The following is a 144,179-nucleotide window of genomic DNA, read 5'->3' as shown; positions in this document are numbered from 1 at the left end:
CTTTCATTATGGTTTCCTTTATGAAGCCTTGAGTCATTACTGACTGGTACTCTAATCATATATTTTTTTCAGTCATACGATAGGCAAGGATGATTCTAAGGGTATTCTGAGGACAAACATATCTTCAACATTCCTCTGAACACCTAAAGGAGATTATGAATGGAAAATTCTTTCTACTTCTTCCATCCTTCTCCAAGAAACACAATTCTGTACCTCATGAACACACTATGTCCTTCATTTAGGTCCTTTGCCATCCAACAATAGCTATTCTGAAATATGTTCCATTATGTGATTTACTCAAAGAGAAGCAAATCTGATGCACCAGAAGTTTTAAGATTATTCAATGGAAAATTATTTTTACTTCAACTGCTGATATTTAAAATCATAAAAGTAGATATATCTCTGTGGTAGAGCATTTGTCGAGCACGCGAGAGGTCCTCAATTTAATTCTAGGTGTCACACGCACACACATACACACACTCAAAGAATTAATAAAAGCATAAGAGATGTTTTTCAAGTATATTCTCTCTAGAAAGGACTGAGAAGAGGAACAATTTAGAACTATTTAACACAGAAGAGCATTTTACCCATAATATAAATGGAAAGTGTTGCTTATTTAGAGAAAGTTAAAAATATCCTCATTCTACCCTTTCCTCTTTCCATCAATCTAGAATGCCTTTGACCAACTGCCTGGACAACTTCTCATAGATTCCTCATTAAAATCCTCAAAAAAGCCTGTGCTTACTAAGAGGATTCTTCTACCCGTCTCACATTTGCCATTCGCTTCTCCTCTTGATCCTAACTGCAAACTGATTTTCTCTAAGAACCTAGTTTCTTTTATGAATCTTTCCCCAATGGCTCATTCTTTCATATCCCCTTTCCTACTTGCATCTTGGGGGCAAGGAAATCAGACTCTCCTGAGTCCCCACCACTTCCTGTACTCTCATTCCTTGAATTCCAAATTCTTTGGTCACATTATTCTCCACTTTGTCTTATTTCTGTCATCCTGTGTTCACATCCCTCCATCCCAAATGCCTCAGACTCCATCCCTGCCCCAAACTGAGTTCACCCTCTTTCTCTTCAGCCCCCCCCCCCATGTCTCTGTCTCCATGTATGGCATCAACATCCACTTAATGACTTCACCCAAAGACTTCTTTAAACTCCTCTTTCATGTAACCCTTGCGTGCAGTTCATCACCATGTTCTCTCAATCCCGTCTTCTTTAGTCTTCTAGAATTGGTTATCTTCTCTCCAGGCCCACTGTCACGAATTATTACACAGTTGATTAAGGAACCTAGCTTTTCTTCTGGTCTTGGTCTGTCCCAGCCCATTCTCTGCCCTGTTGCAAGACTGTCCAAAATTCAAACCAGTCATGCAACTCTCACATCCTAGTCTCACTTCCCCACCCATTCCAACCCCCACAACTTGTTGCTCCATTTTGTGTGTCCACTTAACAGATTGGACCGATTGGGACAGGGTGGGGTCTTTGGGTGACTCTTCTTGGAAACGTTTCCTGATGGTTTCCAGGTAGAATACAGGACCTTTCCTCTATTGTATTTCCTCCCACACATACCTCTACCACAACACTAATACAATTTATTCATCTACTTGCCTCTGCCTACTACAAGAAAAAGTGTTGAAAGCAAGGATTATGTAGCAAGCAGTGTCAATGCCTATGCTATGCGCCTTTTCATGAGTTTCCCTGCTACTTTGAATGGTGTTTGTGGTACACGTTGACACCCACCTACCTCAGGAACCTGCTCTGTATGGCTTCTGGGGAGCTCAGAAATGCCAGGGATAGATGGCTTCCAAGGTAAACCTCAACCTGTGAGAGATAGAAAGAAGCTTGAGCGTAAAATCCTAGCTTCTTGCCCCTTTCTAAGAGAATTCTGAGGCAAGGTTTCTCAGAGGACCCCCAGAGGTATTGAGCCATGACAGTGGCCCACACATCCATGCAATCTTTGTTTGTTTTATTCCATTCCCTTCACCCTTTCCTATTTGTCCTTTTGACTTCCTAGGATCACCTGCCAAATTAACTGCACCCTAGCTCTGGTCTCAATGTCTTTATTAGGGAAGTTTCCAAAGACTGACAACTTCTTATTTATATTTTTGGCATCTGTTAAGTGTTCAATAATGGTTAATGTATGAAAAAGGAATAAGTGAATGAGGGGCATAATGAAGCAAGTAGGAAGTTGTCTCAGGGAGCTGGGAGGGGTCAGCAGGGAGGGAACAGTGCTGTCCAAAATGGAACCCGTAGTCAGAAAGTGGGTGGAGTCAGAAAATGTGTTGAAATTGGGCCAAAAAAATCTGAAAAACAAACCAGTAGACAAATCAGTTGGATAGTGCAGGATTAGCATGGACCACAGGGATTTATTTAGTTCTGGGAGGTGTGGGTCAGGATCAGCAGGGACCATGGCTGGTGTAATTTCTTCTAGGAGCACGGCAGAACTTGGGCTGCTAAGGCTGCCGTGATTACACGCAGTCCTCTTCTGTCTGTAACTCATGTTTCATTCACTTCTGTTCCCATAACTTCAACCTTCATCACTTATCTTTCCAGGTGCATGTCTTATCATTTCTCCCAGAAAACCCTCTTCTGTTTCTGTATATCTGTAGTTTAACAGATGGCACCAAATATGTCCTCTCAGCTCACACTTCTATACCTTTGATTTCCTTGGCTTAGAACAGACTTCTGATTCCATCATCCTAGCTCACTTCCAACTGTCCTTCAGAGCTCAGCTCTTGTTTTATCTCTTTCAGAAAGGTTTCTCTGTTCTCCTCCCTCACTGCCCCACAAAATTAGGAGACCCTCTTCTTACACACAGCTTGGCAGAGAGGTCTTGACACAATGTATCCTAATATGCCTGCTTCACTGCCTTCTTTATCAATCTATTCTCTTTCTTAGAACCTAACACAAAATGTAGCATATTTTGAATGTGTAACATAGACAATTCTGGACAGATGGCAGCAGCAGTGGCATCACTTTTATCTTCCCAAGTCACCACATAAAAACAGAGAGAGTGATTAGCCAGCAAACATCCCAAACACACAATTGACAGTTGTTAAAAAAACCCAAAGTGACGCAATACAAAGAGGCAGAAGCAAACCACCAACAGTTACAAAGCTGGAGTCCTCTTGGCTTCTGCCAAGGAAGAAGTGAAATAGCACGCACACCAGAAACCCTCCAACAACCAGAGGGTGTTTGGTGGGAAACAGGAGTTGATGAGAAGGCAGCCAGTGACAAGAGAAAGCTTGAGGGTCCAGTCGTCTGGTAAAGCTGAAGTTCTGGGGCGTCTACCCCCCAGTAGGCTCTCCAAGGTGACCATCAGGGCTCCCTTCCAGCTCAAGGACTGATTCCAGGAGAAAGTTGTGGGAAAGAAATCAAAATAGAGATGAAGGAAGTAGAAGGACTTGATAAAAGTGGAAAGGAGGAAGAGACCCAAAATATCTCTGAGACAAACAAACCTCTGCGTATCTTTGAACACCACATAAAAACAAGAGAAGAAGGAATGTTGTGAAGTTTGAAGAACTTCTTGGGTATCTAGATCAAGCTTCCTTGTAAAAGCTCAGGGAAACAAATTTAGAGAAACAAATTCACGTAAAAATTAGTAAAACTACTGAGGTCAAATGGCACCAAGTCAGCATAAGAAAAAGAGACACCCATTTGTTTAAAAGGAGAAGTTAGCAGCTCGATGATGGATGGAGGACATCAACGTAACTGTGCCAATAGGAAATAAGGACCACCTGGACCAGCATTGTGGGGGAAGGATTTAAGAAACCGAAAATGTACAGTGTTGAATAATTACAATTCCTAGGATTTCAGAGAAGGACTCTATTTGGAAGACTAAGTGCACTGTAACTCTCCTCTCTGTGGTAGGTAATGCCATAGCAAGTATTCCAATGCAGGGAATTTTCTATGTGCTCGGCAATTTTCAGGTCCATGTAATTAATATTTTAGATGCAAATACAATAAAAATTAGCATTTATGCATATTAACCTATGTATTGATGTGATGTAAATTTTCTGTTATAAAAATAAAATTTTGAATTATTGAAAAATACATAAGCATATCAAAATATTTAATTCATTGGTTAAGTTAATTCTCACACAGCCTTAGAAAGCAGATGCTGTTATTTTTTCCACTGTACGGAGGATGAAATGGAGAACAAAAAGGTTGAGTCGTTTGCCCATGGTCGCTTGGATAACAGATCTGCCTGCCGCTCACTCCAGAGCGCAATTTCTTAATAGTTGTATGATCTTTGGTAATTGGAACTCTAAGTCTCGGTTTTTCTGTGAATTTTATAAAATGGGAATAAAAATACATAAATTTGTGGAGGGGAATAAAAAAGAAATTGCGTAAGAGTAGCGCATGCCCAGTGTCTCCTTATCAACATGCAAACGAGCTCCCTAGACCCAGGGTCCCCTTGACCTGCTACCTCCTCTGCTCTCTCTTTCTTCTGTTTTAATCCTGCCTGCTCTGACGTGGAACACTCTTGAAGCCTTCTGGACTACATGAGCAAGCAATCCCTTATGTCTCAGAAAATAAAGATCTTTGAGTTTGCATAGAATAATTTAAGCCAAGTCAACAGGTATTTCTTCACTTCAGTCCCCTTTTATCTACATAGTTCAGACGCATCAGCATCAGGGCTGCCCCAGGTGCTGAGTGTGACGCGGATGGGAAAGCCAGGTTTGGTGTGTCACCTGCGTTCGAGACACCATCCCACCACTCGCTGGCTGTGCGATTACAATCATGAACCAGGTCAGTTTCTGTTTCTTTGCATGCCACATTAGAATAACAGCCAATGCCTTGATGTGAATGAGTTTTAAAAGTGATACAGGAATGTAAAGTGGCGATAAAATGCTGATTGCTTATCAAACATCCAAAAATACCCGTCAGTCAAAAAAGTGGAGTAATCATTCTTTACTCTGTAAAAGCAGCTGGAACACTGACAAAAATGGCCAGCAACAATCTTTTTCAGAATTCTGGAAATTAGCAAGATTTGTGGCAATCTGAGGATCATTTGTTAAAAAAAAAAATTGACAAATCTTGCTCAGAACAATATGTTTTGTGGCATTTTAATTTGGACTATTCCTGTCCCTCCTCCACAGCTCTGGGGTGGCCTTGACAGCCAACAACCCACAGTGATGGTAAAAACCAGCATCCTGGCAGCCAATTTTCCAACCCTCAGTGCCAGAGCACTGTTATTATTTAATTTGCTAGGTGATTTTCTGGCTCACTTTGAGGCTCTGCACAAGCCAGAAGGGAGAACAAAGCCCGGGTTGTCCAGCACCAGGCTGTGTTCAAAGCCCACAAGCACACAGGGCTCTTGGGCACAGAACATAGACTAGTGGGCCCCAGGCATCCATGGGCCTTTCTTCCCCATTGCTAGCTGGCCACTTAGTAACTAAGCAGAGAGACTTCACTGGCCACACACATCAAATAACACAGGCTTTACAGAATTAATCCAGAGAAGTTACTAAGCAAACTGCAAATAGCAGGGAGGGGAGATTATCTATTTCTCCAGTTTCCATAATTATGATATTTAAAATGTCCAATTTTAGACAAAAAAATTGGACATGTTAAGAAACAAGAAAACATGATGTAGAAAAAGGAATGCAAGAGAGACAATAGACATTTTTCCTTAAAGATGCCCAGGCATTGGACTTATCAGTCAAAGAATTTTGCATTAGCTATTTAAAATATGTCCAGAGAATTAAAGGAGACTATGTGCAAAACCCTAAAACAGAGACGAGGGAAAAGAACAGGCTTTTCAACAGATGGTGCTGAGACTGCTGGATATCCATAGGCAAAAGAATGATGTTGGACCCCTACCTCACTCTGTATTTGAAAGGGGTGGTAGATCTAGATATTGGATTTGGGGCAATGGTTTCTTATACATGGCAGCAAAAGCACAATCAATGAAAAGAAAATGGACAAAATAAATGTTACTAAAATTAAAAGCTTGTGTGTATAAAAGGATACTATCAAGAAAGTGAAAAGACAACCCAAAGAAAAAACATAAACTTCAGATAAATGTAGGGACCTGAAATGAGGATATGGGCGGATGTTTAACAAGCAAATGTTACTTACCACAGGAAAAGTACAAAGAACAGGGGGTTGGGGTCAAAAGCCCTTTTCTTAGAATTAATTCTGAGCGACCTTAGCCCACACAGATTGAGAATTGGTGTCTTCATTTGGGATTGGAGAAGTTAGGCTAAATGACCCTTGAACATTATTTTAGCCTTTCAGTGCTAAATTTCAGGCCAGAGACTCAAGAGCCAGGCTTGGGTTCAGTTGTGGCTCTTCCACTTAGGTTTGTGACCATGAGCAAGTTACTGCACGTCTCTGTGCCTCCGTTTCCTTATCTGTAAAATGTATGGGTTAGAGTACTTGCAATTATCTTGAAGAATAAACAGATCTAGACAACTCACTTAGAACAATGCGCAGTACTTTCCCAATGGTAAACACTGTACACCTGCTTGCTATTGTTATTATTACCTTCTGCAGCCTTACAGAGTTTAGTGCATAGTCTTAGTAATTCCCTGGCCGGAATTACAATAGCACTGCGGATGATTTGCCTTTAATATGCTTCTGTCTGAAAGGCATATGGACAATAAAGACTAAGTCTTTGTTCCCAAAGTGCCATGCCAGGAGGTCCTCTAAATCTTTGCATGGGAGAAGCCTGGAATTCATTATTATTTACCTAAAGGAACATCTATTTCAAGTCTCCATCATTTTGCTAATAGTTATGTGGTGCTGTCTCATTATTTTTATGACGCCTATTACCGATAGATGCTAGACATGGTTATTGTAGGAGACATGCTAAGTGAATATGAGCTATGAAAACAGTGCCATTTAAGAAATGGAGAGTTAAACAAGAGAAGGGAGCAGTATGTAAGGAAAACAAGAGAATCATAACCAGCCTTTCTGGTAAGGAAAAAAAAGCATCTGAAATGGCCAGGCTCTTTCTTTCAAGAAGATGAGTTTTGAGATTTTCTGCTTAAATTGTAATAATTTTAAGAAAGGAACTTCTTTCTAAAATATTGCTGTTATTTGCCACTTAGAAAAATGCTCATTGTTACTCAAGTAACTTCCCAGCTTGTGCTTGAGAGTCTCTAATATCACACTTCTGAATTATCTTAAAGAAAGTAAAACACACAATTCCAGTCCTCACTTTTATTTTTTGGCTTCTTCAGTTCTTCAGACTGAGTCATTGAATAAATGAAGATGAAAGAGTTAGGACGATGAAGGGAAACATCTCAATTCTGGCTGAAAACAAAACGTACTCATTTAAAATTCCAAACCAAGAAGAGTAGGTCCATACTGAGTTAACACTTGCACATTTAAATCCTTATTTCTGACCAAGACCCATGTTCATACACCTCATGGAAAATTCATCTCCAGTCCAAGAAACTACATTTCTAAACTGTTTGCATCTCTCTTTTAATCTCCCAAATATCAGAGAGAGAGAGAGAGAGAGAGAGAGAGAGAGATCTGAATTGAGTGAAACTCATGTCAAGATCCTGAAACAGTTAGATGTATAGTACAAATAAGTAAGAAAAACTAAATGTGTAAAATGGAACCACGCTTGGACACTAAGCCAAAGCCTGTGCCCTATCCAGCCTGAGCTAAAGGAGAAGAGGGGTCGAACCTGGGACTGAAGGGCTTGCAGCAAACAGTGGGTCTCAGCACATTGTCCTAACTTGTCTCCCAGTAGGAGCTTGGCTAGCTCGTGGCTGCCATAGCAAAGCTTTCTTCTGAAATGCTTCAGGTACCAGCTCTCTTCCTACTTTCCTCAGGCTCCTGGACAGCACCAAACTATGAAATGTAAGTATTCATTTTTCCCTGATCAAGGCCTTGAAGACCTACCTAGCGAGGGCTTCTTTCCAGTAGCTTGGCAGGTGCTTTTCAGGTTAAGCCCCTGGACCTAAAGGGAAAGAGCTGCTGCCCCCTGAATAACCTTCTTCCAAGTTCTTTTGTTTCAGATGAGGCCCTCTAGAGAAACTTACAAGGAACCAGGCAAACTCAAGTTGTTCTGACTCACTTCTTTAGGTGACCTAGAATCAACTTGGCTCATTATAATACTAAATTTTCCACCCAGGAGGTGTTCCCATTTGCCAATTTTTGAACATACAATATATAAAGAAGCACAACCTCCAACTGAGCATGCTCAGGAGTGCACTCATTTCCATGTGTTTACAAGTATTTCTTATATGAATATGTGTAAAATTTCCCAGTAGAAGCCTTGTGCTTTCCTTGTTCTAGGGGAGACACTGTTTTGAGAGTTATCTCCAGTGCTCTCTTTACATGTTGCAACTGATAAACCTTCCTTCATCTTTTATTTCTTGGTTGGGCTTATTGGATTTGCATTTGCCAAGGAGAAGACTATGATGTTCTATTACTACCTCCAGTGGAAAATATGAACTAATGTAGTCCCCTTTAAGCACAACAAAGCAATTTTAAAAATCACCAGACTATGAAAATATTCTGCTAGGTTAAAAAGAATAAGAATTACTTTGTGTAACTGAAACAAATGTCTTACAAAAAAAATTGACTTCTGTCTTTTTAAAAAAGATAATTTTGGATAATTTCTAAGTCATGATTGCAAGATGACAGAGGAACAAAAGAAGGATTTATCTGAGCTCAAGGGAAAAAATGCATGGTGATGAAAACTTCAGTTAAAATCTACACTAACGACTTCTAGGCAAACATGGTGGCTTGAAGTTAGGTTGATAATTTTTCCTCCCTCAATTCCTTAGGAAATTAACTAAAAATAGAAGGAAAAGATTCTTCAACATTAATCTGTCAAGGGAAAAAGCACAACCATATGCTTTAGATTTTTTTAATGGTAAGGAAGAAAACAGGTCGAAGATTTGAGTTTGAGGTAGTCTAGCATGGCCCTAGTCCTGATGCCAGGCAAAGAGAGAGGATGAGGAAACTCAGTCCTGAGGGTTCTCAAGCCCTCCAACTTGAAAAACCAGATGGAAGCAACAAAGTTAGCGGGTTGTTCAGAAAGTGCACAAAAGTCCTAGAGGGAGATGCTCTGTTTATGTCACCATGGACCCTTAGCAAATGTGGAGGGGACTAAAGAGCCCACCACCTTCTGGGCCAGCTGCTGAGCTTAGGGGACAGGCTGGTATCCGCAGAAGGGCTGCTCACCCCTGGCCAGGGCCTGGGCCCTCATGGATGCCATGTAGTATATACAGCATATAATTTCTCATTGCTACAATCACGGATTACCACAAACTTCATGGTTTAAAGCAACACAGATTTATTATCTTACAGTTCTAGAGGTCAGAGGGCCCAAATGTGTCTTCCTAGGCAAACAGCAAAGGCCTCTGCAGAGCCGTGCTCCTTCTAGAGGCTCTCGGGACAGTCTGTCTTCCTTCCCCAGCATGCACAGGGCTTGTGGTCCCTTCTTCCATCTTCGAAGCACATCACTCCAGCATTGCCTTTGTCTTTATATTCTCTCATAAAGGCCCCACTGAATCGCCCAAATACTCTCTCCACCTCACTATCTTTCCCTTAACCACATCAGCAGAGTCCCTTTTTCACATAAAGTAGAATAGTCTCAGGCTTGGGAATCATGGTATGATGTCTTTGAGGAATCTTGTTCTGCTTACCACAACACAAATGTTATTTCCAAGGAAGGAGCTGGAACAGGCCTCCTCCAAAGGTGGCCTGGAATCGCAGCCTGGCTCTCTTTCGCCCCCACCTGGACTGTCTGGCAATAACAATTAAAATGGATTAGAAGCAACCTATTGTCCAGAAGCTGGGAAGCAGATAGAACGCACATCAGAAAAGCAAAGTTTGCAGTTCAGCCCTCGGCACTCTAACATCTTAGAGGTCAAGGACAAAGGCAAAACCATTTTCAGAAGACAATATAGCCAGATTCAGAGAAGTTGACTGCCTGCAAAGGCTTCAAGCTATCAAAGAACTTAGTAAAATTAGGACTTTAGTAAAACAAGAATTCAGAGAAGAAGTAATGTTTAAAAATAGCACTAGAGGGCCAGGGATTTAGCTCAGGGGTTTCGCTGCCTGCTGCGCAAGCACATGGACCCAAGTTCGATCCCCGGTACCAAAAATAAATAAATAAATAAATAAATAAATAAAAAAAAAAATAGCATTAGCTAAAAATGGTATTAAAGAATTAAAAAACAAGCAGAGGACAAAACAACCTCATTACAATTTTTGTAAGTAAATTAGAAACAGTAAGGATCAAGCAGGCATGAATGAAATTCTACTAATTATCCTTGGTCATAAGCATACAGTCTTAGATACTCACAGTGAGCCAAAGACAAACAGAAACAGAGAAATTGATGGTGGGGAGAGAGCCAAAAAGACAATCCCGTGTAGGATCTATCTCTACTATACACAGCCTAAGAATGAAACAGAAAATAAGTTCAGAGGCAACATTCTGAAAAGTCCCGAAAGTAAGTAGAAAGTGGAATCTTCAAACTGAAATGACAGTGTACAGTAAACATTTTTAAAGTAATGAATAAGGGGATTTCTAGCGAATGGGAGAACTTTTCAAGCAGACATGCAGAACCCTGTGTCCATGTTACCCCGAAAATAAGACCTAGTTGGAAAATAATCAGCCTTGAAAGCTAGAGATCAAAAATGCAAACTCCAATCAGCCTGTCCTGGCCTTACCTGCCTTAAAAGTAGCCACCAAGCAAGAGAACAGTGATGGCAGGTAAGGCCAGGATGGGCTGACTGGGGCTGGTGTTGGCGATCTCCAGTTTTCAAGGCTCATTATTTTCTGGCTAGGTCTTATTTTCAGGGAAAAGTGATACCTATCTATAATATACATTTATTTAATATCTATATGAAATATGTATTATATTGTTAATGGTAAAATAGCCTTATATAATTAATGTAAAATGACTATTACAATTGCCACAAGTATATATGATGGCTGTCATTGTTTTATGCAGATATTTATATAAGTAAAACATATCCGTAGATTTATATTTGAATACAGATATGTAGATATATGATTTTATAAATGTAAATATATCATTAAGCTTTAATTTTATATGTATAAATTTGTATACCTCTATATAAACATATAATGGTTACATGCATAAAGGAATGTAGTTGTATCCTGTGATACAGAATCTCAGAGAGGAGTTACCCTTTGAGGACTCTCAAAGAAGGATTTCTAAGAAGATTACATTAAATAGAGAGCTGGAAAATGGGAAGAAAACAAGATGGAGGAAAAGTGTTCTGAACCAGGGAAGAGCACATATAAAGGCCTTGGGGTAGGAAAGAGCTCCAGTCAAAAGGAGTGAGTGTAAACCTTGGGCACAGACTTCAGAGTGTATTGAACATCCATAAAAGCAATGAAAATATTTCCAGAATCGGACAATTTTTCTTTTAGTCAGAGATTCAAAAATTCTCAAAACAAGGAGCAGGAAATAAACAAAAGCAAGCTAGCTTCAAAGAAAACTGAAGTTGGGTTCAGACTTGTCCCCTACAAAGCTAAGCACGGATGGAAAGAGCAATCTGTCCATGTCTAGGGGTGGTGGTTCTGCCGAATTTCCTATCCAGCCAGAAGTTGGGTAGGAGAATTCTCCATGTGTGCGGTTTCCACACAGGACTTCCTGCTGGATGTCTCCACACTGAGTCCTTGCACAGCAAGGGGAAGAGGAGATTAATGGTGGGTGTGGGGGAAGGAGCTGGGCCCAGACTACTCAGTGTTCCTGTCAGAACTGAGCATGTGGCCTGGGTCCTTCATGATGTCATCTTTCACATGGTGAGTGGAGGAAGACTGGGCTCTCAGAGACTGAGAAAGAAGGAGTCCACCAAAGAGTTAAATTCAAAATGTCTCTGCCTGTAAGGAGCACCTGATTCCTCAATTGATTCTGAATTTGGCCTCCTAAAATCCTTGGTTTCCAGCTGGGCTGACGCTACGAAGTCCAAAATATCTCCCCAAATATCTTGAAGCTGTGGAGGCTTTCTGGGCACACATCTGAGGTACCTTAGGGCCCTATGGTTTTAGCTCACTAATTAAACCTAATTGTGAATCAAAGCTTTTATCCTTGATGATTTGAATTTTATCCTTGATGAGGGAATTTGTATGTTGGTAAATCTTTGCAGCCGTGTGGATGCTTCTTACCGGAAGGGCCAGCACAGCTTAATAAGTGCGTGGTAATGTGGTCCCTTTACAGCAGAACTTGCTGGGGACTGCTCTAGGCACAACTGCAGCCTGCCCTGACTTTAATTTAGTCTCAGCCTTGGTTTGAGGGGGCTTAAATTATGGAGAATATGTCTGATAGCCTGAGGAGAATTTCATGTCAAAATAGACAGAACTTCAAGACTGAAGTAGACACTGCTTTGAAGAACAGTTTTAATTGTTTATCAGTGAAATTGGTAGGAGTTACCTTAAACTGTAGAGTTAACTAGGTCAGTTCTGCTCAGGCTCAGAGCGCTAGTGTGTCAGTGTCGTGCCAGGCTTAGTGAGCAAGGCAGATAAGCCTCTGTGGTTGTGAGACATCACTAGGGCTGAGAAAGGTGGTAGTGGATACACTGGTTTCCCAGAATCACACCATTGTTCACCGGCATGGGTGGTCTCCACTTGGCTCTGGTTTTGTTAGTTATATCATTTCTGACTGTGGTTTGAGATCTGGTTCTGGTTGCTTCCTCAAAAATGGTGAATTATTTTGTTTATGAACAAATCAAAAGGAATAGAGTTCTTTTGAACTCTAAGAGTGAAGATATTATGGTATCCTTCTTAAGTTGAGCAGGAGAACCATCTCAACAAAATTATTACAAATCTAAAGGTTGAAAAGGAAATAATATATCTTATGCCTAAAATGCTGTCTTAAGGAATACAATTTTTTGAGGAAGAAAAGATGTTATTTAAAAGGACCAGATATGGATCCAGGCCTTGTGGAACTTGAAGGTTTACAATTTGAGTGCTTTCTTTAAGACAAAAAAATACAAATTTTTAAATACAAAATTGATGGGCCAAATTGCTTAACTTTAATGGGGTTTAATTTATCATCTTTTCCTCTATGTTATTTTATATCTTATTTAAGAATTCTTTGCCCAACTTTGAGGTCACAAAGATATTCTCTTGCACAACCTTCCTAGAGGTTTCTAACTTTGCTTTTTCTGTGAGGTTTATAATCATCTAGTGTTGCTTTTTTTACATATGGTGGAGGATTGGAGTTTGTTGTACTTAGGGTTTGCAAGGGAATATATTTAATACAGGACACATAATTTGCAGGATTATTTTATAATATTCACCCAAAAAGTGTAAGGGATCTGTCCACATGCTAGAGACCGAAAGAATCCAGCCAAGGAGTTGGATCCCATGGCAGCGTTTCCCTTGAGTCCAGCTAAAGGCCTAGAGCCCGTGGCAATGTCCTCCACAAGTGCAGCCAGAGGCCTGGAGTCCACCGCGATGTCTCATGTAAGTCCATATCAAGAATCTGCATCTGGGGGCCGGGGATTTAGCTCAGTGGTTCTGCCACCTGCCTCACAAGCACAAAGACCTGAGTTCGATCCCCGGTACCAAAAAAAATAAAATAAAATAAAGAAAGAATCTGCATTCGGAAGACCCAAAGGCCAGTGGTGGAAGCCAGAAAGCCTGTGCTGACGGAGTGAGGGGTCTGTGCTACCGGGCTGAGGGATCTACACTGGAGCCAGGAAGTGATGCTCAAGGTAAAGACCAGAGCTCCCCTGATGAGAACAGTACCCATTTCTAGTGACAGTGAGGACATGAGCTCCTCCTCTGTAGAGAACAGCCAAGTTTGCATCAGGAAAACCATCCGCAGCAAGCTTCTCCAAGAAAATCAAGAGCACATCACATGATCTTCCCCTCCATTTTGCTTTTTATGCATTGGCAGTGATCCTTAGATGGGTCTTCCATGTCCAGAACCTCACTGATTCAGTTCAGCTGGGCGTTCCAAGTTGACCATTAGTCAATCCACCATAGAGTTGAATTATTTTTCCCCATTTGGACAGTGATTGGTTCAGCCCTGTGTATTTAATGTCTGTGCCTCTCCCTCCTCCCCATGCTCCTCCATCCACCCTCACACATAGCTGCTTTGGAGTCTGTATGCATCCCAGTTGTTTTATCTGGCACAAACACCACACTAAATCCATTGCCATGGCTTTATTATGCCTTGCTATGTGGTAGAGCAAGTCCTCTTATCTTGTGCATTCTTGAGAGTATCTTTGATCTGGGTGCTTTACATTTTAGGATCAGCCTCTTAAGCCTCACAAAAATATCTACTGGCAATTTGATTGGAATTGCATTGACTACATTAATCATATGGGACCAATTTACATTATTGTCTTTCAAGCCACAAACGTAAAATATTCCATTTATATGTCTTTTTAAAAATCCTTCAGTAAAGATTTATTAATCTAACTGACATAGTCCTACAAGCTTCTTTTCAAATTATTCCTAGCTACTTGGTATCTTTAGATTATTAGGACTAATACAATGTTAAACATTTGAAATTTTCTATTTGTTGTTGATCTTTTTAAACATAAATGAAGCCAGAAGCTGGGACACTTGCCTGTCTTCCTAGCTACTTGGGAGGCTGAGGAAGGGGGATCACTTGAGCCTGGGAAACACAGTAAGACCCTGTCTCAGAAGAAGAAAAATAGATTTTTATATATTGATTTTGTATCTATCAATTTGATCGTCTAATATTTTAACCATAGGTTCCTTTAGATTTTATGTGCTCAAACATATCTGTGAAGAGTAACTTTTAATCCTCTACCTTCCTATGTTTTTCTTGGCTAGTTGCTTGATAAACCCAGGACACAAGGTAAACATCAGTAATTACAAAATCAAGGCTCTTAACAGGAAAGTTTTAACTATTTCACTATTAAGTATAGTGCCTGCTCTAGGTACTTTTTAAAAAATAAATACCCTTTGTAAGATTGAGGAATTTCCCTTTCATTACTCATTTGCTATTTTGTCTTATTATGAATGGATGTTGACATTTATTAAATACTTTCGTGCATCCATTGAAACTGTCATATGATTTTTCATCTTTAATCTGTTAATATATCTTTCATTACATTGTTTTCTAATTTTAAATTAGCCTTGCATTTCTAGAAAAGCTCAAATTGGTCACAATCCTTTGTATATTCTGCTACCTCAGGTTTGTTAACATTGTGTCCATGATCTTTGCAACTACATTTATTAATGAAGTTGACCTATAATTTTCCTCTTTTGTAATGTGGTTTTTGGTATCAATGTTATGACAAGCTCAAAAAATGACTTGGAGAGTTCCTTCTTATATATTTTCTTTTCTTTTTCTTTTTTTTGGTACTGGTGATCGAACTTGGGACCTTGTGCTTGCAAGGCAGGCGCTGGAACCACTGAGCTAAATCCCCGGCCCTTTTCTTATATATTTTCTGGAAGAGTCTCTTCCTTGAATGTTTTATGAAACTATCACAGGCCTGGAGTTTTCTATGAGATAATATTTTTTCCCCTCTGACTTCATTTCTTTATTAGTCTAGCAGCATTAGGATTTCTATTTCTTTTTGAGTCAGTTTTGGTAAGTTATATTTTTCTAGATAGTTATCCACTTTATTTCAATTTATAAATGTATTGCAATAAAGTCATTTATAATATCCTCTGCTCTTTAAAACCTGCAGCAACTGGAAGAATCTAACTTTTTAAATTCCCCAGTAACTAAGTATTAGTTACTTACATTATCTTTCTTTTTTTCTTGATAAATCTCATCAGTAATTTGTCAATTTTATTAGTCTCTTCAAAGGACCAACTTTTGCTTTTGTTGATTCATTTATTGTATGTTTATTTTCTGTTTCATTAACTTCTGATTTTATCTTTATTATTTCCTTCCTTTTACTGTATTTGGGTTGAATTTGTGGATGTTTTAAAAATTCCTTAGGAAAGACATTCTCCAGGTAGTCTGTGATTCTCTCCAACTCTTGATAACTTGACCATGTCATTGTCTCATGTGGTCTTTCTGGCAGAACTGGACTTCTTACACAGAGTCTCAGGGTTTCTAAAGATGCAAAAGCAGAGGATTCGGGTTTTGTTAATACTTGGTCCCAGCATTGGCATGCATCACTTCCATTGCATTTTATTGAATAAGCAAATCACAAAGCCAGGTAAGATATAAAAGGAAGATAATAGTTCTACCTCTCAATAAGAAGTGTGACAAATTATTTGTAACTCTATCACATTCTTGTACATGCGTTTTGGTGTATATGTGCACATTGTTTTCTTGTATAGAGCTACACACAAGGTGTTCAATGAGATAGGCTAAATGACTCTCTAAAGTGCTGTACCAATTTACACTGCCATTAATAGTGCACCAGATTTCCCATTGATGTACATTATTACCAACACTTAGTGAGTTGGTCTTTTTCTTTTTCCTTTGAGCCATTCTGTGAGTATATACTAGTTTCCAATTGTGAATTTAGTTTGCATTTCCTGATTACTGACTGAGGTTGATCTGCTTCTTAAGGGCTTATTTGCTACATGGATTTCCTTTTTTGTGAAATATCTTTTCAAGTCTTTAACTGGATTTTTCATGGGTGGTAGTCTGTCTTTTTAAATTTATTTGTGTAAGTTCTTTACATGTCTGGACAGGAGCCCTTGCCAGTTATATGTTGTAAAAATCTTCCCTCCATTTTGGGGCTTGGCAGGGAATTTTCATCATGGTGTCTCCTTATGAAACATTCTCGATGCTGATATAATCCTAATACAGTATTTGCTGTATGGTTAATGCTTTTTCCTCCCTTTTAAATAGTCTCTCCTGACCCTAATGTCATAAAAATGTGAAGATATTCTTCTATATTACCTTCTGAAAACTTTATTGATTTTTCTTTTATCTGTAATTCTGCAAACTCCTGGGGTTAATTTAGTGTTTCTAGTCACTTTGCTCATCACTTGGACAAAATACTCAATACACACAACTTAAAGAAGAGGAGGTTTATTTTGGCTCACAGTTTCAGAAGTTTCACTCCATGGTTGGCAGGGTTAAACACAGACAAGGCATGAGGGAAAGGCCTGCCATGGAGGAAAGCTGCTCACATCATGGTAACCAGGAATCAGAGAGAAGGGAGGATCCAGAAGGAACACCTTTCCGTGCCATCCCCCCACTGACATGGAATTTGTCACACTTCTTGTTGAGAGGTAGAACTGTTCTCTTCTTTTTATATCTTACCTGGCTTTGTGATTTGCTTATTCAATAAAATGTAATGGAAGTGATGCATGCCAATTGTGGGAGGAAGTGTTAACAAAACCTGGAATCCTCTGCCTTTGTATCTTTGGAAACCCTAAAACTCTGTGTAAGAAATCCAGTTCTCCTGCCAGAAAGACCACATGAGATGATGGCATGGACAAGTTATCAAGAATTCAGAGACTCACCCCCAGGACTTGCTTCCAGCCAGTTCCTACCTCCTAACAGCACATTTAGCTCTGAGCTCATCTATGGATAAATCCACTGATGAAAACAGCGCCCGTGATCCAAGCACCTCCCAAAAACCCTACCTCTGAACACGTGAGGCTTTTGGAGAATATTCTAGACCTAAACCATAACAATATGTGATGTGGAATCTCTTTTCTCCTATATGGGTGTCTGTTTGGACCCACCACCACTTATTTTTTAAAAATGTCTTTTTCCTCACTTGTCATAAACCAAATGGATAGGCTATTCTCTTTTATCGATCTATTTTTCTATCCTTGCACCAAGATCACAATGTTCTCATTACTGTAGTTGAAAATAAGTTGATAACTGGCCAGATAAGTACTTCAATAAAATTTCTTTTTAGATACAGTTTTATCTTTATTTAAATTTTTTGACAAGGTACATTTTTGTTATAGGTTAGTTATATCATTCATTTTTATTTCTTATCCATTAGTTGAGAGGTGTATTTTAAATGTTAAACTGTAAAGGATTTTTTTCTAGTCTTTTTAAATAATAATTACAAAAATCCACTATACTGTGGTAAAAAAACTGATCTCCATGATACTTCTCATTTAATTTTGTTAGAGCTTAAATATGTTCTCCTCAACTACTCTCCTTGATCAATCAATCTGAAAGATTGAGTGTCGTATGAGAATTCTGTCAAAATCTCTCATTTTGGGCTGGGGATGTAGCTCAGTGGCCCAGCATTTCCCTGGCAAGTGTGAGGCCCTGAGTCTGATTCCTAGTTATCAGAAAAGAAAAAATAAAGGAATCTTTCATTTTGATGATGGCTTTATCTGTGTCACTTTGTGATGTAGATAATTTTTATCTATATTGAGTTCACAATAGTACATATAAATTTGGAAGTGTTATTTTCCTGGTGAAATGAACTATTTGTTGGTTATGCCATTTTACTCTTCTTGCTCTAGTAATTTTCTTTTGCCTTAAGGCCCATTTTATGTGATACTAATATCAAATAAAATTCAACTTGCACTTGGTAGCTCCTTGGTCTTTTTTGAACAATTTTTAAAGAATTACTGTCTTAATACTTTTGTGAAAATTGTCAGCTATTATCTCTTCAAATTCTGCTCCTCCCAATTTCTTTTATTATCCCCCTCTGAAGTGCCAATCAAACATTTGTTGGTTCTTCTTGCTGTTTCCCTTGTATTTCATCTCCCTTATTTTCTACATTGTCCAACATTTTGATTGTCTCAACTGCATTCTGCAACTTTTCTTTGAATCTATTTTTAAATTCACTAATTTTCTCTCTTAAACTATGTCTAACCTATTATTTAATATGTCAAATGCTGAATTTTTACTTTCAATTATTGTATTTTTCTTTTCTAGAATTCTTATTTGACTCTTTGCCCAAGTCTCCTTAGTTTTGTCTCTCTCTTTCTTGTTTAGCTTCTTAAAACATGTTAAAGACATATATTATGTTCTTGTTTGGTATAACCAATATCAATTTCTGGCTTTAATTCTGCTATGATTTTTCCTCATGATAAATCATTATCTTTTGTTTTGTGATTTTAACAATGAATTCACACATGGATATTCTTTGAGCCCTAAGCTACAGTTGTGTTCCTTCAAGAATACAAGAAAGGGGGCAAGGATTTAGCTCAGTGGCGCAGTGCCTGCCTCAAAAGTGCAAGGTCCTGAGTTCAATCCCCAGTACCAGAAAAACAAAACAAAACAAAACAAAAAAGAAAACAAGAAAGGACTGAATGCTTGCATCTGCAGGTTGCTGGAGGATCACCATTCTAAGAACATGCTATATTTTTATTTCATGTAGGTATTTTATTTTTTGAAACAATCCCAAATTTACAGAAAAATTGCCACCCAGAACGTTCTTCTACCTGTACACAATACAATCAACAAGCTCAGAAGGTTAGCATTGTATATTATTACTGTCTACCCCCATACCCCACTCATATGTCACCAGCTGTCTAAGTAAAATGTTGTTTAATAAGTAAGCAGATACAGACTCCTGAGATACATCCAGTTTCATATTTCTTTGGTCTCTTTTAACTGGGAGAGTTCTTCCATCTCTTTTGCACTGTCTTGATCTTGATGCGTTTAAATATCACTGGCCAATTATTCCCTAGAATGTCCCTCAATTTGTGTTTGTCTAATGTTTCCTTGTGATATGGTTTTGAGGCAATAGAACAAATGAAGCTAAAGCTGAGGCTAAGTGGGAGAAGTCAGTGCAAGGATTCAGGGGGAAAGGCAGACACCAGTTTTAAAGGATACTTTCCAAAGGGAAAGGAAAAATTATAAGAAAAGGAAAAAATGGAAACAAAGTCTTTGTAAATAGGGAAGGGTGGAGGAGATGAAGGGAGGGCAGGGGAAGGGGAAAAAATAAGAACCAAGATCCATCATGTACAGGCACAAGTTCCCAATGAGAAATGTAAATGTGCTGTATACCTAAAATGTACCAATGAAAGAATTTAAGGAAAAAAAAAAAAGAAAGAATACTTTCTTTCAGAAACAAGAGCTATAAATGAGATCAGAGTGATGTGTGCTGAGGCCACACACCGGGAAGTTGGTAGAGTTCATGCCCCTCGGCCTCACCCTTTGCTTCTTGAAAGATGACTGCCTCCACTTCCTCCTCGCCGATCCACTTCTCCCACCACTTTAGGGAAGAAAGTCCCTTTCTAAAGGTCACTGCTGGACTCTTAGTCATCACATCCTATAGAGCTCATTCTTGGTATCCCTCCTCTTGGCCTTTCTGTAATAACTGCACGACATTTTTCCTTACATAGCTACTTGAGATAAAACTCATTCAGGTAGCATGTGCAGTTCACCGCTTTTCAGTGTATACACAGCGCCGCGCTGTGCAGTCGTAACCATCATGGAGCTCATGACACCTTCTCACCCCCTAAGCAAATCCTGCTCTCTGTACTTGTCTCCTCTCAGTTCTCCCGTTTCCCCTTCAGCCCTAGCCAACCGCTAATCTACTTTCTGTCTATGGATTCGTCTATTTTGGACCTTTATATAAATGGAATCATGTGATGTGTGGTCTGTCTTACCTAGCGTAATGCTTTCAGAGTTCATCTGCGGTTTGGTCCTGGGCCCTTGTTTATGGCTGAGCGATAATCCATTGCAAGGATATGGGAGATTTTCTTATGTCTCCATCAGTCAGTGGACTTCACAGTCACAGTATTTTCACTTTGTGCCCATCATGAATCAAGCTGCTTTCCTTGATCTTAAAGCTTTTCCTGGGGCACCCCATTCAGGACCCCTCCTGGAAATCAGGAGCTATTGTCTTTCTCTTTATTTCCAATAAAACTTTCCAAACCTCCAAAAAGTTTTCCTTCTTTTATCTTACTTTAATGATTATTTGTTACCTTGAGAAAGAGAAAGGAGAGAGCAGGCCAGCCTGACATTTAGTAATCTCCGTGATATCGATTGGCTTTTCTGTTTCTCTTATGTCCATTATACCACCCTTGAACAGGAGTCCAACCAATATCCAGTGATTTAAAGCCTCTGTCTTTTAATAGCTTTTCCCCTTCATCTATTTCTGCCAAAATACTTTTCCTATCTTTCAAGGGCCAAAAAGCTCTACCAAATCTTTAAGTCATCTGAAGTTCTGTAAATAACTTTTCCACAAGCCTGCCGTACTAAACTTCAGTAAGCTTTTATGTACATACAGCACATACTTTACATTATGACTATTTATTTATGTATCCCCTATCTTCCCTACCAAAATGGCAGTACATGAGGACACTATCTTTCCTTTGTATTTCTATAGCATCTCTTCAATTTCCTCATTTAAGATATGGGATTGATTTATTTTTGAAATTGCTAGGTGAATCATATAAACTGACTCAATATTTCAAAAGAATAGCTAGAGAACTGGGGGAAAGTTACTTGGGGATCTGAGTTACCCAGAATTTAAAACATCAGTTATCTTTAACTTAAGATGATTATTGTCTTCTGAATAATTCCTACTCTATTCCTTTTGGGGTAATGACTCATTGTTTTAAATATACCATGATGCAACACTAATTCTAAGACAATATCAATGTATGAAAAGCAAATGTTGACTTAAAAAAATAATCAATTCACTAGACTTAGGGGCATTATAGTTTCCCAAATTGCATCTTTATTAAAAACAGACAAAGCAACAACCAACTCACACAGCTATCTATAAAGGGCAGTGTAAGCTAAAGGAATTTCACACTCAACCAGATGGAACTTCCACCAGTGGTACAATATGCCAGGGTAAGTGGCAGGAAAGGATTTACAAAATGGACTTTAAAACACTTAAAAATCGCTGAAGATGTAACTCAGTGATAGAATACCTGCCTGGCATGCATAAAGCCCTAGGTCTGATCTCCTGCACCACAAAGATAAAAGAAAAGGAAGGAAAAGAAAAGAAAATCCTTTTAAAAGATATCATTATTATCTTCAAAAGATTGCAAATTTTAGCACCCCTTGTAAAGTATTCTGGCCCATGAAATTTAAACATGAATCTTATCAATCTTCTAAGGTAATCATCAGTTTTCAGAAAAGGCAGAATGTAGAGGAATAAGTTAAATAACACCACCAGTAATGAAATGAATTAAGAGTGTACAAGGAATGATCAAAATATATGAGAAATGTTTACAATTAAAAAATTTATTACAGTAGAAGACACATTGCCATTAACCTCTCAAAATACTCCTCTTCTCTTTGAACAGACTTATCCCATCACTCTTGCCACTTCCTGAAGCGGTTCTGTTTACAGGGTACGATCAGAAATCAGGTGAGTGCTGCTGGCTACTCCTGTCTAGTGGAAAGGCAGGCCAGTGAAGACTTTACACTGTGTCCTCATCCACCTTATTCACCAGATCTGGCACCATGTGGCTTCTGGCTCTTTCCCAAAGTCAAAAATGACCTTGAAAGGTAAAAATGCTATGAATTGATTGAAGATATCAAGGCAGCCACAACAGTACAACTAAAGATGCAAAAGTGGACTTTCAGAAATGCTTCATAAGGTGGTAAGAACAATGGGATCAGTGCGTTGGAAGCAAGGGGGGAGATTAATGGCAAAATGTCTTTTAATACAATAAATTTTTTAAAACATTAAGCATTCACTGTATTTTTTTGTCACACCTCATAAACTATTTCATGATACAAATAACATGTTTGGTTTTTAACAAATCAATGGCATAAAAAAACCCCAAGGGATTGGGGATTATTTTAAATCAAAGGCTTGTGAGAGATATTACAATAAATGCAGTATGTGGAACTTGTTTGGATTATTTCAACAATTTACCTATAAAAAGACACTTTCAAGGTAACCAAAAACATTTGCATATGTACTGGGTTATAGATTATGCTAAGAAATGACTCTTAATTCTATTAGCTATAACAATGTCATGGTGGTAGTATGTGTACTGAAGTATGGACATATGACATGGCCCCGTATCTTGGATATGCCTACAGGGGAAATGAAGGAGTTTAACAAATTATCAATGCATTTAAAAGTGGTAACAGGAACATTGGAGTTCATTATAAACCTCACTCTCCTTTTGAGTATGTTTGAGATGTTTTTTCACAATAAAAAAATTTATAAGAAAACAGAAGAATATTAACACAAAAGATTTAAATTTAAGCCAAATATGCCAAGTACTTACTATGGTTAAGCCCTGTCCTAGGTATAACATTTTATAAATGGTACCTTACATCATCCTCAGCGTAACCTGGGAGGAAGGTATCCGTCTTCTCATTCCCTATATGAGCAAGCAGAGGCTCAGAGAGACAGAGTTTACCTGAACTCACAGTTGGTGATAGTGGAATTAGAATGCAAATCCAAATCCCATGACCAAATCCGAAGTTCTTTCACAGCCACGTCATAGCCACTTCACGATCTTATCGACAATTGTAACGTCATTTTAGCCAGGTAAACTTCTAATTCTTGCATGCTATGATTTAAAGACAGATCAGAAGAGAAGACTAAAAGCAAGTTCAGGGTACATTTCTTTCTGCAGGCTATAAATATCTTCGAAAGGAAATAAAATTGAGGAAGTGTTAGTGTTGTTGATCAAAAGGGGTATCTGTCTAGTTAGGAAAGGGAAACATTTTAAGTTAAATAATAGGACAAGGATGTGTGAAGTCCATGAATTCTGGAGAGACACAAAGGAAATGAGACAAGATAATTTTGAAGACTGAGGATATGGGACAATACAGACTTCACTCCCTGTCACCTGGTTACACAGCACTCTTTTTACATTAATGACGTGTTCGTGACAAAAGCCACTTGCAAACAAGGTGAAGCGTTACTAGGGGCCAAGCAACTTGTGATCTGATTACCTGTACCTGGAGAGAGGGAAGCATTTCAGATTTGTTCATGGACTGAAGATGAGATTGCAAGATGTGAAGAAAACGGTACAGAAAGCTGATAACGCAGCGCAGGCAAACCCAGAACAGCTTGGGCTCTGCAGTGCTCTTAGTCCTCTGCTGTACGGTCATAGGCACCACAAACAAGCCCAGAGCCTGTGAATCTACCTTGCCTCTCGAAGGCTAAAATAGGTTTGTGGGAAGAATTCCAGTCTTGGCTTCTTTCCCCTAGTACAGGACTCTTTGAATTGATCTAGATTATCAACAACAGCTACAACCTCGTTTGTAATAACTAACGACCAAGGTTGTTCCCTGCCGTGACTACTTACCCTGCTGTTTGTTGATACCAAGGACAGCCCAGCCCTCTAAGTGGATTGGGACAGGCGGAAGATGGAACAGTAGGATGAGAAGAGCAGATGATTAGGCCCTTGCAGGAACCTGTGTCAAGATGGAACAGTAGGATGAGAAGAGCAGATGATTAGGCCCTTGCAGGAACCTGTGTCGTCCCCTCAGCCTCCTCGTGCATTCCAGTATCAAAAGCTCCTCATGGAGCAGATGCGAGCCGAGGCTTTCCTTGTCCTGCCAGCACATTCTTAGCTGCTGCTTCCGGTCCCTTTTCCTTTTCTGTTCAGGTCTTCTCACGACTGCCTTGAAAAAGCCATCTTACAGCTACTTTCAAGTTAAATGGTTAGAAGTCTTCAAAGTCAAACTACAGAAAATGTTCCGATAACCCTTGGCATTTTTTGGCAGACCCACTTGGCTCGATGTTGCTCATGGGTACAGCAGACCTGGTAGGTCAATGGCAATGATACAGGTGGCCCTGAGGGGTGGCTTGGTTCTCATGTGCCTTGGAACTCCAGCTGAAATCCAAAGAGGATTTACAGGACACCATGTTCCAGCCAAGTGTCCACACAATTCTCCTGCTGCCTGAGATGACTCCATCGTAGTTGCGGGGACAGACACAAAGCGAGTGAAGGGTCACAGCTCCCATCTACAGGACCCATCAAGATAAAGTCGTCCAAGTACTACTCGTGTATGAGCTAATTTCTACCCTCACCCGCCATGCACATGTTAAAGTCCTAACCCCCTGCCCCAGAACATAACTAACTGTATGTGGGGCTAAATCCTTTAAAAACGTGGTTAAGTTAAAATGAGGTTCTGGGGGTTAGCCCTTACACAGTCTGCCTGGCAACCTTGTAAGAAGAGGAAATTGGAGCTCACGGAGAGACATTGGTAGTGCTAGTGCAAGAGGAAAGCCCTTGTAGAAAGGCCAAAGATGATTGCCATCCTCAAGCCAAGCAAGATCTCAGGAGAATACAGCCCTGCCAACACCTTGAGTGGGATGCCCCACCTCAAGATGGTGAGAAAAATATATCTGTTCTGTTTAAGCTGCCTGGACCGTGGGATTTTGTCATGGTGTCCAAGCAGGCTAACCCCCAAGTCATCACTTATTTCTTTCTAATTACCATGATGATTAGAGAAAGAGAGGGGGAGGGATCGGGGGAGAGAGAGAGAGAGAGAGAGAGAGATTCTTTAGGTACTGAAAATCCTTAACTGTTGGTTTGAAAATTAAGCTGCTAAAGAAAAATAACCACAGCTATCTACTTATATACATATACATTTACACACAAATGTGTGGTATTACATTGCCATACTGATTCTATAATTACTTATTACTGTCTCAATTTGCTGGAACTGTGTGGTTTTAATAATGACAATAATGTATGAATAGCAGTTACTGTGTTCCAGGTAATGTTTAAGTACTTTGTCTACATGAGTTCCTTTAATTGTAAAATAATCCCACAGGATAGACACATTTAGGAGGTGAGTGAACTAAGACACAGGGAAGTTAAGTAATTGCTCAAGGTCACAGGACCAAGAGGCAGAGCAGGAACCCAAATGGCTGCCCCTGAACTTGGGTGAAGCCCAGGCCAGCCCACCAGGCCTCCTGACCCATGTACAGCGGAGGAAGGAGGTGCTGGGCAGAGGCGCATGAAGGCTCGTGAATCCTTCTGTATGCTAAAAGGCTTCGCAGCTAAGAGCTGAACATTCACCCAGACATTTGAATATGATCTGTCATTTTTGTCACTCTGAGAATAAAAACAAATTAAATTATTATAACTGTGAGGTTAACCTTCAATTACTGTGTGGTAAAGATGTGGCCTAAGTCTACCCCACTTTCTGACATAGAGGGAAAAGCATTTTGAATTTGAAAGACAAAATACTTAGCTTCAAGACTCTGTTTGATTATTAAGTATTGAATATTAAGAGTCCTCAACTGACATGACACTTCACTTGGATTCATAAAAGATTTCTTCCCCTTTCTTTTCCCCTTTCATTTCTTTTCCTTTTCCTTTCCTCCTCCTCCTCCTCCTCCTCCTCCTCCTCCTCCTCCTCCTCCTCCTCCTCCTCCTCCTCCTCCTCCTCCCCCCCCTCCCCACTGGGAATTGATCCCAGGGCCTTCACACTGAGCTACATCCCCAGCCCTTTTTATCTTTTATTTTGAGACAGGATCTCACTAAGTTGCCCAGGCTGGGCTCCAATTTGCAATCTTCCCACCTCAGCCTCCCAGAATGCTGGGATTGCAGGTGTACACCATCACATCTGACCAGGAAAGTTTTCTTAACTATAAAACGGAGACAAAAATACTACATTGTGGGCTTGATGTGGGGATTGAGTAAAATAATGAATACGAGAGATCCTGGTAGAGAAAATTTGCCTAATAAATTCTGAAAAAGTTGAAGCAAAAATGACACTAAGATGAATAAAAATGTGTCAGTGCCTGTGAGCTCTCCTTGCCAACTATCTTAGATAAATCTAGAGATGAGCTTAATTTTTGGCAAGACGGATAAAGCATAAATAAGGTGGGGAAAACTTTTCATTAATTTTATTTTTGGCCTGAATCACTTTCCAAAATATCCATTGGGCTTTTGCATTATGCCAGACATTTGGTAGCAATTAATGAGTTTTGCGGTAAATGGTGAAGGTTATTATATAATTAACACTACTTTATACAACTAAATCTTTTATAATAATAGACGAATTGTACTCCTTCGGGATTTACAGTATCTTCAGTGTCAAATGCAATACTAGTACAAATCATATTCCTGCGGGATTTTCACGGAGAAAGATGGAACATCCGGGCCTTTTTCCCAGGAAGCCGCTTTCTTCCTGCCGGCGCTGACTCAGCAGATTTGCATCCAAAAGCTGAGTGCTGAACGTGGCACTTTTCTACAATTTTTGTGTCTTTGTCTCCCTTATATGGGCATCCACTAACATTCTACAGTCTGGTTGGTTATGATTATGTTACAGAGTTATGTCACAGATGCTGATATTGCTGCATTGTAAAAAGTTCCCAACCCTACACACCAGGAGGGGCCCTACCACAGTATACATTTCATGATTAGCGTGATTATACTCATCTGTGGCAAAAAAAAAAAAGGTCAGGATTTGTCTCTCTTCTTCCCCTCAAACATGTGCTCCTATGCATCCTACAAAATGCCACGACTAAACTCAGAAGTTGATGAGTTAACATAGAAACTTTAGATAGTAGACTGTGATACCATTGAGTTTCATACTTGGAGAAAAGGAAAGGAGAAAGACACTAATTAGGAAGAGTGGCTTGTCAGCCCCTACATGTCATTAGAGTGGAATGAGCCATCATGAAAATAGGCTCTAAAAGTCCAGGATCTAGATAGACATAAGGCCCCAGAGGGAAAGGGCAGAGTGGGGAGAATAGGAGGAAATCAGCCAAAGAATTCTCTCGCCTTACTGACTCTTACCTTTTGGGCCCATAAAACTAAGAAAGTTCTAAAATAAAACTAAAATCAAGAACATTTTCCCAAAAACTCAAAAATGTGCTCCCCTCACTACCATCCCTGGTGGCGGCCTGGTTAACTGTAATTCTCTGAACTGTTTTCCCAGCCTCAAAGCCACGGTACCCCCCATCTATTTCCATATGGGCCACCAGGGCCACCTTTCCAATTTGCACTCTTCACCCCTCCCTGATGCAAATATTTTCACCGGTGCGTGCGGTGTTCTGAAGATAAAAGGTGCCACTACTTACTTGTGCATAAAAAAACATCACCCCCCAAACCTGGGGATGCCAACAACAGCCATTGCTCACTGTTGCTCCCAGTTACTGTGGGCAGACAGGGTGCTTCTGACTCAGCCTTGGCTGTGGTGGAGACCTCATCCCAGATGCAGGAATCTGAAACCCTGCAGGCGGGTAATGCACTGAGGAGACGTCTGTGGAAAACATTGTTGACCCTGTAGTTCACCAACCCTTCCCCTCCAACCTTTCCTTTCAGCATCCTTTCTTTCCACTCCTTATCACTCAGTCTACATTCCTTCCACACTGACCTTCTGCTTTTGTGGCTTTCTTTTCATTCTTTGAACATTGCCAACTTTTACATATCTCTGTTCTCTTGTATATGCAGCTCCTCATGCCTTGAATGTCTTTTCTCCTCCCTGTGAACTCCTGGTGGAAACTCCTTTAGGGTTCAAGGTCACATTCCACTGCAGGATGGCTGCAGAGCAAAGTCCCAGCCTGGAGGAGGTTGGCTGTTCTGTCTCTACCTCACACATCATCTTTGAACTTTTTCCTCACCAGACTGAGCAACTCAAAAGGAAAGACCAGTTCTAGTTCTTTATTGTAAGCATTCCTCTTAATCTCCCCAAATCCACATATTTAACATACTTTGCTTAATACAAAATCCCCACTCTTTAAATATGCACTCCCTGATGCAAGCAGGGAACAAACTTTACTACCGGAACGAAACTTTATTGAACTCTTTTTTTTTTTTTGGTACCGGGGACTTTACTCCACTCTTTAAGAAATTACAATTTTGAATGTAAGGTGACATCTTCGATTTCCTATTACCAATACTTTTCTACCTGAAATAGTTTACTCTTTGACCGCTTACATGTACACCTAAGATACAGGGAGAGTAGGGGAAGCTGGATAACATTCATGCTCGGTGATTCTAAAAAGTGTTTTCAGTGAAACAATGGATGAAGAAAACAAGGGCCCTTGTTCTGGATCCAGGGAAGAAAGGGCTGAGAGCCTGAACAAAGAGCTAAGGAGGGGCAAAGACAAAGGGAAGGCTGGGAAGGCTGGGGCAAAGCTGCTGGGCTCTCCATCTTGTCCACCGTCTGCTCCTGTCTACACTCAGCTGCCTCTGGACAAAGAAAGGACAAGAGTGTCCCATGTTCTACCTAGTCTTGCTCTTCAGAGGGAACCAGCCCAGGACTTCCTCCCTCTGTTTCCTTCCCACTGCCCATGTCCTACCCCTGGGGCCCAAGAGTTGCTGCTGTTGTGACCCCACAGGGCTGTAGGAAGTGGTGGGAAACCTCCTTCCCCACCTAGGATCCCAACTTCTGGGAGGCCTGGGTGGACTCAAGTGGGCTGTCCGTATACTGGTGGGATCACTGTGGGGTCCGCAGTCTCACTACACCTACCCGACTCTCCAGCCCTCCCTCGTGGTCCTGGCCCTCATAGACTGTGCATGCTGTTGTCTCTCAGGACCAATCTGCTAGGAACATCGAAGGCCTCTCAGTGTTTCCCCAAACCACCTGAGCATAGGCCTCTCCTGGTGGAATGACAGTTAAGCAAACAAAATTCTGGGCCCTTTCTTGGGACACTAGTTTACCAGGTCTTGGAAGAACCCAAAGATCTGTTTTATTTGAAAAATGATGAAATAAGTTCAGGAAAGCATGGGCTAGGTGACCTCTCAATCTCTTCTTGGGCTCAGTGAAATGGACTACTTTTCTCCTGCTTGGTTTCTCCAACATCATAGCTTGATCAGGTTGAGGCATTTGGGCTTCATCCTGCAGGCAGTGGGAACAGCTGAGGAGAAGAGCATGGTCATGTGAAGGATGTTGAAAGGCCTCCTTATCAGCCCTGCCATGGGAGGATTTGTGATCAAGACCAGAAGCAGGATGGACAACTTCATTCCAACAGCCTAGATATCCTCTGCTCCTGAGTGCTTCAGAACACTCCAGCTTCCCACACCCCACAGGAGCTAATCTGGTACCATTTAACCTTACCTGGAATTCATTTTATTGTTGTTTAATTTTGCAGTGCTTCATAGACTGCTCAACAGTTGGGAAGGACCAGGACCAATCAATGGCACTTGACCTGAGAGAAGGGACAGACACGGAAATGCTAGGGAGGGAAAATGCAAAACTTGGTGAAGAAAGAGTTGACACCGAGGCCCGCCCTTACCTTAGAGGGGGTTGGAGCCAGGGACCTGAGAGAGAGTGGTTGGTGGCTCTTTTCCAGTGGCACCTCCAGGTATTTCACAACCCTTCTATTTCTTCACCTTGCCTTCTCCTCCTCCTCCTAGGCACCTAGGAATTTCTCCCACACCTAAAGATCCTTTGATTCCATGCATAGACCTTTTGGATCTTTTTCTGCCTTTGCCTAGCTGTTTGCAATGTTGAAGGGCAATAACTTACACATTACACTTCTCTAGGACTCGCTACCACAAATCCATGTGATACTGCAGTGTAAAAAGGCTCCCCAGTGTGAGAGAGACAGGGAGAGCTGATTGACTTGAGCGTCCCCTCCTGCTAAACCAATTTCTGAGCTTTTCCTGTAGGCTGGCTTTATCCTAGCTTTCCTCCACAGGTATGTCACTCCATATCTGAATGTTCCCCAAACTTGCCTTGATCTTTTTCTGTCACCCACACAGTCTTGCGTGCCTCCCCTGCTCCCTGTCAATAAACCCAGCTCAAACGCGGTTCAGATCCGCATGTGGTCAGAACCACTTTCTCTTTTGGGTCCTTCTCACTCCACACACTGTAGGACCGGGAGCTGTCCCTGAGCCCCCTGCTGGCCTGGACACCGAGCTCCTAGTGAGGGGGAAATGACGCTCTGCAAGTCACAGTGAAGTAGCTTCCCACGGTGAAGGTGCTTGAGCTCAACTGTGCCTGAAGTCTTTATTCTGGTTTTGAAAAAAGCTTTGCAAAGTGGATAAAGAGTTGTTTTCTTTCGCAGTTAAAAAATGCATAAGAGGGCCAGGGATTTAGCTCAGTGTTTCTGCTGCCTGACTCAAAAGAGCAAGGTCCCAAGTTCAATCCCTGGTACAAAAAACCCCCAAAAACATAAGCTTTTAATTCAGATTTTGTCATGTTCTTACGGGGAAACATAAGCAATGACATTTTCTAATGGGACAAGTACTCATGTACTTGTGTACGTTTTCAGTGACTCAACACAGTGAGTAGGGGAAGAGTTAGATACAGGATGTGGGTCTCCTAGATCCAGTGTCCTTTTCACTATTTAAAAAGGTAAACAAAATATTATTAAGAGAGAGGAAGCTTTTACATTGTTGATACAACCTGTTAGCAATCCAGGGAAAGAATAATGTAGAGATTTAAACATCATACACCTAAATATTTTACAATTTTAAATTAAACTTCCAACTTGTTGAATATACTATTATGTGCCATTTTGGCAAATAGACCTTCAAGATGACAAGAGTTTAAATACGCAGTTATATTGTTTATTTGAATGACAGCACATATCCATATTACTAAGCTTAGCTGTAATTCTATTCTGTAGAAGTGTCAGCAATGTTTGAGCAAGAAAGATACACATGGATCACAAAGTACATACTTATTCCACAAATTGTACTTTTGCCTTTATTTCATCAAAAATTACTATGTAGTTCTAATCAAGTTTTTCACATAATTTGGTGCTAATAAGATTAATAATTTAAGATGAACTTGGTGGCATACACCTGTAATCCCAGCAATCTGGTAGGCTGAAGCAGGAGAATTGCAAATTCAAGCCCAGCCTGGACAACTTCGGATTTAGCAAGATCCTGTCCTCAATACTGCTGCTGTTGCTGCTGCTACTACTACAAAAAAAGAATTATATTTGAAGAGTACAAATTTGAACATACTTTCACCAGAAATGTGAATTAAATAAAAATAGAAACATTAAATATTTTTCAAAGATATTTTCAAATAGATATTTCAAAAAGTTATATTTTCTAAAATACTTAAATTTTTCTGTTAAAGTTAAAATAGAAGATAGAAGTTAAATGGATAAATATCAGGCCGGGTATGTAGCTCCGCAGTGCAGCATCTGCCTAGGAAAGGCTGTGAGTTTGATTCCTGGTGCCAAAAAAGGAAAGCAAAAGGCTAAATATCAAACCTTTAAATCAATTATTGAAATAAGCTATTTATTCAGATGTTTAAATTTAATGACCTCTTACAAAAGTTTTATAGGTATAAAACTACTGGCAGTTTTAGAGTTTAATGTCCATCTAGCTGCCCATTGAAAGAATCAACATCACACTTAATGCATGCTATGTGAAAGTCATACACTCTTAATATTGCAAAATATTCCTCAGCCACCAAACTGACTGTCAGGAACACTATGTTAATTGGTGATGACCTAGAAACCCACCTACTGAGCATAAAGAGAAGCAAGAAAATGGATGCGGGGCGCCCCTGGGAAAGACTCCGTCCACTTCTGAAGTATCTCCTGCATTCAAGCTGAGCGCGGGGCTGGGGTAGGTCAGCTCCTTGGCCTTTGCTCACCTGTCTGCGCGAAGCCCTGCGAGGACATTGTCTTTCCTTCCTGAGCACAGGGCGAGACTGGAAAGAGCCCTTTCTCGAGGTTGGATGGAGCGGGGGGGGGGGGGGCATACTTGGGTGGGGCTCAGGGTTACAAAGACGCTGCATCTGAAACAGCCCTACTGTCAGCCCCCTGGTCACGCAGGGGCCCGCGTGTCCCTTATGGAATCTACTTCTGGCGGGTCGATCTCTGCAGGGGTCTCCGTGCTATGAGAACCAGGCCCTGTTTACGTCCTCTCCTGGTCCCTTGAGCACACTGCTTATATTTAAAATCTAAATAATCCAGAGATCTAAAATGGATTTCTATACTATTTTCAGTCATTAAGTGGATTTTTATTTCTGTAGCTATGAAGAAATCATGTCAGTAGTACCTCTGGGTTTTTACAGAAGATATTACTGAAAATATAGAAATTTATTTTAGATCTATGAATTATTTAGACTGCATACAGGAGCATCCAGTTTCCTAAATAATGGCTAGGTGTATGTGTAAGGCTATACATTTGGAAACACCCTAAAGTATATTATAGTAAGATAAAGATTTTATTTAATTCAGGATATTTTGTCACTGAGTTTACTTTCCTAGGCATTAACTATGAGAATCTCAAGTTAGAAAAACTCAATAATTTGGAATGACAATTTGGAACAGCACATTTTTATACCAAAAAGGGTTTTTTTTGGGGGGGGGTACCGGGGATCGAACTTGGATCCTTGCGCTTGCGAGGCAGGTGGTGGAACCACTGAGCTAAATCCCCGGCCCATCATAAGGGTTTTTAGATAGATATGTTTCTTCTGCAAATCTACTTTCCATATTCCTCTGAAAATGAAGTATCTCTATACAAAAGATTGTGTTTGCCATGTTAGTCCGTGAAACTCCTCTGGGCAGAAATGTTACACGGAAAGTTCAAGCTTTTTAAATTGTATTGCACAAGATTTCCTTTCTCATAACAAAAAAGTTTGAGTTCTTGAGGTTGGCAGGTAGATGCTGCCCTAGTCCTGCTCTGTATTCATTAGCCCACAATGAATCTATTAATGGAATATGTAAGTTTGACTAATTGGATACAAGACGTTTCTTCAGATTTAAAGGGTAATAATAAAAAATTTAAACTGCAACACCAGATCAAGCATTTAAGAGCTGATAAATGTGAACTGGAAAGTGCAAAATTCCAATATAAATTAGTTAATTGCCTCTGTTAATTTAGGTGAAATACATTAGCAGAAAGGTCAATCCATTTGAAGCTTGATGTGTTTTTCAAATATTAAATTAAAAATAGCCAAGCAAGAACACTGCCAAGTGGGAAGGTACGGAATCCATGTTTCCAGTCCAGAGTTTGCAGAGCTGACTAAGGAAGGACACGGTGTCCTGCAGACTTCTCTGTGGTCTTCAAGCCAAGCTATGCTTAGAGACCCCAGGGACCTTGGTGAACAATACCAATCTGTTGGGTCCCGTCTACAGTTGGGTAGGACCAGGCATCCACGTTTTAAATCTCCCTAAGTGATTATATTTGGATCCAGGGTTGAAAACCATTGGACTAGTCCATGAATGCCTGCCCCCCTGATGAAGCAGGTAGCAACATGTCTGTAGCAGGTATGCAAGCATTAGAAACACAACATAGTGGCACATGTAATGTTCTCTTTCTGTCTTACATGTGGAGGGAAAAAAAAAAAGCTGCCTTTGACTTCTCCTGTTTTCTCCTCTCTTTTTGCCTGTACTGAAATGTCACATGCTTGAGATCACAGAATTTGGATTTAGGAAGTGGAAGGCAATATCTCAGTTTCAAGTATTTGCTTTTGGAAATCCCAATTTTACCACTAGTTGTCTTGGTAGATAACATCAGTTGACTTTACATTCAAAAATGTCAAAGGAGTTCCTTGTTGTGCCATTTTTAGAGAATGTTATCTTTATCTTTTGTGTCCCCCATAGCACCTACAAGAGTAGAAGGCGTACAACAGAGCCCTGAAGGGATTATTTCTCTTCTGACTCCCTTTCACTTTGATTCTGCACCAGATAGTCTGACTCTGTCTCTTATGGCCCTTGAATGGCTTTCTATATTCAGTTAATGTCATTCTAACCTCACTGTGAATTTGAGGGTGTACACCTGCCACACGCTTCTTCCATGTTCTTCATAAATCCTGTGTTGGTGCTTGGCATATCAATGCAGTCAGTGAATATTTGCTCAACTGTAGTTATTTGACCGTAGAGGGAGGAAATATTTTAAGCTTGGTAACAGCAAACAGGGACTCACGGATGAGCCTGGAGCAGGCATAGGCATGCCCAAAGCTAACCTCTCCTTGTCCTCTGGGGCTGACCTCCAAAGTGGATGTTTGGGTCCAGCACTGAATACCTCCCACATATGCCCTGTCTTTCACACAATGAACTATGTGGTCGAGAAGAAAGAAACTAACTTTCCTCTTCTGCTGTTGACATCTAAAGTGTTCCTCATTATTGTTTCAGTGGCCCATTCTAGCAGGTAAAAAAACGAAACAGAAACTGTCCACTTCATCTAGGTTTCCAGTGACTATCACCATGGGACCCTGTCCCAGATATTTTCCTTGAGAAATCCTTATGGCCAAATATCCCGTGAGTTGAACATTTTTCTAAAGGCAAAAGGACTTGGGAAGGAGGTGTGTGCACAGCAAAGGGAGATTGCCATGGTAGGGAATAGCAGCAAAGAGTTCTGTAGAGAAGTGAGGGATTTTCAAAGTAAAAAAGAAAAATGTGAACCAAGGAACAAATTGGCCTGATAAACACTATTGTTCTTTCCCTAAAAATTAAATATCTTTTAATGAAAATTCTTCTTCTAAATTAACTGAAGTCTAAAATTCGTCTGAGTCTATGTTTTCCTCCAAACGCGTTCAACTTTGATCTAAAGATTTCTCGCTAGTGTCAAACGAAACAGTACAGCGAGCTATCATGTTCACAAGGACAAGGTTCACTTGCACATACCCATGGTCAGCTGCAGAGGGCGCTAATGCCTTTTCCTCAGGCGCTTCGGGAAAGGCTCCAGAGCCGGAAGTCTAATTTCTCCCTATGTTGTTAAGAGTGATTATTGATAAAGTACTGAGCTCAACTCTACCCAGATGGAAGCCGCGAGAACACAGATTAAGTAGACTCTGGCTGTACAACAAAAGCAAATCCAGTTCTTTTAAAATAGTCTCCTGGGAACTCCCATGGAGGATATATTTTAAGAGGAGAGAATTATGTTGTGTATCGGAACATAAATTTCTCCAGTCATAACCAGTGAGTAACTTACTCCCTGCAACTACAAATATCCCCTCCACAGGCTGTAGTGACCAGGGCCACTTTAAGGAAGGCAGGGCTTAATATCTAGAGAATTTTTATGGTTCATAAATGCCACTACCTCAGTCTCTTTTCTTCTGGATGCTAGGAAGAGTATAATTAAGTGAACATTTAGATCTCCAATAAAAAGTTAATATTGACATTAAACAAAAAATAAGTGATTTTATTTTATAGACATTTTCATAATGGATCCAAAATACTTCATTAAGCATTGCTGGATAAAAATATGTAAAAGCTTTTTATAAGCTTTTGTTAATAAATTAAAGACCATTTCTCTATAAATATAACTTGCATTAAGCTTTCCTGTAAGAGTTTTCAAGAAACATTTCAAATAAAGTGGCCAGGCATATCCCATTTGAGATGAATGAGACCATTAGGGAACACTTGCATCTGAAATAAGCCCTGAGATCATTTCGGATACAACCTAAGGGCCCTAATTTAAAAAAAATATTTCAAACAACGTGCTTCTTCCAAATCATTAGACTCGAGATGTTTAAGGAACCGATTCTATTAACGCAGAAGGGGGAATTGCCCTAAGGTGTGATTTATTTTTGAGGATAAATTAAAAGGCAAGTGTATCTGTTAGAAAAGGTGGGCCATCATCAGGGTCAGTAAGGGAGAGAGGAGGGACACTGAGCAGGCCACCTGCAGCTGAGATGGCCCTGGACAGCCCAACTCCCATTCCAGGGATGTGCAGTTATTGTCAAAACCAACGTGTATCTTTCTTTTATTTTAATTTTAATTTTTTTTATTTTTAATTTTTTTTCTTTCTTGAGGGGATCCGTGTGCTCTGCCTGGTTCCCTGGCTGATTTCTAAAGCAGGGCTCTTGACTTGATGAATACTTTCATCCCCTAACTGTGTCAGAAAAGAAGCCTAAACTGTCATAGCTTCATCCCCTGAAGTCAAACTTTATGTACAGCTGATGCTTTAAAATTACAACCCTGCCTTCTGGTATTTAGGTCAGGAAATATGAGGCAAGAATTTATTTTTCTCCTCTGCCAACTCCAGGATATTGGCTCCACCAGGCCTAATAAATTGTTTTCACAAGGAAATAAATAGAGTAGGCTGTAGCTTAGGTTTCCTCGCACAGGTTTCAAACAAGACGTATCCTAAACAATAAATAATTACAGGTGGGGGAGGGTGAGAAGAAGAAATGTTGTAAGGGTGGGAAAAATGTTTCATGACCAAAGTGGGGAAAAGACTGAAACTCAGAAATGTTAGGGATATGAATGAAGCAGGCGTTGGCAAAGACTGGCTCCTTGAGGGTTGTGAAGTCTATGGAGGAAATGAAAAGATAATAAAATAAGACAATAAAGAAAGAGGACAGGGTGGTGGTGGGGAATAAGGATGTGAAGCCTGCCTCACGTGTATCAGGAATGTACGTCCTAAGAACAGAAATCACCCAGAGACTGAGAAAGTACTGCAGTTCTAGTTCATTGTTCTCTGCTAAATTTTGTCCCCACCTTGAATTAGAGATTAGACAAAAAGTGGCTGCAGTCCTGAGCTGAAAGAGGGTTGAAGGTTTTTTCCTCCCAGAGGATTACTGCATAAAGAAAAAAATTCTAAGGAACCTTTGAACAGAAAAGCACACAGTAAAAGATTGGGAAAAGTCAAAAAAGGCTTAAGATCAGGTTGATCAAATGTTTTTTAAATTTTTTTTTTTTTTTGATACCGAGGATTGAAGTCAGGCCCTTGCTCTTTCGAGGGAGGAGGCACCACTGAGCTAAATCCCCAGTAGCAAGTGTTCTTTAATCAGAGAGGGTAGGGAAATTACCTCCACTTACAGTGAAAGCAGTCAACAGCGTTCAACTTTTGCTCACACAACTCCACAAAAAGTCTCATTGAATCGCTCCATGTTGTTTCAGGAACTGAGACAGGCACGAGGGAAAGGGAAGACACTGTCCCCGTGCTGATGGCTCCTCCGTCTAGTCTACTCTGAAGGTGAACACAGAAGAAGCCAGGAGAGACCCATTCAAACCAGCCAGACAGCCGTCACTGGTCGCTGGACGACGTCTTTGGAGATGTTTGTGAGAAGAAACCAAGAGACAGTTAACTACCTTTCCTGCCAGAGGAGGAGAAAATCTATTTGCTTTATCTCTCTGCCTTAATAAATGCTAAGAATCTCGTCACTCTTGGGTCTTGCTCCATCCTCGGGGAGGGAGTTTCAAATCCCAGTGATGGAACTGGGGTCAGCAACCTAAAGGTGAGCGAACAAGTCTGTCTGTGCCTTGAGAAGAATGTGAATCAGTGGTTCTGAGTTTGTAACAGCCTTTCTCTGAGGCTTCTGAGGACTCCTGCAGTCAGGCCTCCATAACCTGGAGGTAACTGGTCCGCTAGGCTCACCCCTCCCTGCAAACGCCTCTGAGGTCCCCGGAGGAGTTGTCAGTCCTCTTTCCAGAGCGCCCTTCCCTCTCCTGGGAGCCTCACTCCCCGTTTCAGGCATCACTCAAAGGTCAGCTTCCCCATAGACTCAGCCTTTTCCCCTGGGAGCTGGCAGACCTCGCCTTCCTTCCACTTGCATCAGTGACTCTCCCCAGGGCACGGCAGGACCTCCCTACCTGTAAGGAAGAGCTCCAGCTCGGCCTGGCCAGGGCTCTCCGGGCCGTCTGCGCTGCAGCCCCAGGCATAGCAGCCTGCAGGGAAGGTGCCCAGGGCATCTCTGCGGAACCCTGCCACGGGGACCGCGGCTCACCCTGGCTGGGGACCTCTTTCTCACCTCAGCAAACCCGAGACCTCACATCTTCAGCCCTCACTAGTGCTTCTTGCCATGTCCGCTTTTCTTTGATAAAAATGCAGCTCATGAGCATATACCAGGATTAAGGTATCATCTTGGGGCCACAGAAATCCCCTTCGAACTGAAAACCTCAAAGGGTTTAACCGTAGGTCCGTGGATCCTCCGATTCATTCATGCTGCTTTGAGCAGATACTTTGGGTTCTGAGCGCCTGGAATTTACTTCTACAAAACCCAATGCTAAAACGGAATAATTTTTTTTTTTTACCTACTTCCATTATTGCTTAGCATCTAAGCACCAAGCGTTAGGCAGTTTCAGCTACTGAAAGCGTCGAAGGCAAATGCTTCCGAGAGGACACTGAACCCAAAAAGAAACAGGGTTCTGCGGCTCTTAAAGGCGCTTAAGAGCAAATCAAGGAGTCGCTTGGTAGGATCTCCCAGCCACGCGTCTTTTCCGTGGACACAGGGTAGAAATAGTGGTTTCCGGCAGAGTAAGGCCCTGCCACACTCACGCTGGGCACGAGGGAGGGAAGGACCTTATAGGTGCTTCCGGGGGACCTCTAACTTAGCCCAGTGATCCCCCCAAAAGTTCATCCTGAGGGGGCTCTCGTGGTCCACGATTGGCCCTCAGGAGGACGCACAGACCAGAAGGTGCTGCTTGGGGTACAGAATACTCACAGCCCAAAGGGCAGGGAGTGAGGACACCCGGGCGTGGCAGGATGACAGCTGTGCTGGGAGAGTGACCTGCTTGGTCCTGGGTGTGGGCTGGGGCGTGGAGGGGAAAGGACACGAGGGAAATAGGGAAGAGGGGAAGGGGCAGAGGTGAGGCCCAGGCCCCCGGTGGGCCCCAGCCCGCGGCCCAGAGCGGGGCCGGCAGGGGGCAGCAGTGGGCGGGAAACACCCGCGGCGAGCGGCGCTCCAGGGTCTTCGCTGTCCCTCGGGGCCCAGGGCCCCGCGCCCTCGAGGGGACGGAAGGTGGACGGCGGCTCCCCTCGCCGGGCGAGGGAGGGCAGCGGGGCTGCGGGCGGGACCTGGGCGCCGGGTGCCCGCGGGCTCGGGCCAGGTGCGGAGCGGATGGGCGGGACGGCGCAGCGCCCGCCGTCGGGGACCGGGACCGGGACCGTGGACAGGAGTATGGGCCGGGTCGGGACTTGCGAGCTTGGCCGGGCTCGTGGGCGGGTCCATGACCTAAGGCCGGGTCGGGACCGTGACCGAGGGCCGGGACCCTGGAGCGGGTCGGGATGTGCTTGTCTGGAGGCGCCCGTAGGCCGGGTCAGAACCGTGGGCCGGGTCGGGAGCGTGATCGTGGGCCGAGCGGTGTCCTTGGCACTGTGTCCGGGACCGGGACCGCACCGGGCCGGGCGGGACCCGCGGACCCGTGGAGGCCCCGCCCCCGCCCCGCCCCCGGCCCCCTCCCCGGTCCGGCCCGGCCCCTCCGCCCGCTCCCTCCAGGGGCGCGGCCGCACCTGCCTATATAGAGCGGCCGCCCGCGCCCGCCGCCGCGCCATGACCTCCAGCCACATTGCGACGCCGGGCGGGCGCGCCGCAGATCCCGCGGCGCTGGTGGCGGCGCTGCACCTCCTGCCGGCGCCCACGCCCAACCTGGAGATCAAGTACACCAAGGTAGGGTGCGGGGCCGGGTTCGAGTCCCGCCGCGTCCCCAAGAGCGGCCGTCTGGGCCCCGCGCCCCATCTCGACCCGGGCGGGGACTTCCCGGACCGCGGGAGGCAGGGGCCCGCGCCCCAGGAATGCGTCAGCGGCTGCTAAGTTCCTGGAAGACTTCAAAATCCGTGAATGCGCGCAAATGGGCATGGTCGCTTTTGCAGTGAAAAACTTTTTAATAACGAACTCTGACATCCTAAGGTTGCGAGCAGGGTTTTCTTTTTCTTTTCTTCTTGTTGCACCACATTTAAAAAGAACGCGCGGCTGCTACCTTTGTAAATTGACTTTACTTGCATCCCTTGGGACGTTAAAAAAATTATCAGTTACATACGTGGGTGGGATTGTTACAGCATTGGGGCAACAAAGGGGATTTAGAGTAACATTTTTTGGGCATTCATTTTGCAGTTCTCGTTTGATTTTCTATTCCTACCGCAAATTTCTTCCACTTAATGTAAATATATGTGCACACTATATGGCTAAAGGTGTATTCCATCATGCTTATTACAAGATAACCTAAATTTTGTAGGAAACTAAATTGGCTGTAGCTTAATGGTTGAAAGAGAAATATAAGAAAGTCAGAATCCTGGGCTTTTACTTGCCTCGAGTTTTAGGGTACAATCAGGGTGATTTCTTTTTCTGAATGTCGATTTGGGAAGGATTTAAAGTACCTCTTAGGGATTTTACATGGTGTGACGAATATTTGAAAGGGTTTTAATGAGAAGTCGTTAATGGTTATAGCCCTTTAGACATTGTTTGCATAACAATAGTGCCAGTTCGTGACACCTCTCGGGGCTGAGGAGCGGGCGGGAGAGCGTGCGGAATAAAGTTTTGTTTTACGAGGGTCTCTAACCTCTTCAATCGCCCTTTGGAGATCTTAAGAGGCAAGTTCAACCCAGCAGAAAGGACTTAGCCCCCAGGGTTTGTGTTAGTCTTACCTTTGATAGTTTTGTTTCCCTCCTGAAGCCTCCCAAGCCCCCAAAGCCGGTTTAGATACGCAGCGCGTATCTCCCCCCCCCCCCGAATTTAATTTGGAAACTCTTCCCGTTCTCTTGTTTCTCTAACTAACCCCTCTCTTTTCTCTCTTGTTCTCCCCCGGTAGGAAAGACAACTGATTTATAGCTAATTGGAGCCTTTAATGTGGAGTCCTTTAGCTCTGGGAAGACTTTTATCCAGTATCTACTTTCCCACTTATTACAAAGAAAAACAATCAGAAATGAAATAATGGATTGTAACTCGATTCTTTAATTTGTGGGGAGGAGGTTCCTTATTTTTGTCTTGACAAACAACCCTCGTAAATACTGAGTAACACTAAAGGGGAGTTCTTTCCACAAAACTTGTAAAACCAGGTATCTGTGGACATTTTCCAGCCTGGTTCCTTCTGGGCTCTTTGGTGAGACTTCTAAATTTCCTAAGACAAGTGTCAGGCACGAGCACTTGTGGTGTGTGTGTGCGTGTGTGTGTGTGTGTGTGTGTGTGTGTGTGTGTGTAACTGAAAAGCAGCGGCTGCTCTTTTGATAGCCCAAGATAATGGGTAATGATTTTTTTAAAGAGGAAAATAAGATTAATGGAGAGGTTTGAGATTTTTATTCACTTATGATCAGAAGTGAGGGAAATTATATTAGCAATTTCAAGCAGAAGAACGAATAAGGTAGGGTGGGCAGAGTTCTTTAGAACCACGTTCATTAGGAAATTTTAGAGTAATGGGTAAAAATTACTATGCTTTAGGGTTCATTGAAAAATCATATGAAACAACCTAATATTTGCATCAGATAGTGGTACTATAAGAAAAGATATCAATCACTTTTGGCTTTTTAAACAAATACATCTTTTCTGAAGGATATTTCTGTATGATTTTTCCATGTGGTTTTGGGACCAATATAAAGTCACTACTTACAAAACACTGATAGATTATGGAAATTCCAAGTAGCTTGTACTTAGAATATTTTGCACTTGAGATCATGTATCTTTTTGTATTTTTCACCACTTTTGTTCTTATTTTAAAATAATTTTACAGATTTCATAAAGGGAATGGAAGAAATGATAAGAACTGAAAATGATTGCCTTTCCTTGTCAAAGTTCCAGTAGAAATGCTACAAAATTGAAGTTTCACCCCCAAGTTTGCTGAAAGGATTTTGTGTTAACTTTTAGGCAATTACATCGTGTTTTAAAAATAAGCTTACTGCTCTGAAGTTCCAATATCTATTTTAGAAATTATCAATGGCAGTACCACTTTTAGATTCTGTCTACTGGTTTCCCTAATACAGTGAGCTAGAGCCCATGTTTTAAAAATGATTTCTTGTTAAGAAAAAAGCAGCTTTTAAAGATTGTGCTAGTGAAGTAAGAGTGGTTGTTGACACGGGAGGTACAACTAATACTCTAGTATTCAGAGAAGTCTGTAATCAGCCAGAACAGCATTCTGATGGTTTTTAGCTCTGCTTTTATGGATTAAAGTTTTACTTAGCTGCTTCTGTTTTATCAGTCTAGTTTGTAGAGTTTTGTATGGTGGACTATACGATAGGAATACACAACACTGTAAAATCAAGGCTAAGCACTTTATGGACTGCCCCTGACTTTTTAGGCATGGCTCCTGGATCCCCAGGTCTTTCGAATCTTGCAGTCTTGATCCCTCTTTGTACCTTCTCAGTTGGCTTTGTCTTCTCCTCTGGCTCTACGAGCAGCCCTCGCTCACCTCCACACAAGCATTGTACCATTTCTCTATCAACGAAAGTTTATGCCCATAACTGACAGTATCAGGTAGGGTTACCTCTTCTTCCAGGACCTGATGTATGAAGAGTTAGAACAGAGGGAGGCAGGAAATATTTATTGAACACTGACCTACTGTGCTAGAAGAGAGAGAGAAAAAAAGAGGCAATCAACTGAAAAATTAGAGCTAGTCCATTGGATGGCTAGTGGTTATTTTATTAAATACTGTTTTCTGGGGTCAATTTCAATTCAATTCAATGGGTGTTTGAGTGGCCACATTCCTATTAACAGTGCTTTTTACTGTGTGGGTTAGATTATGGAAATGTGTGCTTCTAGGAGCACAGGATTCTATTAGAAGAAAACTTGTCAAACATGGTAGTACAGTTGATAAATAATAATGAGAATAGTAATAGTTAGAATGCCACTTATATTTTTAGAAAGCCTAATGGCTTATCTAGCACCTACCACTTTTATATATTTTTTTATTCTTGGAAAACCTTTTGGGAGAAAGAGTAGAAAAAGAAATAATAAGGAAGATTGTGGCCTTCAGTTTTAGAAATGAAGACAGCTTTCTTTTCCATACACTTTGGTTTCCCTAAGTCAGTGATACATTCTTTTGAAAGAAAGTTATTTTTTGTGTTGCTTCTGTTGGAAACATGAACGGAATATGAAACTGATTTGCTCTTCTTAAGAAGGAGTAACCTTTTATAGCTTTTTATTTCTTGACTTTAAATTCCTCCTCCTCCTCCTCCTCTTCCTCCTGCTTCTCCTCCTCCTCTTCTTCCTCTTTTGAGCATGTGGAACAAGGTTCTTGTTTATCCCTGGAAATTTTTATTTTAAAAGATGTGTGTTTCATTCCAAACCTTTTTTCATGATTGTTTTGATCATAAATTCTCAATCAAGCTTCATGGTAATGGAAGACTTCATGTGTTTAAAAAATACTTGCTCATAAGAAAATACTTTCCTGATGTTTGTATCATCTTCATTTGACCTGGGGACATGAAGCCATTTCAGTCATAGAACTTGGATTAGATAGTTCCCTTAGGGTCTTGCCCTAATGCATTCTGCTACATGGAATCACCATTCCTCAAGCATTCCTGGCCCTTTATTTCTATAAAATGATGAAAATGTAAATAACATTTTATTGTGTCATCGAGGCACATCCGTTCAGTTACAGATTGTCTATGTCTGGTCTGGGACTACATGGGCAGAGTTGAGTAGTTGTAGCAGAGACCACGTGGCCTGCTACATTTTTTAGAAAAAGTTTACAATCTCCCCAAAGGCTCTTAGTTAAAATAAACCTTTGGTCAAATTCTAGTCAAAAATGTCCTTAGCTATGTGGACTCAACCTGTAATGTCAGATTCTGGAAATGCAGGGATGGAGAACTATATATGGCCTCTTATCTCAAGGAGTTTCCTCACTGAATTTCAATTTTTATGTGTGTCACAACTGAAGTAATAGTACCTGCCTTATGGACTTATTATCTGAACTCAGTGGGGAAGTATGTGAAAGAAAGTGACATTTAATGGCAGTCAACCAGTGTTAATTCCATTGCATGTTTGCAAAGTAATGATTTCATTTGGGTTATTATAATTAATTATACCTGTATGTCAAAATTCATGGAGGCCCATTTTAAGAAAGATCAGAATTCTGTGACCATAATGTTTTATAAAACAAGTCATTGTTTGCTATTTTAATTACAAGAGTTTAATATTCTGAGTAGCTATGGAATATTTATGTTTTAAAAATGCATTTTCAGTGACTGGCGCTCCCTGGATATTTGTTCACAAAGTCTTGTCTTTACTAAAAAGTCATCAAGTCCAACAGTTTTCCAGCTAGTATTTTAGATATCTGATGCTTGTTCCATCATTTAGCATTACTGTGCTTGGGTGTGTATGCAGTTGACAGAACTTGAACACCGAGTTACACTTGGTCATTTTTGGTATTTTGAGCAGTTTGGACAAACATGTTGCCTACTCATTGGTACATAGATCTGGAAGTCTGTCAGTGTTTGAGAGCATTCTGCAAAGGTAGTATCATCTGACAGTGGGTGGCATCTTAGCTTATGTAATTTAAAACTCAAGAAACTTTCACTGGTTCTGACTTTCCAAATAATGCATGGAATTTTAGGGAGAGTCGCCTTTCCAGAAGTGAAAGCACCAGGCAGTGACTATGTTGAAAGCCTTCCTACCTTGTCCTTAATGTCTTTATTTGCTGTGGCAGGTCATTTCAAAGCCATTCGTTTTCCCCAAACACCAAATCTAATGCATGTAGAATTGATCACTATAACTCCCCCCAGTTAATTTTTAATTGCCTTTTCAGACATACTTTCAAGGCCTATTCCATTGTCTTTTCAAATATATGGATTATCCAAATTAGAAATTTCCCATCTCTAACATTTTTCTACTACTTGTTTGTCTTACTTTAAGATCAAGTTATATTTCAATTGTTTCTCTTCAGCATCTTAAATCTCAGCAGCTTATTTATACAGGTCTCTGTTGTGTCACACGATTTGAAAACACTTCCAGCCTTTGAAAACTCCAGTTGGAATAATAATTGGGTGGTTTCAGCACTCCACCTTTTGCTGGGCTCTCAACACTGGGCTGGGGCTAAACGTGAGGATTAATTGGCTTCTGTACAATGTGGTTAAAAATTAGAATGTCTGGGAGTGGAAATTCTCATTTTATTCTGGAAGGAAACCTTCTATTTACTCTAGTTCAGCTCCGTTACCTCCAGAAATAGTTATCTGGTTTCTTTTCCTTATCTCTTCAATACCTGACTTTTGAAGGGCAAAGGAAGCTTGTTCTTTATCCCTAAGTCCCTGGAAAGGTAAAACCTACCATCCAGGTGAAACTGAAAACACCTGTTTTTCATGGATGAAAATTTAGGATATCATACAAAAATCCTTTTCAATCTTGATTAGAAAAGATAGCGATTTTTTCAAAATAATTGAAAAGATTATGTGTAATACATTTTTTATCATAACTTTCATTGTTGTAGTTCAAGTATACTGATTTCAAGTTTAATGATTCAAATTTTTTTGCTCTATGTCATTCTTAGGGAGTTCTTAAAGATTAAGTAGTGTCAGAAAATGGCATATGTTGTGTGTCTCTTCCTACAAGTAGAGTGGAACTACATCCAGGGAAATACATCTGGCAAAATATTATGAAATTACCAAAGCCACTAGCAGGCAGAAATAACCCATTTTCCTCTTCCCTCAACTTCACCACCAACACTAACAGCAAATCTACAGGCAGGATGTAATGACAGGCGGACTTAGGGTGACAGAGAAGAGAAGAAATAAAAAGGCTTTGCCTGGGAAGTTGAAATTATGAAGTACTTGTGTAAATTCATGGAGGACGACTTCAAGTCTTATTTTCATACATATGAAAGTGGGACTTCCTCACCAAACCCTTTTTGGGAAAGAAATCAAGAATCAATATAAAACTCACTCAAACCAGAAACCATGGAAATCTCAGGTGTGTTTCAAAGTCTGGTACCTAATATACCAATATAACTTGATTTTCATTGGGAGGGTTATATAATTGTATGATCTCAGGACCAGTTTTATTTTTCAGTTACAGAGCTACCTACTCTTGCTTACTCAAGTTTATTCATTTGTTTGTTAATTTAACATTCCTCAAGGCCTTTCTTATACAAAGCATTGGTGGACCCTGTCTAGCACAGGAAGATTTATAGATATAGTCCCAGCTTGGGAGCCTGAAGAGGTCTCACTTGAGCTTAGAGTGAGGACACAAGATCGGTAGCTGATGATCCAAGATGCTTGTGATGGGAGCAGTGAAAGCCCTGTGGGATAAAGATGATAAGGAGAGATTTCAGACTAAGAAGGAAGCAGTGCACTCTATTGTTAGTCATATTTGACAGGAAGTGAATTGTTGCAGTCATATTGAAAAGTGTAGACAGCAACACAGCAAATGTGTGAAACTATGCCTAGATTTGTTCATTCTTAGTATTTTACAATGCAAATCGGTTTACCCCATTGTAAGTTGAAGTGATTTTAAGTCAAAATTTTATTTAAAACACCTAACCTCCCCTGTCCCCAGCATGATAGCTGGCAGCATGGTATGCTGTGGAGTGTGAATTTTTCAGCCTCATCAAGTACATATTCTGTGATTTTCCCAGCATTGCCTGAAAGAATCATGTATCACTAGCATGGAAAAAGATCACTGTTTGAAGTGTAGTTTCTGCTGGATATGTACTGCTTTCCTACCATTAAGAAGTTGAAAAATCATTAGTCAAACTGGCACAATTCAAGGACTGTCTGTATTGCTTCTAAGGTTTTGAAAACATTACACTGAGACCTTCCGAATGAATGCCTCCCATTACCTCCTTTTCCTTCTTCCTCCCTTTCTTTCCTGAGAGGCATCTTTCTTATAGGCATATTCATCCATGCATGTATAAGTATCCATGAGAACATGTGCTATTGTAGTGCATGCTTATATACTTTATATAGATGGTACCATGCCAGATGTGTATGTGCACTTTGTTTGTCTTAGCATATTTTCAGAATACATGTACGTTGTTGGATATAATTGCAATTCATTTATTGTCATTGTTGCATATAATTCCATTCTTTGACTATATCCCAATTTTTAATTCACTGTACTATTGACATTTAAGATATTTTACCTGTTTTGCTATTATAGCAATGCTGCAGTGAACATTCTTGAACCTGTCTCCCTATATTCCTGGGAAGAGAGCTTCTACAACATATGCTTAGAAGTAATATTCCTGGCTCACGAAGTGTGTATATCTACAGCTTCACTGGGGATTGCTGAATTTCTGGTCAACAGGATTACAATAGCATTCAGCCCCATTTTCAGTATATCACAGCTCCCTATACGCTACATTCTCACCTATAGTTGGGGTTCTTGTACATATTTGCTAAACTTTGCAATCTGACAAGTATGAAATGGTTCCTCATTGCTGTTTTTAATTTGCATTCTCTTGATTTCTTGTGAGATTGAGCATATTTGAATGTGTTTCTTCACCATTTGGCTTTCCTCTCTTGGGAGTTGGTTATTTTTTCTGTGTATATGTGTTCATTGATTTGTAGTAATTCTTATATACTTGGAATTGTAATCTTTTGCTATATATATATATATATATATTTAAAACATTTTCTTCTGGATTAATTGTACAGTTTCAGATGTTTTTCTTTGTTTCTTGTTTAAGAAATGCATTCTAATTCCCAGCTTTCAAAGTGTTCTCTTTATAATGTTTTCAAAGTTTATGATATTTTTATTATTAAAATATTTTTGTCTTAACATGTAGAGAAGTAAAATGAAACTAATGTGTAAAGAATTTTTTAAAACTACATTCTGTGCAATCCCAGAGTAAGAACTGGAGGCCTAAAATGTGTGGTCTTCTCCAAGTCTGGTCTTCTCCATAATGGGAAATCCTAAGAAATCAGTTCTACTTTGATGAATGGTTTTAATACATATTGGCTTCCCTAAACTAAAGCACCCGTGCATTTCCTAAATGATTACCTTTAAGGGGCCATTGTACAAAATTCTGGGATAATATGTTTATTATTATTTATTCATGTTGAGATTCAGTTTCCCCGACTTTCTTACATTACTGTCAGAGTAAGTGCTGAAATGCTAGTTACTGTTGTGGGATCTGCTTGCCCCTCTGTCACACATGGATAAGTTCAACCTTTTGTGGCCTTTGTTTTAGATGTGGAAAAAATCACCTATCCCTGACATAAAAAGGAATTTGTAGTAGAAAGGACTTTAGTTTTCTTGAATAACTAAATACTGTGCTTTATCCTGTTCATGTAGAGAATTTAAATTATTGCTTAGCCTTGGCTTGGAAATAATGTAATGCTATAATACATTACATTTTGTTAACACTTTAACTTGTGTATTGAAGTCAGAGCCTTGTGCTATGCATTTACCTTTGGATTTGAATTCTGTAGGTGACTGGATTTGTGTCTGTGTGCCTCTAATTCTAAAGAAGCTATTGTAGAAGAGTGAAATTCTCCAACCTTAACACTGAATCCAGCCTTTCTCTGTGGGGTGAGGTGTGTCTAACCAAGTTACACTAAGCAACTTTTATTTTTGATAAAGAACTTGTATTATCTGAGGAACTATATTGTTTGCCCTTCTTCTAGATGGCACAGGTTTTGCCTTCTAGATAAATTTTTCTGTGTAACTCTCTTTTCCTATGCTGTACTATATTATAAACTCTTATTCATCCTGGTATTTCTAAACCATCTAGCTCAGTGTCTACAATGTAGATGTTTCAGAAATGTTGAATGAATACCTGCCATATTTTATTGTTATAAATAGCTACTAGTTAGTACAGCTTTCAGTGTATGATATTGAAAGTGCTTTTCACATATGGGTACATTGAATTGTTGTGGCAACCTTACTATGTGACTATTATTTTAGTATCTGTCTTTTACAAGTGATGGAATCAAGCATATTAAAGTTTAGTAAATTTTGCAGACCCAGTAACAAGAGTGGGTGGTAACTCTAGAACTCACTCTTCTTCATTCTCAGCTCATGACAAGACCAAGCACAAGAATCACAAGAGGTAATAAAATTGGCACTATCAGCTCCACTGAGTATTTTAATGGGATATGGCAAACCAATTTGACTACAAATCCCAAACTGACTTACTTAGTATTGTCTATAGCTACCATTAGCAACAATTTGAGCCATAAAAAAGGTGTTGGGATGGATGAGGACAATTTGACACTGTAGGTGTGAATTACCTGGGTCGGTGTGATTCTTTAGGCTTTGGTAAAGAGCTGCTGTTAATCACACACTGCTCTTCATAACACCTGTTTTCTTGTTGGTTTTTCCTTTAGAAAGTGATTTTCTTTGTTGCGGTTATTAGGATTCATTTGGGACTGAGGATGCATGAGGATGTTGAGTGCTAATGTGTATTTCATATTCTGTCTACTGCTTCCTTTCCTCCGCACGAGCTGTCACTTTGTGTAACTTGACTGCAACTTGTGTGAGAGAGACGTTTGCCAGTAAGAGTTGGTGAGCATGTTGTATTCTGCCTGTTGTGAAGAGTCACCTCTCACTAAGGCTTAGCTATCAGATCCCTTTATTACGTGTCACCTCAGCAGGGATGCAGAATAGAGAAAGTCACGCAGTAGCCAAACTTTATTTTAAATTATTTTTTATTACTATGTGTTTGCAGTACATAATGTTAACATTCCTTGTGAGAAGTTGGTCCATGTACATAACACATCTTAATTCCTTTTTCATGTCCTTTCCCTCCCCTCTATCCCTCTTCCCTCCATCTCTGGAGCCCCTTTGTATTTGAGATTCATCTCCCTATCTTCTATTTTCTAGCTTTTATTTTTCTCTTTATTTACATTTTGGGTTTCTCATGTAAAAGAAACCATGCAGTACTTCAGCTTGTTTGTCTGATTTGTTTCACTTACCATATGGTCTCGAGGTGTATCCATTTTCCTACAAATGAGCCAAACTTTTTAATGCAATCTGTGATAGAAGGAGGTTTGTAAATGACTCAAAATCTACTCGAGGAAAATGCTGACAAGTTGGTTGTCAGACTTTTTAAGTCAGATCTTGTCATCTTCAGATTTCTCTGTCTTCATTTTTAGGGAGAGCGTGCTTCTCCTGCTTTATTTCCTAGTTGCATATGCTCTTTCTCCCCCTTCCATCTCCTTTTTAAATTCTTACCCACGGTGCTTCTCTCCTGCCTTCCCAAGTGGCCCTCCCAGACCAGGCCTTTGATGACTTTCATTCCCTGCTTAGACTCACTGACCTGTTTTCATGGAATAGTTCGTTATGCCTGGGAACCTTTGAGGTCTGCTCTTCAGCTGTTGCCTAACTGGTCCTTAGGGAGCCAGAAGCAGTGAACCTGGAATAACCACATTTGACTTCTGGGAGCCCTCTTGGGGATTTAGTAATTACTTAATGGATTGAATTGGTGACATACTATTCCAGATAACAGCCTGGGTTGCATTAAATTGACCTTCCCAAATGGGTATTTATTGGTATACTCTTAAAAGACTACACGTGTTGGCTGTAATTACTCTTCCGCGCTTCCCTGTGCTGATAGGTGTTTGGACTGAGTGAAAATTTCTCAGATGAAAGAGAGCCTGGGCGGTAGCTCCAGCAGTCCAGTGATGTGGTCATTGCATCCAGCACATTGAACATAAATTCTGTCTTGTAAACAGCAGGGAGACAGATGACGTTCACCCACATTCTGGTATCATTACCAGGAATTCCAACAGAGAAAAAGAGAAGGCTTAGCCAAGAAGTGCACAGAACAGTGAATTTTGGAAGCCTTGATGTGAACAAAGGAGAGTTTACTGCTCAGCATTTAGAGTAGACCTGTGTGCACAGATATGGGCACGTAAACTACATTTAATTGCAACAAAACCAAACCAAACAAAAACCCCAGACACTGCTATTAATGAACGCTTGCAGAGTCAGTATTACAGAGAGATAATTTGGGTCTTACTTGTGTTTCTAACCCTGAGAGGTGTAATGGGGAAGACTAGAATAATCAGCTGTTAAAATGACAGCATATATATATATATATATATATATATATATATATTGCTTTCTTGGGAATCCTCATCATTTCAGCTAACTAAAATTTCGCACCAATTTTAGTCATCCCATTTTTAGTGTTTGTGGCATCATTTTTGTGGCAACATTTTATAGTGACTTTCACACACACACACACACATGCACACACACACCAAATCTCTTGTAAGAAGTCTTTCAAATGTAATATTATAGGTTTATTTTAAACATTTATTTTTATTATCTTTGTTAAGTAGTGTATTTGATAGCACCAAGGCATAAATTATGCTTAATGTTCAGACTAGTTTTCTTCTTGGACTTGAGTTTTCCTGGGAGTCAGTATTTTGTTGTTGTTGTTGTTTCACTCTTCTTTCCTACCTTCCTTCCTTCCTTCCTTCCTTCCTTCCTTCCTTCCTTCCTCCCTCCCTCTCTCTCTCTCTCTCTCTCTCTCTGTCTTTCTTTGTGGAGGGAGCCAATATTGTGGGTGTTTTGCCACATTATGCAGCTCTATCTTTATTGTGTTGAATAAATGAATATTTTAGTATATGTGCTGCCGAAGCGAGCAGGAATAAATGAATAAATAGGAAATACAATGGTCTGATTCCATAGATAAAATGGCAGGACTAGAGAGTGAATCCTAGAGTAAAGGGTTTGGAAACAACTTCCTTCCTTTTTTGCTCTTCCTGCAAAGAAAGTGCACACACAACTTTGGAAGCAAAACCCCTCTCCTGCCCTCCCACTCACTGCCTTTCCTTGGCATAGAAGCCCCTCAAGGTGCATCGTGGAGCAGGGAACAAGGCACGGAACTGGGCCTTGGAGGACAAGGGTTCTGACCCAAACTCTGCCCCTGTGTGTTTGTTTAGCAGACCCTTGTGCAGCAAGTATCTACTGAATTCATAAGTGAGTAAAATCGTTTGATTGTTTGTTGAGTAGCTCCTCTACGTTAGGCCATGGGGAAATAAAAATGTTACGGGACACTGGGAAAAGTCACCGAAACTCCCTGGACTTATGTTTTATTATGTATGAAATGAGAGGGTGAGTGAGATGCAATTTTTTTTTTTTTTTTTTTTTTTTGTAACAGGGATCAAACTCAGGTCCTTGCGCTTGCAAGGCAGGCGGCGGAACCACGGAGCTAAATCCCCGGCCCTGATGCAAGTGTTTTAACCTCCATATTTGTAAATAAAATTGGATTAGCAGAGCTATTAAGATTTCTTTACCCTACTCTTTAGAATTCTTTCCTCTCCTGGCTCAGAATCTAGGATTATGAAGAACAAAAAAGCAATACAGATCTTGGTTGCATACCTAGTGTGGTCTTCTGGGACCCCTATTTGAACTCAGAGCAATTTTCTCAAAAGTATTTTCCTAGCAGGGTTCAGTGGTGAACATCTGTAGTCCCAGCTTCTCAAGAGGCTGAGGCAGGAGAATGGCAAATCTGAGGCGAGCTTGGGTAACTTAATGAGACCTGCCTAGATACCAAATAATAAAAAGGGCCAGGGATATAGCTCAGTGCTCCTTAAGTTCAATCACCAGAACCACAAAAAAGAACCACCTCCCTCACCCTAGATGTTCTGCTAATTACCAAAGAGTGGTGCATGGAAATCTCTGTTAATGATTGCCCTTCTATAAACGAGCAATTAGCAGTGTCAGAAAGACCCACCAGAAATCATATTCAAATGTTTTATCACTTGCTAAACTTATAGTACCAGAAATCAGAGCAGTGATTCTTAAGAGAATTCCTCTTTGAAGTCTTAGGAAACCTTGTTTGAATACTTGTTAATAATGACAGGATGGAAAGGTTTGCTGTCTCTTCTCCAAGCCTCTCTGCCAAGCAAGGCTCAGGACAGCCATGGAGGGAGGGGTGGGAGACTCCGAGGCCATGGAGGGTGTCAGGAGCTTACAACTTTCTGCTCAGTCTAATAGAGACTTAGCACTTGGCAGGTCAGCCACACTGCTATTTGTCTCTGACCTAAGAGATCTGGAGTTCTTCACATCAAAACCACATCTTGCTGAGCAGAGATCAAACATAGGAAGGTAAGAATCTGCCAGTGATTTATCATGCCAGGGAGAGCAGCCAGGCCACACGGGGCCACTGCAAATGCTGTTGACACCCCGGCAGTTCTCATGGACACCGCTCATGTAGTGACGGTTAGTTTTTCTTGTAGAGGAATTCCGGGTCAAGCAGCAGCTTGCAGTGGTATTTCTTAGAGGGATTTAGCTCTAGCGTGAAGTTTATTCGAAGTCGTAGCAAGAGTTTTCCAATATTTTGTTTAAATGGCAAGTGGAGATTTCATGACCAAGTAATTATTAATTTGAACTTTTCATTTGATGTCTCCTTTCGTTTTTTTTTTCTGGGAAAGTGCCTGTTTAGAAAAAAAAAAAGAAAGAAAGAGGGAGGGAGAAAGAAAAGAAAAGAGAAAAATTAAGATGCTTTAAAAGCTACAAAAACATCCTTTGCTTTCTACATATTAGATGTGAGTTTAAGTTAACAAGATGAAGTCTTAAAATTATGCACAATTAAACTCATTAGTGTATCATCACATTTTATTAAATCAGGGGGCTTTAGGAATGAACTACTATAATAATACTGTATTTCAATTCCTAAGATAGGAGGAGGTACCACATAGACCTTTCTGCATATTTATAGAGGCCCCAAACAAAGAGAATGAATTGAATCACATACAAAATAGGTATAATTATGTTTGAAATTATTCCCTAAGCTCTGAGTGAAGGGATGAATTTTTAAATTTTTCATCAAAAATATAAGAATCTCTTCATTTAGCTATTTATATCAACAGATACATGAAAAATGAACATGCTACATAAAATTCAGCTTTGTTGTTGTTTACTGTCACAAGTGAATGTTTGACCTCCTTTAGAAAAATTGCTCATTTATTTATTGGTTTCAAAGCCTCTTCAGCCTTAAGTAGACTCTGTGGGTTTTAGTAGGTTTGCTTTGGACCATAAGTGAAGGATGATATTTACTTTTAGTAAATTTACTTCTTAGTAGTTGAAGACCTTAACTTCTGTTTCAGTGGAAGATGTCAGTTACACCTTTTGACTTTACTTTTTGTGTTGAGAAAATTTTCTGTAAATAGAATGGGCTTTACTGTCTAGAAGTAGTTCTTACTCTGCAAATTAAAATTCACTTGATTTCCAGAGGTGTCGCTTTATCTGTTCATAAATGAGGAGGTAATATTCTGACTGGTGAAGTACTTCAGCTGTGTACAGAGGAAGCTTAAATTCAAGAATCCAATGGAATGTGTCCTAGTTTTTACTTGGATGTTTAACATCCATGAAAACACGGTAGGATTTCCAGATAAAATATTAAATGTCTAGTTAAGTTTGAATTTTAGGTAAAGAAATAGGTTTTGGTGTAAGTATACCTCATAATTTCTCAGCGATTTGAAATACTTACATGGAAGTTTTTCTCATTGTTCTTTTGACATTCATATTCATCTGGTATGCTGTATTTTTATTTGCTAAGCCTGAACTGTTATACAAAGTGTTTGTCATTTTTATCAGCAAACAGACATCATTTTTACTTAAAATTATTTGGCATTAAAATGGAAAGAAGACTCAAGGAATACTTTAAAATCCTTATACTGGAACAACCCTAGCAATACTATTGAATAAATAGGGCAACTAGGCCGGTTGTAAAGACAGCTTAATCCCTTAAATGAATTGCTCCAAACTTCTAATTCAAAATCATACAAACAAAAACACTGAGATAAGCTAGGTGCTTTTTCAAATGGGGACTCCTGTGGCTTTGAAAATAAACACTTCACCCTCTTCCCACCGCAACACCCACGCCCACCAGCCTTTCTGATATCCTTTATTTGCAGAGGAACGGCTAAAACGAACAGCTATACCCAGAGAAAGACCGAAGACGAGTTAAACCTAGGGAAGACTGGCAAAGGAACATTTGTTTCCAAGCAGAAGACAAAATGAAATCATGTCACGTTCTGCTTTCTCAAGACTAGTAGGACAGAGCATCAAGCCCTACCCGGGCTCTTTCTCCCCAGAGATCCTTTCTCATACCACAGCTCAGATAGCCAGCTCACCTTGGCCAGTCTTCAGGGCAGTAGAAGAGGGGCGCTTCAGACATTTGGGGAGACCAGTTTGTGTGCTGCATGGCCTTCACCAGCTTTCCCTCATCTTCTCTTTTGCCCGGTAGGTCTGATTGTTCATCAGAGGGATTAGAATCAATTGAGAATCAATGAATCAATAAACAAACACAGAGCACAGGGTGGTTCACTTTAAAAAACACTAATAAATTGACTTGATTGATTACATTCAGATTCAGAATCAATAAAAAGTCTGCTCTGCGAGGCTTTTCAATGACTGAATGTACTATTTGATTCATCCAGCCCCTGGTCAGGTGGTCTTACTGTCCCAGTTTACAGATGAGAAAACAGAGCTACAGGAAGCTTAATCTACACCCCGAAGTCACACTGTCTGGTCATCTTTACACACGTGGGAGTTTGACCCACTGAGAACCTGTGAGAGGAACTAAGGCAGAGCTGGATCCCAGGGCCCTCCACACCCTGGGTCGTGCGTAATTACAGAAGGCCAGCAAGACCTCCACAAGCGTCAACCCAGGTGTTAACTGTCGGGAGCAATGCTACGTAATTTTAGGGAAAAATCATTTGATTAGGCCTAGTTCTCTTGCCTACAGGCCAGCTATGGCATTTCAAGACATAATTCCATTTTGGCCTCCAGTCACAACTGAGACCTTAATGATCCTGTGCTGCTGTGATGCTCCAGGGGAAGATTACACCAGCTGAAGACATCCTGGGAGGAACAAAATCTTCATCTACTCAGTTCTTCATTGTTCTTGGATTTCCGCTGTCCCTCAGTCATTTGTTACACTTTGTTTATCCCGATGTACAGAACTCTCTGTGAGTCATTTGTTAACATTTATTTCTCCCGATGTACTGAATAAAAGGTGCAGTAAGCTGGGGGCTTTCATCTTTGCCGCCCAGAGCAGCACTGATCAGACCCAAAGCTCAGCTTCTTCTCAAAGTCTCATTTTTTCTACCTTTTGTGTATAATAAGTTAATTCACCTTGTGCTGCCGTGGCTCACAGCAGACTAGGACTTGCTGCAGAGGTTCTAGTAATGTCCCCTTTCCCTGTTCCCTACTGTTAATAAGACGTGGAAGTTGAGGAGGAGAGGCTGGGTGAATTGGGTAGCTTAGATCAGCTGTAGGAACAGCTTGTCATAATCCTTGGAATTGTGAATCCAGTGGAACACTTGGCCTGCCCCTAATCTGGATTCTAGGTCCCTGGAATTCCCCAGGATCCTACTCTGAATGATCCAGGTAGCACTGGGTGTCCCAAGGAGGCTCATTCTGAGAAAGGGCCAGGTCCCCTTAGCTCCCCCACAATGAAGTTGGACCCAGCTCTGTCGCCTAAGCCGGGCCCTGCTGAGCTGTGCTCTGGAGAACAGAGTGTCTCTGCTCATCAGTGTCCCTTGTCTTCTAGGATCAGACCTTGAAGTTAGATGGAGATGTGAGAAACTGATGGATCTTTGCTGCCTAACGCTGATGTCTTGAGTTCCTCCTCTCCACAAGTGTCACATGGTGGTCATCACTGTGTGCTGGCATCATGTGCAGGACATGCAGAGCTTGCTGTCTGGCCAGCACCTTCCTCTGGCACAGTCACCGTGGATGGATATTTTAAAGATATTTTAGAATATTGCCTCAAGTTTTCATTTCTTTTTCTTTTTTAACTTTTTGATGAGTCTTTTGTGATTCTAGTCTGCAATCTTTTCTAGTAAAGACTTTGCCTTTCCACTTAGGATACAGCCTAAGTAGGGTTTAGGGCATGCAAGATTAGGTCTGTTATTTAAAATTAATTGATTAAAATTAGAATTGATAAAGTACTCCTTAGCAAAGCAAGCTTTGTAAAGCCACCTTTTTGCCGGTAAAAATTATGTCTCTTGAACACAGGCTATGTTTGTATAATATCAAAGCATTGCTTGAAAGTGAAAAATGCAGTTGATCATGGAGGAGTTTTTCCTAACCAATGCCGTTTGGGTGCTCTTTTCACTTTCTAGCCAGGTGTTATGGCATGAAACAAAGCATAGAACAGAAGTCCACAGAACCACTGTGCACCCAGTACACAGATATTGCAAGAGCCAGTTCGTTCCCCTTCCCAAAATTATACAAACACTTGTTTCATTATTTTACTCTATATAGGTAGACTCTTACCTAGAATTAAAATAAGGTGGGGATATTTTTCTCAAAGGTAAAAATACCCTTATTACCTTCAGTTATAATATTCAAAGGCCACTAGATTTACAGAGTACTATACTGAGGTGATAAAATTTTTATATAAATGATAGTGCAGTCTCTTCTTTCTTTTCATAAATCTCTTTTAATTACATTAAAAAACAATGGAGCAATCATGTAAAAGAAGATAGTTTCCACGTAACACCTCATCAAACTACTGTTTGGTATGTTTCATTAAAAATAATTGAAGTTTTTCATATAAATTGATCGGTCTGGCTATCGATTTGCTACCTGGTACTTTCCTCTGATCAACCCAAAGCAGTTTAGTAGCAGGCTGAGTAACCTTTAACTCTCCAAGGCACAATCTACAGCAGGGTTTAATATAAATCATTTGAAGCATTTACTATTTTAAAAAAAACATTTTATTACTGAAATAAAAGACGACAGCTTTATGTTAAAGATTCATTGACAGGAAGTTATTTACACCTAACTCCTATTAATGCCTGTGGCTTTGAGAATCCCTCAGGGTTTGGAAATTAGAAAATTTGTGGCAGCTTCTCAGTATATGCAGCCGTGGCCACTTCACTGTGGACTGAAAGTGTGAGCCTGACTTGTCCTGCTGCAAGAGTGACCACATGATGCCACTTGCATGGCTATACTTTATGCTCTGAGTCTTCATCCAAGTAGCTGTTTAGGTTTATAAAGCAATTTACATCAACTGTTAGGTGAATGTGGTCCCTGTTGACAGCATGTATTCCTTATCCCATCCCCTCCAGGAACATGGCTTATAATAGCTTTTGCATTTTTACTGCATCTTACTAGATATGTTAGGATGTAGGGGAAACCAAGGGAAGCCAGGAGACCTTTCTTCGGGGAACTTAGGGAAAGGAAAAACTTCTGCTTCAGCCAGCTGAGCCTTACCCACATTACGTGCTACCTCTTGAATTGTACAACACTCCTGTAGATAGGTCTTGTTTCTTCTCCTTCTCCTTCTCCTCCTCCTTCTCCTTCTCCTTCTCCTCCTTTTCCTTCTCCTTCCTCCTCTTGGATGTGGAAACAAAGCTCAGTGAGTTTAAGTGGCTCCCTTAGAATTTAACAAGTAGTAAAAGACAGACTGATAAATAAGTGGAGATTTGTCAACTGTAGTAGCTCCCTTCTAGAGGAAGGAATACATTCAAGGTCAATCACCTCAGTGGTCTGTGCATTCCTCTTTCTTGACTTTGTTTTGTATACATAAGACATAATGTTAACCTCATAATGTTAACCATCAAACTTGGATAAGTTAGGCAACTCTACCCTTGTCTTGGAGGGAACAGACTTACCTGTTACCATGTTATCCTGTTGGATAGACCAGCCCAATGACCTTGAATTGGCTTCTGAAAACATGGCTTTCTGACCTTTCCAGTGTTAACCCAGTGACACAATCCCATTCTCCATTCACACATCTGGCCACGTCCCTTGGAGACTATGATTTGGGAAGGGACACTTGTTTGGCAGAAAGCCTTTGTTGCAGTGGAACATTGCTCATGTTTTGAATTCCTAAAAGCATTTAGGAACTATAGGAAAGTGCTGCATATGGCATTTCCTGTTCAGGTGCCCAGATTCTAGGATGCTATGAAAAAGTTACAGAAGGAAATTGTACTAATGCTTACCTGGAGGATCTCTCAAACAGTTTCATTATGAATTTTTATTTTATTCCCTTAGCTGGGAGAAGAAACCGTGAGCCAAACAGCTGTGAGCGTTTTGTAAAGAGCTTGGCATTCGATGCCCCTCTCTTATTTAGCTTTGTATGCCAGATTCTGCGAAGGAATGTATGAAAAGCACTCACTTTAATGCGGTGAAATTGTAACCAGCTCCTAACTCAGTTGTGGTTGGCCAATCTGCTCCCTCTTCTAGCTCCCTCTACTCATCCCAAAGCAGGCCTCCCGGTAGAAAGTCATTTGGATAAGGCGTGGTCTTGGAGTCCCCCTTCCTCAGCCCTCAGATGTAGTCCTTTGGTTGTGAGAGCACAAAACTACTCTTTAAGAATAAAGAAAAATAATGTCCTATTTGGCTGCTGTCTGTTCTCTGGTGGAGTTCCTACTTCTGCACCCGAGACACTGCGGAGAATGTTTCAGGACCTCCTCTCCACACTGTCATGTTAGGAATGAAAATCAACACTTTTCCCAGCACATCTTGCCTTCAAGAAAGGAAACAAAAAATCTCTTCTCCTTACCTGTGTTGATTGTGCTGAAGAAAACAAAAGGGACTCAAACAAAATTCTTTGTACTGAATAATTTCTAAAAGAAAAAAAACTTGTAAAAGATGTAATGATGATTGTTCACATTTCTGGCCAGCTATAAAGCATGCTTTCCAAGTAAACAAAGCATTCAGGTAGGAATAAGGTTATGGGGACTCTAGTTCTGATTCTGGTGTTAATTGGGGAGTCATGACCATGAGCAAGTCATTGAATGTCTTTGACAAATATATGTAGAAGAGATTGTACCAAAGGCCCCCTCCAGCTCTGTGAATCTGTCTCTTCCTAACCAAAGCAGCCTTTCCTATTTAGACCAAGAACAATATACTCATTCATTAGTACATTTTAAAATAGTGCTTCAATGAGACTTGGCTGTTAGAATATGATCTTGACATGCTGAGTAGTTTCACGACAGGAAACTAAAACCAGGTGTTTTTCTTTGGGGGTGGGGTGGGGTGGGTCCAGCGGTTACACTGAAGACTTTGCATTGATTTCTAAATGTTTGGTGTAGAACTCTTCCACCTAAAGTTAGCTTTTCCAGGTGATGCCCTTCTAGTACATTTGTTGCCTGTTAAAATGCTACATACAATTAGGAGAGGAGGCGGCCATTTGGGAATGCAGAGGGTGGGCTCCGCGGTAGTCACAGAGGTCCTGTCGTTCGGATGCCTACGAAGCTGAAACACACACTTGGAGGAGGTGAGAGATAAACTGCGAGCATCCCAGAACGCCTAAACCTTCTTACTTGAGCGCCCACTGGTGGCCACATACGTGCTTTATCCAGAACCTCAGCGGTAGAGCAATAGAATAGTTAAGAATGGCTGATTTAATAATTGACATCTTCTGTTCAATTGATAGTAGATTCCTAAGGTGCCGGGTTGAGAAGTATTCGGAGGTTCAGCTAGAAAGGGCCATAAGCAGTGATCCACGTCTGTCACGGGGTAGGAAAGATTTGAAAGATTAAGAACACAAGCACTCCTCCTCTTTCACCTTGTGCTATAGAAGAAGACACACCTGAAAAGCAATAGCTCCTTATAAATAAACCCATAAGGCACGATAGCTTAAATAACAAACTGCAAAGTGGCCACATGACACAGTTAGTAATGGTCAGAGGAGGAGACTGCAGATCCAGTTTGGCCTCTGGGTCACAGATTGCTCAGGAGAGTGTGTAGCCCAGTGCCCAGGTAAAACCCCATCTTTGTCCCCAAAGGCTTTAGCAAGATACAGGTGGTACTACCTTCTTCTTAGGAAATTAACTCTGTTGCTGTAGTGGCCACAGTGTCTATCTGGAAACATGTTCTGGATGAAAACTTAACCTCAATTCAGACCAGAAAAAGATAGGAAGCATACAATACAAGTGAGACAGGGTTCACCGAACCTTAAGGCACAACTTCTCTGGGAAATTAGATGAATATGATTCTCAGATTCGAAGAACTTTGATTCCTGGAATTTAAAACACATATTTTCTTGGAAAAAGTATTTTCATCTTACGCACTACCAATGTGTAGGAGACATTTATTGAACGACTATTTCCACTGTGCCTTTTTTAGGCACTGGAACTACAAAAATAAAAATGACAAAGTGACATTAGCACTTGTTCTTAGTACTAAACAGTGCAGTGGGGGACATAGGTAAAATATCATAGGTCAGTACGATAGGGAGGTGGAGGTCAGCATCAGCAGATAGCTCTGTCAGGGACTTGGAAAGTCTTTACTAGGAGGGTGTATTTGAACTGAGTTTTGAAACCTGGCTAAATTTTTAATGGTTTTGCAGATAAAGAAGGGAGGGAAAAGCATGTCTATCTATTCTGACTCATAAAAGTTCATGTTGTATCTGAAAATTGGTCTAGTTTTAGTATAGAATTCGAGAGGGAGTTGCGAGTGCCATGGTCTAAATGCTTGTGTCTCCCCCAAGTTCGTATGTTGAAATCCTAATACCAGGTGACGATATTAGAGATGAGAACTTTGGGAAGTGCTTAGAGAGACAGAGACTTCAGAGCGGGTTTAGTGCCTTATAAAAGCTGCTTAAGGAAGCTGGTCCTCCTGCCACAAGAGGACAGAGTGAGAGGGCTCCCTCTTTGAAGCCGGAAGTGGGTGCTCACTAGACATTGAATCTGCTGATACCTTGGTTAGGACTTTCTCACCTCAACACCTGTGAGTAGTTTCTGTTGTTTATAAGCCATCTGGGATGGCAGTTTCTAAACCATAAAGGTGTTATTGTCAGAGTAGTTGAATAAGCTGAAGGAGGAACTTAAATCCACAGGCTTTAAGTTTTCCTGTGCCCATTTTCATGGTGCACTCTGTTCTCTGGTTCTCCCGACAGGGGCCTCTCCCATCTGTGCCTAGACACAGAAATGCTTAGTTCATTGGTCTCTATTTATATTGACATGAATGGTTCTGTTGACACTATTTTGACTTAGATTCTTGGTGAGGAATGTTCAGACATGAGACTGGAGAGATTGGTTGGGACCAGATTACGCAGGAAGAAACCAGTTTGTTTTGGAACAGTATAGACAGGCACTTGGAAGTTACATGGCATGAAGGAAGTTGCACCCAGGCACTACCTGTTAGAATTGCCACTGTCTAGGACTGAGGGGAAGGCGCCAGTTTGTTGCAATTTTTTAAAATTTCAGTTAATGTGTATTAGTGATACAATAGGTACATTCATGTAACATACTTTATTTCCACTCTCATCATCACTATCCCTCTTACCTAGACTTATCCTCTCCTCTTTATACCCTTACTCTTCTCTAGTAGTCTCCTTTCATATCATCTATTTAAAAATGTAACATTTTTTATTCACACGTTTGCAGTACATAATGATTACACTTATCATGGGGAGTTGGTGCATGTACAGAACACATCTTAATTCTTTTTTTTGTCCCTTACTCTTCCCATTCTTCCCTGTTCCTTCCAACTGTTGCTTGTCCTTCCTATTTGCAAAAGCTCTATTTCCGTTTCTTTCTTTAATTCATTTTTCCTGTCTCCTTTCCCTTCCCTCCTTTCCCCTACATGGTTTCTTTTATATGAGAAACCCAAAATACAGAAATAAAGAGCAACTTTTTTGATTCAACATATGAGAGAAAAATATTTGTCTTTCCAGTGTGTCTTATTTTGCTTAACATGATGATCTCCAGTTCTATTCACTTCGCTGCTAATGACATGATTTCATTTTTCTTTATGGCTGAATAGTACTTCATTGTGTATATACACCACATTTTCTTTATCCATTCTTCAGTTGACAGGGACCTAGGCTATTGCCATAGCTTTGCTATTGTGAGTTGTAACTCAGTAAACATGGGTATGTGGATATCCTTTTAGTACGCTGACTTTAATTCTTTTAGGATTATACCACACAGTGGTGTAGGTGGACCAAATGGTGGCTCAGTTTTCGGTTTTTTGAGGAATCACCACAGTGATGTTGCCAGTGGCTCTACTAATTTACATTTATACCAATAGTGTGTAAAGGATTCCCTAGCATCGTTGCCAGCATTGATTGTTTTTTTATATTCTTGATGGTAGCCATTCTCTTGAGGGTTAGATGGAATTTCAGTATAGCTTTGATTTGCATTTCTCTGATGGCTAATCATTTTTTTCGTGTACTTATTGGGTATTTGTAGTTCTTTTGAGAAGTGTCTGTTTATTTTACCATTTATCAATTTGGTTTTTGGCAGAGACTTTTTGAGTTCTTTATATATTCTGGATATTAACCCTTTGTTGGAATGGTAGCTGGCAAAGATTTTCTTCCATTCTACAGGTGGTCTCTTCACTTTATTAATTGCTTCCTTAACTGTGTGGAAACTTTTTAATTTGATGAAATTCCCTCTGTCCATCCTTTGAGGTTGTAAATCCCAGCTTCCATGCATTCCTACCTGTGGGCAAGTTCTTTAACCTCTCAGAGCCTCACTTCCCTCATCTGTACAACAGGAGGCAGGAGTGCTCCTTCTGCACATGCAGCTGAGAGGATTAAAGGAGTCAGTGTGTGAGCAGGGTGTGTTGGCACTGAGGCAGGAGGATCGCAAGCTTGGGCCAGATTGGACTACTTGGTGAGATCCTGTTGTAAACACCCCACCCCCCCACCCCCTGCAAAAGAGTCAATTTGTGTAAAGTGTCTAGAACCATGGCTGGGCATCACAAGGACTCAGATGTTAACTTTTATTATTATTCCCTTGATCAATTTGATCTTCAGTTCTGACTTTCCAGTAAATGTCCTGCTTATATTTTCCCTCCTGCTTTTGACCCAACAGAACCTGGATCTTTAAGGTTACATCATAGGAGAGAAGAGGAAGAATACCAGTAACATTGAAAGAAATAGAAAGAGCCCTATACTTAGCATTAGGAGTCCTAGGTTCATTTTTTTAACCCGTGAATTATTTGCAGTGTGAGCCTAGACTTGAAATGTAAACCTTAATTTATTCCTCTGGAAGGAAAAATGCCTACATCACCACAGACTTGTTATATAAATTAAAGGAAGTAGTGAAAATTCTCAGTACATGGTGGTGACTGAATAATGTTAACTGTATCTGTTCTGAATGTGCGGAATCCAGGTACCTATGTACTCAGTCCCTGAAGGTCCTCAGGCTGTTCCACTCTGCAGGGTCCAGCTGGACCTTTGCAAGGTGCTCTGTTGGCATTGCTCTGGAAGAAGAACGTCCTATCCACAGCTGGGGTGCAAGCGTGGTGCTGCCTTTGGGGGCACCCTCACCCTTTCTCCGCTGAAGAGAAGAATGTTCCACTGGCTTCTGTCAGGCAGGTGTGGTGGCTCGGGTTGGATTTTCTTAGGCACACACATTGCCTCTCTGGTATTATATAAAATGAGAAGGTAAAATATATTATTTTAGGAGCATATGCGTACATGCCTAGTAGATATCTAATACATACTTCTGAATGTTGTTACGCATCGTATTACTGGAACTGTTACTGTGTTGGGCACATATTTCAAGGGCAGGGGCTGATTCTTATTTCTTTTTTTATCTCCCAGCACCTAGCACAGTGCCTGACATAGTCAGGTCACAATAAGTGATTGTGAATAAAGGAAGAATTAATGACGTCGGGGGAGATAGGACAAAGATGGAAGTTGCCTCCCCTTTTATATGTAATTCTTCCCCTTTTGTCCTCTCCTTTTTCCTTTTTCTTTTTAGCTCCTTCCTTCCTCCTAATAAACAGCACTGAGTCATTTAACTAGCCTTTTAAAAAGATACTTCTTTCATTTCCTTTCTTCACAAAAATGAAAAGTGACACGTCTCCATTATAAAGAAATTGCCTCAGCAACTTCTGGAAGAACTCTAGTGGTTAATCAGTTACTTTTTATTTAAATACATATGCTTAATGCTGAATTACATTGTAAAACTCCTGGGCTGATTTATGGCCTCAGTCTGCCTTAATTAACATCGATTCCAGGGGAATAGTAAATGGGAATGGGCTTCACAGTTGAGGTTGGACAATGAACTCTCCGGGTGTTGTCCAATTTGTAACATGATTTACGTGGAAGCGAACCCTTCCTTTCCGGGTGACCCCTCTTTCATCTGGTTTCAGGGCGGGTTATACATAATCCATAGATAGGAGCATTTGCTGTCAAATACTTGTGCTGATTTAGAGCCAGGCCACAAACTGGTCACTATTAATAAAGAAGGAGGGGGGAAAAACCCTAATATGAGACTTTGCAGGGATTCCAGGTTCTTGTTATGTGTCATCGCTTGTCCAGCTGGTGGCGGTTTTACGAAGTGACCATAATGAAAGTCAGATTAAATGCACAGGACATATACATTTAATCAACAGCCGCTGGAGTCTGTGGTGCTGCAAGCGTTATAAGAGCCCCGTGAATGCAAATTTATTGCAAAAGAATCCAAGTGATGGGGAATGCCTGTCTGCTGCGTGGTACTACCTGACACGGGACACCAGGAACTTCCCGGAGTGAGTGATTTAAGTGTAAGGTTTGGCTTGTAAAGCTGCCAGCTGCTTGGTTTCAAAACTTGAAACGTTTCCAAAACATTGGACGAGGCACTTTATATGTGCACTAGAGTAAATACTCGAGTTTTACTGCCAATTTAAATGTGCTCAGTTTACAGTAATGAGCTTGTATAGGCATTACCTTGTTTATAGAAAGTGGAACAGGAAGAAATGAACATTAACCATTACCAGTAGCAATTCCCATTGCCTTTTACCGCAATGCTGATGGCAAGTTTAGTTTCTTCCCATTTGGGAAAATGTCACAACTGACATGGATGTGTGCTTCACCCTGAGGCCACATTGCTTCAACAGAGGGACAAGTCTGGGCTTCGCCGCCCAGTTGAGTGTTTTTACTATTTTTTCCTAAAACAGATGTCAGCAGCACAGATAGGAGAATTTCGGGGCAGTAGTGTAAGTAGGTACCCTCACTGTACATAGCTGGGTCAGTTTTAGCCAGCTCTGTTGTCTACCAGTCTTATTTTCTCTTTTAAAATGTTGAATCTGTTTTGATGCAGTGAGTAGAAGCAGCAGCTTTTGTCTCTGGGTGGTCAGCACCGGAACCTGCTTTACTGTGTGGATCATAGTCTGGAGATAGGCAGAAAGACCTAAGTTACTTGGTCTAGAGAAGGAAGAAAGTAGAGATATCTGAGGAGACCCTAGCAAGCATGATGTCTAAGAGAGAAGACACTCAGCAAATACTGTTGAAAGAGATAAGAAGAGAAGGAAGAGGGAGGAGAGAAAGGTGTTTCTAGGGAGTGGCCATAGAGGCCCGTGTCTTCAGAGACATATCTTCATGAACTCAGTTTGTTTAGATTTTGAGAGACATCAGCAGAGAGAGAGAGAGAGAGAGAGAGAGAGGGAGAGACAAACCCCATATAGGGGAAAACTGAAGATCCAGAGTCCTTTTGGAATACTGTCTGGATGGACCTGAAGGCTGCTGATGCTTGGGACTGACTCTTGATCTTTACTTCTGCTTTTCTTTGCATGGCTTCTAAGGACCTTTTGTACCTGGTGGACATGCTGAAGAATATCAGGATGATGCTCCCCAGGGAGCACCACACTCTCCCTCTAGGACAATTTCTTCTCTATTGTGTAGGATACTAGCAGACGTCAGAAATGGACCCAACCCTGGAGCATGATAAACACTGCACAAAAAGGACTCTGATGACATGGACGTGTGGCTGTCAAGTTTTTTTCATGCCCAGGCTGTGTTCTCTGGCTCATTTTGTTTTACGATTTTCTAAAGGTATTTTCACGGTGAAAGACGGAAGCTAGTTATTCAGCACTGAACGGTTCACAATGTTGAAACTCTATGCTTCGGACCTTTGTGGGTGATTGAGGTTGCTTTTTGCCCAGCCAGTCTGACTCTTTCTTCCCAGTGCCCTTGGTTCCCTTCTCAGTTTATTGTTTCTCAATATGAAATCTATCAGGTTTATTTTTCGTCGCTTCTATTTTAGCAAAACTATATATTCTTTTAAAAATTGTTTTCTAATACTTTTCAGAATTCATTTTCATTATCTTAAAAAAATTCGCTTCCTATTTCATCCACAGAATTTTTATTCCACTTTATACCCGTGCTTCCTTTTTTTGGTAATTAATTTATAACGTATTTAAAAAATTCTTCTTGTTTCTTTTGTAGTGTTTCCCACTTCCTGTATGAGTTTTCTCACGGACCCTGTGGTTTCCAGCTCTTACCTGCTGGAGTGCACCTTCCAGAGTCTGAGAACGGTGTGATAAAGGCTGGCATGGCGAAGCCTGGGGCAGCTCAGTTGCTTAAGCTTCTTGTGACATCGGGGACTCGCCGAGGGGAGGAGGGAAGCTGAGCATCCAGGCCTTTCTTCTCTGCCACACTTCCCAAGCCAGGGTATCAGATGACCTTTAGGAAGACGCTAAGTTGGTGGGAGCTGACCAGGCCAGCTGGACCATTTTATTAGGGGTAGGGTTTCTTTCTTCTCCTTTCCCTTTCCCTACCCCAGGTCATACTCCCTCATTATTTGTTTCCCTGAAGTGTTCTTCTACCATGTCAGCCACACCACACCATTCCCTCCCTTCTCTGAAGTGAACTCCAGCATTGCTTATCTCTGCCGTCCATCTTGGCACTAAATCACAGAGTGCCTAACATTATTTAACTTTCTTGAAAGTCCTCTTATCTTTGAAACCTTATTATAAGTTCCACAACAGCAGAGTACACATCTTTTGTATATTTTCAATACTTGCAAACAATTCCATGTTTAGAATAACCCTTTAATAAAGGGTTCCACAGTTTTTTCTATGAAATCAAATTTCTGTTCAGATGTTCTTCTCTTTTAGTTCCAATTCCTGCTGTTATTTTCTATCAATTTGCCTCACAGGGAAGAATGTAGGAGGGAGTTTTGCAGATCTCTTAATCTTATGAAGTAGCCCCATTGCAACCAAGAACCATAATTCTTCTTTAGACTTTTCCTTGGGCTATTGTTTCTAAATCTTTATATTTTAAAAGGTTGATAGCTGCTGCCAAAAGTTGCTGCACAGGATTCTCATTTTGGCAATAAAGTAAACTGTACACTAGAAAGCATCTTTCTGTCACAGTATGACTGGATCTTGGATGGATATGGATGTGAATGTGTGTGTGAGATAAATGTATATACTTAAATTTCATCTTTAAGTTGTTTCATTGTTTCAGTTATTTGTTGATGATAATGTGTTGATTGGATATTAATCTTGTAAACTTCAACTTTGCTAGATTTATACTTCTAATAATTTTTTATAGATTTCTAAGGAATTTCTACATTGACAGTCACCATCACCTAAAAATAAAGACAATATTCTTTCATTTCTAACTTCTTTACATTTTCTTTTTCTGGCTGTACTATATGTTATAATATCAAATACAGTAAGTCCCTGACTTATGAACATTTGAGCTGTGAACTTTCAAATTTACAAGCAGACCTTGCATTACAAACATTCGTAGGTGCAAACAAAGCACAGAAGTAGCTCATGTATCTGTGGGACATAGTCAGAGTTGTGCTGCTGTGTGCTTACTGTACACTGAGATAGTGTGCAGTAGTACAGTGCTCAATCAGAGCCCTGGATGTGTGGAATCAAGAGGAAAAGCAGTGGTGATGTGGAGGGGACTGATAGGAAGCACAAAGCAATATACATTATATATTTGTGTCAAAGGTGTGTAAGACCCACTTTGTCGGACTTATGAATGAATCTGATTTATGAATATTCTCCCTGAACATTACTCATTTGTAAGTTGGGGACTTACTGTATTACAAAAGTATTCAATAGACATAGTGAGAGCAGCTATTCTTGGCTACATTAATTTAATGGATTAATTAAAATGACAGCATTCTGAAAATGGGGAGGAAGCTGAAGGAAAATACAAGAACTGGTTTTTCCTTTAGAGGCAAATGCCAACAACAGTTCTAGAAATAGTCAATAAATCTTCACCAACATCCACAGAATACGCATGTTCCTCAAGCTCCCATATAATATTTACTAAGGTAGATCACATTCCACGTTACAGGACGCACTTTAACAAATTGGAAAACAGTAGAACTCATAAAACAGCATACTCTCAGACCACCATGGAATTGAACTAGAAGAGAAAGATAGCGGGAAAAACCCACAATACAAGGAGATTAAGCAAGACACTTCCAAACAACCAAAGAATAAATCTCAAAAGATATTAAAACTATTTTGAAAAAATGAAGAGAAAATGTATCAAAATTTGTAGAATATAACTATAATAGTATTTAAAGAGAAATTTGTAGCACCAAATGCTTACATTAGAAGGGAAGAAATAGTAAACCCAGTGGACACTTAAATGCATATGGCAAAGGGAAAGTCACCAGTCTAGAAGGCTGTCTACTGAATAATTACAGCCAAATGACAGAAAGTTGATCTTTTTTTGGCCAGGACTTTTAGGGGAGGGTGGAAGGATGAGTGGGTGCAGTGACAGAATTTTAGGGTAACAAAACCACTCTGTATTATATGAAGTGAAGGGGACAGGGCACTATGCATTTTTTAAAACCCAAACAACCATATAGCACAAAGAGGGAAGGCTAGTGTAAACTACAGGCTTCGGTTACTAAAGACATCTTAATAAATCTCTCTTGCTTGTGACAAACATGCCATAATAATGTAAGATATTAATAACTGAGGAAACTGATGGTGGGGTCTAAGGAGAGGTATGGGAGCTTGGCCACATCTCCTTGCTTTTCTATAATTCTAAAACTGTCCTGAAATGGTGTTAATTTTAATAGCCAAAACAAAACAAAATGACTGGGCAGATTTGAAAAGGAACAAAGATAATGTTTTAGAAATAAAAATATAAACATTGAAATTAGCAGATTAGATCCATGTGAAAGTAAGAATTGATGAAGCAGAAGAAATTACTTTCCTGCCTCACAGAGAGAAAAGGAGATAGAAAACAGTGGTAAAAGAAACTCTGAGGAAGGGCTAAAAGGGTGTAACAAACCGCTGGAGCTCTAGAACAGAATAGAATTATATTCAAAGAAATAAAGATAAAGATTAAGAATATTCCAGAACTCAGACAAAAAGTCATATACACAGTAAGCACAATGAGTAATTATCAAGATAAACAAAAAGAAATCCTTAGCCATATTGTGATGAAATTTATATACACCAAAGAAAACGAAAATCTGAAAAGCTATCATTAAGTCATCAACAAAGAAGTGATTAGAGAAAAACAGACTCTCATAAGCACCACTGTGAGAGAGAAAATATTGTAATAATACTGTAAAATGTGAGAAAATAACCTTCTGCCTAAAATTCTGGGTTCTCATTAGAGAATGAGAATGGAATTAAATATGTGTTCTGGAAAACAGAGCTTGAGGCTTTACCCCTGATATATCTTTACTTAGTGAAATTCCGAGGAATACTGAGAATAAAAATTTTAAAACCTTCTTAAAAATAATAACCTACTTAAAACTTTTCTTTAGAAAATAAGAATTTTGTGACAAACTTCAGAAGAACAGTGACTAATTTTAGTGTGGTAAGTCCACTGAATTGTTTGGCAGGAGGGTTAAGATACTGATTAACTATAAACTTCAAGTTGTTATGTATGCATGATAAAATATGGAAATCCAAATAAAGAATAGAAATATAGTGTACAACTTCCAAACCAATAGGAAGGAGTAATTGAATTATAAAATGAACAATAACAATATATTTTAGTTGACTTTTAAAAAAGGAGACATTAGAAAATAAAATATAGCAAGACAAACAGAAATATCAAGTTCAAAAATAACACAATGTATAACATGAAATACAATAACAATAAATACACGTATTACACTTGAGAGTTAAAAGAGACTTCTGTATCTAATGCGGTAGAACCTAGCCATGTGTCATTTACACAAACACATCAAAATAGTATACAAAGTTGAGAGTGGAAAGATGGAAAAAGATCTATGAAGCTCAGAAAAGCTTAGGGAGTTGTGCTACTGCAAATGAGCACACTGAAGGTCCCTTTTCTAAAATGTATGTGATTTGTTTCTTTTCTCTAACTGCTTGTAGAACTTTGTTCTTCTGTTGGATTTCTGGAATCCTAACAATTATATGCCTATGTGTAGATTTTTTTTGATCAAGGCTATTTGGAGTCCTATATGCCTCACTTATCTGTATGTCAAGCTCTTTTCCCCTGCTTGGGAAGTTTTCTGCCATTATTTCTGTGAAGAGATTTTTTATGTCATCTGCATTCTCTCCTGTTTCTTCATTGACTCCAATCAGTCTTATGTTATTCTTCTTTGTATCATCTAGCAGCTGCTGGATTGACTTCTCATGTTCCCTTATAATTTTGAAGCAATTTTTCTTTTCCTGGTCATTAATTCTAATCTTATCTTCTATATCTGAAATTCTGTCCTCACACTGGCTCATTCTGCTGTGTAGACTTTCAATGGAGTTTTTCATCTCCTGGAAATCTATTTGCATCTGTTTTATGGATTCCATTTGTTTCCTATGTTGGGATTCCATCATGTTCCTCAGCTCCTCTCTAGATTTATTAATTATGTCTTGCACTAGGGGCACAATTTCTCCTGTTATCTGAGAAATTGTTTCTGATTTCATTTTTTCCAGATCCCCTTTTGTTGCCAGTTCAGTGGGTCCAGGTGGTTGAATATCAGAGTGTTCCATCTCATTTCCCTTTGGGGTTGCTGTAGGTGATCTGGAAGTCTGGTTTTGAGACTTGTTTATGTGTTTTCTCATTTCGACTGGGGCGGGGGGCTGTTGGCACCTGCACGGATTACCTCCTCTGAGCTGGGAGAGGTGGGACTTTACAAGTTGAACATTCCTAAACCCACAATCCAACAGCCAAAGTGCTCCAGATCTGAAACTTTTTGACCATCAAAGTTTTGGATCTCAGATTTTGGATTTTCAGATTAAGGATGCTCAATCTATATGGAGCAAAATAGGCTTTAAGATATAAAACTTTACTATTAATAAAAAAGATCACTTCATATTGATAAAGGGTTTACCAGAGAGATCTCATAGTTACAAACATATATGCACAAATCGCTTCACATTTGTAATCATAAAAATGGTAGCACTAAGGGGCACATTGCCTCTTACACCAACAAGATAGGAAATTTCCACACAGCCATCTCAATTATAGGACAAACAGATAAGATGGTAAAGATCAAGAAGACTGGACAGTGTATTTGACAATATTCATACATTAGACACACTTAGAAACCTCCACCCAACAATAGTACACTCAGGCAGGAAAAACAAGGAAAAGATCTAAGAATAAAGAAGGGAAAAATCCAGGCTAGTGGTTACTTCCAGTGGTAGGTAGGCCCAGGTGGCGTGTAGGGTCAGGGCAGAGCACACACACAACCTTAGTGATACTCTGACATTCTAGTGCTTGGATGGAGTGCTCATCATGTGTGAGTTGTGGCAGACTCTGACTTACATCTGCACATACATTACACATACCTTTTTGTGCATATTAAATGTAGTGTAATGTGAAAAATGTGCTGCCCAACTACAGTCTTTATTCTTCAGTGTGTTTTAGACCTTATCTTGATGTGGGAGGTATTATATTTCTAATCTTATCAGAAAAGACGTTAGACAGTGATTCATGTCCTCCTCTAGCAGGCATTCCATTCCAGTTAACCCTAAGTGCCGACTTTTAATACCAGCAACAGCCCATAAAATGTCAGTGGACAGTTGTTCACAACCACAGAAGAAAGCTAGGTTTATGGCTAATTTGTCCTGTCCTCTTAGAAGCTTAGAGCAGACGAGGATCATCTTTCATCTGTTTCTTTTCCTTTATTACAGCACCACTGAATTATATACAATGTTATACGTGAATGCTTGTAGTATATTTTTCAAATGAAGAAACACAGTAAAAGTCTGACATAAGGTCAGATGTATTTTCTACTTCCAAAGAGCTCTAGAATAGAAAAGTTCCTGTTTTTCCTTATATTGATTCTGAAATTTAACACACTGAAAAGCAGAATTTTATAGTTTTTGTACTGACATTAATAACCCTTTGAGTTGAAATAGTATCGGAATTTTAAATTGAATAGCTTTTATGGCCTTGGACCTTATTTTAAGATAAACCTTGAATTCTTTATTTTATATTTAACAGTCTCACATTTAAAAGAACTTTTTTGAAAAGGAAGGTGTTGAATTCTCATCTCTTCATTTAATAAATTCATTTTGGGGACTCATAATATGAAAGATAGGCACTGAAAGAGGATACTTTACATTTTTATTTGCTTTTCATTTCAAAATAACTTCAGATTTGCAAAAATAGTACAAAGAATTCTCATACCTTTCACCTAGATTCCTTAAATGTTCTTTCATAACTAGAGTAGAACAGTAAAAATCTGAATGTTAACTTTGATATTACATTACTATCTAACCTACAGGCTTTAAAGCAAATTTCATTAATTATTCCAATAATAGCTTTTTTTCTGGTCTAGGAACAATTTCATGGTTGCAAGATATATTTACTTTCTATGTCTCATCAGTATCCTTTAGTTTGGAATTACTTTCTTAGTTTGTCTTTCATGGTGGCACTTTTAAAAAGTATGGGCCAGTTATTTTGTAAGAGATGCTTTAATTTGGATTTGTGTGATGTTTCCTCATGTTTAAGCTCAGGTTATGCCTCTCAGGTAAGAATACCACACAAGTGTTTTTCTGTCTTTCTCAGAACATCATTTCCTAAGCATATGATGTCAGTTTGGCCCATTGCTGATGACATCAGCTTTAATCATTTGATTAGTGTCGTGTCTGCCAAGATTTCCCAATGTAAAGTTATTGTTTTTCCCTTTGCAATTAGCAAGTGTCTTGAGAGGAGATACTTTGAAACTACATGAACATCCAATTCTTTTGTTACACTTTTGCCCTCTAATTTACTATCCACTGATGGTTTTTGCCTGCAGCAGTTATTATTGTGGTGTTTAAGAAATGGTGAGTATCTAATTCCATCACTCTTTCACATCTTTTATTTGGAATCTTATAGTGAAGAGCATTTCCTTATCCTCTATTTATTAATTTAGAAAATTCTATCATTACAGACTCTCAGATGTCTTTGTAATTCTATGGGTAATACTACATTACTATCATTATTTATTCTGTTGTTTAAATTATTTGAGTAGTGGCCATTGGTAACCCCTTCATATTGGCTCCTATGACAGTTAATCTGGATGGTCAACTTGATTAGCTTGAGAGTTGCATCAAGGATTAGTAAAGCAGACTCCTGGGTGCGTCTGAGTAGATCATGGAGGTGTGATCTTGGGTACTGTATCTGGTTCCTGGCCCTTCTTTTCTGGGACTGTTCTCCTGTTCTGCTTCCTGGCCATCATACACTAAGAAATTTTTTTCTACTATGCCCCTCTGCCATGATTTTTCTGCTGTGGAGGTAGCAAACCATGTATTGAACCCTCTGCAACATGAGCCCAAATAAAATTTTTCCTCCTTTTAAGTAATGGTTGTCATATATTTTGTACTAGCAATGTGAAAGCTGACCAATACAGAAAATTGGTTCCAGAGAAATAGAGTCATTGCTGTTACTATACCTGATCTTTTGGTTCAGAAGCTTTTGGAGCTGGTGGGAGGAGCTTGGAAAGGTTTGAAGATGTGGGCTAGTGAAACCCTAGAGTGCTATAAGCTGAGCCTGATGGACAATTCTAGTTGGAACTAAAAAAAATCAAAATGCTGATAGAAATGTGAATAAGTAAAGGCCAAACTTATGAGATTTCAGTTGGGAATATGGATTGTATTGGGAATTGGACTGGAGTCCATGAATATTACACTCTAGTGAAAAATTTCAACATTTTACCCATGTCTTGAGACTTTATGGGGGGCTGAGTTTAGGGATAGAGGGCTAATTGATGTGGAAGGGGAAATTTCAAGGCAGCCCAACATTCAGGCTGTGACATGGGTACTGCTGGCTACTTTTAGCCAGATGTATAATGAGAATTGGGAGCAAAAGGCAGAGCAGAAGTATCTGAAAAACTTAGAATTTGTCTTGAAAAGAATTGCTTGTAAAGTTGGAGCCAAAGGAGGTGGCAAAAGATATAAGTGCCATTAAATAGAAACTAAATCCTTTGAATTGGGATAAGAAGAGAGATTCCTTAAGAATATCTCAAGAATCAGCAGGGCCAGGGATTTAGCTCAGTGGTTCTGGCGCCTGCCTCTCAAGTGCAAGGTCCCGAGTTCGATCTCCGGTACAAAAAAAAAAAAAAAAAGAATCAGCAAGCTGCCACCCTTTTTAGACTCAAGAATGAAAAAGTATAAAACTTTCATTTGAGAAGAAAGCCCCTGAGACACCTACTTGGGAAGAAACTCCTAGGGAATTGGTTCCCCATGGGTTCATTTCACCATGCTCAGCCATCCAGGCACTCAGAGGCTGCTGTTCTCCTCCTAAAGGGGATCCAGCTACTGATTGTGTTGGCAACAGACCTTTGTACCTCCATGTGATGCTGGTTTTCAGGCATGAAGAGTATAAGAGTTGTGAGATCAGCGAGGCTTCCATCCAGATTTCAAAGGAAGGCCTGGAAGGCCAGCTAAGGAGCCTCTGAGAGAGGACTATGCAAAGCTGTGGGAAAGAAGCCAAAGATGCAGTGAAGACCCCAGAAAGGTGGAGATGCCAGGAACATAGACCATCTGCTGAGAAAAGCCACAGGCAGTGAGTTTTGCCTGCCCAAGACAGAGGCTGTGTAGGCTGCAACTGGCAAGGCCATGGTGGTGGGGCCACCCAACCCTCTGGATGCACATCTCACCACTGTGTGCCTTGGCATCTCTGGCATGGAGCTACAGGGACTAATATTTGTCCTGCTGCATTTTGACCTTTTTCTGGTTCTGTTCTTTTTTATCCCTCTGTTCTTTCCTGTTAGAATGGGAATGTCTACCCTGTGCAGTGTCATTTTGGCAATGGTATTTAAGAATTAAATTAACTTACTTTTTTTAAATTTTCAGGTGTTCATTGATAAGCATTTTCCTTGAGTCTCAGAAGAGACTTTGACTTGGACTTTTAGAAATGATGGAACTGTTAAGACTTTAGGGAAGGAATGAATACATTTTTAGTTGTATACAGGATAGTTATATCATGTTAGGCAGAATTATGACCTTGTGTTTACTTGGAGATTAAGTGCGGTTTAAGGGGATATGTTTGGGTGTCAGGTTGGCATGGTGTAGAATGTGATAGTTAAACTAGTGGATCAATTAGATTAGCTTGTGAACATCTTAAGGGATTCATAAAGCATCATGTGGGTTTGTCTGAATGGGACATAGAGGCCTGACCTTGAGCACTATATCTGACCCCCTTCCTTTTTGGTGCTGTTTCCTTGCTCTCTGGTCATCATGAAATAAGCAATTTTGCTCCACCACACCCTTTCTGCCATGTTCCCGCCTTGGAGCCAGCTTACTATGGACTGAATCCTCTAAAAGCATGAGTCTAAATAAACTTCTCTCCTTTAAATTGTGGGTCTCACATATTTTATGTTAACAATGGGAAAGCTCACCAACACAGATTCTGTGTCTTCTTATTACATCCCCATCAATTTTTGACCATTTACTTGATTTCTGGTGCTATAATGTTCCAGATCTAATATTGTACTTTCTCTGCTACAACCATGAAATAAACCATTTCTCCTAGGAGACTGGGTCAGAGAAAAAGTGATGTAGACAGAATTGAAAACTTTGAAAATTGCCCCGAGAAGCCAAAAATGTTTAAGTGTTGTAGATGTATGTGCTATCCTATGTACCAGCAATACAATTGGTATAGTTTTTTAAAATGTCATATAGCCAGGGGTGGTGGTGTACACCTGTAATCCCAGCATTTGAGAGGTTGAGGCAGGAGGATTGCTGTGAGTTCAAGGCTAGCCTGTGCAATGTAGCAAGACTCATTCTCAATGCCCCCCAATATCATTATAAAGCTGAATCTGATAACAGGAGAAAAAAATCTTATCATTTTGCATACCAGGAAAAATAACCATTATGTAACTGGTAACATCCAGTTACAATGGGCCCTTTTAAAATTTCTTCAAAAATTTAATTTATGATAATTTTACTAACAATTTACAGAAGAATAAGCAGATGATGAAAACAACAAAATAATCATTTAAACATTAGCAAACCAATTTTTTTCCATATTTTCCTGGTTTTGGGGTTTGGGTAAACTGAAGTGACCAGTGCCTTTGAGTGCAGTTGACTGTGTTCAGCTGTCATGTAAGAGCCTAGAACATTTCCTTGGTCATAAATGCTGATTCCAGGTTAAAACACATCTCCAGTAGGTTACACCTCAACAGGACTTTCGGTTTTTCTTGCATGTGCATTACCACAATGCAATCTTATTGAAAGCTTGAAGGCTCATAACTTTGTAGAAGATGGCAACTGTTTGTTTCATAAGTACAAAAATATTTTCATTTTCGTTTAATTTCATTTTAATTTTACAAATGTTAGATTGATCAGCCTCGTGAACGTTCTTTTATTTTTGGACCTCTGTCCCTCAAATCACAAATATATGTATATCTCTAGAATTTGTTAATATATGAGTCATATTAAGTAAATTTTTACTCACAAGTAGCAAAGGTAAAAGAAATGTCACATGTCCCACTAAAACAGAGTGGGCCAGGTCCTTGTTGCAAGGTATTAAATGATGAAATCCTTCCTGCTGAATGACTAATGGGCTAGATGATCCTATATCCTTTGGTCTTTATAAACACACTGTTGATTCTTTGGTTAGAATTTGAGCGAATGGATTTCTCCTGAAGACTGACAGCCCAATATTTTGCTTATGTAGTCAGTTTGACCCCCCAGTAGTGTCTTAAGTGCTTCCGTCTGTCTTCTCACTGATCTACTAACTGTGCAATGTCTGTGTTCATTTTCCTCTCTATTGCATTATAGGCAGAAAATTAAACATTCTGTATTCTTATCTGTGTTCAATGAAAGCTAAAAATAAGGTGACAAGGATGATGTCTCTGAACTCATTTTATACCTTCTTGAAAGATGATGCACTTAAGACACACCATAAAGAAAGGTATAATAGCAGTGACTTATGTATTTATTCAATTCTATAGTTTTTTGTTATTACTTTATTTTTGAGTACCAGGGATTGAACCCAGGCCATTTGCACTGAGCAACACCTTCAGTACCTTTTTATTTTTTAGTTTGAGACAGTATCTCTCTAAGTCACTAATTTTCTTGGCCTGGGCTTGAAATTGGAATCCTCCTGCCTCAGCTTCCCAGAGTGCTGGGACAACAGTTGTATGCCACCACACCCAGCTTAATTATTTTAATTTTTAAAAACATAGTTGGAAATAATTCATGAGTGATAATTAAATAATTCCTAGGTTGGGGCTGGGGATTTAGCTCAGTGGTGGCATTGCACCTGCCTCGCAAGCACAGAGTCCTAAGTTTGATCCCCAGTACCAAAAAAAAAAAAAAAATTCTAGGTTGAACTAGGAAAATGTTTCAAGATACAAGAAATACAAGATCATGTAATTCCATAATGCATCCTAGATTTAAAAAAATAATCAATGGACTTAAATATTAATAATAGGAAAATGGGTTTTGTCCAATTACAAATAAATAATTTTTCTCTTCCACCTTTGGAAGACTTCTAAGAAATAATAAAAGTCATAAATCTTTATAAATAGAACTGCTCTACAAAGAAACTTAAAAACTAAAATTGGATTCAGTGGACCTTTATATTATTACAAAAGTTAAGAAGTCTGATTCAGTCATTCAGTAAATAAAAGGAGTAAGGAACACTGGAAAGACCTCTTCTTCCTTACACTTAATAATACCCCAGAACTAAATCCCTAATGAAAATCAACTCTTAATTTTTTTCTTTTGTTATTGAGAGATCATATTTTGTTTCTGGGGAGTGGGCAGACATGTTGCCTCTTCTCTATCTAGAAATATCTAGGTATTTATTGGATAAAATAGTATATTATGCTTATTGTATTATAAACTGTAAAGTGTTATGCAATTACAAGGCCCTAGTGTTTGTGATTGGTACATTTGTATTATGCACTGTGCAGATTTAAGGTCTTTTCTCTCCCTTTGTCTCAAAAAGCCTTTGGGAAGAGAAGATTCTGGTTTAATTAGTGCCTCTTTCCACACAGGCTCATTCCTTTAACAAAACAAAGGGGGAAATGTGAACAGAAAGTTTTGGGACACTTTCTAGAATTTAATATTAGGGTTAGAGTTATTTAGCTTCATTTATGATTATTAAACAGTAGCAAGTAGTAACAAATAAATTTATCATTGTGTTTGTCCTAAATTGTCTGGATAACTGGTTCATAAGTTCAGAAACTCATTGTGACGCCGCAGATTTACAGAATAAAACATCATCATGTTTTTTTTTTTTTTTGAGTTTCATAGTCCAAAAATTGTTACTGAGGTTTGATTTTCTCTTTCAATGTCAGCAAAAATTATAAAATCTCATTACTTAACTTCCCTCTTTAACTTGTTAAAATTTTATGACAATTGACTTGAATAATCTTGAATTATTAATCTCTTCACCATTTTAATACAATCTCCACTTCATGTGTAAGAAAATTGTTCTTCTTAAGGAATTTGAGAGAGACTAATTTGCTAACCTGTGTAGCCCACTCAGCAAAGCCAAAGAAATCTTAGATTTATGCCTGAAGCTTAGTGCACTGGTTTGGTCAGAGTCACTGCTTGACTTGGGATCTTAAATGCATTGAGCAGCAAATGCTTCTTCCAGCCCCAGTCAATCCAATGGAGGACTGCAGTGTGAGCCACCATTTAACCCCTGTAGATACTGGCAGAGATTGGACTGTCAACAGCTATTTTCCTAACCGCACTGTGTGGTTGTATGTACATGAGATTCTGACCTTGCAGGCTCACTTTCTCTCTCATTGCTTGATATCTTCACTGTATTTATAGTAAGAACTAGAGTCAGTCTTTGGATGACTTTGAAGCAAATGTTATCATAGAGGAAATTCCTGAATTGGGAGTGAACTGAAGTCCAATTCCTGAATTGGACTTCTCTCTGTTTAGAGTACCTTTCAACACTTCCAATTCTACACTTCATTATAAGACCTTCCTCGATAATGACCTGCCTGGTTAATGACTGTTCAGACTTATGACTGAGGTACACTGCTCCAACTTATAACCCACATTCCAACTTTGTACACATGAGTGTGAGCGACGGGATAGCTTTCTGGTGGCTCCTTTATAGCACAGTACTGTAATTTTTGTGGATTGTACTGTGCAATACAGTACTGTAGTTTTACGTTCTATTATATGCTACAGTACTGCATGGAAGAGTTATTCAAATAAAAGCAAAATCATCACATTATTTCTTTGTTCTGAATATTGTAATGTACATACTATACAGGATTCCTCATTTAGCAACTAATTCAATTAACGACTTAGTCTCAGGAAAGTAACTTGGTTGTTAAATAAAGAATGTTTAAAAGACACATGCACAGGGCTAGTGTCATTACTGTGGCACTTCATGCTGCTTGGTCATTGACTGGCTTTGGATCACCCAAGTCACAGACTGCATTCTGCTGTCTTCTCTCTTAGATCTTCATTAACAATGAGTGGCAGAACTCAGAGAGTGGGCGAGTGTTCCCAGTCTATAACCCAGCCACGGGAGAACAAGTGTGTGAAGTTGAAGAAGCAGACAAGGTACGGATTTCTCAGAAAGACTCTGCAGTAGGGACAGTGGAGCAGCACGTGAGCTCCCAAGACACCATTGCTTAGTTTAAGCGTCACTTATTTTGTTAAAGTTTTATATTCATTGGTGCATGTCTGCAGTGCATGATTACAATCCTCGTGGTTAGTTGGTACATGTACGTAACACATCTTCATTCTTTTCTCCTCTATTTTTCCCTTCTTTTCTTTTTCCTCCACCTTCCAGCTCTTGATTCACTTCTCTTTTGGAAAAGATCGATCTCCCTGCTTCCTATTCTCCATATTTTATTTTGGTCTTTATTCGTATTTTAGATTTCTCATATAAGAGAAACCATGTGATATTTAAGCTTGTGCTTCTTTTATTTCACTTAATATTTTGGTCTCAAGATGCATCCATTTTCCTACATATGACTCAAGTTTATCCTTCTGTATGCAGAGTAGTAGTCCATTGTGTGTATGTGTCTCTGGCCATTTGAGAAATGCAAATTGAAACAACACTGAGATTCCACCTTACTCCAAAAAGAATGGGTATCATCAAGAAGTCAAATAATAACAAATGCTGGTGAGGCTGCAGGGGAAAAAGAAACCCTTCTAAATTATTGGTGAGACTGTAAACTAGTACAACCACTATGGAAATCAGAGACTTTCAAAAAACTAAAATTAAAAACTCCATTCAGCTCAGCTCTTCTCCTAGGTATCTTCTTAAAAGAATTAAAGACATCGTATTACAGTGATACATGCATAAGTGCTGCACAGTTCATAATAGCTGAATCTTTAAAGCAGCCTGTATGTCCATCAAGAGACGAATGTATAAAGAAAATGTGGTATTTGCACATAGGCATCGCATTTTTGCTAGAGCCTGTGTCCTTCCTGTATGTAGTGTTCCTCTCCTCAGTCGTGCCCCTTCCTCTCTCACAGGCAGACATAGACAAAGCCGTGCAGGCAGCCCGCTTGGCCTTCTCTCTTGGTTCAGTGTGGAGAAGGATGGATGCATCGGAGAGAGGACGTCTTCTGGACAAGCTGGCAGACTTGGTGGAGCGAGACCGAGCAATTCTTGCAGTAAGTAGCCTAAGAAAACAGTACACCTTTATCCCAAGTCCACCTTTCTGCTGGAATTTGGATTCCTTGTCTTTCTGAAAGTATGCTGTCAAGCGGAACTGGGGGGAGAGCTAGTGCATGCATAATTTTCATGAGGAGTGAAAGATGTTAAGGTTTTGGAATCAGGTCAGGTAGGGAAGTTAGGCACCAGCGGAGCATCTTTTCTCATGGCATTGTAAAGGAAAAACGGTAACATCCCCTAATTGGTAAGGATTGTCCTTCCTCAAGCAACAGAAGAGTCTCCAAATTGATTAGAGAAGACCAGTGACAAGTGGTCCTCCTGGGATCAAGTAGGACAAGCTTTGACTTGCCCATGGATCAAATCCTTCTGATGCCCACAGCAGGATGTGGACCTCTCACACATCCTGCTCTAGTTATCATCTTTTTCTAGAATCTAGAGAAAGGAGAGACAACATTTTTTTTTTACTAGAACGTTTTTCCGACATAAGGAGCTTCTCCTATCTAGTGGTTTTTGTTGTTATTGTTTCTGTTGCTGTTTTTAATATACAAACCCCATTTTTTTGAGAATACAAATACCCCCGCCGCCCATGGCCACATTGATCAGGTAATGTTTAGATTCCTCATTCTGGGCATTCAAGCCACTCCTGTTAACTTGCTTTGGGGGAGGGGAGCATTTGTGCCTTCCCCACTGTCTCTCCAGTCACCCCCTCGATCTGCCCAGAGTATGGAAACAAAGATGATTCCTTTATGGAGATGGATTGGAACTGAAGGGTATGTAACATGTTATTGGCTGTAAGAAACCCAGCAGTGTTCACACATGTTATGAGGAAGGTGCTTCGTGGTGAAGTAGCTCCTTCTTGGAGCGTCCCAGACTACAGGCCCTGGAAAGGTTCGACAATGCCCCTCAAACTTATATTACCTCAACGTTATTTTTTCTGGCAAACCCTCTAATATATAAAACTGAGTTCCTCCAAATACCTTGGGGAATCCTAGTGTATACGTTTGTCTCTTCACTGGAATTATACTTGCCTTAAGAATCAGATTTAGGGTTTACTCTGTTTTTTGGTCATCCTAGCCCAGTCCCTGGCACATAAATGGCCAATGAATGTCTGAGTTATATACATGCATATGATGTGTCAGACTAACAATATGTACCAGAAGATGATGTGGTTTACTTCTGCAGTTATATTTTCATGCAGTAAAACTCAAATGCCCCCCTTTCCTACCATGTGTCTTACTGAGACCAAGTCTCTTTTCCCACCACATGCAAATTCGATTCTGCCTTTGAAACCCTTCTGAAGTACAGGAGAAGTAATTTCCATAAGAAGCAGCCTCTGGAATAAAAGAGAGCTCAAGATGGAGAAAATGGAAGTTACCACTGAGTCCAAAGTTAGCACACACGAGAATAGACACAGGGCTGGTAGTTCTCAGGAGGATTCCCTACTGTCAGCCTCTCATGGGGACCACTTGTGTGGCCCAGTTCCAGGTATTGACTCCTTCATTCTGTGATTTGTAGACTTAGGCTCTATGGCAGCTTCCTGGAGAACGTAGTGCCATCTTATGAGGATACAAATGTTCTGAGAAGTCCCAGGAAATAATGTAAAACCCTTTAATAAAGTTCAGCCAGAATACAATGATACAGGTAGTAAGTAGATAAACAGAATTATCTTATTGAGTGAAGAATATTTCAATTTTAGCTTTGTTAGCCATCAAATAATTTTTACACTAGTATGTGATGTACAATTTCCTTATAAAGACACGAAATGGCAAATATATGCTCTCATTTATTAAAATTATAATACCTTTAGTATGTCTCAAATGAAAATACTCTTATTTATTGTACTCCTTTATCATGGTTTTGGTTATAGATTTAATCAATTTAGGAGCATGCCATTAAAATAATGTTTATAATGTAAAGCTGTTTAATGTTTTTATTAAATGGGCCAGATACTTTATTCTTAATAGATAATGGTTGTTAACATAAATATTTACAAAAGACAGCCTTTGACTTGTTAAAGTTGAGGCTTCCCTAGAGGAGATTTTGTTTATTTGGTGGTAATAAATAAACTCAGTGTGCACTGTGAGTGTTCCATTTCTCAGCAGGGGTCTTGGGGACTGTGGAGATGTTATATATTCTCATCAATTGCATAAAGAGCCCATGTCTCCTTTTCTCTTTATGGATTTAAATGACTAGTGAAGACTCAAAAAATAATCTCCATTCAGCTATGACCATTAATATAACAGAAGCCAGTTTGACAAGCAGAACATTTCTTTATCATCTGTTGAATTTCTGTATTTGGATGGTGGTTCCTGGAAACACACAGGCACAAGAGCATGCACACACACGCACACACACAGAGTCACACTCATTGTTTACTAGAAAGTAAGCCAAACTTGCACTCCTAGAGAACCAATCCTTTATTTGGAAGTCAGAATGGAACAGGTATACATCACCAATCATACTCAGTTACATTCTCTCTCTTCCTTTTTTTTTTTTGCTCCAGAAAATAGTGTATAGGTGGAAAGTTCTCGGTACTTAGTTCCTCTCCATATCTTTCCCTACAGACCATGGAGTCCCTAAATGGTGGCAAACCATTCCTCCAAGCTTTTTATGTGGATTTGCAAGGCGTCATCAAAACACTTCGGTATTACGCTGGCTGGGCTGATAAAATTCATGGAATGACCATTCCTGTAGGTATGTGAAATTTGAGGATTTTGAAAAGGGAAATGTGAGATTCCAAATAGAAACACACTTTTACCACTATACATAAGCAATAGCTACAAATGATAGAGACCCAAGACACTTCTAGCAGCTTAAACCCTGCAAAGAGCCAAATTACGTCACTCTAACAGTGTCGAGATTTCTGTAGCTACATGGTATACATATAAGTGTATAGAGGAGCCACTTAAATCAGTGTGTCAGTCAGCTAAGGGACAGGTGTACATGTTTGTTAGCTACCAATGCTGGATTAGGTGCTGGTGGTACCGAGGAGTAGTGAGCAGGGACGAGTCTGGGAAAATTCCAAGATTAAGACTTAGCTCTTGTCCTTTGGAACATAAGACCTTCTCTTTAAAAGGAAATACTCTAAAATGTTAAAAGTCGTGTCTCCAAGTCGTGGGATTATGGATAATTTTTCATTTCTTTTTTGTATTTTCTCCTATTTTCTGTATTTCCCATAATGACCACAGATTTGTTTCATGATCTATAAAAACAATAATCCTGACTTTTTTTTTTGTATTATTATGATCCAGATCAAAATCAACAACACAAAACATGGCTAAGTCTTTGCAGGGGAGTCAGACATGGGTTCTGTTAGGTCAGTGCTGATCCCTTTGAGGTAGCTGAAAGTATCCAGGACTAGGGTGGTGGGTGGAGAGGTCTTGGGCTGAGCTTGAATCCTAATGATGACACCAATCCAGTGCTTCCACAGCAACCCCAAGAACAAGGACCCAGGAGGAAGCCGAAGCCTAGAGAACTTAAATAGTTCTCCTAATTCACATGCTTATAAGTTTTAGAGCTCGAGTTTTGACCTTAGAACCTTGGCTCTGAATCACTTTAGCAGAGGATCCATTTCAGCTATTGGGTGGAAGAAATATCATCACAAGGAGGTAGCGGGGTCTTACCAGGGCTTGATGCATCAAGCTGGACCAGAGCAGTGGGATCGTGGGAGAAGGTCAGGTAGGTGGGAGTGGTCATAATTATTCACTTTTTTCTTCAGGTTTGTTCAGCCAATTCAGTTTTGCATGTTTCTAAGTCCATACAGCCTGATTTTGTCTTTGTATGCTCAGCCTTTTCCCACAGTGACATAGGGATTATAGGAAGGCCCTAGCCTTTCACCATGCAGTCTGTATTGTGTTACATGCATTTCACTGCAAAAAATTCTATTTTTATGTTTGGAAGATGACATAAATTCATAATTTATTTGCATAACACTCAAGAGTAGAAAGTGTTTTTTCATATACAGTGGACCCTCCAGTTACGATCTAGGCTAACATATGAATAACTTGGGCTATGACCTGAATTTTAGTTTTCACTTATGACCAAAGTCTTGAGTTACAACCCAAATGCTGGCCACTTGTGCTTCCAGATGGTCTCAGATACAGATTTAACCCTTAAAGAGTTCTGGAAGGAACATGACAACATCCTTGCCTGTGTGGGATTAATTGAGAAATCCTGGGCTGATGTTTCTCTAAGGACGCTGAGATCTGCCTGTATACAGGAGAGAGACTTTGAAGGCTGTGAGGAGGAGCCTGAGCCTTCAACTGACCAACTTGAGTTACAGTCAGCCCTCAGGAACAAATTGAGTTTATAATCAAGGGCCCACTGTATAAGAAAGATCTAGCGATTTTGTCTGTGATCTTGTGAGATATGCTGGACTTAAAAAGATATCATACCACATTTCATAGGTAAGAAAGTAAGACAGTTAAGGGTTTAGTGTCTTAAAAAAGACCACGTGGCCAGTGCAAGTAGGAGGTCTTAGATTCAAACCAAGTCACTTTCTGCCTAATCCATTGTAAACTTTGGTGTGCCCTTCACCCTTCTCCATGGCTTTCGGTTAATATTTAGTTGGTTCTAATTATTCAGTTATGTTCTACAAAGTTGTCATAGACACTGAATTCACAATTTCTCAACTGTTGCTCCTAGAGTAAATGCCTGACTAGGTGCCGGTGAGCGTCTATGCAGAACATTTCTGTTAACCATTCAGAACATGAGCTTGTTTAATGGTGTTTCTGTTGAAAGGCCCTTTCTTTAACGTTTGTTTTTGGTGTATGAGCATTGAATTCATGGCAAGCTAGCTAGCAGCGCAGTAGCTTGTTCCCAAGTGGACTTGGCCTAACATGGGTGTCACATCTTGGGACATCAACAGGACTTCTGCATTGTGCTCAGGAGCCATTAGAGCAAAATCATAAACAAAATCACACAAATGGGAAAAGACTGTAGTAATGAAATCACAGAAATGACTCCTTTTTTTTACAGTGTAAGAGCTAAAGCAAGAAGTCTGAGTGTCACTTTGCTCAGGCTTCACTGGGATCATATGTGTAGGGACAAATAGATTTTTTTCCTGTAAATGATTGTGAAAATGCCACAGGTATTGGATTTTGGGTTGCTTTAGCAAGCAGGCAAGTTCGCCAATCCAGAATCTGTAAGTAATGAAGATCGACTATATCTAGACTGTTTTGGCAAGATGGCACTTATGAATTTCACATGTTCTGGAACACTTGCGGCTGTGGATCTCCCTGCCTATGTTATGTGTTTAAAGTGGCTTTCATGGTGAGTGTCTGGGAGAAAAAGCATACAGCTGTGGCTGGTCACCCATAAAAAATAACCTGAAAAGTATTTAAATAAAAAAAATCTAAGAATGCTTGCCTACATTGAATGACATGATAATTCACCTAGTTTAGCATCTCTGATAAAAGATAAGAACCACAAAGAGTGGGAAGAATCATGCTGTTGTCTATTTCCCTTCTTCCCATTTGGGGAGGTTGAGGTAGTGTCCCCTGGGGTAGGAAGTGTGCTTCCTTCACCTCCTCTGCTAGCTTTACCTTCAGCCTCTTACCCATTTATTGTTCATTTATTCATTCATTGCACAGATTTTTTTGAGCACCTGCTGTTTTTCTGATCCATGTTGGGCACTGGGGATATGAAAGTGAATCGCTAAGATGTTCGGAGAACAGTAATTGCAGTTCAGGGTGGCCTATTCAGAGGGTGAAGTAGGAAGTTAATGATCCAGCATTACATTTCCCTGGAGAGGGAGGAGCACCCTTCCCATTTGCCCAAGACCTGTCTCCCTGCTATGATGTGCAGGTGAGATGGGGAGGGGCACCACAGGGAGCCTGGGGGAGGAGAAAGCACAGCAATGCCGCTGGGTGCGAAACTCTAGCCAGCTACACAAGACAGGAGGGCTCTGGGCCTGCATCAGTTGTGCTGTAAGTTTTATTCTGTAGGCGATGGTGAAGCACAGAATAGATGATTTTAAACAGATGATTGCTTTAGTTGAAATTGCATTTTAGAAAGCACTTTGCTATGAGGGATAATCATTTGGTGAAAACAAGTATCTGCTTTGCTTGTCCCTGAAAGGATCGCCTCCCAATAAAAGTTTGGGAAGAGCAGAAAAACATTATTGCTTTGGAGTGATTAACCAAACAGCTGTTTCCTCCTCTGAATTGTGAGTTTCTCCCATTGCTCCCCATTCTGCTCCACCCAAGGCCCACACTTGGACGTTACTGCAGAATTATGCAATGTCAGTTTGATTCACAAGGGTCTGGATGTCTTTCTCTGTACAGCACTATCCGTTATTTCATGCCATGGGGCCATTCTCTCTGAACACACATCCTAGGCTTTGACTCTTCTACTGAGCTCCTATTTATGATGATGAATAATAATCCTTACTATGATTTATTGAACACATTCTTTGTGCTCATTTATTATCTTCAATCTCATAGCAGCCCTGATGAGAAATATTATTCTCCTTATTTTGATTATTTTTAACATATCAGATCTGCTGTTTCTTGCCTGTCCATAACCTCCTTGCAATGGAGGAAGGATCAGAGCTTGTTTTCAGTTTACTGAGGGAGAGATGAGAGTTAATGGACTTGTGTTGCCTTAGCTTTTTCTGTGCAATGAGTGTTGATTTTATGGTATGTAGAGAAAATGCAGCCCATACTTGAAGCTGAATGCTGACCAAAAAAATAGTCTTATGACACAGTAGCATGTGGAAAAGGTTAAAGACTATTCAGGGCATATGTAATTATTTATGTTTCTTTCAGCTTTTTCCAGTCGAACCTATTAAACTAAAGAATAGGCTGGAAAGGTGCTCAGGTATTGACTGGGACCCTAAGGTTTTCCCTGGTTGAGGTCAGTGTTGTCAGCTGGGAACACACAGGGTGAAATCTGAGACCTTGACAAATTGAGTGAAGGCAGCGAGAAGCTGTGTGCTCTGCCCACCCGAGAAGGATGGGCTGTCATTAGTGGGATCTGAATTGGCAGTGACAGAGGTCGTGAAGTCAGCCTCACAAGGAACCTCTGTGAGAGGCCGTGTTTGAAAAAGGGACCCATAAGGCCAGTCTCCTCATTTTATAGACAGAGAAGCCAAGTCCAGAGAAGTAAATTGACCTTTTAAAGGGTGTGTAATGTAATAATGTTAGGGCTCAGACATCTTCATGGCAGGTTCAGGAACGTGTAATCTAACTTCTTAGACTCTTAACTGGCAGACTCCTGGGATGAACAGTGTTAGTGCCACTTCAGGTCAAGGTGAAGTTTCATCCTTTGAATGGGCTTTTTACAGAATTTATTGCTGAAGCTGTCAAATGTTCCGAGAGGTCTGTAGAGTGTCAGCATGCACAGGGATCTGTGAGGGCACATGACGGAATAGTTCATTGGAACTGTTCTCATTTTTTAACCCTAGGGTCATCAGAAGGGGTGCTAACTCCTCAAAAGGTAATTTGGTATGAAGATTAGAGGTGGGAAATGATCTCTTATTCACTGAATTAGGCCACAGATTTCTATGTCACTGAATAACCCCACTTGTATTGTTAATAGGTATATATAACTTGCCACAGTTCTCGAAATGCTCTTAGGGTTATAATTAGGAACTCTGATATTCTTCTCCTCAATTTCTGGCACATTTTGGAATGCATAGTCTTTAATCGTTTCTGTATGATTTCTTTTCTGATTTTATTGAGTGTACAGATTCCTAACCACATTCTCACTAGTTTATGTGTTGAATGTACCAATGCCAGATATTCCTATGAGAATAAAAATCATGTTAAATTTTTCTCAGGCAATGGTAACATCTGTCTTTAGCAGTGATGCTTACCTTGAAGAAATTATGGAAATGGGTTTTTTTAAATTAAAGTAAATATTGTTTTGTCTCTTGTGTAGTGTGGTGATGCAGACCGTCAGCTCAGTATTTCACAGCTGCAGAGAAGGGTCATCCTGTTATCACCTCTAGGGACAAAGACTTCTCTCAGTACAGTTACAGAAATTTCCCAGTGCACACATACTCAGTAAAATTTAATCCACAGTTCAACCAAATTTATAGTATAAGGAATTATTCGATGGTAAGATTTTTATATTCTTCATGAGGTGAAAACTATTCTTTGGTCATTGAAAACACAAAGGTATAAAAACATGTCAGAATAATTGTGGCTGTGTCTTAATATGCACCCCTTTAATGAGCAATTTCTATTACTCTTTAAGTGTTTTGTTTTTGTTTTAGTCACTTCTCTATTGCTTGGACAAATTATCTGACACCTGCAACTTAAAGGAGGGGAAGTTTATTTTGGCTCATGGTTTCAGAGGATTCAGTCCATGGTTAGCTGGCTCCAAGGCAGAAATGACCATGGTGGAGGAGAGTTTCTCGCCCCATTGCACCAAGGAAGGAGAGGGGAGGGATGAGCAGAGACAGGAATACACCTTCCAGCTCACAGCCCCAGGAAACTTCTCCTTCCAGGGCCCATCTCTGAACATGAAACTCTGGAGGGACATTTTATATCTACACCAGAACAACTTTCTTAAGTGAAAGGGAAAAGAGACTGAGGAAAAATGTCTTCCATGTGTGGTTTAGTCTTTCTGTTTTGGTATTCCTCTTCGCTTTAGTTTTTTCCACCATAATTATATTTTAAACTATTGACTCAGAATATGAAGTTTAGATCATTTTTCTGGCACCCTCATCAAAAGTGATTCTCTCTTGCTGAGCCTAAATTCTCTCTGTGAGTCCTCATGTTCAGATGAGAAGAAGACCCGAAGTCGTTATAGCCTAGAAAAGAGTATTTGAGTTAGGGTGGAGACTGGTTTTCTATAAAGCTTTTAAACTTACAGCACAAAGCTAGAGAAATGAAGGAAATGACTTTGAAAATTATCCTGCCATATATAGAGAGCATTATTAGCATAAAAGGTGACAAAATGGACTGTAAGTTTTTCTTCTAGGCAAAGAAGAGCACTCATGATACACATTATCATGTGTCATCTTAGGTATGGAGAAAGAGAATTGACACTGTCTCCCCATCACGTAGATTCTGCATAATGGAAAGGGAGAGAAGTGCTCAGCCCTGAGCTCCCATGTTCTAGGGGAAGTTGCTCCATGAGGTTCTCTTTATAAATTAAGATACCACAGTTTGTGTGAGCTCACTGTGTCCAAATCTGTTAAGAATCTTCTCACGTTCTCTCACAAAAGGGTTGTCATTAACTTTTTTTGTTTGTTTGCTTTTACTCCATTTGTACTCTTTGGCATACACTCTAATTCTATACACCTTTTTTGGGGGAGGGTGCTGGGGATCAAACTCAGGTCCTTGTGCTTGTGGGGCAGGCAATGGAACCACTGAACTAAATCCCCAGCCCTACACTCTAATTCTAGGCTTATGTACCTAAATCCAACGTCTTCCTCACTAAAAGGTCTTAGCATATTTTTGTGGGTAAAGAACCTGAAGTCTAATGTCCCAAGTTCAAGTCCAGAGCCATGACGTCAGCAGGTGTAGCACTTTGGACTAACCTTTCTGTGGCATATTCTCTCCACTTAAAAATATTAATAATGATAGCTACTTTATTGTTTCTTTGACTATGAAATGGAGGTGAAGACATGAAAATATTTTAGAAAGTCCTACTGCAACGGGTAGTGTTGTTGTTCTTATATTACCATTTAAAAAGTATTAATAGCAGTAATCAAATTCTCCTGGACCACCAATTCCTTTCAGATAGATGAACATGGATCAGAGAGGCAAACACTAAATGAATAAAAATGAGGACAGACAACTGGGAAGCCATAGCTGGCTGTCAATAGACCTGTGGACTCCTCTCTACCCCACAGTTTCTCTGGATCCAGCCCTTGGGAGCCTGGAGGGACGTCCTGCTGACCCCCAAACAGGACAGCCAGTGCCTCCTGTGGTGTTGGGTTCCAAGCCATCCTGTCACCTGGGCTGCAGCACAGGCAGCACGCCGGATGACCCCATACAACAAACCAGGGGACACTTTTTACTTAATTACTAGGTTTGAAGACTCTTAGAAATATCACTAGCCCTAGAAACCTGGTATTTCATAGGTTTTCCTTAAAGGGATGCTAACAAGTAGCTGTGTGCATGCTTTTGAAAGCTGGGTGCATTTAGTAGAAATTATTAAGTAAGGATGGAGCAGCTGATACTTACACATGGGCAGAATCACTTGGGGGCCTCTTGAGGGACTGGCTTCGGGGTAACGCAGTGGGAGTTGGCACAGGGAAGGACTTCTGGGTGCTGTGAGCCCCGGTTGAGGGGCCATAGAGGACACAGCCAGGCATCCAGGGTGTTACCACTCACTGTCCAAATGGGACTACGACAGGGGCCAGCAGGCCGAGGGCCCTTTATTCCTTTCAGTAGTGCTCCTTTCGGAAGAGTTCAAGCACCAAAATGCCCTTTATTTCTTCATTTACCCTTTAGAGGAACTGTGGGGCTGGAAAATTCAGTCCCTTTAGTGCCAACCTTTAATCAATTGTTTGTCAAATCTGAGTGGGTTATTCAAGTTTTATTCCTCCAATTTCTTTTGCAGAACACAACTATGGGGTCAGGTTCAATTCCTCGTGAATCCAGCTTTTTAAAATTTTGTTTACATGTTTTTTCTTCTTGATTTCATTTCTCCAGCAACTTTTGATATTATGTAAGCAATACAGCTAAGGTACCAAGCATTTAGGTTATGGAAGGGAGATGCTTTATGCATTGCCTCCCCAGCTTGGGCAGATGCCTTTGAACCTTCTCTGGGCCACTCCAGTGTCCTCCGGGTTCTGCTGAAACACACACCTGTTCTCTTCTCCACTTCTCTTTCCCTGATCTTTTTCTCAGCCCATTTGGACTCTGTTCCAGCATTACACTCCAATTCTGTGATCGTTCCCCTCAACCCATCCCCAGAGCCATGTTACAAAGTGGCACTGTGGGACAGTTCCTTGCCAGTGATGCTTGTTAGCATATTGGTGAGTGTCCTTGCTTTTCATGAAAACCCTTTCCAGAGTTTGACAAAGTAAAGGTGGCTGGTAACTTGCATTGTTGTAAACAATGATCGGTGCTCAGAAGATGTGGGAGTTGTCTGCCTACAGAACTAGTCAATTAAATTTAAAAACAGTACCAGGACTTCTTATGTCATCCTGCAGAAGTGTCCACATCTTGACTGCGCTTGTAGTAATGGAAATATTCTAGAACAGTTTCCCACCATTGCTGAAGCTGCCTCCTTCCTCATTTCTTCCATCTAAAATCTTATGCATAAAATAAAGTTAGGAGATAAGGAGCAGATTATTGCCAGAAACCTATGCAATAATATGACAGAAATCAAATCTCCTTAAGATCCATAGAGTTCCTCAAAACTGACCAAAGATATAACTCGGAGGAAAAAGTGAAAACAGCTAGCAAATATGAAAGATGCTCACCTTCCTGTATCACTAGACAAAAATCAAAACAAGTTGCCACCTTCTAGCTGCCCCCTGAGCTGAAATCAAAATATCTGAAAAACCCTAGGTTTAAAGAGTAGAAAATACGTGTTGTTAGAATTATGAATTGTGCAACTATCTGGATGGTGATTTGGCAAATATTAATGGAAATGTGAAATGCACATATACTTTGATCAGGAAATTGCACAAATATGCAAGGATGTATAATGTAATAGCCTTTATGGTGTTATTTATAAGTAGCTTCCACAAATAGCAGCCTCATTGATCCTCAGGAGAGTTCACTGTAATATCACGACTTACTGAGCCAGTGGGGTAGCATGCAGTCATGAAAAAGGTGTGTTCACTTATGGAAAAAGTGGGGAAATAAAATATGAAAGACTGAATAACATGAACTCATTTGATAAGAGGATGAGACATATACTTGTATGTGAATAAAAGTTCTTTGCAAAGATGCACTGGCAACAGTTAGCACTTAACTTTCGCAAGAGGACTGGAGAGCAGAGGTCTAGAGGGGAGAGAGAAAGAGAGGACTTTAATGACTTCAAATTGTTTAACTCTGAGTTTAGTTAAAACAACTCTGGGTGATAAATATTAGTGATTGAGGTGTGCTCAGAAACAATGAGTAAATGGTTTAGTTGGTGTCACTTCCATTTCTCTCGCTCAACCCACAGGCTTTTCCTTCCTGCTTTTCTGTTTTCTTTTTCCATGCTGGTGCTGGGGATCAAACAAAGGGCCTTCTGCCTATGAGGCAAGCACTGTACTCTGAGCTATATCCCCACCCCTTGGGGCGCTGTTTTTGAGAGAGAAAACAACTCTAGGGAAGTTCCCAAAGAAAAAGCAAAGACTTTGCCCAGTTCTAGAAATGAATAGCCATATGCTAAAAATTGAATAGGTTGGCTCAATTAACCTTTTTAAAATAACTCAGATAAAAGCATTGAAATTTGTTTCTGACTTCCTGGCCAGTTACTCCAATTGCCTATTACACCTACAAGAAAATTGGTTATTCATTTTCTCTCCAGCTCGCTTCCTTTTAGCCCAGGGGACAGGTTGGGCTCACCTCCCAGCCTACTTTGACAATCTTCTCTGAAGTGGATTTGGCCTCCTTTAAGTAGCCCTGGACCTGCCTGGGTTACACCGGTCCCCAGGAAGTGTGTTTGCGTAGCTAGTTTGAGTTAGGGAAAGCATTGTATTTTCACCCCTCTTTTCTTCCAGTTGACCAGCATTTAAAATTTACCCAATAGCATTTTCTTTACTATTTTTTATAATTCTTAGAAAACTATTTAAAAGCTTGAACACTTCAGTTTTTACCTCAGGTAATGGTCCTACTGTGTCATTTTAACATTTAGCATATAATTTCATTTTTAATACTCCCCCTTCTTCTAGTATCACAGACTTGTCATCCAATTTACGCTTGAGGTCCTCTCCTCAGACGCTGGGGGTGTGGGACTCCCATCCAGAAGGGCTCCAAGACCAAGTGGCAGTTTTCCTACCAGCTTCTGTGCATGGTTGATTGGGATTTTTAAAAAACTTTCTTTTCTGTTTTTTGCTGCCAGCAAAGTTCTCCCTCTGCATTTTTTTTCCCACCTCCTAATATAAACTTCGTAGGAGTGACTGGCCTTTTCTTTCAGATGGAGATTACTTCACCTTCACAAGACATGAGCCCATTGGGGTGTGCGGACAGATCATCCCGGTGAGTGAACCCCGCGTGCCTCGGGTTTGTTTTCCTTTGACTCAGTTCTCCTGAAGACACGTGAATCAGGCAGGGTCCTGGGTGTGTGTGTGTTTTCCATTACTAAGGAGAAGAAAATGGAGCTCCTGTTGTTGACATATCTTCAACAGCCGCCCTTTAAGTGCTTATTTGAACAGGTTGACAGGGTTTCAGCTCCGTTACTAGGAGTTGAGTTCTCCAGTCGTGGAATTCTCCTGATTCAAATAAGCAAAGCAGAGCAAAGTGTATTAATAACCTGCCCTTGATTATGGATGGCTCTTTTGCTTGTAGAAAGCCGATTCTTTGTTGTATTTGCTTGTTTATTTTTTAGAACTGTGACTCACCATCTTTCCAGGCATATTATTTTACGTGGTCTTTTAATCTTACTCTTTCTCACCACTTCTTTTCACAAGATTCTTGATAGAAGATACTACAAAAGACACAGCAGTACAGTTAATGTCATGGTTATAATTGAAACCATGCCGGGCTGTTGTCTGCCTTGTAAAGGGAAATAGATGTTGTGCTTAGTGTTTGGATTGGAACATTAGACATTGTCCTTTGCTCCTTCCCTCACACATACCCTTGGCACCGTATAATACATCAGAGAATCTGCTAGCAGTACGAGCTAATAGTTCTAGTGAAGATTTCAAGGAGATGCTCACATTAAACTCTTACAGTAGAGATAAGATTTCTCTTTTCAAAATACAGGAGAATAACTGAAGATAATCTTTGGCTTGGGAGCTAAAGATTTGGGGAAGCTATTAATATTTATTCAAATGATTGCTAAGCCCTAGGCTACTATGAAATGTATTAGAGATTGGAAAGGGAAATGAGACATTTGGTTGTTGGAGTTTTTCTTCTCCTAACCCCAGGGGAACCCGCTTGGAGCTTCCCAGGGTAAGATCTGTCACCTTGTAGGGGACCCAGACCTGCTTTTCTGACAGGAGGAAGGTTGCTTGTCAGCCAGCTCTGGCTCAATTACCGCACTCCAAGATTTATACACTGCAGATGGAATTAAAACATCACTGAAGACTCCCAAGTTTATAAACAACCAGAGGGAAAAGAAATTGGGTGTTTGGTGAAGCCAAGACACTTGTATATTTTTGCAGGCTTGCCAGGGCCAGTGGGAACTCTTCGGGGCTGGCAGCTGAGATGCGTCAGGCTGAAACCCTGCGCTGGGAGGACAGGGATGGCTGCTTTCCTTCTATGAAATTATCAATGACACCTGATAGTGATGAGGCTCCTGCCTCAGGTTATGACAGCACAAGCTCAGTGTCCTCTCGAGTCAGTTTAAACAATTTTAGGCCCTGAATTCATACACTCACATAAATATATTTTAGTTTCATTAACCTATTTTGCAGTAGGAAGGGCACAGATTAAAAATTTTGCATTCTCATCTGTAGATATTTAGTTTTTGGAATACTGTGTGTTTTGTGACCATATGTATGAGAAAAGGTGCTAGAGTACCTTGAAGTACACGTTGAAATAAATATAATGTACAGCTAGAATTTTCTTTTTTAATTCTTCCACAGTTGAACAGCTTTCACACCAAATAGAAAAAAATCCTGCTGTAAAAACCCCAAATTCAAGAAAATTTTTTCACACATAAGAACTTATTGGAAAAACAGTAGAAAACAATAGTAATGAAAAATCAAGACAATACAAAGGAAAAACAAAACTTCCCTTTGCATCATGAGATTTCTTTGGGTGGCTTGTTGGAATAAAGGAATTTGTTGTACAGAGAGAGAGGAAGAGATTTTTTTTTCAAAGTCAATGCCATTATATTTTTAATACAGTAATTAGAAATCTAAACATCTATACTTTGTGGTAAGCAAGATTTATATTGAGGACGAGCCCGAGAAATCTGAGAAATCACAGTTTAAAAACAAAGTAGTGCAGCAGTATTTTCCCATCTGTGGACCCTGCGTTTTCTTCTTCAGTGGAACTTTCCCCTGCTGATGTTCACCTGGAAGATCGCCCCGGCTCTGTGCTGCGGCAACACCGTGGTGATTAAGCCGGCGGAGCAGACTCCGCTCAGCGCGCTCTACATGGGGGCCCTGATCAAAGAGGTAGGACGGTGACCTCCGGAGCCCTGGCGCCCTTCCCCTTGAGCCGTTTGTGGTGCCCATCTGACGGGGTGTGGCAAGGTTTGAGAGATACAGCTCCTCCTATTCTGCTTTTCTTTTTTAGGCTGGCTTTCCACCTGGAGTGATCAATATTCTGCCAGGGTATGGGCCCACAGCTGGCGCAGCGATTGCTTCTCACATTGGCATAGACAAGATTGCATTTACGGGCTCCACAGAGGTAGGCACTGGAGGAAGCAGGAGCTGAACAGTCCTGCCAAGGAGAATGCATAAAATTGTCCCCTCTGCTAGACACCAGTAGGGCAGGAAGGTCCAGCGCTCGGGGGCTGACCAGGGCTCTCAGGGGTGGAACAGGAGAATGTGAAAGCCAAGCGCACATTGACTTTTGCATGTCAACAGATCCCTAGGCATTTCTGTGATACTGTCTGTGTAGAAACTGTTCCAGGAGCTGGGGCTCTGGGCACTGTTTTGAGTCAAGAATATACAGCAAAAGCAAGTTAAGAAGCTTGAAATCTAAACTAGCCTCTGGCACAGAGGAGAATGGAGACACAACTTTCCCTTTTCATGGTTTTCACAGGTCCTGTAGATGCAGGTGGCAGTTAACTCTGCCCAGGAGCCATAAGGGATGATAGAGCAGGCCAGCCAGCTTTCAGCCAACACCCAGCAGTAAATGTTGGAGACAGCAGGTGCTGTGGCCTCTGTGGCTGGCAGTCAACTGTGGCCTGCTAGCACCCAGCAGTCCTAGATAATACACAAACTGAATGTGTCTGTATGCCAATAAAACTTTATTGATAGGCACTGAAATTTGAATTTAAGGTAATGTTTACAAATGAAAAAATATCGATCTTTTTCTTTTTTCCAGCTATTTAAAAATATGAATGTTGTGTTTAGCTCACAGGCCATACCAAAGTGGGCATCAGTCTACAAATCCCTGACACAGAGTCCCAAGTCTGCTTAAGGGAAATTATAAATTGGTGCTCCAATATGCCTTTGATTCAGGTAGCAATGATACAACATAGAGTTTGACCTACTGTTTTGAGCAGAGGCTCACAGATGACAGTACTGTTAGTGAAGGATGTCTGCAGGTCTACACAGTGCTACCCAACAGGAAGAGAATGAAAGCAACATTTGCCATTTAAATAAGCTAGTAGCCACATTTCTTGGTAAAAGGAATGGGTGAAATTAATTTTAATGCTGTACTTAATTTAATCCAGTATTTCAAAAATCTTATTTAAATGCATTATCAATATAGAAATTATTAGCACAGTGTTTTGCATTCTCTTGCTCATATGAAGTCTCTGAGGTGTGTGGTATGTGTGTTATGTTTTCATCCATGTCTCAGGTGTCTGTAGCCACAGGTAGCCAGTGGCCACTACCTTGGACCGTGCAGGTCTGGAAACTTATAATATCCATTGATATAGAGTTAATGATACTGGTTTAAACTCACTCATGTTAATTTCATTAAAAAGCTCATAAAACATTGATCAATAGACTTGAATATTAATTTACAGGTTATTGAGCTTTATATTTGTAAAGAGTTAATCTTGTTTCTAGAACTTTTATCTTAGTAGTTGTCACAGTAATATTGTATTTTAATTATATGAACTGAAATGTGAGTATGACAGGAATTACTTGCATAAACTAAGTTCAGCGCGTCAAACATATTTTCTAAGGGCTGGATGCTTGAAGAAACTGCATCCTATGAGGAGTGGGCAAGACAATTGTAAAAGATTGGGGGGGGGACAAATCTAAGTAGAGTGTTATCTGTATTGCTTTGCACATAATTTTATTCCCCACTCCACTTGAAGAAACTGAAACAAGAAATCTGAAGCTGTATTTTAGAGGTGGGATTTTTTTTTTCTAAAAAGAACAAGGGAACCCATAATTAAAGTCCTTGATTCTATATCAAAAGACTGAAGAATGAATATATGTATTTTTCAAATTTAAATGAAATATTTAAGGTGTCTTCTCTTTTAATCTTTTTTTTTTTCTGTTAACTTACTGAGTCAGGTAAAAGGCTTCTACTCTTTCTTAATTAAAAATATTTCACTAAAACTGACAGCACAGCATATAAAATGAGGTATAATACTTTGCTGTGTCAATACTGTTGAGTTCCTTCATTCTTAATAGCTCTGTAGAATACTCCTGTATCAGTAGATCATACTTTAATCCTCCATTAAGTACATTTTGATCCTTCTTTCTCTTTCTTTTCTTTCTTTCTTTCCTTCTTTCTTTCTTTCTTTCCTTCTCTCTCTCTCTCTCTCTCTCTCTCTCTCTCTCTCTCTCTCTCTTCCTGCCTGCTACACAGACTACTGAAATAAAAACTTTTGGGGATCTAAGGAAATTTTATTGTTAGGTATGTTTCTATAAATTGAATCACAAAATAAAACGATATTTATCTTTTAACTTGTTAAGAATGCATTGGGATGATGATGTCATTTCATTTACAAGATCTCTTTATATGTTAATTACATTAATCTTAGGTTTGTTGTAGAATTTTAAAATATTATTATCAGTTTATTTTTTGCTTTTTAATGTTTTAAAAGAGTTGTTTTCTCTGCACAGGTTTTAAACTTCTGTAGTATGTCCCTGTCTAGTCTTTCTGTTGATAGTTTCTGAGTTTCCTGCCCTCTTTCAAGAAATCTCTTCAGTATTACATGTATCGTTCTTAACATTTTCTTTCAGTGCTTTCATGATTTTGTTTTGGTCTAAATCTTTAATCTGGTTGGAATTCATTTGAATGTCTAATGGAAGGTGAGGGCTAAGCCAATTATTTCAATAAATTAGTGATCAGTTACTTCAATATCATTTATTAAACAGTGTATCCCTTTGTAACTCATTTGAATACAACATAACATGATAAATTTCCATATATACATGTTTCTGTTTTAGGACTCATCATTTTATTTGTCTGTTCTTTCATTGTTACTGGACTGCTTTGATTCCTAGGTCTAATATATTTTGCAATATGGTAGGCAAGACAAACTCATAATTGGTTTTTCCAAATCGTTTGGCTTATCTTACCCTTTATACCTTTTGCTTGAGATTTCAAGTTGATTTTCTAAGCCACTTGCCTTCCTCCAAGAACTCTCAATGGGAGTTTGATTGACATTGTGTTTATGTCCACCTTACCTTGAAGGAACCACTTCACCATATGGACTTCTCATTTAGGAGCATGACACACCCCTCTTCAGTTATTTGTCCTATAATGTTCATGATGTCATCATACAGGTTTCAGACATTCTTTTGGTAAATTAATTTCTAGGCTTTAAATATTTTCTTCTAAAAACTGAGCACCTTTGTTTTAAGTCACAGCATCACATAGCAGAAAGTTATCCATTATATTCTTCAATAATCAATGGAACCTCATTTTTCAGATCTGACAAAAAGTTGCATAATAAGTTAGTAAGAACAAAAGGAATTGTCAAAGCTCTTCAGTTCAAATCTCTATTTAATCACTAAAGGTCTTTTAAAAAACATTTAAAATGACTTTACTAAAGTATACTGTATGTAGAGTAAAACATCCATCTAAGTACTCAGTATACACACCCATGTAACTACCACCTAAATCAGGATATACGTAATATTTCCATACCCTAAAAAGACTTCTCATGTCTCTTTGTGGATAACACCCTTGGCTCCAGGCAATCACTGATCTGTTTTATTAATTTTGCCTTGCTAGACTTTTATACAAATACAACAATAAAGTGCTACTCCTCCTGTGTCTTTTGTGTGTGTTTTATTTTTGTTGCTGTTTTCAAATCTAATGTATTATTGATATGATTAAGTTTCAGTGCTCCATCTTGATCTGCATTTTCTCTTTGTCCCATCTGATTTTGGGGACCCTCTTTTTCTGCCCTTCTGGGTGAATGGACTAGTTTTGATACTGCATTTTATCTTCTACAAGTGACTGCTTTGGTGTCTGCACTGTGCCTCCTGGTCACAGTTGATCATTCAGTATCATACACCTCCGTATGTCATGCAATGACCGTACAGTTCCTTTTGTTCCTCACCAAGTTTCTTCTACTCTTGTCTCCTAATTTACTTTTGTATATCATGTATGCCCCAAAACATATTTCTACTATTATTGTTCTTAAAATTCCATTACCATTTTAAAAGGTTTTTAAATGAGAAAAATTATTTTCCAGTTACTGACCTAATAGCCCTGTTTGGGGGTAGAGGCCCTATTTCATTTGTTACCATTTTCTCTGTAAAAATCTTTTACATTTCTTACAGTATATGTCAACTAGTGGTGAATTCTCTTAGTTTCTCTTTGTCTGAAGATGTCTTTAAATTGTCTTAAGTCTTTTAATAACGTTTTTTCTGGATACAGTATGGTAATTTGGCAGCTTTTGCTTTACTTTGTTTCAAGACAAGAAAGCTGCCCTTCTGTGTTCTCCTGACTTGCGCAGCCTCTCATGAGATTCCTATGGTCACTTATCTTTGTTTCACTGCACATAATGTTTCTTTTTTTCTCACTTTTAAGGTCATCTCTTTTTACTGGTTCTCAGAAATTTTGTTTTTTGTGTAGTTGTTTTTTCCTGATTGTTTGAGGTTTATTAAAATTTGGAGATCTGTGAGTTTATGGTTATCAAGTTTGGAAGCACTGTTACATTATTTCTCCAAATATATTTTGCATTTACTTCCTGTTCCCAGTTACATATATGTTAAATCATTGACATTATCTCCAGGTCACCGGTGCCTTTTCATTTATTCCGTCTTCTCTTTGTGCTTCAGTCTAGATGGTTTCGATGTCTCAGAGTTCCCTGATGTTTGCTAGTACTTAATCTGCCTCAGATGTTACGTTTTTAAATTCTAGAAATTCTGCGAGTTCTTTTTTATAAATTAGATTTCTTCCTTCATTCTCCTCTTGTTTTCCTGCTAATTTGTGGGCATATTTCTAATACCTGTTTTAACATCCTTTTCTGTTCATTTTAATACCTGTGTCATTTCTGGATCTGTGTCTGTTGACTGATTTTTTCCTAGATATGCTTTTCTTCATTTCTAATAATTTTTGGCTAGATCCTGAACACTGGGACTATTACACTGTTGACCTCTTGGTTTCTTGACTGGCAGTTAAGCTATTTGATGTTCAGCTTAATTCTCCCAAATCTTATCTTCAAGCTGTCTTAGAGCTAGTTTGTCTTTATTACTAACTTGACGTCTTTCTGGGGTTTATACTTAATACCTGCAGGGTTTAACAGGGTCTTTCCATTCTGGTCAGAGCTCGGTTGTCTCCTAACCCTGTATGAGTTCTGGGAATTATTTAGCAGACAAATTACATGATATACTTTCTTTTCCAGGTCTCACAGAATCTTATTCTATATACTTCCAGTGTAGCATTCGCCCAGGGACTCAAAGAGACCCCACACAATTTCTGAGCTTTATTTTCCCTCCTCTAGTACTTGTCCCCTCCCAGTGTAGCCACTCCAGCCTCTGTGGGCTCTGATCTCCATTTCATCAGCTCAGTGAGACCATCAGATTCTGCTTTGGTCTCCTTGCCACATACTGGGATCTAGAAAGCCTTTTGGCAAAAAGGACTTCCCTTGTTTGTTTCCCTTGACTCTAGAATCACAATCCCTTACTGCCTTTGATTTTCTTTCCCAAGGTTTCATGAAGATTAGATCACCCTTAGTCATAGTTTATCATTGCCTCAGATTGGATATATTATAGTCAGTGAGGTTACAGCTTTGTTTACTTTAGTTGATGTAACTGAAGTCCTAAGAGTACAACCTTAAGGACATTTGGATTCAGAAAAGTCCTTGGTTTATTTGGTACAGAATATTTGAGAAATACTTTAGTCTCATGAGTAACTTCATTTTTTTTAAAGCTGCTGTGCTTGGTAGTTTAGTGTTGATTTTATAAATTTAGCTTCCGAAGGTGGCAGTTCTACAGTAAATGTACTCTAGATACTGTATGTATTTGTTAGCTGCATGAAGGAAAGAAGACTGAATGTGATAAATAAAAGCTTAACCTGAGAGTTAGAGGGCACAGTATCAGTAGAACCTGTTTCTCCTTTAGAGTGCCACTGTAAGATTAGAGCTTACTGTGTTTTACTTTGTAGCTGTACAGTTATGGACCAGCCATTTAATTCTGTACAAAATTGGCTAATAATATTGGGCATACTTCTTTCCAAGGCTCGTGGGGATCAAACACACTGTGAGTTTGGAGAACTGCAAGCAATAAGCAGATGTTAGTTTGAAACATGACATTGGCATCTCAAGGAAGGAGAGATCTCTGGGTGGTCTGTCCAAGCTTCCCAGAGAAAGAGATTTGATATAGGTCTTGTAGCACATGGATGAGTGGAGTGAATTGGGGGGACAAGCAACAGAAATAGACTAGATGTTGTCAGCGGCTGTGAGGAGGGAGAGTTGGGAGTGGCTGCCCTCGGAAGTGAGGTTTCTCTGGAGGATGATGAAATGTCCTGCATTAGATGGTTACGATCAGTGTGGCAGTTGCATAGCTCTGTGAATACACTGAATTCCATGCACCAAAAGGTAGGTTTGATGGCATCAAATTATATCTCAATAAGGCTGTTGAAGTGCTCGTTTTAAGGCTGATAACCAACACTGATGGAACACTTCCTTTCGGCCCACACCTGCTTGCAAAGTGTTTTTCGTATGTCACCTTCACTGCATCTCCACAGCCCTCGGAGCCGAGGAGGCTGGAAAGTCAGATCACTGCTGAGGGGGAGTTGTAGGGCCAAGAGCCATACCCCAGCCTGTGCACTGCTCTGGCTGAAGGACTGCACTCCTCACCTTGGAAAGCAGTATCTTGTAAAATCCAGATGGGACTTAGGAAAGATAATGTCTCAATGGAACATGTTTTGTTGGAGGAATAGCCAAAATGTTTAATTCTGAAAAGTCATAGACACTATTCTCACTCACCGCCCCCCCATTTTAAAATTCACTTTAGAATAGTGTCCTTGCCTCTTTAAATGTCACTGGGTTTCTCTCTGCTATAAGACTTGTAAGTTTCAAACCCAAGCTATCTGGAATCAGTTCCACCAACATTTACCAAGCACCGAAGAGCGAAGCACTGTCAGCCTTTGAGAGCCGGCAATGAGCTCTCACATGACTCAGGCTTGCCAAGACAGGAGTCTGTGACTGTCCAAGCCTGAGTGTGGTGTGCAGGAAAACATGGAGGAAGAGGAGAATTCTGCACCATTTTCCTTTAAAATTTCCTGATTTTGAAGATGCTTTATAACAAGGCTAGAACCATAATTCAAATGTCTCCAAATACGCCTGGACATCTGGGAGAAATGTCATGATTTTGAGATATTTACATTTGAATGAAAAGTTATTTCATGCAAAGAGAACATCTTAAGGAAAAGATAACTCCACCTCTTAATTCCACATGTTTTTTTAAACAGCACAATTTTTATTAAAATATAATAGTATCAAAACTAATGAATCTATATTCAGTGTAACTAAGATAAACAAAGGACAGAATTAAAACATATATAGCAAAGAAATGTGAACTGTTGGTTACCATATATATTTAATATGTTACCTTTACCCAAAGGAACTATGTTAATGGCTAAGTAGAGGCCACATCTGTTAATATTCACAACTGGGAAGAATTTAGGTCCGTCTTCTTTTCTTTAGGCACTGATCTCTTCTGGAAAAGATAAAATTGTAGTAGTGTGGGAACTAAAGTGTGAAAGGAATGTGCAGGGAGGGAATAATGCTGTGAGGATCTTTGTGACTGGCAGGTAATCAAGAAACACTGATATCATTGGATTCTCAAAATTATTTCCCCTGCCAGTTATTGTGGACCAATGCTGTCAGAAAGCTCAGTATATATTTTTCTGGAATAGAGGACAGGAGATAAGACTGCACTGCTCCTTTTTGATACAAATAATAGTTTTTGTTTTTATACCACTCTAGGAGTTCTACTTTTTTTTTTTTTTTGGTACCGGGGATCGAACTTGGGTCCTTGTGCTTGGAGTTCTACTTTTAACAGGGATTTAAACTCTAGAGCTAAAGATCTGGTATTAATTCAGTGTCTATCCTTAGAAGTCTCTTTAATAGGAAGTGAAAAGCCTAGTTGAGTATAGGGTGGGGAAAAGCCCAGCCCCAAGCTCTACACCATACCCATAGGTATGGTGGGGAGTTAGTGTGTGCCTGATGGCCAGGCCCCCAAGATGGACGGTGAGCTGACCCCGAGGACAACTAGACTAGTCACTCCATCCTGTATAGTATTTGAAAGTTCTTAGCACATATAAACATGTGTACAAATTAGAAAGAAATACTAGGTTTTCTTCTACAGCTATTTCCCATAAACCATCTTTTTATTGCTCAGATTATATTCCCCTCAGCCACCTTCAGGCCAAGCTCATTTCCATCTACAAAACTATCAGTGCCAGTGGTTTATGACAAGGAGAGAAATTCTGAACTGAACCATTAATTATCGTGCTGATCAATGTAATTGTCAACAATAAGCACTTCAGATAATATTGAAGTTTAGAGCTTTCATGTAGCTCACCTTGAGCTATTTTTTCTCTATCCTTTACTTAGACTAGCTTAAAAGAAAATAAAGTATTCCTCAGCACTTTGCTGAAATGAACTTGAAAGAACATAGTGTCATGACACTATACTTCATCTCTCTCTTTAAAAAGTAGAGGAAATCACACTTTCTTCAATAAGAAGTTCTAAACACAGTCTTCAGATTGTACCAAAAGAACTCAAGATTATGTCAGAATTATATCAGGAAATGAGACCTAATTTCAACCTGTGGTATGGTTGTATGAATTTGTTCACAGTACATGTTATTATTTAATCTTTCCAGACCTCAGATTTCTTGTTAGAGATTACAGATGATTTTATCTACTTCATGGATTGTGAGGATGAAAGAAAATAATACATTTTAAGTGTTCATTAGAGAGCCTGGTTCTTAGTAAGGTGTCAGTAAACATTAGCTGTCATCATTTGCTATTTCAGTGAAGTTTATAGAAAAATTTATGCTTGGGGAAGTGTAGTAAAATACAAGGGGTACTGGATTCAGCCAATCCTGGGTCAGATCCAGCCTTCCTGCTGTGCGACCTTTGGCAAATTAGTTTAGTCTCTCCTTTCATTTCTTCATCTATTAAGAGGGTCTATGAATAACTCCCTAAGCTCTTACTTGTGGCTTGAGATAATGTATTTGGAAGTTCCAGTCTGATTGCTTGGCACATTGTAAAATTTCAGTATTAGTTGAACCTGGAACTTCTATTTGCAAATAATGTCTTTGAAAACTAAGTCTTGCTCTCCTCTGGCAGCTTTACTCTTCTTTTATTTGTTTTGTGGCTTTTTACAAATATTTTTGGCTTCTAGTTGTGTGTATGTGTGTGTTCATGCATGTATATTTGCTCTTCTGTTTCACTTTTTAGAAAATTGCCTGAGGGTTTGGAAAAATTGCCTTTAAATCTTTTTTCTTTTTAGGTGTCCCGTTCAGAATGTGATGCTGGAAGAGGATTTTGGGTACCCCTGCAGGAACTCAGTTAGGATTCCCTGAAGAGGTCTGCAGTGGGGCCACTCCTTTGATCTGGTTTTTGCCAGAATGGGATTCTTTTGTAAGGAGAAGTCGGCTCACAGGGAGATGCCTGCAAGATCCCAGTGTTCTCCACAGTAGTTCAAGGACGCCCTCACCTGCAGTGGTGGGGAGCCAAATTCCTTAAGATCCAGATTTCTGGGTATCCCCAAGAAGTTTTACACTAGAGATTTTGGAAATAGTCTAGGAATTCTCACTTTCATGAACTTTTCTAGTGATCTGTATGTTCACTGAAGTTCAAGAACATTGATGTTCAGTGAATTAGATTAATTAATTAGATTAATTAATTTGGTCATATTCCAAGGGCCATTTAAGCAAAGCCTCACAGCTCTGGGTTTGTTAAATTATACTAAAATAAAACATTTGTGCAGATTGAAAGGTACCACCCACATTGTCTTCTACATCCAGTTTCATTCCAGCTATCTTATCTTCCCTAAGCAACTTAGGGGGAGAAAAAAGAATTTAAAATTTGCTTAGTAAAGCAAAGATATGGTCCAAAGTATTCCCTATGTTCCTGAGCTACTCAACAAAGAAACACACAAAAAACATGACAGTACTGCATTAGAACTTTTCAGACATCTACAAGCTCCTGCGGACCGTGTAACAGTGCAGTATCGGCAGTGTGGCGACACGGCTGGTGAAGGGATGGTGGGGCTGGTAAGGGGGTGATATTTCTCAGAAAGAAGGTGCAGTGCAGAAGTAGCAAGGCCTATTTCCAAAAGGTACAGTGTACGAATGAATAACAGAGCCCAGACCACTTTCGAATCTTGACAGTTTTATATTCCCCCCTCATCCTCTCATTTACTGGAGTGGCTCTTGAGCTCAGACAGGCACAATGAGCTTTCCAGCTGCAACAGAGAGGTGATCTCAATAATTTTACAACTAAGATTTGTCTTTCTTTTTTATTTTAGTTTAGTTTCTTAGTACTTGTGCGCAGTACGTAATGTTTACGTTCCTTGTGTGGGGTCAGCACGTGAATATAACACATCCCAATTCCTTTCTTCATCACTGTCCTTTCCCTCTCTTCTTGCTCCTTCTATCTTTTTATTCTCTTTCCCTTTGAGAACGATCTCTCCCCCTACTGCCTATTATCCTTTTGGTCTTCTTCTTCTTTATTTATACTTTGGGTTTCTCATATAAGAGAAACCATGTGATATTTAAGTTTGTGTGCTTGATTTATTTTACTTAACATTCTGGTCTCAAAGTGCATCTATTTTCCCACAAATGACTCATGTTTATCCTTCTTTATAGCAGAGAAGTACTCCATTGTGTGTAAATACCACATTTTCTCTATCCATTCATCTGTGGATGGGCATAGAGGGCACTTCCAAGATTTAGCTATTATGAATTATGCTGCTGTAAACATGGTAAGCATGGATCACTGTAATATGATGTCTTTAACTCTTTCAGGAAGATACCCAGAAGAGGAATAGCTTTTTTGATTTTCTGCTGCACACCAGGAATTGGTGCATAAAGATGCCCTTAAGACACTCTATATTTTATAAATGAAGAAACTAGGACTTAGCGCATATGTGGAGCACAGAGCTGACTGATAGTAGCATCACTGAGTTCTCCATGAACATCTCTCTCCCTCATCTCTGTTTCTATGGTTCTGTAGGGGAGCCTGTTCCCCAGAGGACTTTGTAGGTGTCATCTCTTCGCACCATGCCCTGAGGACCATGTGTCCCCTCTAAACAGGTCCCCAAGGAAGCCCAGGGAATTTGCTGGTCAGTTCCTAGGAAATTTTACCCTCCAGGTTTAAAGGGCCAGCTTTTTCTACTCAAGCAATTTTGTTGATTTAGCCCATATCTGCTTAAAGCAATACTCCTCAGGGAAGGGTCAAGGTTCATTTTGGTCACAAGTCTTGGTTTCTGAACATGGAAATGAACTACTATTTCCTACTCCACCCTTCTCCCTTCCCTGTAAGACCATCTGTACACAAGATTGTTGACTCGTCTAGTTGGTCTGTTTACTTTTCAACAATATTTCAGCAGCCAGCTAAGTGAATCAACACAATAGCTCACCTGGGAATGGCACTGAATAGCTCACCCATAATTACTCAGCTCTCTTTTGAGCTCTTGACCTCTAGCTGCAGAGTGGACCACTCCACCTGGCTGTCCATCTTCTACCAGACAAAGCCTGAGCTCCTTAGGGCAACACACAAGTTCACTCATGCGCTCGTCCTGCTGTCCTCACACTTTCATCTGTGACCGTGCTGGCCTTCCTCCTCATTAGACCACATGTGAACCCTGCACTGAGGAGCCTTCACCGTCCCATGACTTGGCTCACGCCATTTCTTCCACCTGAAATGAACTCTCTTCCCTTAGGTCAATGATTTTTTCCACCATTTCCATGCTGACTAAGATGCCTTCTTTAGATTTATCATCTTAATCTTGCCTCCTCTTCATTCCAATCATCCTAGTTTATTTTATTGGCCACTGATGTATTCTTTGTTTTCACTACCATTTCCTTTCCTTAAAATTTCTTCTTTTCTCTTCATTATTCTTTTCCTTTCAGGTTCTGTTTATTTTAAAATTTAATACATCTCTCTCAAATGTACTTATTGGCCTTTGAAACCATTAAATCATATTTGAAATAGTCACGTAGGTTCAATATGATTTCCCTGCCAGTTGTCCACAAAGGACAACAAAGACATGCACAGCCCGATTGATCTAATGAGGTCACATTTTTATTACTGAGTTTTTCTTTATTAACAGCCTTATTGAGGTATAATTTTTATATAATCGATTTCACATGTTGAAAGTGTACAGCTTGATAAGTGTAGTCAAATGCAGCCATCATCCCGGCAGCTGCAGCATCGTTCAGATTTTCCACATGCTCCCATCAAATTTCCCAGCACCCCTTCATACTCTCTTCTCCCATCTCTCCCCCAACCCTAACACTGTGTTTCCAGGTACTCATCTGCTTTATGACTAGATCACTTGCACTTTTAGAATTTTTATGACAGAAACATACAGTATAAATGCTTTTTGTTTGGCTGTATTTACTCAAGTAAAATTATTTTGAGATCCATTCATGTTGTCGTGTATGTCAGTAAGTCATTCCTTTTTACTGCTGTGCAATATTCCATTTAATGGCTATGTCACAGTTTGTTTATCTACTCAGCTGTTGATAGACATTTGAGTTGGTTCCAGTTTGGGACTACTACAGGTAAAACCTCTAAGAACATTTGTGTACAAATCGTATGCCCAAAATACCTAGGAATGGGATGGCTAGATCATATAGTTGGTTAAGAAACTGCTAAAATGTTTTCCAAAATGGATATAGTATGTCACATTCCTACCAGCACTGTGAAGAACTTCTATGCACTCTACATCCTCACCAACATGTTGCCTGACCAGTCTTTTTAATTTTAGCCATTCACATAGGTATATGGTGTTATCTTGATGTGGTTTTAATTTCCAATTTGCTACTGTTTCATTTGTGTATTTTCTACTCTATATCTTCTTTGGTGGGGTATCTTATAATCTTTGCCCATTTGGGAGGGAGTATCATTTGCTTTTCATTGTTGAATTTGAAAGTTCTTTGTATATTCTGGATACAAGTCCTTTGAGCTTTGCAGATATTTTCTCCCAGTCTGTCGCCTGCCTTTTTCATTCTCTTAGCAGTAACTTTTGAAGAGCAGATATTCTTAATTTTGATGACATCTGCTCATCAGTATTTTATTTTATGATCAAGCTCTTGGTGTTGTGTCTGAGAAATCTTTGTCTAACTTAAGGGCACAGAGATTTTTGCCTATGTATCCTTCTAGGAATTTTATAGTTTTTGTTTTGTATTTTGATGTATGATTTACTTGAGCTGATTTTTGTGTATATTCTTTTTTTTTCTTTTTTTGGGGGGTGGGTACTGGGGATCGAACTCGGGTCCTTGTGCTTGCGCAGCAGGCAGCAAAACCACTGAGCTAAATCCTCGGCCCTATTTTTGTGTATATTCTGAGGGAAGATTGATGTTCTTTACATGTTGCCTTTGTGCTGTTCTCAGGCTCTCATTCGTGTGGATGGGGGTCTGTTTCTAGCCTCTGCTAAGCTTCTCTGATCTGCATGTCTGCCCTCTTGCCAGAACCACACTACTTTAATTTCTGTAGCTTCCTAAGAACCCAGGAATTCTTGGACATTACAGGAAGAATATTAACTCAATACATTGCTCCTTGAAATTGGAGATAACTGGTGGGAGCTGAGAGAACTGAGTAAGGAGAATAGAAGGGAGAATTTGGGAAAGAGAAGATGGTAGAAGGAGACCCTGTGACGTGTGTGGCTGTTAGAAATACTCGGTGGTGTTGACAGTGTGACAGGTGTCAGTTATGTTTTCCCAGTGGAGTCTATACTGGACTTTTCCCTCTAGAGAGGCCTACAGTCATTTGGAGGGGAACCGATCCCATTGCTTTTGAAGTATCTTCTAGCTTCTTGCCTGGAAAGGACATCAGTGGTAGGGCTAGAGGACCTCATTGAGAAACATTTGTCTCTAATATGAGCACCAATTCATAATTAGCCTACAATATGAAAACTAATTTGCAGTTATCTACATTAATAGGGGCGGATGGAGGTCACCCACAAGCCCCCTTTTAGCTTGCAGTTGTTTAGTTCATTATCTTCCTATTCTGTTCTAACTTTATAGGCTATGCAGGAAATTAGAGATCCTTGCAGACTGAACATGTCACTTAAACGTGGATTTCAGCGTGGTGTCTTCGTGGGCACCCTGGGGACATGGGGCCTGTGGGTCCATCACAGAATGTCTGGAAGAGTCAGCAGCAGGAAGCTTATCTGAGGTGGCTGCTTTCTATTTTACTTTAGTAAAAGGCCTTAACAAAGCAAACAGAGTTACTCAGATTAAAGATGGGATTAATTTATCCTTACACAGCTAAATACATAAGCAATACATGTAAATATTTAATAAGCGAATATGAAAGGACTGCTATAAAGACAGAGTCAATAAACAACCTCAATAAAGTACAAGAAAACAGTTTGCATTTTGCTTAGTGTAGTGTTTTCTTTATCCAGTTAGATGAACAAACTATGATTTCATCATTAGGAAACAAGATAGTAGAGAGACCATCAAAGCAAACTACAGGAGAGTTCAGGTCGAGTCATGCCAGAGTGCTGTTTGCAGCTCGCAGCTGTATTAGCACTGGTTCCGCCTTGCGCAGCCGGGGTTCCCTTTTCATTCTCAGCGAGATGAATGTCACAAGGCACCATGTGAACCCCCCTGGGCTGCTCCTCGGGCAGGACCCAACTCAGCTGTCCTCTGTCTGCCTCCCTCCTCTCTGTAGGCGGGGGAAGTTGCTCCCTATCATTTCAACTGTTTCTGCAAAACAGCAAATAGACCTTTGAATCCGCTAGTAAATCATCCAGCATTTTAATCAAAACTACCAGTTTGATGTGACAGAACTTTTAGATGTACAGGTTTCAAAGTATTAGCTTTCTTCCCTTTTTTTCATACTTAAATCAAAATACAAGTACTGAAGAATAAGAAAAGAATATATGCTCTTGTCTCTGTCTGCTAGCTGGGCTTCCTTGTTTACTCCCTGAGTATGCTAAACCGAAGTCCTATGGTAGAATTCTCTCCTCCACACTCAGGTGGAATTAGAGCAGGTCTTACGATGCTGTCCCCAGACTTAGAAAAAGATGGTAAGTGTCCTGGGAATTCCGATGTGCAGCCAGTGTTTGAACCATGGCACCGTCCCCTATATTGGAGATAAGGAAATGAAAGCCACAGATAAAGCAGATGGAAGCCCAGGGCCCTCCTGCCAGCATCAGCAAGGCCCAGTCTGGAAGGGCCAGCATCCTGTGCTGTCTCATCTCGACTTCCTGTTTCAGGAGACTTTGAGGGCAGGTGTCCTGCTCTGGCTCACTGACTCAGCAAATGCTGTTGCAGATCTTCTGTGGGCCATGTGCAGAAAGAATAGAAGTCAGATGGTGCCTGTCCACTGATGAGTTCAGGACGGTGAGGAAGACAGATGGGTAGTAAACTAGAATGGGGCTCCAGTTGTGTTGGAGCTCTGTGCGATCGCAGAAGAAGGAGGCAAATCCAGGGGAGGCACCGAGAGTTGGGTATGGAAGTATATGGAGTTACCCGGGAGGACCAGCATGTCGGGCACACTCCAGGACACAAGTGTGTCCCAAGATGGGAAGGTGACCTCCTGTGGCTGGAGTGGTGGGTGGATGCGGTGATTCAGTAAGGAAGATTGGAAACATGCTTGGTGATGACACTGATTTTCCTAATCTGCATTTCACAGATGACATTTTGCATTTGCCGTTATTGCTTAAATAATGGAACTGTGACCCCTTAAAGGGCCTGTTGGGCCTGTTACCTTTTGGTGGCAATCTGAACAGATTCATGTGGCCGATTTGGGGGTATTTCAGAAAGGCAAGGAATGCTCACTTCATGTATATTTGGCATTTTTATTTTCATCATAGTTGGAACTAGGAAGCACAACCATGAAAATTTAGAAAGAAAAAAGAATGGAGTCAGGCAATTTAGGATTTAGTTTAAGAAATGAATATCTACTGCAGAAACCAGACATCTTCAAGTTGACAAAATACAGTCAGTCCAACCTGTACTGGGCCAACTGTATTTTGTCTTCTCAGTTTACTGAGCTCTCTACTAGAGATTTATTTTTATTTTTGCCTTTAAAAAGTTATCATATTGCTGCGAAGGAATGCATCCTAATTTAGGTAATTAGTAAAAAGAAAAATTATACTCAATTTTAGAAACTTCACTCAGGGAGCAACTTCCTTGAATAGGAAGGCATGAAAGCCTTTTGTGTTTGTTTTTGTCTTGTATAACAAATGATTCTCCTTGCAAAGGGCCGAATTGCGCTACTGCATGGTGGTGGAACATGAGCCCAGGACCCGGCGGCTCTTCCTGGGATACTCCTGATATCAATCTTGCAGCCCATTCAAAGGAGAGCGGGAGTCGGAGCTGGTCTGTGCCAACCTCCCTGCTGAGAATTAGCCTAGTTTCATCCTGTGTGGGGAGCCCCTAGCTCACCAACCTTGTCTGTTTGGGGTGCACAGATAGAGCTGTGCAGTTCTGCAGGTAGGGCAGAGTTAAGAAACCACAGCATGGGAACGCTGTCCCTTACTCTGATAATGAGCCCTGCATGGAGAAGCTACAAACAGAACAGGGTTTCTGCCATTCTGCTCTGGTGAAAAACTATATCTGCTGCATGAGACAAGAAAAAGAGAATTGTGGACAGACTCTCAGAGCAAGCAGGCGCCCAGAGCCTTATCTGTCTTTTGTTAATGCCTCGAATTAACCAGAAGGTGAAGGGAAACACTTGTTGCTTGGCCTTCATTCTGCAGATAAAGCTGCTGAGATCCTGGGCTCGGAGCTTTCCCAGAGTGGCTTTCCCAAGTTGAAATTCATGGGGAGCTAAGCTGGAGTTCAGGGTACCTAGGTCTTCTGAATCCTCTGGATCAAAATGTAGGCTGTAAAGCCACATGTGGTTATAATTAGCCAGGTTGTCAGCCAGGGCCCAGAAGGAATAATGGGAGTGCTTTGTGGAACCATTTCTGACTGAAAAAAAAAAGATGACAAACTCAAAACTGGGCCTTCACACCTTTGTCTTCCATTCTATGTCATTTACAGGATTTAGTCTTTCAAACTGTGTGCTTATCTGTTTTGTTACAAATTGCCCGTTTTATCAGAATAGGCATGAGTCTCATGTTTGTCAGTATCAGCTTGACCTGTAGGCCTTCCTTACCCACCATGCCCTCTTACCTTCTGCTCATGTAGGAAGGGCTAAGTATGACCAGCATATCACATACCTCCAAGGAACCACACTTCAACTTTTCCATCAAAGAAGAGTTGATGAGGTCCAGCCCTGTGTCCTATAACATGATCTTAGGTTTGCAATCCCCTTGATTTTGACTTTGGAAACCTTGTATGGGGTTTGTGTAATGTGCAAGCTTTACCTGTGCTGGACCTACTGTATTTTGTCAACAGGTTTGTCAGAGCCAGTTCTTCTTGGACTCTTTGCTTTTAAACATGTTAAGAACCTGCTGGTTTGGGGCAGCATCTCTTTTCCCTTCATAGTAATGATAATGAGGACTGCTTCCTGCTCAGGGCCACTTCACCTCCCTCCACTCCCAGGGAGGATGCATGAGTAGTAATATGTTTTCCAAAGAGAGTTTGGCCTGGAAACCAAGAGTCCCAGGAGAAGACATGTCACCTGTGACCCTGTGGTTGGGGAGGGTTCTTGCTTTCTGCTCCATTTCTACAGGTGAGGACCAGAATGGTCTGACTCTGGGTTATAGCAAAGAACTATGGAACTAGAATTTAACCTGTTCAGACCTAATATTAACTTAGAACCAGTTTTTTTTCTAAGTGGACTGCAAAGCTGGCCATGCTTATTGAGCTCCTGTCAGGGTGACGTGGAAGTCCTGTTAGGTCTGAGTCTCTTGTTGGCAAGGAACTAAGCTCAGCACTATACCTGGCACATAGAGGAACTGTGAATAGTGTTGAGTGAAGGAGACTAGCGAAGACTGGGGTTTTCCTGTGTGTTCCATCCTGAGGCCACTCCAGCAGGAAGTACTCGTCCTACCACAGAACACATCCTATTTATTCTCTTGGGGATGAGCGGCAACTTTACTTTCTTCCAGAGAGGAAGGGAAAGGTGTTACTCAGCTGAGATTTGCCTTACAGTGTTGAGCATTAATTTGCTTTCTAAGGAAAGACTGGCAAAGCACTGATACTGGAAGAATTATTCTTAAGTATTCTCCTCTGATAACCACATGTGGAGCGAGACTTGTATAGTTACTGTACGGTCAAGAATGTCAGTGTGTAGTGTGGTGTGGTACAACTCAGGGAGCAGGGCTAACAGAACTGTAGGCCGGCTCTACCTGCTCCAAATGTTTAGTCAGTATCCTACTGTGCATAAAACAAGTACACCTCATTTCTTCAATGTAAATCTGAAGGCACAATAAAAGTTTTGTAACTGACATTTTGTGACAATGATTTGTGCTGAAAATAGATGATTTTTCCTACTGTTTCAAATCAGTTTGGAGCACAGCAAGATTTGGTGGTGTGTGGCTCAGCCTAGGAAAGAATGAAGGGAGGACGGAAGGGAAGGAGAGGGGTGATCCCCAGCTTGGGGAGGGGAAGGTGAGGCGCAGGGCAGAACAGCCATGCCCTGGCCAGCCACAGGGGGTGTGCTGGAGCACATGCAGTCCCTCAAAGGGTCCATGCCGGGCTGTAGGGCCAGCGCCTTTACACCACTGCCGCTGGCAGTGGGTTGTATGGGAGACCCAGGGAGGACCTCCCGTTAGACAGGGAGCTCTTTTTAACTGAAGCTGACCCTGAGGGAGCCAGCAGCTGTGAGCCTGTCCTGACAGTGCTCCTCACTACTGAAGCTGAGTATGTACCCTGTATCCCTCTCCACACTCAGCTTCATCACCAGTATGAGTCTACTCCATGGCAAGTGCTTTCTCCAGACCCACCCTCTTATTTAGTTGACTTTTCTATGAACAGGAATTTACAGTATGGCACAAACAGAGACAGATTCTCAGCTACCTAGAGTCCTTTCACTGTAGCCTCAGGTCGAGATGAAGGTGTGATATTGATAGTCTCTTTGGTCCATATGATGAAGCCCCCTGCCGCCATTTTAGATCTACGTGGACACTCATTTCATCCTTATGATGTCTTTCAGGTGGAGCCAGGTGGTGGCTTTTCAGAGGCCAGAGTTCTAATCTAAAGGCCACAGTGAGGTGTTGGAAATCCCTACTCACATTTTGTTTGCCATTTATCTTTCAGGAAATCTTTTGGTGATTGAGATTCCAGACTCAACTCTCATTGCCTTGTGTCTTCCACCAGGAAACTAATGTGTCCTCCAGGTCACTCCACTGTGGTCATTCAGCTGCCTGATGTCTTGGTCACCCACACTGGCCACACAAGTGGTACCTGTGGCATTCAGTGGGGTCTTTGCCTTTTAGGATCAGTGACTGCTGCAACTCATTGTTGCCCAGAGCAGGCTTTGACCACCAGCTATGTCAGCTGCAAGGTGTGTCAACCTCTCTTCCTTCTTTTCTTTCAGGTTGGAAAGCTTATCCAAGAAGCAGCTGGAAGAAGTAATTTGAAGAGAGTAACTCTGGAACTTGGAGGAAAAAGTCCCAATATTATTTTTGCAGATGCAGATTGTGAGTCAACCATAGAACTCATATATATTCCAGCACACTGCCCTTTGGTGCTCTCTTTTGTATCACCACTTGTTTTGTTTTGTTTTGTTTTTTGAGACTGGGCTTCACTATATAGTCCAGGATGACCTTGAACTTGCTATCCTCCTGCCTCAGCCTCTTGAGTGTTGGTATATTTCCTCTCTTGATAAGACACTAAGATCTTTGACAATAAGGGCAATCAAAATAACTTTATGAGAGAAAATAAATTAACATTGGGGAAAGGGCCTTTATTAACTGAGTATCACACAGAGTTTGTTTTAGACACTGACAAGGGATTTTGATTCTGTGATGCTGTGGAGTAGGGTAGAAGAGGTAAAGCCTCAGTCAGCAGATATAGCGGAGGGAACAGTGTTTCAAGCCTGCAGACAACTGAGGTAGGGTCTCTCTGCCCACATTCAAAAAGTCTAAATTCTTAACCGGGCCTGGGAGCTGGTAGATTGTAAATAAATTGTAAATAAATTGTAAATAAATCCTACTCACTAACCCTGCCAACATTTTCACAAACCCAGCCATCCCAGCCCTTTCTGCTGCTCCCAGGACTTTAGCAAGGATGACAACGCACTCAGGTCCATTCTGTGGGGATGGACCTCACCAGGAGGACTTTACGGAAGCTCAGAGCAGTAACCTAGGAGACCCACATCTCCCGGAAGGAGGCAATCTAGGCAGGCTGCACAGGTGGGGCTTTCTGTTTTGGAAAGCTCTCCAGGGAATGAAATTCCAAAATCTCATTCAGTCATTCTTTCCTTCTTCACATCCTCCTCCAGGCAGAGCTGCTTTCCCAGTTCCACCAATGCAGAGGTCAGAAAACAGAAAGCAGATGGCTTGAATCACAGCCCCAGCTTGGAATTTGCAGAGCTCAGCCTTAGCTTCACACTGGTTGTCAAGATCAGGTTTCCTAAACCTGTTCCTCTGGAGGATTGGGCACTGAACTGTCATGCTGCCCGTGCACTGATGGTCAGCCAGCTGTGTAGCACTGGCCTGAGCCACATTTATAAAGATGACTTTAAGTATAAAATATTAGAGATGAACAAGAAAAAAATTATTGCTCTGGTGCAATTCCATCTCAACAGAGAGGAAATTTAGAGTCTCCAAAGAGCCTTTGCTGACACAGCTTAACTACCAAATAAATACTAATTAGACGACAAGAGCCCATAAATCAGGGCCATAAATCGGCAGTCCATTGGTCAAATGTACCTACATATCTGTTGACCTGTCTAAACAACACACCATGGTGAAAAACAACATTGTACATTAATATGTTGATTGCTGGGTTTTTTTCTAATTATACAATGATTTAAAAATTTTTATTTTAAAGATTAAGCATCCTCATTGACAGTCCAGAAACAGCCCTTACTGATTTCTTGGACACACACTTAACACAGTGTTTTAAATGGAAAAGATCTGGCAAAGTCTCAGCTTGTATTCCTACATGATGGAGAGCCAAACGTAGTGGCTTCCCTTCTTGGTCTCTCTGTCACGGTGCCTGGTCCCTGGCAGAGTTGAACCTTTACATTATGTGCCCGGCCATTTTGCATAGTGGCTTTTGAGACTCCCATTGGGGGTGACAGAGTATCAGTCCCTCTATTTACAGAACAAGAAAGAGACTCAAAGAAGTGAAATTATCCCAGTTTGTATCATAAGTAACGTCAGGCTCTGTTAGAACTAGAACTGAGCTGTGATCTGAGCTGAGGGCTGTCTGTTCTCTGCTGCACCCTGGGATGACAGCAGGCAACACCTGGGGCTGAGGGGAGGGAGGCAGCTCCAGGGTTGGACCCACCAGGCAGAGCACGTGGAGAACGTGGCCACCTCCTCTTGCAGTGGACTATGCTGTGGAGCAGGCACACCAGGGCGTGTTCTTCAACCAAGGCCAGTGCTGCACTGCGGGCTCGCGCATCTTCGTGGAGGAATCCATCTATGAGGAATTCGTAAGGAGGAGCGTGGAGCGGGCCAAGAGACGCATAGTGGGGAGTCCCTTTGACCCCACTACCGAGCAGGGTCCTCAGGTAGAGAAATCCCCAGCACCGCTCTGTCCACCTCATCTCTGAACAGCCCAGACTCTGGGCATTTCCCTTTCCTGCTGCCTCTTTCCTCCTCTACCAGTCTTCCTGGCTGGAAGTGTAGCCCCCCCAGAGATACTGCTTACTTGTTATGCTTCTTTTCCTTTTCTAAATTTTACCTCTGAACCACTGTGGGTTTAGGGTTGACTTAAAGCTGTTTTGAACTTAAGGGGATGATTTGGAATCTGATAAGATGGCTCGTGACAGCAGAACTTACCCCCAATCCTTCTAACCCCCTACCTTCTGGATACCCCGACAGGTGCCATGGCAGAGAGAGCGAGCCTCTCCCCTTCCGGTCTGTCTGTTCCTCACAGGCTGCTGAGGTTCTCTTCACCACCTGCCGTGGTCTGCAGAGAATGTGGGCAGGCAGGGCTGCCTGACTTCCCTTAGCTCTGTGGCTCTCTCATTCTGACCACACCCCTCACTATGGTGGGGGGTAGAGGGCCACAGACTTTCCTCTTGGGGGGTCAGACTGTGGCTCACTAACCATCGTGATATATCTCCAAGTGGGATTGGAGTCTGAGCATCTGTAAAGGGAGATGAGGGCCACAGCGTGGGGCTTCCTGTGGAGGAGGATGTCTTCTCGGTTTTGAAAGCTGGTTTTCTAGCCAAGCAGTTTGAACTTGGAGGTGAATGTAGACTTTTATATTATTTACTATAATAGTTGAATGAATGATAACTCGTAGTTTGGGCCAGGGGAGAGACAGTCTTTATATTTTGGAGTAGGAAGCTTGCCCTCCCTGTGTAAGCTTAATCATCTCTAAAGGAATTACTTTAAAAATAAATCCCATAGGATTTGGTGTGTGGCACTATCAGGAAAGGATGTGTTAACTTACGTATTTTTCCATTATTACTTGCTAAATTATTCATTTGTTTTTAGAATTTGGAATTTCCTCATACAAGCCATAAGTAATAAATTAGCCAGTGTCTTTATTATTTTGAAATGTTTCCTAAGTCTTCATCTGGTACTTCAGATTAGGCATGGTTAGGGCTGGGGATTTAGCTCAGTGGTTCCGGCGCCTGCCTCGCAAGCCCAAGGTCCTGAGTTCAATCCCCAGTACCAAAAAAAAAAAACACCACATACACAGATTAGGCATGGTCATCAGAGCAGTATCTTTATGGCAAGCCTCCATCTAGTAAGTTTTTCATAGGCCATTTTTTATAGGTCATCACTTGATAAATAACAGCAGTTTCATAAGATTTGACTGGATATAGAGAAATTTTCGCAAAAATGTCATAAAGGAGAGTCTTGAGAACACACTTGTTTTCATCTTCAGAGAAGGATTTGCTTATTGCCTGATTCCTCCTATAGATTGATAAGAAACAGTACAACAAGATCCTGGAGCTCATCCAGAGCGGAGTGGCCGAGGGCGCCAAGCTGGAATGTGGAGGCAAAGGACTGGGCCGGAAGGGGTTTTTTATTGAGCCCACCGTGTTTTCCAATGTCACCGATGACATGCGGATTGCCAAGGAGGAGGTATCAGATATGGCATTCTTACAAGGGCCGCATCTTGCTTGGGATGGTTTCCAGGGCATTTCTAGTAGACAACATCAGCCTTTTAGCTCTTAGCAGTTTATACATGTTCATTTTGCAATAGCAATAAATGTGGCTATGGCTATGGAAGTTCCAGTTTCAAGAAAAAAGTTAAACCAAAATACAAGGAAGTGACATGGAGATGAGGGGATGCACTGTGTGACTGTGATTGTTATTAGTGAACTGAACAATCAAAATGACCAGTCAGTTCTTGAAAATACGGGCCACTAGATGGTTGACTAGGAAAGAGAAAACGTGCCAGCATCCTTGCGTCTGTGCAGGTGAGGGACAGGAGCGCATTTACCTGCAGTCCGGAGTAGTGTTTAGGGGTCAGGGAGAAAGTCACATTCTCTTTTGTACCTAAAAACACACCCTTGGATCACACAGGGATCAAATGATGGCAGAGAAGTTGGGGTGTGTCAGTGCTAAACTCTGAGGCGAGACTCACGTAATCTTACTCTGGGGAAGTTCAGAGTATTTTACAGTTTTGTGCTCCTAACCTTAAATGGCAATTAAATCATCAAGGCCAAGTAAACTTGCTTTAAAATGGGAAAGCAGATGGAGGAAGAGCAGAGCAGCCATATTGAGTCCAACTGTTTTGTTGCAGATCTTTGGTCCTGTTCAGGAAATTCTGAGGTTTAAGACTATGGACGAAGTTATTGAAAGAGCCAACAACTCAGACTTCGGACTTGTAGCAGCTGTCTTTACTAATGATATCAACAAGGCCCTCACAGTTTCTTCTGCAATGCAGGCTGGGACTGTATGGTAAGATCAGAGACAACCTCATTGTCCTGGCCCTGACCAATTCCACTGGTGCCATGAAGTCTTGTATTGGTTCAGTTTTCATTCCTGTAATGTATTACCAGAGGCAGGATAACTGTACTTGAAAAAGATTTATTTAGCTCACAGTTTTGGAGGCTGTGAGCCCAAACAGTGAAGGCCCCTATGGTTATGTTACTTCATGGTGGATGGAATGGCTAAAACACATGGGAGAGGAAGCCATTGCATCGTGGAGCACAAGCCCAGAGAGATAAATTCAGGGCTGGGGCTCACTCAGAACAACCTACTGTTCTAAGAGCTTTGGAGCCTGTGCTAGTTACTTTTCTCTCATTGCTGAGAAAAAAATACCCGACACCTAAAGTTAAAGGGGGAGAGACTTATTTGGCTCACAGTTTGTAGAGATTTCAGTTCATAATTGGCTGGCTCCAAGCCAGGCTGGCAGAGGGGCCACAGTTCATGGTAGAGGAAGACAGTAAAAGCAACAAGACACCATAACATTGTCCTTCTGCCTCTTTAATCTTATTCAGACTTAGGGTGAGTAGCACTCATGCCCTTAATCCTAGTGCCCTCCAGCCTAGTCCCACCATGAATCAATCACACACTCTGGATTCAGCCATCTCTGAAAAAAAGCATGAGGCTTTGGGGGGACTCAAGCCATAACAGAGCCCATGAGCAAGATCGAGATCTTAAGCCCCTCTGAGGGCAGCTGTCCCAGTGACCTAAGGACTCTTACTAATATCCACACCATCACCCAATATTACCACCGGGGCACCAGACTTCTAACACCCGAAGCCTTGGGGGAACAAAGCACGTCCAAACTATAGCAGGGCTTTATAGCTCTTAGGATCTAGGGTACAGTAAATTCACCCTATAAGGATGAGGAAGACCCAAGTCAACCAGGCTTGGATACACTTCTTACTGGCTAGATCAGTAAATCTCAATAGGTTGTAACCTACAACTTTCTCATTTGGAGAAAAGAAATAAAAAGTAAAACTAAAAAGAAATATCATACTAATCTGATGATTTTTGTGCAGGTGGAATCCATACTAACAATATTGTATGTTTTCTTCTTTCAGGATCAACTGTTACAATGCCTTAAATGCCCAGAGTCCCTTTGGGGGGTTCAAGATGTCTGGAAATGGGAGAGAAATGTAAGTGTCAAAGTTGCTAATGTGGGCAGAGAAATAGGGATGGCAAATACCATAGGATAGTTTCATTCTCTTCCATCCATTTATTTAACTAACATTTTGGTGTGCATGTGCTACTATAAACTAATAGTAGCCGTGAGTACAAACTCACTCTAAGGAAGAAGAGAAAAATTAATGTAACAGAAACTTCATGTAATAAGAGTCACTGAGGAAGGTAGGTCAAAAAATCTTGTAAATATAGAGTAAACACCCATTCATTTGGCCTGACGGGTTCAGAGAAGACATTACAGAGAAGGTAACAAGATAACATTCCAAGTTTTGGGCGGAGGAATTCACCAGCTGCCAGCCCAAGGGCCAGATGTGGCCTATTGAAACCGTCTTTCTTCACCACATTTGAGATCTTTACCTAAGACTCCAAAATGAAGAGGCTTTTCATAAAACCTAGAGTTTTTTTCTGCTAATTTTCACTCCCCATAACAAAATCGCCAGCTGTGACTCTGCACTTTGCCCACCAATCCTGTGCTTCCTGTTCTCAGCACTTCCTGCCATTCCCGTGTACCCCCTTTTGATCACCAGCTCAGACCCTGTGGGCTCCTTCAGATTGGGCCTGTGGAGTTAGGGCATAGGATCAACGGAGGGACTACTTGGAGATATAGGTGGAAAGGTTGGCTTAAACCGCTCTCAAAGATAGTGGCTGATACCCTTGGAAGGCTTGCCAGATGCTGCTGGACAATCTGCATTCTTAATTCTGTCTTAACCCTGGCAGTGATCCTCTAAGGTACCTGAGGTGCTGTAGTTGTTCCCATCTTACACATGAGAACATAGAGGTTCTGGGAGATTGAGCAATTTGTCCAAGGTTGCACAAGTGTTAAGTGCAAGAGCCAGGATCTGAGCAGTGTGATTCTCCAAACTTCTCTGAGCCTTGAAGCTCTCCTTGCTTAATGGTCTAACACTAGGGGCTAGAAAAGACCAGTGAAAGCATCTGAAGCAATAGGATCATAGCACATTCCCCAGACACTGTCCTTACCTCTCCCACAATGCCGTTCTTCACTCTTACCTCACTGCAACTTTAAGTCACCCTGCAACCTTGAAAAATGATTCCCCTTTCTCCTTCTACTCAAGTGTTCCTGTCTTGGAAAGACCAGTCCAAGTCCCTGATGGGGAGTCCAGGGCTATACCCTGGCTGTTGTGGTGAGGGTAGCCATCTACAGGTTGCCTGATGGGGTGGCCTCTCCGTCTGGGCTCAGAGACTTGACCCCAGCTTTTCTCAGCTCTGCCTGCCCAGCCACTGTTTCTCTCTTGCTGTCCTTTCCCATTTCCTCTCCCCTGAGATGATAGGTGGCAAAGCACAAGCTGGACAACACGTGTCACAAACAGGGCTGGGAGGAAGCTGTGAACCTTAGCATTTTAGGAACGAAGGACACAGGCTTTGCAAATGGGAGTACGATGGGGTACTCTAAAACGAATGAAGGGGTGTGTGTAGGGGTGTGTGTGTGTGTGTGTGTGTGTGTGTGTGTGTGTGTAGAAAGGAATCACCTGTAGCCCGAGGGGCTGGTGTTGTTAAACATGCTTATCTGGGGACCCACTCTCAGAGATCCTGATTTAGTGGATCTGGGCTAGGGCCCAGGATCTGCATTTTTAACAAGCTTCAGGAATGATTCTGATGCAGGTGGTCTGGGGACCTCATTCTGAGAAATGCTGCTCTAGGCCAAATAAAAGTGCAGGGAAACATATTCCCTAAACAGAAACCCTGTTTGCTTTATGGGTGAGTCTGAGTGCTTCCTAAAACAGCTTGCTGGGAGCTACTAAAACCCAATATTTCCCTTACCCCTAGGTATTCTGTGCTTGGCTTATTTTAGGGATTATAAACCAGTCTGCTGAGAAGCAGGAAGACTGGCTTCTAAATGTCCCCATGCCCTGTGGCAGCGTACCTCTGTAAAAGTGACCACACACAGAGACAGGCACTTCCGTGGCAAGATGCTGGCCTTTATGCAGCAGGGCTTTTCCTTGTTAACCGTGGAACTGTACATGCCTCCAGAACTGGACTGGAGTAAACAGATTTAAGAGAAAGACGCGGAACGAGATGAAGTTGCTAGAGAAGCATCCACACTCCTGGGTTTCCAAGCCGTTGAGAGTGCTTCTCAAAGTGTGTGCCGGATGACCCCATGTGTCTCCTGGTCCCTCCCTGGACCTGCTGAGATGGGATCTTTGCTACAGGGAGGACAAAACCCTACAGTTTAATTGGGTGGTCACTTGTGTGTTCTGAGCTTCAGGATTGGCTGGCCTCACTGGACTCATCAGGCAGCTGGTGGCAGAGCCCTAGGTTTCTTCTCTGTCCCTTGCTTGCTGGTCACACTTCTCTAAGGCTTCTCCCTGGCACTCCTGGATGTCCTGGGCACACGGGCAGTGCACACTCCCTACCTGGGACCTGGCCAAAGAGCCAGAGCCAGCATGGTCCCCACTGCTTCCCACATGGAGCACGGCGGGATCCCACCATGCTGCAGCACATGACCACACCATGTCGCTTGCACGTCTGTCCGTAGACTTGCTCACGTTTCTCACCCAGATCCAACCCAGAGGTCCATGTGAGATGCAAGTGTGATCCAGGGTGTGCCCAAGTGTGTGCACAAGCCAGGAAATGAGGGAGTAACCCACTTCAGACAGAGCTACGGGGAGTCCTTAAAGCAGGGGCACATTCAGACTTGCCCAAGGGCAGAAAGGCATCTGGGGCAGCCAGGGCCAGGCTGGTCATGAAAAGAGCAGGCTGCTGGGGCCAAGTTAACAAGGGACCCGTACGCATGGGTGCTCCTCTCACTCTGAGAGGGATGCGCTGTACCGGCCAGAGGACACCACGCCTACCACCCTGCCTTGGCCTTCTGATGTCTCCTGGGCCTCGTCAATTTAGGAACCCCTGGCAAAGTGACAGAAACGGCTCCTGGGAGTCCCTGAGAGGAACCAGGAGGAGCCATTGACTTGTAAAGCCCAGTTGTAGAACTGCAGTTTTCACACAGCCTTTCTTCATCCCGTCCCACTCGGGGGCATCTCTGAGGGTTCTTTTCCTCTCTCCTAGTGGAGACCAGGTGGCAGCAGTGTAGGAGTGGGGAGGGAGGCAGGTGGAAGCTGTCTGTTCCCCTCCTCCCTCCCTGCGCAGGGCTGCACATGAGCTCACATGTTTGGTGAGGGCAGAAAGCAAGAGGCAAGGGCTCCAGCCCCGTGGGGGACAGGGCTCCCCTGATGCTGCTGGGCTAGAGGTGGGATGGGGGTTCTGGGACCCAGGAGGGGACCCTTCTCCCCAGGCCTTTAAACAAGAGAAAAGAAAAACATTTCCCTTTAAAAGAAAACGGGACACGCTTCATTTTACAATGAGATCGAGGAAAGGAAAAGCAGCTAAGGAGGTGAAGGGAGGAGAGGAGAGAAAGGAGGAAGGAGAGGGCTGTTGCAGCGAGCAGATGTGGCCACGTGGAGCCCCTTCGGGAGAGTGTGGGGGGGGTGGCAAGGGCCCCTGGAGAGGCCACCCCACCCACCCCAGCTCAGCCCCCAGCACTGCAAGCTCTGCAGAGGCTGGGAGTTAGCTCGCTTCACTGTCCTGAAGTGAGCCCAGCTCAATAAGTGTATGATGACTGAATGACTGACAATGCTTGATCCATGAGAAGTCCCAGAGAGGAAGTGGCCAAAGAAAATCTGGAGGAGAAGAACTTACAAACAGTTCCCAGTTCCTTTCTAGCCAGCTCTTTTTATTTTGTAAATCTTTCCCCTGACTCTGTAGGGACATGGACAGCACTACTCAGGACTGCCTGGAAGGAGGCAAGCCTAGCAGTGACAAGCTCTTCGGGCTCATGATCAGGGCAGAGCCATCAAGAGAGGACACAGCATAAGCTGGGTTCTAGAGGACAGCTGCCTTGGTCCTCAGAGAGAACCAATGCTGACTCTGGATGGGACAGGTGGCCAAGGTGCTGAGACACCCAGTCCATTTCCTCCCTGGGCAGCTCTGGCCACAGCTCAGCCAGGCTGGTGCTGTCAGCAGCTGGGAGTCTCTGGCTTTCTTTCTGTGCAGCAGTGAATACATGCCAGCCTTTAACTGTAAGAAATAGTAGCTGCTCCTAAAGTGATACAAGAAGGCCAGGCTTGGGGAGTTCTGCATGGCTCCGCAAGACCTGCAGTTTACTGGTGATAACCTGCACCTCTCTGAGGAGTCCCGCCATGGTGCAGGCCTGGTTGCAGGGGCCTCTGTTGTCTGATCTGCCCGTTTCTGTTTCAGGGGAGAGTTCGGTTTGCGAGAGTACTCGGAAGTTAAGACAGTCACTGTCAAGATCCCTCAGAAGAACTCTTAAGAAGACCCAGGAGGAAGGTGAAGGCGGCCTGTGCCCTCCCCTCTGCTTTCTCTGTAGGGCCTGGTCTCGGAAGACAGAGCTGAGCTGTGGGCCTTCTTTACAGGTTGAAATGATGACATGGAAGAGGCAGGTCACTCAGCTGACACTGACCAGTGGGGCAGGGTTTCTGGGTCCTCCGGAAGGGGTCACCCTAGTGATGTCAAATATTGGGAGAAGAGGGGCATAGGGAGGGAGGAGCTGTAGGGCATAGTTAGTGTCTCTTTCTGGAGCCAGGGTGGGATAAGGGAGGTGGGTGATTCAATGCTTCTGTCACTGAGAACTTCCCTCACCAGGAAAGGTGGCCTTTGCGTTGTCTTCCTTTTCCTCCTTACAGTTTCTCCCCGATCACCAGCCCTCCCTATCCTCCAAGGAAATCTCAGCTGAGCTCATTTGGGGCAGATGTTTGGGCCGGGAACAATTTTCCAAGGTTTTGTAGCCAAATTACCATTTCATGTTATCCATTCCTTCAAAGCAAAACATGAAATGGTTTTAGTTAGAGCCAGACCAGACCGAAACTGCCAGGAGCTGGTACACTACAGATGTTCTAAGTAGTAAGAACCTGGGAAGTTCCTGACCCACTCTGCTTTCCTTAAATCTATAAATAATGGGAGCACAATATCAAGAAAATGGACAGTAGAGGTCATCATGCACAGGTCACAGCTTCTGAGCTTGTGGCAGAGTTTTGATGATGCGTGTGCGCGCATGCATGCGTTTTGGAGGAATGGTTGTCTTTCATAAATGGATAAGATCTCTTGCAAGCTTACCTTAAAACTGACCAAAAAACAATCCAGGTAGGCTTGAGAAGTTGGTGAGGCTGGGTGCTCTGCAAAAACAATCCTGTTTCCAGCACTGGCTTCCCGTTTTATGCAGTGAGTTACTGCTGCAGCTGGGACCTAACAGCATCCCCTGTACCCGCCACTCCCAGGGTTGTGGTGTGAGTCTGCTCCATTGTGCCCAAATCACGTGCCTGCAATCCACTGGCAGAAACCTTGGAGAGTCTGGCCCAGCCTGAGGGTTTCCTTCTCCACTTGCAGAGTTCCCGAGCCGAGAGTGCCAGTGCCCCACTGGAGCTCCTCTGCGTGCCTGGTGGTTCGTCCATGCACCACTCTGGCCTCCCAGCCAGCAAGCCTCGGCCTGCAGAGGAGGAGGCGTGAAGCAGGACTGCCTCCCTTTCCTCCAAACTCACCATCCTCCCCTCTTTCCACTGAGTCCCCCAGCTTAGTGGGGACCATGTTAGCTTCCTTTTCTCCTCTTTTCAGCTGCCAGATCCAAGCCAATCTCTAACCTAGATGAAGGGCATTTATTTAAAAGTATCAAACATAACCTAGTGAATGTGGAACACATATATAGCCTTCTGTATTTAACAGTTTCTGCTTTCTAACCATACCTGTTTTCTATTTATAACCCTTGTTTGTTTGTGATGTTTCAAAGAACTCTCTCCTTGCTGTTATTTACAAATGACAGTGCGGTCCGCAGCCCAGTGCCCCTACAGAAGCTGGCTTTCTGAGTCCTTCCATCGAATGCTCTGCTCTTCTCCCGTAGTGCATCGAAGCGAACATACCCATTAACCAACTAGTTACCTTTGAACTGCGATATAGAATGTGAAAATGAAGATTTATTTCTTTTAATTTACTTAAGAAGAAACCTGTGGTAGCAATAAAGCCTTTATATTGTGTACCCTTTGGCTGTGTCTGTCACTCTGTGCTACAGTAAGATGATCTGGGTCCTTCCCTTGGCTGCTGGGTTTTTCAGCTCTGTAACTCTCTTGGGTTACTGAGAGATATTCTGGGTTACTAAGAGGATATTTTTATAGACTAGATTAAGGTAAACAAAGTCTTATTTTGTGGCACTATTTAAAATCCCTGTGTGCACATAGTTTTGTGTGACAATGAAATAAAACAACAACAAGAACAACAAAAACCCAAATATGTGAATGACAGGTTTCATCCAAAATACCCCCATGGACGCTGCAGTGTGGAGCAACTTGAAGGGCCTGTTCTCAATAACATGAGCTCCACACAGCTATGGGCATTTCACAGTAGTGTATTTTTATTTACCAAAGTGAAATGAAGACAGAGGCTAACAATCTGCTAAGATATATTTGCAATCGTAAAAAAGAAAGTTGTAAATGGGGACTGTACCACAGCCTAGAGCAGTGATGGCGAACCTTTTAGAGCTTTCAGTGATAACAGCCCACTGCGGCACAAGTGCCATAGGTTTGCCACCAGCGGCCTACAGCTCTGAGTTATCGAAGCTGGCCTGTGGGCCTGCACATACTCACTTGTACGATGTAGCCTGGGGGAGAAGAGACATTTTCCTGGGTTGAGGTGCGGTGCTCAGTGCCCTGATCACGGGTGCCTGGAAGAAAGAAAGGAAACACAGGAGAATGCAGCCCCTGGGGCAAAGGGTAGAGCTCTGGTGGAAGATAAGGTCCCTGTGAATCAACCTCCTGTTCAGGGCCTTGAGCCCTCGGCAGGAAATGAGAAAACAGGTGCAGCGCACTTCTTCAGTCTCTGAGCAGTGCTGTTCCGATGCGTGTGGACAGCAGCGAGCTAAAGAAGGCAGATGCAAGAAAGCATTCCTGGAAAAGGAAAGCTTCCAGAGCTGGTGGTGAGGCCATGCCCATGAGGGATGGGCAGGAGAGAGAGGCACAGGTGCTGGCAGCTGGCCGGCCAGGGGTGCCTCGTGGAGAGGCAGGGGAGTCGCTGGTGGGAAACAGGGAGTGACAGCAGTGGCAAGGGCACACAGGTCTACAGCAAAGTGGGCGGAAGGAGTTTTCAGACTCAGTGACCAGGCAATGGCAGTGTCAGTGCCCTGAAGGCTAAAACTTTGAACAAAGTTTTGGGTCGAGAGCTTAACTTCCGACTTTGGTGTGCTAATTGTGGGGTGAAGAGACAGCCAGGTGGAAATCTCAAGCAAGCAGCTGGAACTTGGTTCAGGTGACTGGTGTGTGGCATAAGCATAAGAGGGATGACTGTGGACAGAGGGAGACAGAATGAAACAAGACGGGCCAGGAAGCACGCCCAGCTAGGAGGCTGGGAGTGCACAGCCTACCCCACTTCCTCGCATGCCCGGCACGGACACGGGGGGACACAAAGCCAGCCAGCACGGCTGCTTCTTGGAGGTCTGTGGTGTGGAGAGGGCTAGCTCTGCAGTCTCATACACCTCCTCCCAGGCACACACACCCAGCTCACAGGGAGGTGCAGCGCCTTCCCAGCATCCTCAGGGAGTAACCGCAGTGACAGCTCTGCCCACAGCAACACTGATGAGCAGCAGGGTGGAGTGGGGAACAGCGCCACTGAGGGTCACAGGAGAGGAGAAACTCTCAGGTGGAGTCACTTCACTTCCACAGGCCACTGTCCCTCCCTGTGTGACCTCTGTGCCCGCTTCTCTCTGAGAATTAGGCACCACCACAGATGATGCATAACTTCAGGGTGTCTGAGACATCATGCTGCCCGCCTCCAACACTGAACAGCTACAGAAAGCAAAATGCTGTCACCCTGTTGGTCAGACTGTGGAACGTCAGGACTCATCACTTCTCACCCCACTTTGAGGCCATCCAGTTCTCCACGACAGTTCCTCCAGGAAGCCTCAGAGCGGGGCTCTGAATATCTCAGCCAGCCAGGGGGAAGGGGGCCGATTGTGACTGACATTCCCCCAGGTCTGTCACTGTGCAATTACACCTGCAGGCCCAGGCCAGGCTCTCTGTGCCACCCTGAATGTCCTCCTCCGAGGACATTCTTGCTCGCCAGCAGAGACCAGCTGGGGAGGAGAGCATGGAAAGTCCACTCTGGTGCCACGGAAAGCCCTCTGCTCAGATGTGTCCCATCTGATTCTTGCTTGCTTATTGGGCAGGCCGAGAGGGAAATCAGACGACCACTTAGCCTTTGATGTGAATCTGCTTGGATAAGCTTTCCTTTGGCCAATTATCTGTGCAGCAAGGAGGAACCTGGAGCCAGCCTGGCCAGGCCCCATTTCTGCAAGAGCAGGAGCAGGGGCAGGGGCATGGGCTCTGTGGCTTCAAGGACTCTGGCTTGGCTGTTTGATTTGTTTCTCAAGAGCTGCCTTTTCTTCCTCTCCTCAAGAAGTCGATGCTATTCATTGGGGAGGCTTGAGTTGCCTAATTTCTTTTACGACATGGTTTCCCCAGTCTGTTTTCAGACATGTGCATCTGGTATCATGTTTTATATTCTGGGCAGCATAAAAAAGACAGCAGCTCAAGCTTTCCTGAGCTGGAGAGAGCAGAGAACCTGTAGTTCCTGCCCACTCTGCAGGGGAATGCAGGGATGGTGGGAGCCTGGGGAGGCCTCTGCCTTTCCGTTTCCAGGCAGATGCGTTCGATCTGTGGTCTTACATGGTATTTTCCCCAGTTCCTCCCGGTTGGCAGCTTTGACAACTCCCAAGGCTCCCAGCCTTGAGAACCCATAGTGTTTGAAAAGCCAAGCAGAGGATCCATTTGTCAACATCTGAAGCCCAGTCTCCCAAGCTAGGTTTGTTAATAAACAACACAGGTTTCACGTAAGATGGACTAGAATCCAGATGCCACTTGTTAGTACCTTTAGCTCACACTCCCTGTTGCTCACCATACCCTCAGAGCCTGAAGCACTGACTGCTCCCGGCCCAGGAATGCTGTGCTGGAGGACATGGTGTGTCTGCTGGGGAGGTGGGGATAGGCTCCCTGGGCCATGGGGAGGGGTCCTCACACATTCCCAGCCTACTCTCTGAAGTCCGGAAAGAAGTGCTTTCCAGTGGGCAAAGGAACAGAATTCCAAAGCGCTCCACCACTCTAGCTGTGTGCTCTTGGAAACATGGCCATTCTGACCTCGGGTTCCTCACCCGCAAAGTGGGGTGGTAAAATCCCCAACCTCACACCACATGCGCATAAAGTGCTCAGCCCCCACAGTGAGAGCTCAAGCAAATGGTAACAACTAAAAAAAATAAGTAAATAAAAAATACAGAACCAATATTCCCTACAGCTGTTGTCCTGAGAAAGTTGTACATCTCCTGTTTCCCCAGAGACGGTTCCTGTGCAAAGCAGGGAGGACACAGGCATCAAGGCAGACTTAGAACATGAGACTAGAGCCAGTAACTTGGGGACACTGGGATGTAGGAAGGACAATGACCACCGGAAAATAGCTTGTCTCTGCCCAGTCCATCCAGCTGTACAGGCTGAGTCCCTGAGATTCAGAGTTCTTCGTGCACAAGATAGTCCTTGCCCCCATCTATCCAAAAGACTAGGTAATAGGAAGGGGCCGAAGTTAAACTGGTGAGGGAGGCCAGTGTTAACTCACAAAGGGCTTCGCCCACCTGGTGTTAAGTGTTATCTGGGGTGAGCTTATAATTACTAATCGCCATTGTTATCATGGCTCCCAAACTCCAGGAACACAATGGCTTTTTTGCTGGGAGTAGAAATGACTCATCTAGTTCAAAAATTGGCATTCAACCCTGGCAGCCCTGGGGAAAGTGAGGGTGATTCCCCTCGAAGAGAAACATTCTGAAAGCAGCTGCCCTCCCTAAGGCCACCAAGTATGACTCCAGGAGAGGCAGGGACTGCCACGTGTGGAAAACAAAACCTTCTGCCAGCACAGACAGAGCAACATCGGCTCAGCCTGAAGGGCAGCCGACAGGAAAGCTGAAAGATGTTCAGGTCAGTTCTGCGGCTTGTTTTGTTTCATTCCTATAAGAAACTGCTATTCTTCAAACTAGATGCAGCACTTGCCCCAGGAGGAATTGATAACCTTAAAAACCTAGGAAAAATAAACTCCTGGCAGAATCTGCCCAATCTGAGGGTGTGGCCTTGAGGCATGGTGACCCAAGATTCTGATTTGGCTTTTTTCTCCCTCCTTTTCCCTTGTCAAAGATAACAAATAAATTTCCAAAGCCACATACATATTGGAAACAGTTGTCATTTTTTTTTTCCAATTACCTTCAGCAATATCAAGGACTTTGTAATAAAAAAGGCTTGTCAGAAATTCTTTTTCAGAAAACAAAAACCACAGTTTTAGTCTTGTCTACTCAACACATTGTTCAGAAATGTTTTGGTAACCTTTAAGCCCAACTCCAGAAGCTCTCTTCCCATACCCTCCAGTTAAATTTTTTTTTTTTGATTTTGAAGGTCATCAAGACTTCGGGAGATGTGCTTATTTATGTGGGATTGAGTCACCACATCTCTGTCCTCAGCTGAGAGGGCAGGGAGGTACCACACTCGAAAGAAGAAAGTGTTTCACAGCATCCAAGCTGTGCTGGGAGGAGAAGGGGTGCAGCGGAGTCGACCACAGCTGCCTCTAGGGATGTGGGGGTCTCAGCCTGCTGAGGTGGGACAAGGGTGTGGACAGGTCTGCAGGGATAAAGGCAGGGAACCAGCTCATGGAAGGCTGAAAAACCCTGCAGTTGAGGAGGGAGTTGGTCTTTAATGCCACAGCCTGCCAACTCTGGTCTTCCACCTACCATGGCAGGGCCTCCAACAGATGTGTGCGTCCACAGCAGCTGCCAAAGATGGAAGCAGTTCACGGTCCACCAAAGTGTTGGTGGATAAGCAAAATGGGCCATGTATGGAAATATAGTTTTTCCTTTCTTATTTATTTTCTTGTAGTGAATCCCAAACTACTCTTCTTCCTTCTGATAAAGACTGAAATTACATGGAATGGTTCCCTTTACTCCACACCTAATCCTGAAGTGGCTAAAGGCAAATTCCTCATGCTCAGAGATACTTACAATTACACATTAGCATTTAGTAACATATTAACTTATGTTATTCTTCAAAAAAGAAAATTTGGATGCATGCTAAACATGAAAGAAACTTAAGGGTATTATGTGAAATAAGTGAAATAAGCCAATCAGCAAAACCCTAAAATAACAAAGACTGTATGGCTTCACTTATAGGATGTACTAGGGCTCCACAAGTCCCTAAAGACAGAAAGCAGAACGGCGGTTGTTAGGGCAGAGCTGGGGGGAGGAATGAGGGCTTAGGGTTAACGGGGATGGCATTTCACATGGGGAAGATGAAAACGTTCTGGAGATGGTAATGACGGTTATACAACAACGTGCATGTACTAGATGTCACAGAACAGGGCACTGACCATGGCTAAATGGTAAATTTCTGTTGTGTATACTTTACCACAGTACAGTTTTTTAAAACCTACTTATAAAACAATCTGATAAATTCACATGTGCTCAGGGTATATGAGTGATCAGACTTCAAATGTCACTCTTTGAGGAATGCCTGCATTCAAGCAGGAGAGAAGCCTAAACCCAAAGCTCCACGTGGTACAGCAGAGCCTGAAAGGGAAGAAAAACTAGAGAAGCTCTTCTTGATGACCCCTTTCCCAACACACACCTGCCTTTCCCCCCTCTGCAGGAGAGAACTCTGTAGCACTGCATCAGGCATGGTGGTGATAAAATACAGCTTTCCAGGATGGGCCTCTGCAATTCTCATGTTCACATTCATTTGGTCACTGGTCTTCTTTCATCTGATCAAGACTGAAGTCATCCTGATCAGAGCCCCTGCCACTCAGCCCATCCTGGGGCGGCTCAGGCCACACTCCTGGTGTTCAGGGCTGCAAACATTTCAGTGGTTCCAGGTTCTATTTTCCAAAGGCCAGTGGGATCGTCCAGTGCCCACACTTAAAACATGGATTTAAATAGAAAAAGAACAATTTAGGTAAGGATTATGTAATAGGATTTTAAGGGATAAAGGCCAGGGATTTAGCTCAGTGGTTCTGCTGCCTGCCTCGCAAGCGGAAGGACCCGAGTTCAATGCCCGGTACCAAAAAACAAACAAACAAACAACAACAACAAAAAAAAGGATTTTAAGAAGTGAAGAGGATCTTTGAAAAGGAATTCAGTCTAATTCCTTCATGCTTCGGATGTAGAAAATGAGCCAAAAAAGAGAGTGGTTTCCACAGAGAAAACCTTCAAGCCTGGGTCCTGGGACTTCAGTCTAGTGCTTTCCTCCTTTGCCCCCTTGGGCAGGATTTTGGGGAAAGTGATGTCCTGCTGAATCTTCTGTATAACTTCACAGAAGTAAAGCACAGCAGTCTTTTTAAAAAAAATTTCAGATGCTTCCAGAAAGCTCCATGCAATGTCTGTTGCGCCATTGGTGCCCACTTAACTACATCATCGCTCTGTTTCCCAGGTCTGCTTGAAGAAAGCGGAGCTTTTGAAGGGAAAAGGACCTGGGACAAGCAAATTCCTTTTGTAGAGAAGTAGAATTAGGAGAGAACGATGCCAGGGCTTCAGGGAGGTGAGGATAATAGATCTCAGGACTTGGAAACCCAGATTTTATTGCCTTTCTATTTAAACAGCTTTGGGACTTGGCCCAGGCCAATACCTCTCAGAGCTCAAGTTCTCTTATCTGTAAAACAGAGTCCTCAGTGGAGAGGGAAGGGTCACTCTTCAGGGCAGTAGCTCTTGACCCTGGAATCAGAACCACTTCAGAGAATTGGCTAAAAACAGCTGCCCTGTTTCCTCTGGGGATTCTGATTCAGTGGGACCAGGACAGGGTCCTGAAATCTATACTTGCTGTACATCTTATTTTAAATGTGAATTGTTTAAATTAGTATTGAATTGTTAATTGCATGCATTAGATTCAAAATTCAAAAGGAAGCAAAAAGTATTTTTACCCTGGAAGATTTCCTTCCATGATTCACCCTTGTCCCTTAGAGCTCTTCTCGGAAGCAAACCCAGTATCCTTTCTTGGGATCTTTCCAAAAATGTCTTCTTCGGCTGTGACATACAGCCAAGTGCTGGCACTGCAGCAGGTCCTCAGGCAGTGCCGGGTGGCTCTGAGTCTACTCTGTTCTGGGGACATGCCAGCCAGCATGTATAGGTGCTTAGTTCTGTGTGCTGCATGCCTGGAAGCCTCACCTGTGTGGCTTCTTCTTGACCTCCCGGAGGTCAGTGCTCTTCAGCCCCTGGAGGGCTTCAGCCATGTGCACCCCAAACCTTTCTCCTACCATGGGGGAAAGCTCAGTTTCCCCGCTGGCATAGAACCAAGCAGGGCGGGGCTCTTCCTGCTCAGAGCCTGTCACTGGAAGAATGACTGTGGGGACCCCGGGAGCTGCTGAAGGAAACCAGTTGAGGTAGAAACTGCCCCTCCCAGGGCTCCTGTGGGAAAATGCAAGCTCTGCTCTGTGCATGGCACCTCTCCCTTGTTCTCTCATCCACTTTGGCATTGAAAATTGTAATGCAGAGTCTGTTTCCCAAAGTTGACTGATTATGTGTCTGAAAAATGACCCCAGAAAAGGAGCTCAAAGTCTTAGGAAAGAAAAGGCTCTTCATTCCTGCTATTTGCACCAGTGATGGCCTTACAGATCTTCTATTATGGTCCAAACACCCTGCATTTCTACATACTCCTGCCCTTAGCTAATAAATAACACAGTGAAGCTTCACCAGGGGTCTGGTTTTGAACAAATTATCTTTTCAGCACTTGGATCAGTTTGCTTCCTAGCTCAGTTGTTTCCTGTGTGTCTCAGCATCCAACTGGCTTGCCTTGGCGCTGGACATGAGTCTGGGCTTTGTGTGTAAGCGGGTACAGGAAGGAGTCCTTCGAACTGCTGAAAATCTGGCACTGGCTCAGAGCTCCCTGGGGAGAGCCCGATGCTGTGGGAGGGATCCTTGACTAGGAATCGGGGCACCTGGGTTCTGATTCCAGCTGTGTGCTGACTCCACACCCTTGGCCCAGGGGTTTAATCCTCAGGGCTGGCTTCCTCTCCTCAACATTCATCCCTCTAATTCGTGATGGTTCTTCATGTTACACTGCTGCACTTAAACCTCTCCACTCTGCTGGGAGAGAGGTATGAATAATCCCATTTTATTGATGGCAAATAAGATTTGAGAATATATGGAAAGTGTCAAGCAGGACCTGGAATCCAGTGTTCACCCCCTGGGCCTTGGAGGGAAGCATCAGTAGAGAAGATGGAGCCTCTGCCAGACCACTCCTTCCTTTCCACAACTCCCTCATTCAACCCAAACTCACTCATCTGGCATCCTACCTACCCATCGGCATCTACTTCCTCCCATGGAACCCATGCCAACTTCCCTCGCCCTCTTTCTCCTGGTCATCCCATCCTTCACACTTTCAGCATGAACGAGTCATCCAGCATGGGGCACTATGCTGAGTACAGAGACTAAAGTGAATGAGAACCCTGGTCCCCAGGAGCTCCCTGTCTAACATGGGGGAGAGAAAAACAAACAAATCACAGTCCTGTCATAGATTAAGTGCTGTGTTAGGGAGAAAAAAATTGCAGTGGGAAGGCAGAGGAAGAAAATGATAAATTTTGATATGGGATCACAGGGAGTTTGGAAGGGAATTTTATAGAGAAGGTGACATTTAAATTATTTAATACTTCCTTGCTTCCAAAAAGGATTTTAAAAAGAAGAACAGAGGTCAGAGATCAGAGAATGAGAACATTATGATTTACTATGTAGCCTACCAGGTATCAGGCATTTTTATTTGTCCAAGACACACAGGTAGAAGAAGCAAAGGAATGTCCAAAGTTCTGACTGTCTCTGGGAGAGCAGTTTCTCCAAAATTTTAAAAAGCAGAGGTAAGTGACAAAAGAAAACCCAAAGTATATGGAATCAGATTCAAGGGGAAAGTATCTATCTATTAGCCAGGGGCAGATTCATAAATGTGAGTAAGGAAAGTCATAATGTGTTGGTGGCATCTTGATGATCGATTCCGACAGCCCAATGAGAGAGACAGTCACTCATACCAACAAATGGAAGAGATGCGTGTGTGCTCTGCTCTGAAATTGGGAATGGACTTTGGAAGGAGGTGGATGGAGCATGATCCAAAGAGGAGCCCTTGAGGGTAAGCTTAATGCCATCAAGGCTTCTCTAGTTGCCGGACTGGCCTAGGACTGACAGCTGCTCTGTTGGAACCCAGGAGGAGCAGGGAATGGTGAGGAAGAGGGAATCCAGTACCAGGCAGATAGGCAGATAGGATCATGGGATGGAACCATGAAGCACTCAGATCAAGGTCCAGAGGCACATGTGGCAACGGAGATAGTGGTAGAAAGATATTCTCAGAGGTACTGAAGAACACAAATCCCCATGGACACCAACACCAGGTAAGAACTCTGCTTGCCCAAGACAGGACCCCTCACCTCACTGACTTCCAGCACCTCCACTCCCAGGGCTGCGGGGAGCTCGGCACAGCTCTCTGAGAGTCTTGGGGTTTGTGGCATGCTTTATACTTCCTAGGCCTACTGTACACCACCAAAACAAATGACATTCATAGAAAATACACGAGAACTTACTAGGTTGAATAAAGAAATCTGTTCTTATGGTCTGTTATAAAATGACCTGAGATTGAAAAATGAAACAAAACCTTGCATTTGACCAACTGGGGACATTAGAATAGAAAGAGGTCAAGAGCTGGATTGCAGGCTGGGTCCAGAGGCAGCTAGGCTTCAAATCTAGGCTCTGCCATTTACATGAGACTTGGGGTGACCCACATTCCTCTCCTGTAAAGCTGAGAAAGAACATAATATGTTAGACTGCAGTGCTACAGGGATGGCTAGCAACACACACCAAAGCCTAGAGCACAGTAACTATTCAATAAATGGTATTTTTTAAAGTGTGTACACAACATACTAGGAGAAAATCCTTGCAGTATGTGTAATAGACAAATTATCAGTGTCTAAATAAAAAGCCCCCAGCCATCAATGAAGAAAAAACCTAATATGAAACTGATCCAAGCATATAAATAGGTAATTCACAGAAAAACGAATATAAAGTGTCAGCATATGAGAAGATTCTCATCCTTAGCAGTAATCACTGCAATGCACATTCACAATCATGAGGTGCCATCAGTGCTGATTAAATACAATTCTGTGCAGCTCCACCATAGAATAAACCACACTTGCTTCTTTCTACATGGCACTGAAAGAGGGAATGATGTTTTTAAACATACTGTTAAGTGAATAAAGCTTGGTGCCGAAAAATACATAAAGTAAATGCCATGTAGGCTAAAAATACACACAAACATATGGTATATGTTCACAGTGCACACATATTACTGTAAATGTGTACAGAAAGGCTTAGAAAGTTTCATGCCAGATGACTGTCTTTGGTTACTTCTAGGAAATGGCTTGGCAGGTAAGGTGATCCAAGAACACTTTATCAGGGAGGTTTCAATTCCTTATAAGAACATGTTCATAGACGAGTTTAAATGGGCAAGCTAAGTGGATAAATGTACGCGTGTGCGCGCACGAACACACACACACACACACACACACACGCACAGAGTTTGCTGCTGGTGGTCCACTACTCTGTGTGGACTTAGCCAAGCCATCTAACCTTTCTTTGCCTTAATTTTCCCATCCTTTGTATGAATGTAATAGCGCTTGTTTGTCAAGGAGAGTTGTGAGCAACAGATGAGCTAAAACATGTTAACAGCTGAGTGCATGGAGTGTGGAAGACTCTAGTAATGTAGCATTTATAACCCTTTTCTGCCACAGGTCAGCAAAAATCATTCCATTTTGGAATAGGGAAGGTTTTGTCCTACTGGCATGCCACTGATGAGGAAACTAAGGCCAGAGAGTTTGATGGCTTGTCTAAGGGGTACAGTTGGTGAGCATTAGATCCCAAGTCTAGGCTCTGGTTCCCAAGTCTTATGCTCTAATAATACAAAGTCAAGTTCTCCAAGGTATAAAAATACTCAGACCATGCTTCATTTCTACAAAAGGCTGATAACGTCTCTTTCTTTACCTACATTTCACCAGAATTCATCAGGGGAAGAGGAATCCAATAAAAAGCCCTACTCCCGGCATGAATATTTTGCTTTGGGGCAGAGAAAAATCAAGCTTGGGTTGATGATTCTCTTGTTCCCAGCCAGTGGTCCAAGGACATAAATCACTAACAACAAACACTTGTATTTCAAAGCACTTTCTCATATTATCTCACTGGTCCCAAGACATGATGGGGCAGGACTCATTCATTATCTCAAACTTACAGAGGAAGATGTTGAGATTCAGAGTTAAAAGAGTTTGCCCAAGAGTGGTGGAAAGGATTTTATTTCCCGCTGAGTTAAATGTAAAACTTTTACATTAATTCTTAAAAATAAGCAATTTTAAAAGTTTGGAATATTGTTTTTGCAGGGTTGGAATAAAGGCAGGTCCCAACATGATTTATGAGAACATATGTGTGGTATAGCAACAGCATACATTTCAAATCTTCTTTAACAAAGTCACTTTTAAATATTTTGCCTTATTTCAGAGTATCCATTCTAATGCTTGTTTCAGAAAAGAGTTACCATTCTTTTGTAAAAATGTTTTTATTCAAGATATGTTAAAGGTTAAAAGTAACTTATTGTTCAATACTAGTTTTGGGTGGCAGATAAATGTAACTTGATAAATACTGCTAAGCTATCTTTTAAGAAAAGTTTGAAAAACTCATCCAAACATCCCAAGAACTATGTGCCTTCATGGGGTGCCCATCTGCAGATATGTCCAGAAGGACTGGAGATGACATAGAAATATTAAAGGAAAATACTCCTCTCCATAGGAGGCAGTGCTTATTCCTCAAGAAAGAGCCCTTTGGGAAAAAAATGCGGCTGTCAGATCCCAGGCATGGGTCGGCATAGACGTATGGGTTTATCACACTGTGTCTGCTTGGATCCATGGTCCATCTGTGGGAATAGAGTCAAACACCTAACACTCTCTAATGCACAAAATTAAAGTGACAGGCCTTGTAGAGCAGCACAGGTGTGTCCGAGCAGGCATGAATGATCCGGTGTAAATAGGAAGAGGAAGAAGCTCTGAATACAAAGGAAAAGCTTCAGGCTGGAAAGTTTGTAGATCTGGAAGTGAAAGTTCCACCTGGAGCTTCCCCTTAAGCAAGACCTGGGAGGAGAGTCCTGTGGGAAAAGGGAAATCTGCTCTTCTGAAAAGGACTGCACTGCCTGGCAGGAGAATATTCTAATGAACTGCTACCTTTGGGCATGGCAAGTGGTAAAGTGCAAAATGCAAACAGTGCAACAAAGAAATGCAAATGGCGCGTCTGTTTGCCCAGTGCAGCTCAGGCCTCCCCCACAGCCCTGCTCTGGACCACTTTGAAGGTGATGGATGGAGGTAGACTCCCTACTCAGCAGCTTTCATACTCCCAGCTGCCTCCTCGAGGACTTGGGGGGACCAGATTCTCACAACTGCATCTGAGCACTGTTGTTATTCTTCAGCAGACTGTCATCCTCTAAAGACAGCTGGGAGAGTGTCTGTAGCATGTCTTCCTTCCTCAGTGTCTGAGGGCTTGCAGCATGGACAAGCACACACTGCTACAGAGTTTATCTTCCACATCTCTCCCCTCAGTGCTTTATTGATGAGGTCAGTGGTGCCAAGAAGTATACATCTGTATGCCAAAAGCTTTTTTCTTTCTTTCTTTTTTTTTTGGCACTACTGAGGATTGAACCCAAGGCCTTCACACTGAGCTACATTCTCAGCCCTTTTTTATTTTTTATTTTGAGACAGGGCTTGCTAAGTTGCTCAGGCTGGACAATCCTCCTGCCTCAGCCTTTCCAGAGTGCTGGAATCACAGGCATGTACCACCATGCCTGACTGCCAAAGGATTTAAAAAGAAATCTTGGCCATAAGAAATAAACTGGAGACATATAATTAAAATTACCAACAATAAATCTTTTAGAAGCATATTCATGAGATGAATTTTCTTTGTGGCTGAGAGAGAACCCATACATTGTTGTCATGGGTTAGATTTCAATGCCAGGATAATGTCTGCCCATTACAGCAGGCTTCACAGCAGAAATTGCTAAGAAAGAATATGCACAAACAGTCTAGATGAAAAATTGTGCTTGCATAACTGCAGGGTGAATCACAATTCCTTAAGGAAATGTGAAATACAGTGATAGCACAATGCTTGCAAAGTTAGCCACAAAAACTACAACTTCCCCAGAAAATAAACCCAGGTGGCAAGATTTGCTGGTGGAAGATGATCCTACAAAAGTGCTTGATATGAAAGCAGAGAACAGAGGGAGGCAAAGAAAGCCTCCAGTTTCCTATGTATGACACTGGACGCCTTCAATACACCCAAAACTTCAGACACCTGGGGCTGAGGGCAAGTTACAAGAAAGAGAAGGAAAGAAGGAAGGGGGATGGTAGAATGATGGAAGGAAGAAAGAAAGGGAGTTGGATGTTAAAAGGCCCATGTGTTAAAGTTCTAGTCCCAGGGTATTATGATTGGGAGATGGTGGACTCTGTAGAACATGGGACCTAGTGGAACCCCCATGGTTCATTGGTGGCATCCCTTTGTGAGTTCTGTGGGACCTTCCTCCTTCCTTTTCCTCTTCTGCTTCCTAGTGAAGAGGTGAACAGTTTCCTCCACAATGTCCTCACTGCCTCTGCCATCTGCACTGCCACCAGAGGCCCCAAAACAGGCTCGTCTCAATGATGGACTGGATCCTCTAAAACCATGAGCAAAAAATAAAATGATCTCAGGCGTGTTATATTGATGGAGACCTGAGTCATACAAGGAGGGAGGGAGGGAGTGTATGGGGTCTCCTCATAGCAAAACAATGGAACCTTTGTCCTTGTAGAAATAACTAGGTTTAGCTGATGGATTAGTGGAGCACAGAGTGGTGACCTGGTACAGGGAAGAAATCTTCATAGACATTGTCCTTGGCATCTGTTGAAGAGAAAGGTGGGACTTGATCTGCAAGCTGGAGACTTGCTCAGTCTTGAACATGGCATAAGGAAAAAGCTGCTTCTCAAATGGCTAAGTTCTGAGACTGGAAGAGACTTGGAGACTTTGAAAAGATAAATGCACAGGATCATATTCACTGTCAGGATTAAGGAAATGTGTCAGGTGCATAGCGCTCTCCTTCGGTCAGGAGTTGCAATCCCTTGTTACAGTTGAGGGAGGGAGGCCATGGCACAGGTCTGCCATAGCGGTCTAGGTCCAAGAGTCAGCTTGGCCACAGGCATCTCTACTACAGGAGACAGGATCCAGTGTCCGCTGTGGGGCTTTGGAATCTCCTCTGTGGACACAGGCCTGGAAGCAGGGCTGGCTAAGCTTCGTTTGCATCTGGAAGAACCCATGATTCTAGATCTAGTAAACATCCAGACTAAGGGTAAAACAGTTCAGGTTTGTTGTGGTTTGGCAATGATCTCCACCACTTGTGCAAACCTCTTAACCCCGTGTTCCTTCTTCAACAACAGCTGTTTTGTCTGGGAGTACATTAGTCCGTTGTTTTTACTTTGGAACAATTCATTTTATAACAAGAAATCAAAGAACATAAAAAGCAGAAATACATCTTTCTCTCTACCTGTTCTAATATAAAAGAAAAAGGAAGATGAAGTGAAAGATTTAGGTACTATTCCCAAAGTTGAGCTTCCCTTACCTAGAGGGGAGCCCCACATTCAGTTGGAGTGATTGTTTTACATTGCTTTTCTTTTTCTAGGATAAAATAATTTGCAAATTTGAAAATATTCTTTAAAGTTATTTATTTGTTGACAATGAAAGAAGTCCGGAGTGCTTAATGATTTCCATTAAAGGAAATACTTTGCTGTCCAGCAGTCACCTGTGGTCATGGACAAGAGCCATCTCCCTGTCACCTGTTGTTCCTGCAGCAGAGTTCTAATGCACCTGCAGCCATGTGCCCTGTGACTTCCGGTCAGGTCCCTGACCTAGTGCTCAGAGCACAGACCAAGGCCTTTAGCTGCTGCTGACTTCATGCAGAATGGCCTTGGTTGGGGGCAAGGTGCTGGGTCTGAGCCAGATGACCAAGACAGTCCTGATCCAGCGACTGGGTCCTCCCTGCCTGCCTCTGAGGGCCGCTTCAGGTTCTGTGGGAGCAGAGCTTGGGGAGAGTGATTTCATCAACCCTTTCCACTTCTTGTGCACAATGGGACAACTGGAGAAATCTGGCAAATCACTTCATAGGAAGTGGCTGTTGATTGCTCACATATGCCAAACTCTGGTTCTCGGAGTGGTAAAAATTCATATTCAGCCTGTGGCTCTCACCGTGCCACACCAGCAGGACTCGGCTACACATGCTGCAGGTCTTTCATAGAGTTATGACGGTACCACCCTAAGTTACACCAGGGCGAGGTGAGAGGGGAAGCACAGGTAGACCCCAAACCCATCTGTGCATCAGAATCACCGGGAGGTTTGCAAAAGCACAGGTCTTCAGGCTTTTTCCAACACTCCCATTAGATCCCCTACCCTGGCCGGGGCCTGGGAGATCCCTCTTGAAAATCTCCTTTTGAAATCCATATGCCACCACCCAATTCTAAGTCCCAGGTTGGTATTTAGGAACCGCTGCCTGGACAATTGTTTTCAGATAGTAACTTTTTCAAAAAACAAATTGCTTTCATCTAGAACTCTGGCTAAGCTGAATAAATATTTCTAAGGAGAGCCTTTCTGTGGAAGTTATTCATTTTAACTTGGCTGTCATTGCTGCAGTTGCTCTTAACCGCATACGACTCAATCCCCATTTGTATTCAGCCTTGTAAAAATTAAATCTGTTGCTATTTTTACGTTATTATATATGCTAGTT

At 41.5% G+C, this 144,179-nt stretch overlaps 1 protein-coding gene across 2 annotated transcripts; it reads left to right on the top strand.

Moving 5' to 3' along the window:
• Positions 1 to 39,839: 39,839 nt before the first annotated feature.
• Aldh1a2 (aldehyde dehydrogenase 1 family member A2) lies at positions 39,840 to 128,347 on the top strand. Of its 2 annotated transcripts, none has more exons than XM_004855737.3 (14): positions 39,840 to 39,971; positions 80,688 to 80,792; positions 81,717 to 81,857; positions 84,423 to 84,552; positions 94,894 to 94,955; positions 96,914 to 97,042; positions 97,164 to 97,277; positions 116,640 to 116,742; positions 118,600 to 118,784; positions 120,151 to 120,315; positions 120,980 to 121,137; positions 122,229 to 122,303; positions 126,559 to 126,648; positions 127,705 to 128,347. In XM_004855737.3, exons 1-13 carry the CDS (start codon positions 39,855 to 39,857, stop codon positions 126,629 to 126,631), a joined length of 1,557 nt encoding a protein of 518 aa, XP_004855794.1. In that variant the 5' UTR covers positions 39,840 to 39,854; the 3' UTR covers positions 126,632 to 126,648; positions 127,705 to 128,347. The 2 variants fall into 2 exon arrangements, with proteins under 2 accessions (XP_004855794.1, XP_087055359.1); XM_087199233.1 differs by lacking the exon at positions 39,840 to 39,971 and adding an exon at positions 61,853 to 61,871.
• Positions 128,348 to 144,179: the final 15,832 nt, after the last annotated feature.

Source organism: Heterocephalus glaber, unplaced genomic scaffold (assembly GCF_053883595.1).
Source record: "Heterocephalus glaber isolate CG9 unplaced genomic scaffold, H.glaber_assembly_v1.0 deba00001689, whole genome shotgun sequence".
In the NCBI taxonomy this organism is placed as follows: domain Eukaryota; kingdom Metazoa; phylum Chordata; class Mammalia; order Rodentia; family Bathyergidae; genus Heterocephalus; species Heterocephalus glaber.
Note: the sequence above shows the minus strand (reverse complement) of the source record. Positions and strands in the feature narration are given on the sequence as shown.

Coding starts and splice junctions, on each gene's coding strand:
- Aldh1a2 (XM_004855737.3), top strand. CDS start 39,855: ATGACCTCCAGCCACATTGCGACGCCGGGCGGGCGCGCCGCAGATCCC. Junction 97,043..97,163: donor TGGGGGCCCTGATCAAAGAG/GTAGGACGGTGA, acceptor TTTCTTTTTTAG/GCTGGCTTTCCACCTGGAGT. Junction 122,304..126,558: donor TCTGGAAATGGGAGAGAAAT/GTAAGTGTCAAA, acceptor TTTCTGTTTCAG/GGGAGAGTTCGGTTTGCGAG.